General features: G+C 44.3%; 1 protein-coding gene across 1 annotated transcript; it reads right to left on the reverse strand.

The window, feature by feature from the left end:
- Window positions 1-43,692: 43,692 nt before the first annotated feature.
- On the reverse strand, window positions 43,693-116,573 carry ELOVL5 (ELOVL fatty acid elongase 5). The gene is made up of 8 exons (XM_061398448.1): window positions 116,205-116,573; window positions 74,867-74,932; window positions 71,714-71,901; window positions 52,070-52,147; window positions 51,130-51,301; window positions 49,187-49,311; window positions 46,849-46,983; window positions 43,693-45,566 (listed from the first exon to the last, which is right to left on the reverse strand). Exons 2-8 carry the CDS (start codon window positions 74,922-74,924, stop codon window positions 45,423-45,425), a joined length of 900 nt encoding a protein of 299 aa, XP_061254432.1. The 5' UTR covers window positions 74,925-74,932; window positions 116,205-116,573; the 3' UTR covers window positions 43,693-45,422.
- Between the last annotated feature and the right edge of the window lie 27,606 nt (window positions 116,574-144,179).

Raw genomic sequence — 144,179 nt, forward strand, 5'->3', positions numbered from 1 at the left:
AGATCCCGCGGGCTGTGAGGCTTGGTTAAAAAAAAAAATTACAAATTGGAGTATATTAAAGCTAAGGACCTCTGTACATTCAAAGACACCATTAAAAGGATCAAAAGGAGGCCACAGAGAGGAAAAGTTATTTGCAGTACACATAATTAATGACGGACTCATAGCCAGAAATGTAAAGAACCACTAATCAGTAAAACAAAATAAATGTCCTGTGGATTTTTTTTTTCCTTTTAATGAGCAAAAGACCTGAATATCTGTTTATTAAGAGGCTCATGGTAAGAGCCTCATGGACCATGAGAGTTTGAGGACATTTTCTTTCTTGTTCTAGGAGGACATGAGTATGTTTGCTTTGAGAAAAAATATTAAGCTGATCATTTATCATTTGTGTACATTTTCCTTCAGACGTATACTTTAATGGAAAGTTTAGATTTTAGAAGTGGAGTAAGTAAATATTCACACTCATATGCATTGAAGTCCCTGCTGCTGCTGCTGCTAAGTCGCTTCAGTCATGTCCAACTCTGTGCGATCCCATAGACGGCCTCCTACCAGGCTCCTCGGTCCCTGGGATTCTCCAGGCAAGAGCACTGGAGTGGGTTGCCATTTACAAAAAAAACTCTTTTGGGGAGGAGGTGCTAGGAAAATGGGGACAACTGTGGGAAAGAAGCTTCTCATTCTAATTTTTTATTTTTTCAACTATCAGAATGGAAGATGCTTCTAATAGTTGAAGAATAAACTTGGGACTTGCCATATGGTCCAGTGGCTAAGACTCCTAGCTCCCGATGCAGGGGGCCCAGGTTTGATTCTTGATCAGGGAACTAGATTCCACATGCCACAGTCAAACTAAATAAATAAATATATATATATATATTTTTTTTTTAAGAATGAAATTTAGACTAGAAGTTGCTATGCAGCACAGAGTGCCCAGTCTGGCACTCTATGATGAACTGGAGGGATGGGAATGCGGGAGGGGATGTATGTATAATTATGCTGATTTGTGATGTGCAGCAGAAACCAACACAACATTGTAAACATTTTTTTTAATTTAAAAATAAAATTTTGAGATCTCAAATGAGAAAATAATGTTTTTCTAAAATTCTAATAGCTTGATTTCTTGATGGTCACCAAAATTCTTATTACAAGAGATAATACTTCATCAACAAATGATAAGATAGTTCATTTTTGCTAATCAATCAACTTTCAGTCGTTCACAAACATACTTTTTTTAGCAGGAGAATTTATTTTATTTTTATTAATTTTTTCTTGAGGTATATTGGAGTTACAATATTATATAGGTTTCCAGTGTACAACTTTGTGATTCACAAGTTTTAAAAGTTATACTCCCCTGGAAATCCAGTGGTTAGGGCTCCATGCTCTCACTGCCAAGAGCCCAGGTTCGATTCCTGGTTGGGGAACTAAGATCCCACAAGCTGCACCCAAAAAAAAAAAAAAAAAATTACACTCCATTTATAGTTATAAAATGTTGGCTATATTCTCTATGCTGTACAATATATCCTTGTAGCTTATTTATTTTCTTCATAGTGGCTTTTACCTCTTAAAGCAAATGTACTTTGATCTCACGAAAATGACAACTCAGCAAACGACCTAGGACTGTAAAATTTAGGGTGAAATAAACAGGGGCCTTCCCAGATGGCTCAGTGGTAAAGAATCTGCCTGTGGCACTAGAGACTTGGGTTCCATTCTTGGGTGGGAAAGGGCCTCTGGAGAAGGAAATGACAACCTACTCCAGTATTCTTGCCTGGAGAATCCTGTGGACAGAGGAGCCTGGGGGGCTACAGTTCACAGGGTCACAAAAGAGTCAGACACACAAACTCCCGAGCACAGGACACACAAACGGGTTGTGATTAGGCAACTCTCCTTGTCTGAAGGCGTCCTGAGGAGGGTCTGGGGCTCCAGCCTAGGGACATATGGGACATATTTGTCAAAAATGGAAATCTGAAATGATTTCCCCACCAGCTGAAAAGGATGCTAACAAGGAAACATCACTGTTTTCTATTTAATTCTTCCTGAATGCTTCCCCATCCATTCTTAGCCAGACGGCTGGCAGTAAAAATACTCATCTATTCTTTCATTTACTTGGATCAATACAGCCAGACTCTAACAAAACCTCTGGGTCACTGCTTGTTCCAGCCCCGGAACAGGCTGTTCTAGTTTAATCAAGGTGAGATCAAATGTCTCAGCACTGCTCTCATCAGCCAGCCCGGAGTCTGTGCAGGGACCGTCTTCCTAAAAGAGTGTGAATAAGGCGAGGAGAAGGGGCCACATCAGAGGAAAAGCATCACGGCCCAGTGAACACAAAGGGAAAAGAGAAGCAGGATTTATACTTTTGTTTTACTCCCCAAGGCTGTGGCAACAGTCCCAGGGAGACAGTGGTCTCAAGATGGCTCTGACCTTGCACAGGTCCCTGTATGCAAGGAGTTTTGCTCCATCTCCAGACTCCAAGCCTGCAGAGGACCCCTCTCTGCTCTTTTCCTCCTGCCCTTCCTCCCTTTCCTCCTTAGCTCTTGGTCTCACTCTATTTGTTTTTTTTTTAAGGTCAGATTAATTAAAATATAATTTTTACTTAAGAGTAAAATTCACCCTTTTTTCAGTGCACACGTCCATGAATTTTAACAAATGAATACAATTACATGGGCTTCCTCTGGTGCTAGTGGTAAAGAAGCTGCCTGCCAACGCAGGAGACTTATGAGTTGCAGCTTTGATCCTGGGTCAGGAAGATTTCCTGGAGGAGGGCACGGTGACCCACTCCAGTATCTTGCCTGGAGAATCCCATGGACCTGGCAGGCTACAGTCCATAGGGTAGCACAGAATCGGATACAACTGAAGCTACTTAGCACAGCACACAGCATAAACTTACATAACCACCAAGATACAGATAACTTCCACCAGGATATCCACCCGCCCCCGCTCCACCAGGATATCCACCCGCCCCCGCCCCCCCAGTTCCCCTTGCCACTTTGTAGTCAATCTCATCCTCCAACCCTGGGCCTTGTCAACCACTGATCAACTTTCTGTCCCTTTAGTCCTTTTCAGAATGTTCTATAAATGGAATCATAGAGCAAATAGCTTTGTAATTCATCCACGTTGTGTGTGTTAGCAGTCTCTTCCTTTCCATTGCTGAGTAATATTCCATTGTATGGCTGATGGTTTATTGATTTGTCTGTTGATGGACATTTAGTCTGTTTCCAGTTTGGGGCCATTATGAGTGAGGCTGTTATCAATATCTGCAAACAGTTTTCTCTGTACTCCTTAGTTTGTTATGAATATTCAAACATACATAAAAGTAGAGAGAATTCAGTAGTGAAACCCCACCCATAGCCATTCCTTGAAATTCAGCAGTGTCAAAATTATGCTGTGTCTTCTATATCGATCCCCATTTTTCTTTCTTGCTAAAATATTTTAAAGAAGATGCTAGAAATCATATCAAATCCCTAAAAGCATGACAGATCTCTAAAGCATGGCATTTCACAATTCCAAATTCACTCCTAACTAAATAACTTTTTCTTAGTATTATGCTTTCGAACTATGGTACTGAAGCAGACACTTGAGAGTCTCTTAGACTGCAAGGAGGTCAAACCAGTCAATCCTAAAGGAAATCAACCTGAATTCTCATTGGAAGGACTGATGCTGAAGCTGAAGCTCCAATATTTTGGCCACCTGATATGAAGTGTCAACTCATTTGAAAAGATTCTGAGGCTGGGAAAGATTGAGGGCAAAAGGAGAAGGGAGGAGCAGAGGATGAAGTGGTAAGATAGCATCATTGACTCAATGGACATGAATTTGAGCAAATTCCGGGAGATAGTGAAGGACAGGGAAGCCTAGTGTGCTGCAGTTCATGGGGTCACAAAGAGTCGGATGTGACTTAGTGACTGAAAAACAACAAATCCATTCTATTGCTCCTTGTCAGACTTCCTTGATTATATCAAAAATATCTTTTTACAGTTGGTTTCTTAGAGTTTGGGCCCGTATTACACAAGGTTGTGATGGCTCTTTAGAGTTTTCATCCAGACTAGTCCCTCTCCTTTGACCTGCATGACTGACTTACAGAAAACACATCTGTTTTTCTGCAGAATGTTTCCATATTCTGACTTTGTCATCTTGCTTCCATGTGGCATCATTTAACTTTCTCCTCTATTTCCTGCATTTCATGTAAGCTTAGCTCTCAGGGCATCATTAGATTGTTGGGCGTGTTAAAAAATAAATTGAGGCACACGACAATTTTTAAGAGTTTGAGCAAAAATTGATTCCACGTTGGGCAGTGTTAAACCAGGAATGGCTTTGAGGCCTTCACCAAAGGGAGCTGGGAGAGACTTAGAGAGAGAAGACAGAAACAGAGCAAGGAAATTATTGATTGGCTGTAACTTAAAGCCTAGTTTGTAATTGGTTGTCCTTACGTTTCAATTTCATAACCTTGAGGCAGTCACAGGCTTAGATTTTGCTTTGCTTATGAAGGTCGTCATGGCTTTAGAACTACCTCTGCTCTCTGGCTTCCTTGTTTAATGGATTTAACAGAAGCAAGACTTCTTCCTTGGGGAGGCAGTGGGCTTCAGGTCCACCCCATCAGGGCCTCTTGCCTACTGTCCCTATTGGTGATGCTAAGTTCTATCGATGTCAGAATGCAAGTGGAAGGCCAGGCGTGAAAGGGACCATCAAGTCCCCTTTGAAAGTTGTGCTGCTCTATTTGTGTGACCCTCTCTGTGTGAGGGTCTCTTGTGTGACCCTCCCCAGGGAGTCCCCACACAGAGGTGGAAGCCTGGGCCAGCTGCTCTTCACTCCTGCCCACAGTTCCCATCCAGAAGGAACCCTTTGTTCTAACAGCTCTATCTGCCTCTGCATTCTACCTGGCTTCATGCTTGCATTTGTGCCGGCTCCCTTTAGGCCACAAGGCTCTGAGGGCAAGGCAGTGGTTTGTGTATCTTCTTCCTCCTATTTTCCTAAGTGATGTGACTTTAGCACTGAAAGCACAGCTCCCGAGACAGAGAGACGGTGTCTTCAAAAGCATCTCTACAGAATGTGGCTGACAGGCTATGAACAATTGACTTGGATTCCCTGTGCCTTGGTTTCTACACCTTTAAAGTGGGGATAGTAATAAAACTAATTTATGGGGAGCTGTTGTGAGGAGTGAATATTCAATAAAAACTACACATCTTCATCATCCTTATTGTGCATAGTTGGCTGTCTATACAGAACTATATGTCTTTGTTGGCTGCTCAGACACTGGTATATCTTGTATTTGCTTCATGCTCAAGAAGTGTACAGTTGATTTTCTCTACTTCATGGGATTCTATGACCCCCAAACTTGTGGGTACAATGGGTTATTTGGTCTAGTCCTCAGACTTTCAGGGATGGGATAAGATATTGTTCTCATCTTACAGGGAGCCTCAGAGCCTAATTTATTCAAATAAAGAAATAAAATTATTTATTCAAATAAAATTTATTCAAATAAAGATTTGAAGATTTAATAGTAGCGATGGGTAAGTGGGTCTTGGTGATCATAGGGCTAAGAACTGTTGGAAGAGAGTTGGATTTCAGGTTTCCTACTTCCAGCTCTAGAGGTCTTTGTACTACAGCCTAATATTTATGGATTTATCTAGCATTTGGGTCTTCACTTGCAGTTGACTTGACAACTGTAGCAATGAGTAAAGACTAAACTGAAGAGGGAAAAAGTTGCAAAGACAATTTTGCAGAAAGCCTATTTCTGCAGCACTCTACTCTACTCTCAGGGCTTTCCTTGTAGCTCAGTCAGTAAAGAATCTGCCTGCAATGCAGGAGCCGGGTTCGTTTCCTGGGCAAGGAAGATTCCGTGGAGAAGGAAATGGCAACCCGCTCCAGTCTTCTTGCCTAGAGAATCTCATGGACAGAGGAGCTTGGCGGGCTACAGTCCATGGGGTCGCAAGAGTCGGACACGACTTAGCGACTAAACCACCACCACTACCCTCAGTTGCTCTGCGTTTGTTTCCTTCTGCCCTAACTGTGATTAATGTTCCCAGCAGGAAAAAACACAGACAAACTATGTTTTTGTCTGCTTGAATATCTGTGAGTACAGGAGATATGGTCAGGCCCTGGTAGAATGCTCCATCATCTTAGTTCCTTAATCCCTGCTGTGTGGGGCCTGGGCACAGGCCAGAGAGTTCAGTGCCACCAAGGGCTTCCCAGGTGGCATTGTGGTGAAGAATCCTGTCAGTGCAGGAGACAAAGGAGACTGGGGTTTGATCTCTGGGCGGGAAAGATGCCCTGGAGTAAGAAATGGCAACCCACTCCAGTATTCTTGCCTGGAAAATTCTATGGACAGAGGAGCCTGGTGGGCTACAGTTCATGGGGCAAAGAGTCAGACACAGCTGAGTGACTGAGCACGCACACACAGTGGGTATTACCTTCTGGACCAGTCCATCTAGCCTAACGGTGCTCACATACCTCTTCCACCCCCATTAGTCCCTGCAACTGAAATACAATTTAGAAAGTCTTTCCCTCCAGCCAAGGTGTAGTCTCCAAGATTACTTCATTAAAGTGCAAATGAACCCTCAAGAGATATGAGGTCCATTGTACTAATTCACAATGTCTCAATGCTCCTAGGAGAACATCCCTAACACTTGCTAATCACCCTTTTAGCAAAGGATCCCAGCTTCCCTCAGGCAAGGTTTAAAGTTGATTTGAGAATATTGTTTTATTTCTGCCATATTTTTTTTTTCTGGTTACTTTATATTTGTGCCAAATGCGTTTTCTATTTTAAGATGTCACATAAAGTTATCCTTTAGGATATAATTATTTAACTCTGTAAAAAATAATTAGGTTTAATAGAAGTCATTAGGCAAATAATTATTGAAAACAATATGGGCTTCCTTAAAAAACTAAAAATAAACCTTCCATATGACCTGCAATCCCACTCCTGGGATTGCAGAGAAAACTCCAGCTCAAAAAGATACCTGCACCCCAGTGTTCATGGCAGCACTATTTACAATAGCTAAGACGTGAAAGCTACCTAAATGTCCATCAAAAGACGAGTGGATAAAGACACGTGGTGTAAATATACAATACAACCATAAAAAGAAGGAAATAATGCCATTTGCAGCAACATGGGTGGATTTAGAGATTATTGCACTTAGTGAAGTAAGCCAGACAGAGAAAAGCAAACACCGTATGATATCCCTTATATGTCGAATTTAAAATACGATACAAATTAACTTATTTACAAAACAGAAATAGACTCACAGACACAGAAAAACAAACATGGTTACCAAAGGGGATAGGAGGTGGGAGAGGGATACACATTACTAGCCATAAAATAGATAAACAACAAGGTTCTATTGTATAGCACAAGGAACTGTATTCAATATGTTGTAATAATGTATAATGAAAAAGAATCTGAAAAAGAATATATATATACATACAAATATATAATCACTTTGCTGTATACCAGAAACTAACATAACATTTTAAATCAATTTTACTTCGATAACAAAAATTTAAAAATTGTTTTAAAGTTATTAGGCAGATAGCACAGGTGGTCCTCACTAATGGCAAAAATCGGGAAGGCTAGGTATCAAAGACTGAACTGAGAGCAGAATTATGGCATCGCTGACCTAGTAAAAACTTGGCTTAACTTTTAAAAACTAATTTTAAATTATGACATGTGTAACCAATTCAAAAAAAGTTTGGGAAACAGAGAAAGGGGGGGAAAAAACAGCTATAAATCTTCCACTCACAAATATCATTTTTCAATCCTAGTCACACTTGGGTGTTTACCGGGAAGGGTAACTAGAATACAAGAGACGTGGCAGGTGAGTCTGCAGGGTGAGAAAGGGATTACTAAATTCCAAGGTGACTGCCCAGGAGAGAGACTCCTGGAACAGGTTAGTATTAAAAGATGGGGGTAGGGGGGTTGAGGGGGGTGGGTAGCGTGATGTAGGGAGGTTGTGTTAAATAACAAGAGGAAAAGAGATTGGAAGGCTAACAGGAGGATGTCAGGGGCACCACTCTCTGGCTATGCTCAGTCCAGGGTCTGAGTGACTCTTTGTCAGGGTAACTGAGTAGGAATTATTTGAAGGGAAATCTATCAGGGGATGACAGAGGACCAGATGGTTGGATGGCATCACTGACTCAATGGACATGAGTTTGAGCAAGCTCCGGGAGATGGTGAAAGACCGGGAAGCCTGGCGTGCTGCAGTCCGTGGGGTCCCAGAGTCAGACACGACTGAGCAACTGAACAACTAGCACCTAATCGCCTAATGGCCAGATGTGACCCTCCATTTTCAAGGACCAGCGACATCTTCCGGAGAAGATGAGGAATAATTAAAATGCATTGGAACTATACTTAACATTTTGTAATAACCTATAAAGGAAAAGAATCTGAAAAAAGAATACATACATGTAATGGAATCACTTTGCTGTACACCAAAAGCTAGCAATATTGTAAACCAACTGTACTTCAAAAAAAAAAAAAAGAATAAATCTACCTGATGTGCATGGGCAGATAAGTTTAGTGTTTTGAAGCACTGCCGTTCTTTTACACCCTCTTAGGATAGATATTGTTAATTTCACAATTACAAGAAAAAAAAGGTTAAAATGTAGATGGTTATGAAAATCATTCAGTCTTTAAAAAAGAGGAAATTCTAACACATACCATAAAATGGATGAAACTTAAGACATTATACTCAGTGAAATAAGCCGGACATAAAAAAAAATATTATATGAAGTATCTATAGAGTAGAGATAAGGAGACAGGAAATGAAATGAGGGCTGGTGAGATGGGGAAACAGAGAGTTGTTGTTTTATGGGTGTAAAGTTTCAGTTTTGCAAGATGAAAAAAGTTCTGGAGATGGATGGTGGAGATGATTGCACAACAATGTGAAGTTATTAACACTATCAAAATAGGTACTTAAAAATGGTTAAGATGGTAAATTTTCTGTTTGTGTAATTTTCCACAATTAAAAATTTTTAAAAATATATATAGATATTCCAGAATATTCGATATATAGGTATACTTAGATGGAATATGTCAGATTTTTCCTCCGTAGTGGAAGAGATAGGAAGCATGAGATTTCTAGGTGATTAATGAGAAATTTGGTACCCCAAAAGATGGCTTTCAAAGGCCCAGAGCACTATCTTATCTTGTTTCTTCCGACAGAACTGTATCACATGAGCTACACTGTGTTGTTCTAACTGTCCCCAAGTGTGCATTTTCTATTTTCCTTATCATGGCTTATCCTATTCACTGAACATTTTCCAAAAGCCTGCAGTGCTTCAGTTCTGCACCAGGCAGTGAGTATATGGTGGTTAGTCTAACAGATTCCTGCCCTCATTGGCCATAAGGGCCCTGATGAGGGAGCCAGCTCACCACATAGCTAACTTATGATGAATGTCATGGAACAGAAATTCAAGGGGCAAGGAGCGACCCATAACAGACTCTGAGGCTTCAGCTGGAAGTCTGGAAAGGCTGCCCTCACTGTGGTAGGTTAAAGGTGGCTGCTAATTCTGCGCCCTTCTCCTACCCTCCCTTTGAATCTGGGCTGGTTCTGTGACTAGTTTTGACAGGCAGAAATACAGCAGACATGAGGCTGTGTAACTTCTGAGGCTGGACCTAAGAGATCTGCCATTCCTCCCTTTGTAGTTTGGAAGTACTGCACTGAGCTTCCTGAATTCCTGCTTTGTAGAATCATTCACATTGACACTGCTAGTAAGTGACGGTGCTGGGAGCAAATAAAATCCCTGTTGCTTCCAACCACTATGTTTTGGGTAGTTCGTTACACAGCTGCAGCTAACCAAAACATCGAGGAGGCGTCCTTTGAAATAGAATGGATGCTTCAGCTTCAGCACATGAACAAGTTTTCCAATATTGTACCACGGCAGTGGTTTTCAAATTGTGTTTACAGAACCATTTTCAGGGGACATCCCTGGCAGTTCAGTGGTTAAGACTCCACACTTACAGTGAAGAGGGTACACGTTAAATCCCTGGTTGGGGAACTAAGATCCCATGTGCAGTGGGGCATGGTCTAAATAAATAAAGACCCATTTTCAGATTCGTGGGGAAAGAGGAAGGGGCCTGGCAGTTCACAGTAGGGTAGGGTTTAAAGACAAGAAGTAAAGTAGTAGTCACTCAAGCAGTGGAGACTTGTTTTTTTCTGAGACCTATGGGTCCAAAGTTGGTGGGCTGAATTTGCAACATCTGAAAGCAGAAAGATTTGAGAGTTGTTCATAAGGAAATAAATAAAGGTCCCTAATGCTTTCTCTGATTTTGTGTGACCAGGCTGTCTGTAAACCTGTAAGCTTCTCATCCCTTCTGGTACGTCTCCTGGTCTCTGGTGTCCAGCCCTGCAACCTGAATTCTGGGTGCTGCCATGTGGTTTAGTCACTAAGTCATGTCCAACTCTTGCGACCCCATGGACTGCAGCATGCCCGGCTCCTCTGGGATTTCCCAGGCAAGAGTACTGGAGTGGGTTGCCATTTCCTTCTCCAGGGGATCTTCCCGGCCCAGGGTTCGAACCTGGGTCTCCTGCACTGCCGGCAGATTCTTTACCGACTGAGCCACCAGGGAAGCCCAGTGGCTTTGTAACCACCCTCTAAAAGCCTAGCTGCAGCGGGACATCTGTTGTCTACCAAGGGAAGAATTTCCCAGAAGGCCTGATGTCCACTTCTGCTGGGCCACCAGCCATGGACTTGCAGGGCCCTCCAGAAGGCAGCCCTGGCCGGCCAGGCCTTGCCTCTATCTGCCTCAGGAGCTCCTTTGTGACAGCGCTGGGAGTGACCCCTGTGACGAGGGAAGGGCCTTCTTACCTGTACTGCAAATCTTTCACTAAGAAAGGCCTACATCCTTCGGACAGCCTCTCTAGTCGTGGGCGAACATATTCTTTCAGATAAGGCCTTCCTTTAGCAAGTGGGAGAAAGAAACGGCAGCACTTGAAATGCTGCTGTTTGGGCACAATGGCCTTTTCTGAAATGATCAATCTGTTTGTTGATGGAACTCATCCTTGTGTACACAGCATGTTTTATATGTGGTGTTGAGCACGGAGGCCTTCATTATGAATCTGAAGAGGTAAGTTCTCCTTTTCATATGAGCTGGAACTCTTGCGACATGCTGCTTCATTAGTCAAAGTTTTCGGACCTCGGTTTTTGTCTCCTTCACTGGACTGAGAAATACTCGAGGGCAGGGAACATCCCGGTCTTCCTTGTACCTCTATCATCCAGCACAGGGCCGAGACGATTTGAGGGCAGGAAGATGGAGGAAGGAGGGGAAGAAAGAAGGAAGGGATCTACCATGTAGCATCTGTCACGGGGTCGCCATGTGGAGTAAAACAGTTCTCAGGGTTTGTAGAAAGGCACAGGGTGGGGCTAGGTGTCAAGTTTTTAGGAGGAAGTGGGGCTGTAGCAGGGCTTCTTTTGCATAAAGGGCACAGAAAATAGAATGGACACGGACAGACAAATGAATGCCTTGGCAACCCTCCGCTGCTCCTCCCAGAGCAACTGATACCGGAGGATGACAGCGGGCAGGATGACAGAACTCAGCCCAAGAGGATGGCTGTCTGCAGCGGCTCTGTGCGTCGGCAGCGGCTCTGTGCGTCTACAGTGGCTCTGGCCGGCTGCCTGCTTTTCAGTTACCTCTGTGGATCACACGAGGCTGAGGAGTCAGAGGGGCCCCCAACACAAGTGTGGATTTGCCACTTCGTTTTTTGTGCCACCAGGCTCACCCGATGCCTATTCATCCGTGTCCTCAGTTCTTCTGACCTTTGCAGAGTGAACTCTCATCTTAGAAAGTGCCTGATATCAACTGGGAGCCTGAGCTGCAGAGGGCAGAGGAGTCAAGCTAATAAGCTCTCCCTCCCATCCTGCTTCTTGCCAACAGCTTCAGTTTTGAAGAAGGCATTATTTTTAGAATTCCTTCTTGCTTTCATCTGTACCCTGAGTAATTAACTCCTAGTGACTCCGTAAGGTTAACCTATGCTTCCTCTTCTAATTGTTTCTGGGGAAGCAAGAAGCAAAAATGTACTTTCAACCCAAACAGAAATCAGACTTTTTTTTTTCATCTTTTTGAATCTGCCGCATACCCCGTAGCTCTCCATCTTCTGCCCCCACCTCCACTCCTCTTACTGAAATCATCTCCATTAGGTTTGCAGAACAGTGGCTTGTTTGGGAGAACCTTGTGAGATAAAACTTTGATTATATTTAAAGTCCAGTCATGAAAATGCAGAGGCAGGTGAAGTCAGTATTAAATTATAAATCTACAAAATACTTTTAAAAATCTAATTTCATTCTGTAGTTTGTTTTTGTTAAATTATCCTTTACTAATCTTTTTTTTTTCTTTGCCTCACCACAAGGCCCACAGGATCCTAGTTCCCAGACAAGGGATCAAACCTGGGCCCTTGGCAGTGAGACTGTATATCCCTAATCACTGTACTGCCAGGAAATTCCCTTTACTAATCTTAAAAAAAAAAAAAAAAAATTCTCAGAATGGGAACTAGGATTTTCTTTCATGGAATTCAAAATAAAAAAAGATCATCTTTCAGATAAATTTTCTTAAGAGAAGACTACACACAAATAGTTACATTTTGGGAATGTTCATACCTACAACATGAAAGCACACTCTATGTGAGTACTGAACAGTTCCTAATATCAACTTACTGGATACAACGTATTGTTGCCTTTTTTTTTTTTTTTTTAAAGGCTGTGGTGACCAGTAAGAAAACCAAAAATGATGTCTGAGGTTGAATGCAAAATCTAAAAGATGTTTGAGGTTGAATGCAACGAAAAATGGATACATTTGGTGATTTTGCTGAGTCCCATAACTGAGTCCCGTTATGGTGGTTCTTGATATGTAATGATTAAAATTTTAAATAAACAGAATTTGCCCTTGTATGCACTAAAGCAGAGTTTAAATAAAGCCTGAATCTGACAGGAAATCTTACTATTCATCCTTTCCAAAGTTCCAAGGAGTCAAGTCAAAAGAGGGATTTCTCAATTTCTTTAGTATGGCTCATGCAAGTCATAATTGGCACCTAAGATCTAAAAAACACAGTGTTAAGCTCTGAAGTACAAGTGACTTTAGGAAGAAGCACAGATGGGTGGGTAGAAGGGAGACAGAGTTTTTTTCCCATGAACATATTGTCCCCAAAAGCCACCTTTTGTACAGTTTATTTTTAAGGTCACATTGACAGGATGATTGTTAAGACTTTGATGAAAAAAGTTTGAGGCAGCCAGTGTGAAATGCTGGGATGAAGCATCAGTGGTGAAACCATATTTGAGACAAATAGCGGTCACTGAACAGAGAAAGATAAATATTATATGGCTTCATATGTAGAATCTGAAAAACAAAACACAAAGCCATGACAAAACAGACTCAGATACAGAGAACAAACCAGCAGCTGCCAGAGGGGAAGTGGGTGGGGACAGGAGCAAAATAGGATGAAGAGGTACACACTTTCATTTGTAAAACAAATAAGTCACAGGGATGTAACAGACTGTGGGGAACATAGTCAGTAGCACTGCAATAACTTTGTATGGTGATAGATGGTTACTAAATCTAGCCTGGTGATTAATGCATCATGCGTATAGGTGTCAAATTACTATGGTGCACACCTGAAACTAATAATGTACATTATACTGCAATTAAAAAAATAAAAAAGCAAAATTTGAAATCTCAAAAATAAAATGAAATTTAAAAAGAATGTCATTGAAGTTTGGCATCTTTTCCATTTGCCCTCTCTCACAAAACAGTGACTCTGCTCACATGTCAGAGAAGAAGGAAATATTCAAGGCAAATACATTGATCCTCATGTGCTATGTGAATGAAGAGAATGTTCCAACAGTGTGTTGGCACTTTCCATCTTGGGTACCTTGTACTATATTTGTCTTTACCAAGTTTAACCATACAGGCAAACACCAACCTCCCTACTCTGCCAGTAAACCCAAAATAAATATATAAACAAATCTAAAATAAATAAATCTTATCTGTTTGAAGTGATGTCTTCAAAAGTTCTCACTGCTCTCAGCATTCAGTCTGGTCTGATGAGGCACATGCAGCTCTGCAGGAGCCAACCCCTGGACCCCCACATCCATCATCTCCTCCCTCCCCACTGCCCCCCCATGCCTCTGTGATACTGATTCTGAGGTCCTGGAACCTGCACCCTCCCCCTCATGCCTCCAGGCTTTTATTTTTCCTGCTCCCTTTACCTTCATGTCTGCCTAACACTGACCCATCCCTCCACCTTTAGCTCAATGGCACCTCCTCCTGAGATTCTTCCTGGACTATCTCTGCTCACATCAGGATTGGTACCTCACCAGTATGTTCCCATACATGCTCTACTACAGTGTTAGACGGAATCAAGAGTCTGCCTTTCCCTGCTTACAGTTTCTTTTATAGTACCAAAAATTCCTGTCTCAAGCAAATGTCTGCTGTACATTTGATGAGTGAATTTTTAAAAAATATTTGTTTATTTGGCTGCTCTAGATCTTAGTTGCAGGATATGAGATCTAGTCCCCTGACCAAGGGTGGAACCCAGCCCCCTGCATTGGGAGCCAACAGGCCTAACCACTGGACCACCAGGAAAGTCCCAATGAATGAATGGTTTAACCACGGTTTGTTGCTCATCTTGTTTGTAGCCCACCTTTGCTCATTCACTTATGTGCCTAGATGCTACAGCTGCTGCTGAGGCGCTTCAGTTGTGTCCGATTCTGTGCGACCCCACAGATGGCAGCCGACCAGGCTCCCCCGTCCCTGGGATTCTCCAGGCAAGAACACTGGAGTGGGTTGCCATTTCCTTCTTCAATGCATGAAAGTGAAAAGTGAAATCGAAGCCACTCAGTCGTGTCTGACTTGCAGCGACCTCAAGGACTGCAACCTATGAGGCGCCTCTGTCCATGGGATTTTCCAGGCAAGAGTACTGGAGTGAGGTGAGGTCAAATAAATCTTACATCGTTTGCTTGATTAAAAATTTTTTCCTGATAGTCATTTGGCAACCTGAAAATTAGTAGGGAAAGTAATGATAGTTACTGACAGACTGCCTTTGTTTATCTGTGAATCATTTATTTAACCTGTGAATTGAATGCTTTAAATTATTCTACTTGGGATAATAATACCTAAAATGATGAAGATGCACACTAATTATAGGTGTACACTAAATCTCCTCTTTTGTTCCAATTGCAACTCCAAAATTTATCTTCTTCCCGACTCTGCCCACCCTCAATACACACACACACACACACACACACACACACACAGAGTCCCCTAGAGCCATCTTACCAGATTTTGTTTTTATTAGAGTCCCTTATGACAGATGTTACCACATTTCCAGAGTCATAATGAATCTTGTAAAAGAAAATTGTAGAAAATGATGAAAAGAGACCCACTCAGCTGGCATATGAAGCTTCCCTTTGACTTCTTCAAACAAAACAAGAAATCAAGAGTGAAAATCGTCAAAGAAGACAAAACTTGGAATGTTCTCCCAACACCATTAAGTCCTTCACACCCAGTCATGTGGATCTGAGTACAAAGTCAGTTCTGCAAGTCAGCTGTTAAGAGAGAAGAGTTATTTTAGAAAGATCATCCCAGGAAGCTTATTTATACTCTCTTTGAAGTAATGAGTCCAATGAACTCTTGAACTGGAGACTTGAAGTCCCTAATTTTGCCTGTCACTTGGAAAAGTATTACTCTCAATAACTTTCTGTGTAACTTATTGGAGAGCAACTTGAGTGGATGACAATATTATTAGCTGGACTTTTGACCTGTTTTGGTAAACACCAGATAAAATGCTTTAAGGGTGGCATTTGAAAGTCTAATTAGACAACATTAAAAATCAAGGTCTCAATAGCAAGTATAGTTCTTATTTCCAAACAGACATGAAGGACTGTTAGAACATTTTAGCCAACAATTCTGTGTTTCAGAAAATGAGGTTATAGATATGGCATAGTATTCGGCATAGAAAATTTTTCCAGGGGTGTAATAAAACTCCAGACTCCCAGGGAATTAGATCCCCCATACTGTAACTAAAGATCCTCTGTGCAGCAACTAAGATGCTGTGCAGCTGGCTCCAAGGTGGCTCATATAGAAGATAATGTACCCAAATCATTCACCACTCCAACCTTTCTGCAACATCTTCCCTGTTGCCAGAACTCTGATTTTGTTCAAGGGTGGACCAGACCCCAGAGGGCTTAGTGAAGGCCTCCAAAGGTCTCTCAGCCTCAAGCGGAAACCCTTGAGAGCCAATCACTGCCTCTGTCTCCTTCTGTCCTCACTGGTGACTGGTTCAGGCATGGACAAGTACTGCAGCTCTAACCAATGGGGGTGGTCGGTTGAGAGACTTCTGAGAAACACATGTTGTCATGTCTGCATGCAATGCCATGGATGCCATGGCATCTTTTGAAGATGAGAAAGCTGAGCTGATGGGCGGAGTGGCTGTATAGATATTTAGACGAGTCATCTGGGTCCTTGGTGATGTAGCTGAGTTGCTTTATCAACCTCGGAACCCCGCTACCTCTTGAATTCTTGGTATGCGAGGTAAAAACTTTTGTCTTATGGTATGAATCGGAGGCCAAAAGTATCTTACTGTAGCTCATGCCTGCCCCCAGGAGAAGCAAGGAGGAAAGCCCCAGCTTTAGAGTCACGAGGACTTGGTTTCCACTCTCACTTCCTATAAGTTGTTACTGAGGAACAAATTATTTCAAAACTTAATGACTTAAAACACCAACCACGTATTATCTTTGGCAAATTTGCAAGTGGCTTGGATGGACAGCTCTGGTTTAGATTTCCTCCTTTTGTGAGACCACAAGACACATGGACGGGAGTTTTTATTGTGGTTTCCACAAGAAGGAACAGGCAGCTAAGGTAAGCAGGCTTACCTGTGACATGCCCTACAGACCAGTCCTGATTCAGGGTGAGAGAAGACTACACAAAAGTGTGAACACCCAAGAGGCAAGGATCATCTGGATCGTCCTGGAGGCTGGTTAGTCACCACATGTTTCAGAAGTAGATTAACCTCTGGGTCTCAGTTTCTTCAGCTGAAAAAGATGGTAATAACTGTATTAGTCACACTTCTTGGTTGTAAGTGTTAGAAGATGACTCTGCCTTACTTAGGCAAAAGGGGGAATTTATTGGGTGAATTTGGGGCAACTCACATAGTAGAAAGGAGGCTCACATACTGAGGCTCCTAAAATGTGCAGAAATCAAGAGAGGTCTGGGAACAAGCAGTATCAAGCAAAATTGAAGCCTCAGGATATGTTTGGTTGGGAAACTGGGGTTGACATCACCTCCATTGCACCCTGAGTGTTGCTATCAGAGCTGAATTCTCTGCACCACCCCTGCTGCTCTGGGCTTCCCAGGTGGTGCTAATGATAAAGAACCCTCCTGCCAATCAGGAGACATAAGAGATGCAGCTTGCATCCCTGGGTCAGGAAGAGCCCTCGGAGGAGAGCATGACACCTATATTCTTGCCTGGAGAATCCCCATGGACAGAGGAGCCTGGCGGGCTACAATCCATGGGGTCGTAGTGAGTCAGATGTGACTGAAGTGACTTAGCCTGCTGCTGCTCTGAGTAACTCTCAACTGCTTCTGTGTCCTGAAGGTCCCACAGTACAGGGACTTCCTGTACTGTCAACTTCCTTCCTGTCAACAAATGTCCACGACAAAGATCAGCCTCCTGGGATTCTCATTAAACAAGAGTATGCATCTTTGGGAAACTGAGAGTGATCAGTCTTGTTGGTTATTTAACTGAAGGGGGAAAGCAGGCACAGAATGGGTTTAGAGATTTCAAGTTTAGAGTGATCTCATCTTAGACCCTGAAGCATCTTGGCAACATTTCCAGACACACTGATCGTTTCTAATCACACCCTCATCCCACCCCTGCTTTCATGTACGTATGCAAATTTTAAATTGCTGAGCTTGATGGTGAAGGACAGAGAAGGCCGGCGTGCTGCAGTCCATGGAGTCGCAAAGAGTCAGACACGACTGAGCGACTAAACAACAGCAATGTGAATCCTATCTGCCCTCTGATCTGGTTGCCCTGTGACCATAGTTGGAGGCAAGAGAACAAACTGTGACCAACTGAGGAAAGTAAGGTGAAGGTTTCCCGTCCAAATTGCAGCTGGGCCCCGCGGGGCCTTGGCATGAACCACGATCAACCTCACTATCAAGTGGTGGTGCTTTCTCTTGTTATTATCTTTGCTTCTATCTCAGTTTGAGTTGTCGGGGCATGACAAGACACTTCTTCCCAGAGAGCTTTGTTAGTTGTTGGCATGGCTCTTACTGTTCAGACTCAATTCTTTTGTTCAGAGTGTTTCCTGCCTTGGGTCTGAAGTCACTGAAGTTATCATATTTAACTTGTCAGGGACTCTCAAGATCAGCACACCTGGGAATCACCAAGTGGCAGTGGTTTAGTCACTCAGTCATGTCTGACTCTTGTGACGCCATGGACCATAGGCCGCCAGGCTCCTCTGTCCTGGGATTTCCCAGGCAAGACTGCTGAAGTGGGTTGCCATTTCCTTCTCCAGGGGATCTTCTCAACCCAGGGATCATATCTGGGTCTCCTGCATTTCAGGTGGATTCTTTACTGGCTGAACCACCAGGGAATCATCAAGAGGGCTTGCTAAACATAGATTGCTGGGCCCCGTCCCCAGAGTCTCTGACTCAATAGGTCTGGGGTGGGGCCTAAGAATGTGCATTGTTAGTAAGAGGCCAAGTGGGGCTGATGCAGCCCATCTGGGGCGCACTTTGAGAACGGCTGACTTGGGTGACTTGACGCTGGTGCTGGACTGCTTTGTAAGCTTCTTATACTCTCCCCAGTAATTAATTGCCTTTCATAAAGAAAGCCAACACAACACTCACAGAGCAAAATTCTATGAGACTCAGAGATAAATATTGAAACCTGATTTCAGTTAGAAAGACATTTGACTACATGGAACAGAAACTTGACCACAGAAGCTTAACCTGGTAACAGTTTCTTATTTTCTCACATTCTCCAGTAGGCCAGAAGCTGTCCAAAGCTGGTGAGATGATTCCACATGATCAGGGGCTCAGGCTCTTGCTAACTTTCTTCTCTGCCACCCTTGGTAAATGGCTATTGACCTCATGGTCACAAGATGGCTGCTGGAACTCCAGGTATTGCCTCTATTCTCTAGGCAGGAAGAAGATGAAAGATAAAGAGGATATGCATGTGGGAGATATTCTGGCAGCCTCTCTATAGACTCTGTTCCCATCTCATTGGCTGGAACTGTGTCTATGGTCACACTTAACTTCAAAGGAGCTTGAGAAATCAAATAGTTTTAGTTCAATACTTGTTGACCCAATAAAATGAGGAAAAAACGGTAATCAGCAATCTGTTTCAGCATTCACTTGCTTGACTCCCAAAGGATCCCACACTGTGTATTCAGGCCAATTCCACATACTGAGTTAAACCAACTATGCAATAGCTGAAAGGCCAAAGGGGGGTATCCCTACATGAGAATTTCTCATTGCAGGTAAACAGGTGTGATATGAAAGGGTAAACTGCTTAGATATGAAAGGGTTAGAACTGGTTTCTTTTTACAACACTTTGTGAAGTTTTATTATGCTTATGCATATATTGATTTTCCAAGACAAGGCTAAATATGCTGGGCTTCCCAAGCTATTTGACAGCAGAAGCTTTAAACAATTTTCCTGGAGTATCTCCCTGAGCTAATTTCCATGGGTCTTTTGCCAGGAAACCGTGATCTATACAGTATCAATTGTAGGTTTATTTTTAGAGCCCCCCTATGCAGAAGAAAGTGAAGAGGAACTAAAAAGCCTCTTGATGAAAGTGAAAGAGGAGAGTGAAAAAGTTGGCTTAAAGCTCAACATTCAGAAAACTAAGATCATGGCATCTGGTCCCATCACTTCATGGGAAATAGACAGGGAAACAGTGGAAACAGTGTCAGACTTTATATTTTTGGGCTCCCAAATCACTGCAGATGGTGATTGAGGCCATGAAATTAAAAGACGCTTACTCCTTGGAAGGAAAGTTATGACCAATCTAGATAGCATCTTCAAAAGCAGAGACATTACTTTGCCAACAAAGGTCCATCTAGTCAAGGCTATGGTTTTTCCAGTAGTCATGTATGGATGTGAGAGTTGGACTATAAAGAATGCTGATCACTGAAGAATTGATGCTTTTGAACTGTGGTGTTGGAGAAGACTCTTGAGAGTCCCTTGGACTGCAAGGAGATCCACCCAGTCCATCCTAAAGGAGATCAGTTCTGGGTGTTCACTGGAAGGACTGATGCTGAAGCTGAAACTCCAATATTTTGGCCACCTGATGTGAAGAGCTGACTCATTGGAAAAGACCCTGATGCTGGGAAAGATTGAGGGCAGGAGGAGAAGGAGATGACAGAGGATGAGATGGTTGGATGGTATCACCGACTTGATGGACATGGCTTTGGGTGAACTCCAGGAGTTGGTGATGGACAGGGAGGCCTGGCGAGCTGCGATTCATGGGGTCGCAGAGTCAGACACGACTGAGCGACTGAACTGAACTGAATTGAACTGATGCAGAAGAAGCAAGTATGCTCTTCTCGAACCAGTGGAATAGTCTTATTTTTTCAAAGGGGAAGGAATTGAAAGTATGAGCAGTTGGTGAGTCAGGACGTGGGATGTGGTGTTGGTCTGGAAACTGCGTGAACTTGACAAGGGCTTGCCCTCACTGAAGTTCCCGCTCTTATGTGCAGAATGTGAACTGTAGGCTGTCACTAGGATGTATCCCAACAAACTAAAAATCTGCAACTTCACAGCTCTTAGAAACATTAGGGAGGGATGTCTAGATAAATCTTTGCTAATGGGAGATGGAGGCTTAAGAAAGAAAAAGGCTTAAGCCAGAAAAGTCTTTTAAAAATCAAGAATAGTTTTAAGAGAAAAAAATACCTTACTGAGTGTGAAGGATGGCAAATGTTTCCCATGGCTGCCTAAAAATCGCCAGAAACTTCAAGGCCTAAAAACAACAGCAAGGAACTCCCCTTGTGGTCCAGTGGCTAAGACTCTGCACTCCCAGTGCAGGGGGCCTAGGTTTCATCCCTGGTCAGGGAACGAGATCCCACATGCCTAGCTCAGCCAAATAAATTAAAAAATAATAACAAACTTACTTATCTTCTAGTCCTGGAGGTCAAAGCTCTGACATGGGTCTTACAGGACTCAGCAAAGTTGTCAGCAAGATCGTGTCCCTTTCTGGAGGCCCTGGAAGAGAATTCACTTTGTGCATTTTCCAGTTTCTAAAGGCTGCCCACACATTCCTTGGCTTGTGGCCCCCTTCCTCCATTTTCAAAACCAGCAACACTGCATCTCAGTGACTACACTCTCTGTCACATCTTCCTCTCTGACCACAACTGGGAGAGGGTCTCCCCTTTTAAAGAACTGTGTGATCACTACGTGTGTCTAGGTTGGGCCCAGCTAGACACTCCAGGATTACTCCCCCTCTCAAGGTCCCTAACTTAACCACATCTGCTGAGTCCCCTTTGCCATGTAGGGTAATGCATTACAAGTTCCAGGGATGAGTGTGTGGACATTTTTGGGAGTGAGGGGTGGGCATTATTCTGCCTACCACATGGATGAAATCTATTGTTTAAAGAAGTGTATGGGTTGAGAAACTAAAGGAGGTCACACACAAAAAAATTGAAATTAGGCTTAATTTGTGGGGTACAAAGAGGTAGGGAGAGTTGATGTGAAAAACAAAAACCCAAGAAAGAAGATAAGTTACAACATTAATAAAAATAGGACAATGCTAGTTAACAGTGTTAGAAGCATTGAGCAGAGGGGAGGCTTAGTGTAAGATTACTTTTCCTCTGTTGTGAATCACCCTTTCACAAAACGGAACTAAATATCTAAAACTCACACCATTTACAAAGCAAGCCTGTATTATTAATAGCATTAAGTTAGTCTTGCAGAGCCTTGCTTGGCTTTTAGGGGTGGAAGGTCACTGAGGAGGGTCTGAAGTCATCACAGAGTCCCAGACAGGATTTGAAAGAATTTTTAGGAAACCAGGGAGATGAGGGCAGCTTTGACTGTGTTTAGTGGCTTCAGGCTGTGGAATGGAAAGGTACATGGCATTTACTTCCAGGTTGAGAGTGGGCTTATGACTAAGGGTAGCTGACATGTCGGTCCATCAGGGATCAGTAAAATGGGAAGCACTGAACTCCAACAGAGGGATCCGAGTGCAGGGTGTACAAGGAGGCTAGCTCAGCCTTGGCACTGTCGGCATTTGGGACTGTGCTGTAGGAAGGTTGGCTGCATCCTTGCATTCTACCCATCTGATGCTAGCAGCACCCTTTCCTCAGGTTGTCGTAGCCAAAAATGTCCCCAGGCATTGCCAAATGTCCCTCAGGGGGGCAACAATGCCCTAGTGGAGAACCACTGGCGTAGCCTGGGAAAGGGAGAAGTGGTAAGCCAGTAGGTGAAGCCCAAGAGCCTGCATATGTACAATGAAATATTGTTGCTGTTGTTTAGTCACTCAGTCATGTCCCACTCTCTGTGACCCCATGGACTGCGACCCACCAGGCTCCTCTGTCCTTGTAATTTTTCAGGCAAGAATACTGGAGTGGATTGCCTTGTCCTCCTCCAGGGGATCTTCCCAACCCAAGGATCAAATCCACATCCCCTGCATTAGCAGGCAGATTCTTTACCCCTGAGCCACCAGGGAAGCCTACAGTGAAATATTACTCAGCCGTAAAAAAAGAATAAAATAATGCCATTTGTAGCAACATGAATGGACCTAGAGATTATCATACGAACTGAAGGAAGCCAGACAGAGAAAGACAAATATCATATGACGTTACTTACTTGTAGAATCGAAAAGAAAGGGTACAAATGAACTTATCTACTAAACAGAAATAGATTTACAGATATAGAAAATAAACTTATGGTTACCAGAGGGTAATGGGGAGTAATAAATTGGAAGATTGGGATTGACATATATACATTACTATATATAAAAGTAGCTACCTAATAAGGACCTACTGTAGAGCCCAGGGAACTCTACTCAATACCTTGTAAAGGCCTATATGGGAAAATAATCTAAAAAGTGGATATCTACATATGCATAACTTATTCACTTTGCTGTACACCTGAAACTAACACAACATTGGAAATCAACTCTACCCTGAATAGAAGATTAAAAAAAAAAACAACGCATTTAGAGAACTTGGGCTGCCAGTACACTCTGCGAGGGAGCCTTTCCCAGGACCTCTGGCTGGAGCTCGTGGGCTGGTAGGAGCCTCCAGGAGCATCCAGCTGGTGTGCATATTGGTCTCTAAGTTGGCCTCCAGGTCAGGAGAGCTCAGGATCATTTGTTCAGGGGTGGCACTCTGGCTGTTGTTCATTTGTTATGGAAGCACAGGCTTCAAAAGGCAACTCACCTGGGCAGGTGACAGGCTTGTTTGCAGTATAAACAGCTTGGGAGCTATTATCTTATTTTACTTCATCTAGGCTAAACACCAGCCCCTTCTGACCCAATGTTTGTAGAGGAGGGAGAGAAGGACAGTGGAGGCTCTAGATGGAAGGCTCCAGATGGGCTGCCTCAAGCCAACACAGATGAGTTTGTCAAGATCAAAAAGAATGCATCCTTGGTGGGTGAATTAGAAAAGAGTGTCCCTCTGGGCTGGTCAGGAGCAGGGCTAGGAGACCAGCTGGTATATGATCTGCAGCCCTGACGCCTCTCAGTGGGGGGCCCAGCCAACAGCTGCCCCATCATGGGGAAGCCAAGCTCCACCTTCCACTCTGCATCCCACATGTCCCAGGAGACTGACCTTCACACGTGAAAACCTTGGGACTCAGATGTGACACTGGGGAGCCTCCAACTGGGAGAAATCTTCAACTGTATACCAGCAGAATTAGAATTTCAAACAACACATGGTCAGAAACTAAGGCAATGATTCTGTACGAATGAGTGAAAGGTAGTTTAGAAATAAGGAAAGAGCTAGAAGAGGCTGTATATGAGCCTGTCCATTTATAACTTTAGGACCTAGGTGTTGAGGAGGCTGCAGAGGTGAGTGAAAGTGGTGCACTTTAAAAAAATTAATTTTTTTAAATTGAAGACGAATTATTTTACAATATGGTGGTGGTTTTTGCCATACATTGACATGAATCAGCCACGGGTGTACATGTGTCCCCCCTCCCAATCCTCCCTTTCACCTCCCTCCCTATCCTATCCCTCTGGATTGTCCCAGTGCACTGGCTTTATTGCCCTGTTTCATGCATCAAACTTGGACTGGTCATCTATTTCACATGGTCATATACATGTTTCAATGTATTCTCTGAAATCATCCCACCATCGCCTTCTCCCACAGAGTCCAAAAGTCTGTTCGTTATGTCTCTTTTGTTGTCTTGCATATAGGGTTGTCGTTACCATCTTTCTAAATTCCATATATATGCGTTAATATACTGTATTGGTGCTTTTCTTTCTGACTTACTACACTCTGTATAATACGCTGCACTTTTATAAGTGAGGGCAGACCACTGAAGGTGCTCCTGAGTTTCACTTTCCGATGGTCCGAGTTTAAGAGATGCTGTTCCCCAAAGCTACCCATGGTCTGCTGTGTGCATTCTGTGAATTTCCTTCGATGAGCCTGGAAAACCAGGAGTGCTAATCCTCTTCTTGGATGAGTGAGGTATCATTCTGACAAAGGTCCTGAGAAAGACATTCTAAATCAAAAAACTCTAAGTGCAGAGGCTGCCCCGTGTTATAGATGGAGACTCAGCACAGTCAGGCCAGCTGCCAACACTTGTAGGGCCTGGGGTAAGAGAGGACAAAGGTCCTTATAAGACAAACAGAGGAGACAGAGGGAGGAGGTGGGAAGGCCAGAGGCTAGAGTGATGCAGCCACAAGCCAAGGAAAGCTGGCAGTCATCGGGAGCTGGTCAAGCAAGAAAGAATTCTCCCCTGGAGACATCAGAAGCAGCACTGCCCTGCCCATACCTGACTCCAGGCTTCTGGCCCCAGCACTGGGAGAGGATGCTTTCTATTGTTTCAAGTCACCACATTTGTAGTAATTTGTCATGACAGCCCCAGGAAATCAGGGCTCGTTACAATAATTACTAATCATGTTGAGCATTTCTTTGGCCTGTTATGTGCCAGGCGCTCTGCTAAAGAGATATTTTTTTAAACCAGCATTATCTCATTTAAGCCTCATAAGATAAGTGCTTTTATTATCCCCATTTTACAGATGAGGAAAGTGAGGTTCAAACAGGCAAAGGAGCTTGCCAAAGGCTGCATGGCTTATAAGCTAGGTTTGGACCCAGTTCTGACTGACTCCTAAGTCGTCCTTTAAGAATTCAGGGAAGCCTCCTTGCCTGGTTCATCCAGCTGTCCTGGAGAAAAGGCCCTCGTCTGGTGGCTTCTGGTTGAGTGTCATATATTCTCCACCCCCCACACCCCGACTCCTTACTTCAAAAGAGGCCCAATTCTTCTAGCGCCCTCTCCCCAAACCCTAAACCTCTCCCAAAGCTCTTTGTCGCCACCTCAAAGTGGGGTGTAAATTACAGCCAACTATTATGCTAAATCATGGGAACACCGTTTCCTGTTATAAACAAACATTTCAGGCACACACATAGCTCTTTGTACCTCTTTAACTTCTAGGTCATTGGGGTTTATTCGCAGATGTTGCCAAGATGAATCAGAGATCTGGAGGAACTAGCTGTCCTTGGAGAAGGACAGCCGTCAGGATGGTTTCTTGTTAGTTTCTTTTTGCTGATTTTGAATTCATGCGAAGACTATCTCTATGTCCCAGGAGACATAGTTAGAGAAGTTTATTTTCTTAAGACTTAAAATATATTCTTTGAGCTTGCTACGCTATCAGAACGTCAACACTGGACACTGCTGATGGCATGATTTAGAAAGTATTTCTTTCCTTTTCTGCTTTTGCCCTATCTTTTGGGAATTAAATAGGGTTTTCCCCTCTATCAGCTGATGACCCCAATAACCGTGTGTATGAGTGTGTATAGGTGAGTGTATGCGTATAATACGTATGTATGTGTAAGTATGTGTGAGTATGTGTCTTGAGTGTGTATGTATGAGTGTGTATATGTGGTGGTGGTGCTTGGGGGAAGGGGATCTGGATGAAGTGGCCGTTTTTATTTTGTTGCCTTTTATTTCTTTTCTTTCAGACAAAGCTACCCCATTTTACAGGTGGAAACATTGAATCCTGGTGAACCGAAAGAGTTTTCTCCCAGATGACACCTCCAGACAGACTTCATTACAAACGCTGTGCTTATCCTCACAGGAAGCCTTCCGTTTAGTGGCAATGAGAGCTGTTGTACAATGAGTTTCGAAGTTAATTTTAAAGCAAGTCATGTGCCCCTCCTGGTGCTCTGACCCAAATATGAGGCAGAGACTCTAAGCCGTGCACAGAGGAAAGTGCAATTGATCAGAAGGCCCCACAGGAGCAAGCAGTGCTTGATTACGGGAACGTGAGCCTTGATCGCAACCGCTGCAAGGCTCCATCCTTTGGGATTCCTGTGGTGTCCAGTTAGGGCCCTGCCTGGGGAACAGTTCAGAGGGGACCCCAGTCCAGAGCCAGGCCCAGAGACTGACCCTGGGTCATTTCTGTACCCAGATACCCAGAGCCATAAAGAAATGCTCGCCTAACCTTTTCTGTGCTCACCAACAATGTCTTCTTGATGCATTTGAGGGGCTGAGGGTGAAAGGGCAGGACAGAGCCAGGGCTGCCCACAATCTTTAAGCCGACCAAGAGATGAGATGCGTTAGAGCAGACAGAGGGCTCTGGTTTCGTAAAATGAAAGCTTACCCTTGATCCCACCTTTTTGAACCAATTTTTTTTTCCCCCTATTTGAGGCTCTTGTACACAATCACCAGCCCAGGACCTTCCGTCCTCTTTTCTTTCTCTAAACCGAAGCCCGCTTCCAGGAAAGCATCTGATAAATTCACTTGCATCAAGCAGGATGTTTTTGTTCAGTTGCTAAGTCAAGTCTGACTGTGACCCCATGAACTGCAGCAGGCCAGGCTTCCCTGTCCTTCACTATCTCCTGGAGTTTGCTCAAACTCATGTCCATTGAGTCAGTGATGCCATCCAACCATCTTATCCTCTGTTGCCCCCTTCTCCTCTTGCCCTAAATCCTTCCCAGCATCAGGGTCAATTCCAATCATCTGGTTCTTCACAGCAGGTGGCCAATGTATTGGAGTTTCAGCTTCAGCATCAGTCTTTGCAATGAATATTCAGGGTTGATTTCCTTTAGGATTGACTGGTTTGATTTTCTTGCAGTCCAAGGGACTCTCAAGAGTCTTCTCCACTGCCACAATTCAAAAACATCAATTCTTCAGCCCTCAGCCATCTTTTATGGTCCAAATCTCACATGCATACATGACTACTGGAAAAACCATAGCTTTGACTTTGTTGGCAAAGTGGTGTCTCTGCTTTTATTTATTTATTTTTTCAGGTTTTGGGTTGTTGTGTTTTCATTTTCATTCGTTTCTATGCAAATTTTGATTTCTTTTTTGATTTCTTCTGTGATTTGTTGGTTATTCAGCAGCGTGTTATTCAGCCTCCATATGTTGGAATTTTTAATAGTTTTTCTCCTGTAATTGAGATCTAATCTTACTGCATTGTGGTCAGAAAAGATGCTTGGAATGATTTCTATTTTTTTGAATTTACCAAGGCTAGCTTTATGGCCCAGGATGTGATCTATCCTGGAGAAGGTTCCATGTGCGCTTGAGAAAAAGGTGAAATTCATTGTTTTGGGATGAAATGTCCTATAGATATCAATTAGGTCTAACTGGTCTATTGTATCGTTTAAAGTTTGTGTTTCCTTGTTAATTTTCTGTTTAGTTGATCTATCCATAGGTGTGAGTGGGGTATTAAAGTCTCCCACTATTATTGTGTTATTGTTAATTTCTCCTTTCATACTTGTTAGCATTTGTCTTACATACTGCGGTGCTCCCGTGTTGGGTGCATATATATTTATAATTGTTATATCTTCTTCTTGGATTGATCCTTTGATCATTATGTAGTGACCTTCTTTGTCTCTTTTCACAGCCTTTGTTTTAAAGTCTAATTTATCTGATACGAGTATTGTGACTCCTGCTTTCTTTTGGTCCCTATTTGCATGGAAAATCTTTTTCCAGCCCTTCACTTTCAGTCTGTATGTGTCCCCTGTTTTGAGGTGGGTCTCTTGTAGACAACATATGTAGGGGTCTTGTTTTTGTATCCATTCAGCCAGTCTTTGTCTTTTGGTTGGGACATTCAACCCATTTACGTTTAAGGTAATTACTGATAAGTATGATCCCGTTGCCATTTACTTTATTGTTTTGGGTTCGAGTTTATACACCATTTTTGTGTTTCCTGTCTAGAGAATATCCTTTAGTATTTGTTGGAGAGCTGGTTTGGTGGTGCAGAATTCTCTCAGCTTTTGCTTGTCTGAAAAGCTTTTGATTTCTCCTTCATACTTAAATGAGATCCTTGCTGGGTACAATAATCTGGGCTGTAGGTTATTTTCTTTCATCATTTTAAGTATGTCTTGCCATTCCCTCCTGGCTTGAAGAGTTTCTATTGAAAGATCAGCTGTTATCCTTATGGGAATTCCCTTGTGTGTTATTTGTTGTTTTTCCCTTGCTGCTTTTAATATTTGTTCTTTGTGTTTGATCTTTGTTAATTTGATTAATATGTGTCTTGGGGTGTTTCTCCTTGGGTTTATCCTGTTTGGGACTCTCTGGGTTTCTTGGACTTGGGTGATTATTTCCTTCCCCATTTTAGGGAAGTTTTCAACTATTATCTCCTCAAGTATTTTCTCATGGTCTTTCTTTTTGTTTTCTTCTTCTGGAACCCCTATGATTCGAATGTTGTAGCGTTTAATATTGTCCTGGAGGTCTCTGAGATTGTCCTCATTTCTTTTAATTCATTTTTCTTTTATCCTCTCTGATTCATTTATTTCTACCATTCTATCTTCTAATTCACTAATCCTATCTTCTACCTCTGTTATTCTACTATTTGTTGCCTCCAGAGTGTTTTTAATTTCATTTATTGCATTATTCATTATATATTGACTCTTTTTTATTTCTTCTAGGTCCTTGTTAAACCTTTCTTGCATCTTCTCAATCCTTGTCTCCAGGCTATTTATCTGTGATTCCATTTTAATTTCAAGATTTTGGATCAATTTCACTATCATTATTTGGAATTCTTTATCAGGTAGATTCCCTATCTCTTCCTCTTTTGTTTGGTTTGGTGGGCATTTATCCTGTTCCTTTATCTGCTGGGTATTCCTCTGTCTCTTCATCTTGTTTAAATTGCTGAGTTTGGGAGTCCTTTCTGTATTCTGGCAGTTTGTGGAGTTCTCTTTATTGTGGCGTTTCCTCGCTGTGTGTGGGTTTGTACAGGTGGCTTGTCAAGGTTTCCTGGTTAGGGAAGCTTGTGTTGGTGTTCTGGTGGGTGGAGCTGTGTTTCTTCTCTTTGTTCAGTCTCGCTGTGGGGAGGGAGGGAGGGATGCTGCAAACAAATGACACTGGCGTGTGCCCGCAGTGCCTCAGCCACACTGGGTCTGCCCCCGCTCACGGCGCGTGTAGCCTCCCTGCCCACACTGCTCAGGCTCTAGGTTGTTCCGCCGGGAACAATCCGAGGCTGGCCCTGGGTTGCATGCACCTCCCAGGTCCAAGCCGCTCAGGTTCAGGCACTCGGGTAGTCCTCAGAGGCGCAGACTCAGTTGGGCCTGCGTTTTGTTTTCTTCCCAGGTCCGAGCAGCTCAGGTGATGAGGTGTTTGGCGAGCGCCAATGCTGCGACTTATCGCCTCCCCGCCACTCGGTTATCTGGGTGTAAAACCGGCGCACCTTCTCAGGCAGATGTTGACCGTCCAGACCCCCAATAAATTTTAGTTAGCAAAGAAGCCAGTTTTATAGATAATGTCTCTCTGGGGCTGCGATTGCCCCCCTCTGGCTCTGGCTGCCTGTCACCGGAGGGGGAAGGTCCGCAGCCGGCTATCTCTGTTCAGTTCTTTGCTCCGTGCGCGGGCTGGCGGTGTCCTAGGTTAGGGCCGGCTTTTTGCATGGTAGATATCCCACAGTCTGGTTTGCTAGCCCAAATTATTTCGCTCAGATAGTGCTCAGGGTATTCAGGCCAGACTCCCACTCTCAGCGATGCAGCCCATGCCGCGCCTCCCTGCCCAGCCCCCGCTTGCTAATGGCGGATGCAGGCGTCTGCGCTGCTTCTCCGCTGGGGGAGTTACCGCAGGGCTCGCAATCTGCGAGTTTTAATTGTTTATTTATTTTTTCTCCCTGTTATGTTACCCTCTGTGCTTCCAAAGCTCCGCACGGATTCGGCAGTGAGAAGGTTTCCTGGTGTTTGGAAACTTCTCTCTTTTTAAGACTCCCTTCCCGGGACGGAACTCCGTCCCTCCCTCTTTTGTCTCTTTTATTGTCTTTAATATTTTTTCCTACCTCCTTTCAAAGAGTTGGGTTGCTTTTCTGGGTGCCTGATGTCCCCTGCTCGCATTCAGAAGTTGTTTTGTGGAATTTACTCGACGTTTAAATGCTCTTTTGATGAATTTGTGGGGGAGAAAGTGTTTTCCCCGTCCTACTCCTCTGCCATCTTGGCGCCTCCCCTCGTGTCTCTGCTTTTAAATACACTGTCTAGGTTTGTAATAGCCTTTCTTCCAAGGAACAAGTGTCTTTAAATTTTATGGCTACAGTCACCATCTCCAGTAATTTTGGAGCTCAAGAAAATAACATCTGCCACTGTTTCCACTTTTTCCCCATCTATTTGCCATGAAATGATGGGACTAGATGCCATAATCTTAGTTTCTGAATGTTGAACTTTAAGCCAGCTTTTTCACTCTCCTCTTTCACCCTCATAAAGAAGCTCTTTAGTTTCTCTTTGTTTTCTGCCATGAGTGGTATTATCAACGTATCTGAGGTTACTGAAATTTCTCCCAGTAATCTTGATTCCAGCTTGTGATTCATCCAGCCATTTTGCATGATTTACCCTGCATATAAATTAAGTAAGCAGGGTGTCGATATACAGCTTTGACATACTCCTTTCCCAATTTTGCACTAGTCAATTGTTCCATGTAAGATTCTAACTGTTGCTTCCTGACCTGTATACAGGTTTCTCAAGAGGCAGGTAAGGTGGTCTGGTATTCCCATTTCTAAGAATTTTCCACAGTTTATTGTGATCCACACAGTCAAAGGATTTAGTGTAAACAATGAAGCAGAAGTAGTTTTTTTTTTTTTTGAATTTCCTTGCTTTTTCCATGATCCAACTGATGTTGGCCATTTGATCTCTGATTCCTCTGCCTTTTCTAAATCCAACTTGTGCATCTGTAGGTTTTTGGTTCATGTATTGTTGAAACCTAGCTTGAAGGATTTTCAGCATTATCTTGTTAGAATGTGAAATGAACACAGTTGTATGGTAGTTTGAACATTCTTTGGCATTGATTTCCTTTGGGATTGGAATGAAAACTGACCTTTTCCAGTCCTGTGGCCACTGCTGAGTTTTCCAAATTTGCTGTCATAGAGTGCAGCACCTTAACAGTATCATCTTTAACGATTTGAAATAACTCACTTGGAATTCCATCACCTCTACTAGCGTTGTTCATTGTAATGCTTCCTAAGGCCCACTTGACTTCACCCTCCAGGATATTTGGCTCTAGGTGAGTGATCATACCATTATGATTATCCAGATCACTAAGACTTTTTTGTATAGTTCTTCTGTGTATTATTGCCACCCTCAAGCAGAATGAACAGCTGTTTTCTTCTGGAGAACATTTGCATTGGGAAGACTTCAAGCAAAAGGGATGGGTCTCTGTGCAACTTCAGAGAGAAGTTAGGTAAGAGGGAAGGGACTTGCCTGGGGGCAGCCAGGGCTGGGGGGGAGGAGGGAAGGTAGGCAGGAATGTGGGCAGGAAAGCAGGGCAGACGGAGAAAGCATACAGGTCAAGGGGAGATGGGGAAAGAATAAAGGCAGGAAATTTGACGGTGCCGGTGTCAAGTGATGGTGGCTTGACCAGTTTGCCTATCTGCGACCCTGAAGCTCAGTGTTGGCAAAGCAGTTCACTCCTTATTTGTTGAGATGGCCAAGAATCTCTCAGAAGAGATGTTCAGAACCAGGCTGGCTGAGAACTGATACTGCCAGATGGTGCAGCAGCCAAAATATTTACTGTGAGGTCCACGCTGTTTGGGAAGAGGCTGAATGTACATTCCTGCCGCAGACCTTGGTGGGTCCTGCCTCCTCTGCCATTGGCCTCCGTGACTCACCGGGTGACTCACCGCTTATCTCTGCAGGGATTTATCTCTCTGAACCAGCCTCCCCTCTGGCATTCCAGTGAGAGATTCCCTATGTCGAAAGAAGTCCTGACTGCATTTCTGGGAGAACGGCCCTGTCTTACTTTCCATGTAATGTGAGGAGTTGAGACTCAAAAACAATCTTGTGAGGTGAACAGAAAAGCAAGCATGCTGTTTATACGTGGGGAAACTGCGAAGGACCGTCCTGTCCCAGGTTTTCAGGGGACCAGCAGGAACCTGGACCTTGAACTCGGGTCTTTCTAACACAGTAGGGACTGTCAGTTCACCTGGAAATTATCTAATGACTCATGCAAGATCACATAGTTTCTTGCTGCCTCTAAAATCAAAATGTTTTTCTATAAAATCACAATTTAAACATCAAAAGAAGTATCCTCAAGGGGAAAGAGGATTTCTCACCCCTCCCCACCTTTTTGTTGTTGTTGTTGTTGTTGCAAAGCACTCATTTTAGTTAGATAATTTGAATCTCTGGTTGATAGACTGATTCTGTCAAAAAAATTTTAATGACTTTCTCATTTTACAAATAATGTTTATTGCAGAAACTCTGGAAATTTTAGAAAAACACCAAGGGGAAGATAAAAATCACCTGCAATTTCCCATTCAGGTATAATTGTTATATAATTGTTATAACAATGATAATAGTATAGTTGCTGTTGACATTTTGATATCCTGTCTTTTTTTCAGGCACCTAGAACCTTCTTTTAAGAAACTGAAAAAAATGTGGTATAAACTGACTAATAATTTGCTTTTTCATTTATCATTTCCATGACCATTTTTCTCACGATTCAGTTTTTTTCAAAGCATGTTTGATCCACTGCATACTATCCTATGAATGACGTACCTAATTCATTTAACCCATTGGAGGGATTTTTAGATTGTTACTTTTTTTTTTTTAAACTTCCACAATGGACATCCTTGATTTTATAAAAATCTAGTGATGTTTTCACCCAGTGATTTGTCTGAGTGTTGGTTTGCAAAAAATTTAAAATGGGGGCAGATAGACAGGTATTAGGCATTAGCTTGATTTTTGTCAGTTGGCGAGGGAGAGAAGTGAGGCCTCTGGTTTCAAGTGTCTCCTCTGTAAAGGGCCCCTCCTTCCGATGTGCTCTCAGTTCTGCTCCTCTAACGTGGCCTTCACATTATTCATCATGTCAGACTCCTCTGGAGCCGCCGTTGCTTTCAGCTGTCATCCTCTGCTCCCCCTGGTCCCTGCCTTGTGGGGATGACTCTCATCACAGCCCTCCTGGTCTCGCCGGCTGCTGATGAATGTTTTCTGTGTCTCAACTCAGTGCTTGAAAAGTTATTTCTAAGAGCAGCACGTCCTTGAGGGATCCTTGTCACGGTATCTGAAGTCAGGTGCACAAAACTCTTCGGCAAATCACGATATGGTTGGTTTTCCTGTGGGTGCAGCCCACTGCCCTGCCAGAGCCACTCTGGCAAGTGGCGGAAAGCCCAGGGGTAATTAACAACAGGTGACCTTGGGGTTTCCTCTCATTCCCTGGCTGGACCAGGCTAACATCTTCTTCTCATCGGGTACTATTAGTTGGTGAGTTCTAATAACAAGGAGAACAACTGGGTTGATCATTATTTCCAAGTTATAATTCAAGAAACAGATGAAGAAAGGTCATAAAATCAAATAAGGCCTAACTGAGCACCTTTTTAAAAAAAAAAAAAAGAATCTCTTGGGTTGCAGGTTTCTAAAAATAGTTTCCAGCACCGTCCTTCACCTTCACAATTATTTTTGTCTTCGCTTCTAAATCCGAACAGCACAGAGCAGCAGAATTTATACATTAAGTTCATAAGACAACAGACAGCTCATTTATTCTTAACAGTGGTGGGATTTGACTGTTTACCACGTTTGATTCGGAAATACATTTGGGCCCACTTTGCTGAGATGACATAGATAGCTTATTGATAACCACAATGCTTTTTTTTTCCTGAACTTTTTTTTTTTTTTGCATTTGTTTACCTCCCCATTTATTTACTTTTATTTATTTTAAAAATTTATTTTTTAATTGAAGGATAATTGCTTTACAGAATTTTGTGGTTTTCTGTCAAACATCAACAAGAATCAGCCATAGGTACACCCAATGTCCCCTCCCTCCCAAACCTCCCTCTCATCTCCCTCCCCATTCCACCCCTCTAGGTTGTCACAGAGCCCAGTTTGAGTTCCCTGAGTCATACAGCAATTCCCACTGGCTATCTGTTTTACATATGGTATTGTAAGTTTCCATGTTGCTTTCTCCAAACATCTCATCCTCTCCCTCCTCCCCTCCCCCCGTGTCCATAGGTTGGTTCTCTATGTCTGTTTCTCCTTGCTGCCCTGCAAATAAATTAATCAGTGCCATCTTTCTAGATTCCATACATACGTGTTAGTGCCTTTTTAAAATTTTTTATTGAAATACAGTTGATTTACTGCCGGGGACCAGCCCCGGCTGATCCAGGGAATTCGAAGCGGGGACGGCATTGGCGAGGATCAGGAAACAACTGCTTAATTAAATGTTAATTAAGGATATAAAGAGTAGTAGAATAAGGATAGCTCGGTGAGGAAATTCAGTGGAGAAAAGAGGCTGAATAATTCAGCCAGAAGGTAAGAGAAAGAACGACATGGTGAGACCAAGTTTCGGTGAACAAGGCCCGCACTTTATTTTCCAAAGTAGTTTTTATACCTTAAGTTATGCATAGAGGATAATGGGGGAAGGGGTGGAGTCTTGCAGCAAGCCAGGCTTTCTTCCTGCAAACTTATCATATATATGCAAAAGCTTAGGTGATTTGCATCATCTTCTGGCCCGGAGGCCTGTTAACATTTTAAGACCTTCTCTTCAGAAAACTTATTTTTCTCTAAAGGTGATTGGTCAGGAGCCACCCTCCAAAAGCATTAGATAAAGTTGCATTCCTACAGAGCAAAGGTGTGGTGGGCTATAACAAGAAAAAGAATTAACTCAAGGGTCCCAGGTTACAAACATTAAAGCTACTATTTACACCAATTATATTAATCAATACACTGCCAGGGACACAGCAGGTAAGGGATATAGAGACTTAGCAGCAAACATTGGCCCAACAAGTGAAAATCCCTTCACCAATACAATTTCTAATCAATCTTTTAACTGCTCAAAGTAATCTGTATTTAGACAGTTTAGAACATCTCATGCCTCTCAGTTTGGAGGCTCTGAGCAATCACATGTGGGCCGGATAAACCTATTCAGGCAGGCTAGAGGACTTCCAAGGGAGTTTGTAGGTTGAAACACTGTCACACCCAGGAATTATTAACTGGAGCTGTAAGCTAACTCTTTTTCAGAGAGAGGTAGTGGGGGACAGCCCCCCGTAAAGTCAGAGGTGTAGGTGAAAGCACAAAGCAGAAAGTAGGCAGACTCTGGTTTTGGGGGTAGATTGCTCGAGAATTTCCAGGGAGACTCCTGAGGCTTGATCCCGCCTTTGCGTATGCCAAGCCTCCTTCCTCATGACCTTTGCCAGGGGCGGAGCTCGCTCCCCGCAATTTACAACGTCATGTTAGTTTCAGGTATATAGCATAGTGGTTCAGTTACACATATACATAAACATAGACGTTCTTCTTTTACATTCTCTTCCAGGACGGTGTCCTTCTTGTGAAGGACAAGATGACTGCAGCCCCCCACCCCACTCAGAGACGGTGTGAGCGACCTCCACGCTTATCATCTCCTGTCCATTCATTCACAAAGTCATTTATTCAAACCTCTGAGACTCTCCTATGTGCCAGGCAAGAAAAAAAGCCCTCAGTCTTCTAGGTGGGAGACAAATACATACGTAACAATGAAACTCTTACAAGGGAAAATAAAGCCAACTTGAGACAGGCGTGTGTGAGGAGGGTCTGGGGGAGGTATTTTAGATCTGCTACTTAGGGAAGGGGACTTCCCTGGTGGCTTAGTGGTAAAGAATCTGCCTGCCAATGCAGGAGACCTGGGTTTGATCCCTGGGTTGGAAAGATTTTCTGGAGAAGACATGGCTACCTACTCCAGTATTCTTGCTGGGAAATCCCATGGACAGAGAAGCCTGGTGGGCTACAGTCCTTGAGGCCGAAAAAAGTCAGATACGACTGAGCAACTAAACAACGACTACTTAGAGAAGGCCTCCAAGTTTAGGCAAGTGGCATTTAAGGTGGCAAGATCAAGTCACAGAAATAGCTTATCTGGGGATGAAGAAGCAAGGAAGAGGCCTCAAGATGGTAAGGGCTCTGAGAGGGAACCGGTGAAGAGGAGTGTGGCTGAAGCTCTGAGCAAGAGTGTGGCGGGAGGCCTGAGGGAGTTTGGCAGGTCAGGGAGATCCTACAGGCCATGGGAAAGATCTAGATTTTTATTGTTGGCGAGCAATTGTTTGGAGGTGGCCCTGAGGCAGGGGGAGGCTGGTGACCCTGAGGGGACCTTGGTCAGCTCTACCATGCTGTATTCCAAATGCCATTCACTGCACACTCTGGGGTCCCTGGACCCAGTGGTGACCACCTTGAATCCCAACAAGCTGGGGGCATTTAGTGACTTTTTAAAAACTGACCTGTATAGTTGATTTACAATGTTGTTACTTTCTAGTGTACTGCAAAGTGATCCAGTTAAACATATATGTGTATCTATTCTTTTCCAGATTCTTTTCCATTATAGGTTATTACAAGGTATTAAATATAGTATCCTGTGCCATAAAGTCCTTCTTTTCTGTTTTATAGATAGTAATGTGTATCTGCTAATCCCAACCTCCTAATTTACCCTCCCCTACCTCTTTTCCTTCCTGATAAACAAGTATTTCTCACAGTTCTGGAAGCTGGAAGTCTGAGATCAGGTGCCATCATGGTCGGGTTCTGGTGAGACCTTCTTTGGGGCTGCAGACTACCAACTTCTCCTAGCATCCCCATATGATGGAAAGTAGAGAAACAAGCTCTCCTGTGATTCTTAGAAGGGCACTAATCCCATAAATGGGGATTCCATCCTCAGGACCTCATCTTATCTTCATTGCCTCCCAAAGCCCATCTCCTAAAACCATCACATGGGGTAGGAGGAATAGGGTTTCAACATATGCCTTTTTTGGGGTCACATATTCAGTCCATGACACATGATGTAATGTAAACTCAGATCTAATTGGCTTGAGAGCCTGTTTTTCTTACTGTACCTCATGTTGTCTAGTCCTTTCTGAGTCCTCCGTTCATTCATCAAAACACTGAACGTTTGTTGTGTCTGGTGCTATGCTCGGCACACACTAGGGATTAGACACGAGACAATTCCTGCCTTCAAGTGTCTTACAATCAAATGGGCTGTTCAGAAAACATATTGCATCCCCCAGAAAGGAATGAGATTGTAACATAGTCTCTACCACCCATACACGCACCCACACCATTTGAGATTTTCTGAAATGGAGATTTGTTTTATTCTCATTAAAGGATGCTGGCAGCTGCCAGGCAGGACGGGCCGTGGCCAGGCATGAAAATCACCCATTGCCAATTCAGTTGGATATCACTTAAATTTGGATCCTTGTCACTTAAAAAAATCTTCCAAGAGCTCACCGTATGGTGCAGGGCTGAAGTATGGTGCAGAGCTGAAATGATAAGGTATCAGTGTGGAAGCCTGCCAGGCACGTGGAGAGCAGCAGGAACCCCAGGTGCTCAAGGAAGTGTCAGAGCCCAGCATGGGGCTCACTCACCCTCCGCTGAGGGCCACAGTTCAGGTGGAGGACAGCTCTATCAAGACCTTCCAGATGGCTTCTCAGAGAATGTGGGAAACTTCCAGTGATATCTTATTCAGCTCAAGAAAATAAGAACCACCGATTTAAACACATAGGCAGACACCCCAATATCCTTCCATATGCCTCAACACCATCTCAAGTATAATAGCACCCGAGATATTCTCAGCGTCAGTACCCCACTTGTGTCATTCAGAACAGTCATGATAATATGTAATTATTCGGTTTGCTTGTTTTCGTCTTTCCTCCAAAATGAGGTTATCTTTTCATTGCTGTTTCCCCAGCAACTGGCAAAATGCCTGGAGCAGAGCTGGATCATCAGTAAGGGTGGGGGGAAGGGCATATTTCTGAGACAGCATTTACTTATTATCAGTGACCAAAGCGATTTGGAATGGTCTTCAGTGTCTGAGAAACTGACTCAAAAGTTCTACGGTAATGCTGATGAAATACGTGCTGTATTGATATCTAAGTAAATATATGCTATTGTCAGTTCTTTAAAAAACAGTAATAATGCAAAATGTGATTTTTTTTCTGACAAAAATTTTTATTAAAATTTATAGGTGTGATTTGGTATTATCTTTTAGGACTTGGCAGTTTTCTTTACTCAATGGCATCACAGAAGGAAGAAATATACATAATAAGCGTAAATCAGATAGTTTGATATTTGGGGATCTTTGTACAATTCTCCCAGAATCTCTAATCCATTAACTGAAACCTCTCACTAGACAATGTGTAGGTTCCGAATAATTTTTTAAAGTCACACCCACGTAGCGTGGAGCTAAATGATCACCCTGGTTGGAAGGGAAGCAGCCAACATGGGAGTAACGTGGCTGTAATCCTGTGCTTTAGGAGCTGGTCTGAGGGGCTGCCTTCTGGTCAGCTCCTTGCAGGGTGAGTGCATCAGCTTGGAACAGGTGGGTCCATTAGAGCTCTGATGTCATGCTTACCTGGGCAGGTCACGGATGCTGGGCAGGTCACGGATGCTGGGTCTGAGCTTCCTCATTTGTAACGTGGGGATGACAGACATCACTACCTGACATGAGGAGGAAAGCACGTGTGTCTCATGCTCAGTGGACACAAGGTACAGGGCTCAAGTCTCAGCCGGTTGGTGCTGCTGTGACACCACCACAGACCAGCAGGGTTAGGACAGCAAACACTTCTTGCTGGCAGTTCTGTAGGTTGGAAAGGCTGAGACCAAGGTGCAGCCTGGCAGAAGGGATGCTCAAGCTCTCTGGGGCCTCTTTCCTTTATAAAAGGCGCTCATCCCAATCACAAGGGGTCCACCCTCATGACCTCATTCCCTCCCAATCCCACCGCCTTAGGTTTCAACACAGGAACTTTACAGGGACACAGACATGCAGACCACAGCGGTGCTCCCCACCTGACTCCCTTCTAGAATTCCTGAACCGAGCTGTGTGCCTTCAGCGATTTGAAGCATCAGGGCTGCTCAGCTCAGATGGGAAGAGCAACTGCTGCATCTACAACCGTCCTCCCTTTCTGGTGCTTTTATTCCATCGGTGTGTCTTTTTCTTTTTAATCTGAACTTTGTACTTGCCTCTTCTGCCTCTGCATCTTCAGAAACCTCATCACTGATCCCACTGCAGGTCTTGGGACACAAGACACATGCACTTTGATCTTGGGTCAGTGTGGACACTTGGCAGGTACTTGAATCCTTGACCTCCTTTCATAAAGTACCACATTTAAACCACTGCCCATCTATTCTTTTCTGTACTGAGATATATTTAAAACATACTGTAAGTTCTTTCTCAAATATATTCTTCAAACATCAGGCCCACAACCTAAGTTTTCAGACTCTAAAGCCCTGTCTTTGGTTTGGAGGAATTCTTCAGAAGGTCCGAGTCCTCTTTGAGTCTGCTCCCTCTTATGATTCCCTTCAGGTTTTTTTTTTTTTTTTTTTTTTAATATTTATTTATTTGGCTGCACTGGATCTTAGTTGTATATATATATGTGTGTGTGTGTGTGTATATATATATATATATATATATATATTTTTTTTTTTTTTTTAAGTTGTGGCATGTGGGATCTAGCTCCCTGACCAGGGATTGAACCTGGGCCCCCTGCATTGAGAGCTCAGAGTCTTAGCCACTGGACACGGGGGAAGTTCCATGCATGACTCCCTTCATTTTATAACATGAGTGCCAATTCTTGTTGTAATCACCCTCTTGTTCCTCCTTAGCTCTGCTCGAAAGGGAGAAGAGGAGGTGGGCATCTGGACAGGAGGCATGGCTACCAATGGTTCTTTTACGGCTAATTACTAGGAAGGAAGGCAGGCGTAATTCCAGAGAAAGAACCCTGGGAACTCTGAGCGACATTCTACACATTTATCAATGGGAACACCCAAATTACACTCTCCTTCCACTTTACCTCTTATTTTAAAAATAAGCTGCTTCTCCCACACACCCCATAGTTCTGTGAAATGTGTTGTGTCTCTCCGTACTTGTTTCCTGAACTTGGAATGCTGTCTCCCTAGCAACCTTCAGCCACCATCTATCGAAATCCAGGTCATCTCTGAAGACTCAGATTGAACGCGCTCTTCTTAGTCACCTTGCTAGAAGGATTCTCTCTCCTGGGTCTCTTATGGCTCCTGTCAACGTCATGCTCCCACCACAAACCATCCTGTGCGGGAGTCATCTGTGTGTATGTCTGATCCCAGTCTAGAAACGGCTCCTCTGGGGACTGGCATTTCTCACACATCCCTGTTTGCCCAATACCCCTCAGTCCTCTGCACTAGGTGCTCTCCCAGCTAACCAGATGGTCAACACAAAACACACTCACGGGAGACACAGGGGATGGTGAGCACTAGGCAGAAGAGTTTGGATTATCTGAGAAAGTGGATGCCCACTGACCACCACGATTGGCTCTCTGTCACCACACCAGCCACGGGGTCCCACTCTGCTTGTTCCTACAACTTCCGTCCCGGAGCCCAGGATGTCTTCATAAGCTGGGTGCAACATCTCACACAAACTATGGCAAAAGTCAGCCTGGGAACCTTCTCGCTTTGAGTAAGTACCATAAATATGTTGGGAAAGAGAGAAAATGAAGCTCATAAAAATGTCAAGGATGACACAGGTAAGTTTTAAATCTATGCCTGGAATGAGAATTAGTGAGAGCAGAGAGCAAACTGAGGCAAGCACTATTCTGCTGCCATCTCCACAGAGGGCACTATTCTCCAAACTGATGCTGAAGAGGAGAAGCTATTAGTATTTGAAATCCTGGACTGATAAGGGAAGAGTGTGAGACATCTGTTTAAAATCAGTTCACGTGAAACATACCCATGTCTGTGGATGGATCACAGAACTACCAGCAGGGCACTGCAGGAATGATGCGACAGACCAGAGACCAATAAACCTGCCATTTTCCCAAGAGGGAATAAAGCAGATTCCAGAAATTCCAAAATAGTAGTGTAATGTAAAACTCGGACAAAATTTGAAATAATACAGTCGTACTCCCAACAATTGCTGGTTTCTTTTCAACTTCAATACGGTATACTAACGCATATATATGGAATTTAGAAAGATGGTAACAATAACCCTGTGTATGAGACAGCAAAAGAGACACTGATGTATAGATCAGTCTTATAGACTCTATGGGAGAGGGAGAGGGTGGGAAGATTTGGGAGAATGGCATTGAAACATGTAAAATATCATGTATGAAACGAGATGTCAGTCCAGGTTCGATGCACGATACTGGATGCTTGGGGCTAGTGTACTGGGACGACCCAGAGGGATGGTATGGGGAGGGAGGAGGGAGGAGGGTTCAGGATGGGGAACACATGTATACCTGTGGTGGATTCATTTTGATATTTGGCAAAACTAATACAATTATGTAAAGTTTAAAAATAAAATTAAATTAAAAAAAAATTGTTTTTATTTGGCTGCATCAGATCTTCATTGTGGGCATGCAGACCTCTTGGAATCTTCCTACAGCAGGGATTGAACCCATGTTCCCTGTGTTGTAAGGCAGATTCTTTACCACTGAGCCACCAGGGAAGTCCACTTTTCAACTCTTTCAATTCAACAAAGTATCCTACCCAAGAACTTCCTCTCCTTTGTGATAGGATTGTTAGAGCAACTAGTCAAGGAACTAACAGTAAAACAACAGCTGATCTTTAGAGAGACCAGTGGTACGGACTGAAGGTAATAGATAACAGAGTTCACGCTTTGCTGGATGTGGCTCCAAGAGCTTTGTATACTTTATTCATCTATTTAACCCTTGTAATGAGCCTGTAAGGTAGGTACTGACTTTATCCCAATTGGGTAGATGGGAACACTGAGGCCAAGATAAAACAATTTGCCTAAAGGTCATACAGATAGGATTCCAGCCAGGCAGTGTGGCCTCCAAGCTGTGCTTTAGCTGTGCTTCCCTGTAAATGGCAAGGCTGCTCAGAAGGGTAACAGAATCTTCCCTTTTCCATACGGGTGTGTGAACTTGCCCTTCCACTTCCATACAGATGAGAGAAAAGGGTGGAAACCATCTGACCTACTCTGCCCTCTGACTCACTCACTTCTCTAAAGGGAAGAGGGCGACTTTCTGGTCGCCCAAGTTGGAGATACTATTGAGCATCGTAGGCATCAGGACACAACCTGACACAGAAAGGGAGCTTGTAGCTAAAACTGGGTAAATTCCAGGGCTGATATTCAAAACATCTTAATCATCAGTTCATCACCACACCAACAGACTAGGGCAGCCACAACCATCAGCGAGCTGGAGCTGACCGTGGTATGTCAACAGGGTATTCGGAGAGCCCTATTGCTGTCTTTGTGTCACCAGCCAGCCTCCTCAGTGACAGATAAACTATGCTGATTTCCATCAGTCTGGTTTTGATGTCTTTTCAATTTGTTCTGGACTCAGAGGGGAAGGACAAGGATGTAAGTAATCATTATCACCAAAGCCCAACAGTCCTCTGCACTTTCCAAATGATATTCCCAATACTAAATTCAGTTTCTGATGACATTTTGAAGGTGATATTGACAAATCAGAACACACTCAAAGCCAGGGTCAGGCCTGCACTAGTAACTATGTGGTATGAAGTGGAGGAAGGGACGATAGGCTGTTCATTTCCTCACTTCTGTGGGTATGGACGGACTCAGTAAGTCAGACTGGGGAAGGCGTGGGGGGTGGGGGGGGTGTGGCGTGGGGCAGGACCTGGGACGTGCAATGGTCTTTGGCAAAGAAACTGACAAGGTGGGCCCTTGTTACTCTAAACTGGGGGTCACAGAACTACAGCCACAGGTCTTCTGTTTTGCAAATAAAGTTCTACTGGAACATAGCTAGGGCCCACCATTTACATATTAACTGTGTAATTATCTGTGTATTAGGCTGCTTTTGAACTCTACAAAAAGTGGTTGAGCAGTGTGGTCTGCAAAGCCTAAGACAGGTAGTAGCTGGCTCTTTCCAGAAAAAATGTGCAGACTTCTGGTCTAGATCTAGGAAAGTAATTGTAACAGCTTGGGGAAAGGAAGGGGGAGGGGAGGGGAGGGAAGAAAAAGGAGTGGGCTCAGAGCTGGGGCCTTTAGTATGGAAACCAGGGAAGGCTTAGAGGAAGGAACTGGGATGCAGCCACCACCATGCCTAACAATGTGGGGATCCCTCCTAATGTGAGCTGAGCCACAGTATAACCTTCCAAACTGAATTATTTACATCATTTTTTTGGGTGACTTCCTAGATGGTGAAGAAAAGAAGACTTTTCTCCAGTCTTTCAGAATTAGCAGCATATTAACAATGTAAAACCAAGCACAGGTAATCAAAAACGTTTTAATGATTAATTTTAGACATTATTTAACATTGTGGGTATATCCAGATGAGCTTAAGCACACTTTGACAGCACACTATTGAATGTTATAGTTTCTGTGTTGAAATATGTAAAGACATTCTCAAACTAGTACCTAGGAAGACATACATTTACAAATATACACATTCTAGATTTGATAAGGTAAATGTAAACAGATGCCGTGACTCCTTCCAAACAGAAAACCCACAAGACTAATTAAGAGAACCCAACTGGCTCCCTGTAATATGAATGTGCAAAATTAAAGCATGATAAACTGATATTTACATAAATATCAAACCATTCATTTATACATTGTCAATGACCTTCTCAGATGTGTCACGAGTGGTTCAATGAATGTATTTTTCCTCCTGTGGAGAAGGTATTCAGAGGCTAAATTCCAACACTTTAAAATGACACACACACAAAACAGTCTATCTGTTTGACCCCTGCTTCTAGGGTATGAGACATGATTTTATGATAAGCAGTCTTATTTTTAAACAAGCGTTTCTAAATAAATCTTTAGAGTCGGAGCAGGGAAAAAAAAACCTTACAGGTGCTATTAGATTCACATTAACCAAACCATCTCTACTCAGTTCTCCAGTTTTCTCATGCTGCAGCTATCTGTTTAATTTTACCTTGAATTTTTCTAAAGTCCTTCCCACCCCACCCTTCCCCATTCATTATGGTAAGCTAGGCACATTTTCAAAGGAAGTTTGTGTCAAAACAGATAGATAGCAGTAGAGAAATCAATCCGAATTTGGACCCTGGCAACCGGTCCCCGCACTGCTCATCTATGGGCCTCTGTCAAATGGTTAACTATTCAGTTATGTCTCTTGAAAAGTATATATCTTCTCTAAGTGGAAAGCAAAATGGGCTTTGTTTCCTGTATAAAAACACTTACACTTCTGACATTTAAAACGGCCTACTCATCCTACACACTTCCTGAAATCTTGAAGACAAAGAATATATATTTAAGTTTCATCAAGACTGCTTTAGCTCCTCCCTCCCTTTTTACATTATTAATAGTGGCACTCAAAATAAAAAAATAAGATCTGTTAAAAAGTTAAACTGACTGTTCCACTAGATCTGAACCTGCCTGATTTAAAGCCAACATTACAAAAACTGAAGGTGCCGATTTCACACAGACAAGTCACCTGAAGTTCTGTGTCACACGTTAGGTTTCATAAATCATGGTTGTTGATTTTTCTGAACGGAGCTATAAGAAATGAATAAAAACTTGAAACATACCCTAATTGAACTAATAAGCTTTGGGCCCTGCTTTTTCAATTTTAAGGCATGTGTGTTTCTCTACTGTAACAACATTATACAAATTTACAATCACATGCATGATCTATAGTTAAAAAAAAAAGTTTGGATTACAGTGTTATTAAATTGTGAATCACAATTCAGCACCTATCATGTTATAACTAATAAGGCAACAGCAGTGTCGTGTACTACAATAACACGCCCTCCACAGTCTAGCGCAGGGGTCGGTGAGAGCCCAGAAATGTTAAAAAATCTTATGCCTACTTGGATAATCTGTCTACATTTTCTAGGGGTTTGGAATTGATGGAAGAGGTCCTACGTGAGTCACACTATTGTAGGCTGACTAGTTACAGCAGCTGTTAACGAGCATCGGGCACAACTCAGATGTGCTTACAATCAGACGATGTGGTTCAGAGGCTGCCAACCCTCGGACCTCAGTCCTTCCGCTGCTTCCTCGGCTTCACATTGTTCTCCAGGGAAGAAAAGCTGCTGATGTGGCCGTTCACGGCGGCCACGGAGCCGTTCTGGTGGTCCTTTTGGTGCTCTCTCCTCCGGGAGACCCCCTTCTTGTTGTAGGTCTGCAACACATAAGGGCAGATGGGAGCCACGGCGGGGATGGGGGTGGGGCCCGGCCACATCCCTAATGCCAGGGCAAGAGCCTTTGGGGACCGGTGCTACCGTATTAAGAAGCAATGTCTGTGCCCAAGCGACCTGGAAAATGTTTTGGGTTTTTTTTTTTTGCCACTGGTTTCAATCATTCTTTCATTTTCTGAGGCTCAGCCTGGGTATGTTCACTGAGTCACGGGCAGAGGTATGGATGTTGTTTGACGATTAGACTGAAAATACAGTTCACACTTCACTCGGCTCTGCCCTGCTGTCTCCCGCTGTCACTCACATCCTCTGCCTTCAAACTGTCTCATGGCTTTAGCAACTGTCTTGGCCCTTTACTTACAACAGCACTCTGCCATGAATGGCAGTCAAAACAGGTGTGACTTCAGCTCTGTTGGGCCCCATCTTTTCTCTAATAACCTCCCTTGTATCTGTCATTGCCCTGAAGTGCAGCATGAGCTACCAGCCAGGCAGGAGGAAGATGCAACCCAGAGCTGCACCCAAGATATGTCTGGGAAAAGGTGTCTGTCTGGAAGGGGCGCAGGGAGGCCAAATGTGCTGGGCACCCCCCGCCCTGGCATGGAGGGGGGCTGGTGCTGCTGCATGTGATCTGCCTTTCCTGCCTCTGCTCAGGGACTCTTATTTTGCTCCTGCCCAGCCCCTGTGCCTGCTCGGAGCCAGGCCCAGCTCACGGAGCAGGGACACACGAGACCCAGGGGTAATGGGAAGTAGGAGAGTCAACAGTGACCACACAGGTCAGGCTCCCCCAAAGCATCAGCCCTGAACAAACCCTTCTGTGGGCAGAAAACTACACCACATCATGCACTTGGGAACGATCTGCGCCCCCAAGCCCGAGCAGTGTGGGGAGGAAGTGTAAGAAAACTGGGAAAAAAGGCTGATTTCTTTCTGTAGCTGGGGACTGTAATGGAAAATTCTTCAGATATTTAATTTAGCCCTGGAGTTTAGGGCAGTGGGGCTGAGAGACTGAGATTGAGACTCATCTATGCCATGTCTGCAGCAGCCCCAGGGAAGCAGAACGGGACAGCTCTGCTTTCCCACAGGGACCTGGAACCTCTTGTGCCAAAGCCCCAGAACTCCAAGGTCTGGCCAGACTTCAGCACCTTCCACAGTGGCAGTGACCCCACCTCCACCCTGCTCCTGCCAAGGCAGGGGCTTCTCAATAAAGGAATGAATGAGGGCCTTGGCTGCAAAGACCCCAAATCCCAATCACCACAGAAGAGTGAGATTTACCTGAATGTAGAAGTTTGTGAAGAGGGTGATCAGAGAAATCATGTATCCAATCTGGAAATACAACCAACCGAGAGGGAAGGTACACGGCCAGATGACCCCACAGCTGGTCTGGATGATGGTCAGCACAAACTGAAGCTGGGTGGGGAGGAGACATAACTGAATATGCGGCCATGGCCCAAGGTCAAGGCGTCTGCCAAATGGGCGCTGTACCCTGCACCCCCGAGCCTGGGAATGAACACTTATTAACCTTTCTGTAGGTACAGAGGTCATTTCAAAATCATGAAGCATATGCTAAACATATCCCAAACCTCTTATGCATCTGTGTTTGTCTTATGTGTACACTCCTCCCTTTCCAACTGCTGCAGTCACCTTCTCTAAAGCTCGGGGAATAGCCAGCAACGCTTTCATTGTATATTTGGAAGTTCTGGGAGTAGATTTACAACATACACACATCAAAATCCTTATGTTGTACACTGTAAACTAATACAGTATTATATGTGAATTAGCTCTCAATGAAGCTGGAAGGAAGGAAAAAAGTGAAAACATTTTAAAAAACCCAACACACACACACACTTCAGAAATACAGTACAGGAGATGCAACCGTACTTTTTGCTAATTCTTCATAAAGGAAGGATGGGCATGGAGTGTATGTTTAGAGGGACCAGGAACCTCACTGCAGGATGTGCAATCCCATGGGACCCTTTCCCCTTCTTATCCATGGACCTTCTGATTTGGTGAAGGCTGGGGTTGGGAGACAGACTTACTTTCTTCCTAGGATATAGTGCTAATTCCATAGATTATTTCTGGCAGGTACATCTTGAGAAGCAGGGAAACGGCGAGAAGGGGTTAAGATAAGGGACAGCTGCTGGACGGGGACCTTTAAGGAGTGAGTGGAGGACGAGGCTCCGCCCACGGGATTTCGGGCCACCTCTCAGTGTTTCTATGTAGGGAACTGTTTTTTTTTGTTGTTGCTGTTGTTGTTTCCTTTTTTTAAGGTAAGTTTTCTAGACTGAGAAGTAACTGTAAGTGGCGCATAGAATAAATACAGGGAAACTAGGTGCAATCGTCCACCTCAAAGGGCAGAGGCCAACAGGAGACCAGCTCTCCAGCCTGCTCTACATGTGGCTTCAGCAGAACCACACTACGTGCAGCAAGTCAAGCCTGGCATCACTTCTCATGTGTAATGAGGAGGCGGATGAACAGTGAGTCTTCCTCACAAGTGGGTGAGGGGACACAACAAGGATCGTCCGGCAGCCGGCAAAGAGGTGCTAATGAAACACCAAACACAGAAGCAGCTCAGAAGGTCTTCTCAAATTTTTTTTCCCCAGATGGTTATTTTGCAACATTGAAGAATCACAACTGACACAGAGGGATCTGAATCAGCTTGGTTTCCTTAGAAAAGAATGTGTTAAGAAGGCAAGACCAGGGCTAAGAATTTAGTATCTAATGTCAACGAGTCAGCTAGCCCTAGGCTATCGCCTCCGCATCCTCCTCTATAAAGTAGGGATAACAACATAAAATCAGGCTACTGGAACAATCCCTGTAAAACTGCTCGCTTGACATGAGCACGTGGTAAGCTCAAGGAATGTCAGCATTCGAACAGTAGTGATAGTATTAGTAATCAGTTTATGAAAGAAATCACAAGGGGGGAAGAAAAGGCTATACAGTATACTGACAACCAAGGAAAGCTTTAACAAGGACGGTGGGAAATAACCATCAAGTGCAAACAGCTGCTGGGACGTGGGCCCAGGAAGGGGCTGTCACCTGGGGCACTGCAGTGCCATCCCCGCCACCACACGGGCTGAGCGGTCGCCTGGCACCTGCATCCTTGCTGCCTAGTAACCTACTGGCAAGCTGGGCTCGTCTGGCGGGCTACAGTCCATAGGGGCGCAAAGGGTCGGACATGACTGAAGCGACTTAGCACAGCCTGGACTCGCGCTCCTCCCAGCAAATCCTGGCACTCCTGGAAACATAGGCACACAGACGCACCTTGGATTTGGATTATAATTAGAAAACACGGACACACATGGATGGTCTGTGCACAAACTAAGAAGAAAGGGCTGAACTTAAGAGTCCAAGGATTCTGTTTAGTCTTTGTTCCCCGATTCAACTAGCTGCCTGCCCACTGGCGTGGTGTCTCCATTGACTGAATGGATGGAATTCTCCGCTCTGCTCACTTCAAGGTGTTTAACTGGATCGAGAGAGAGGAAGGATGGGAAAGGCACCTCTCAGGAGCTAGTCAACAACACCGAAGCCAGGAGGGCAGCAAGGGCAGCCCAGGAAGAGCTCAGTGCCCCCCAGGCGGCAAGTCCTGGCAGAAAGAGGCTGCCTGACTCACCAGCTGGCCCTGCGTGATGTACTTCTTCCACCAGAGGTACGGCCGCATGGACGGGATGGACGACAGGCCGTAGTACGAGTACATGAGGACGTGGATGAAGCTGTTAAGTGTGGCGCCAAAGTAAGCTGTAGGAACAGAGGGAATTGGTGAGGAGGATGCACCAGTGTCCTGTATGTGACAGGTAACAAAACCCAAGATTCTTTTTAAATTCAAAAATGAAAAAAAAAAAAAAAAAGGTTTTGAACAGCAAACACTGCAGCAGCAAGCTGGCACTGCACGGGCGTGTGACCAGAAATCAATTTCCACACGGGCAGGCAGCCGTCAAGAGGCTTCAAGCCCAGGGTCAGCTATCAGGTGGGCATCCAACCAGGAGTCAGGAACCACCCACCTCGCTCTGGAATCTAAAGGCTTTGCTGCTTGGCCGCCACCCACTCCCAGAGGATGCTGCCCAAGTGCCCCGATACTGCATTGAAGCCTTGGGGAAAGACAGCCGCAAAGAGTGGGAAGCTCAAAGCTGGCCGTCTCTACACATTTGCTGAGGTCTGGGGAGGAGGGCTGTGGTGCAGAGGCCATATATCCTGATCAGTAAGACAGAGTCTAGAGCCCAGTTCCTTAGAGATGAGAGATCCATTATTTACGTCACAATTTGTCATTTCCAGTAGAATCACCCGGTCTTTTCTCAGACTCTCGGTCCTCTGCCCCCATAGCCAGCAACCAAGCAAAGCAACCAGCTTTCCCCTCCCTCTGTGGTCAGGCTGGGCTATGACAGTAACTGGGGGTGTGACCTTGGACGAGTCATATCCATTCTCTGGTTGTTTCTCATTTGTCATTCTGCGGGATCTGACATTTAAAGCCTTCTTCCATTGGGGCTTTCCAGGTAGCTCGGACGGTAAAAGAATCTGTCTGCAATGCAGGAGACCCGGGTTCAATCCCTGGGCCAGGAAGATCGCCCTGGGAAAGGGAATGGCTACCTGCTCCAATATTCTTGCCTGGGAAACTCCATGGACAGAGGAACCTGGCAGGCTACAGTCCTTGGGGTTACAAAGAGTTGGATAAAACTGGGTGACTAACACACTTTAAAATGTGGGCAGGTGCCGTTTCTATTAGAAAGTTAAGTCAGATAACCTACAGCCAGGGAGCGCGAGCTCTACCAATCCTTCTACTGTCTCAGGGTTCTCCCAAAGTGGAAGGAGCTGTACTTGGAAAGCTCTTGCTGGTTCTAGATTCCTCTAACTGTGTGCATCCTGGTGGGCCAAGTTAATCAAGGGCGGTGCTATCCTGGGGGAAAACACGTGAGCAGACTGAGAGGATCAAGTTTGTGATGGATATCAGGAACTCTGACCGGGACATATTAGCCCTCCTGGGCTGAACCCGACCGGGACAACCTCATCGTAGGGAACTACGGGACACTTCCAGACCACAAGCTTTCCATATCCTTCTTAGAGAATTTACTTCAAATGTTGGTGCTTGTCCCAGAAGCTGCCCAGCTAAACATGCTCCAGGAATGTGAGGGTCACTATGTCAGAGGATGTGCAGACGCCTTGAGGTACTGCAGCGAAAGCTTGTTCCCTGAAGCCCACTCCTTGGCACGTTTCCATCTTCCTGGTCTGTCCCTGCCAGTCAAACACCTTCCAAATGTGTATAGAAACAAGGATAAACAACCTGGAACAGAGAATTCTGCCCAGATTTGTTCAAGTGCCCCAGACTGGAATCTGGTCTTTCCCTCATCCTGCCGCATTAGCACAGGGTGTGCCCCAAACCAGAGAAAGGATCTGTCGGCTTGCTGAGTGCACAGGCCACGCAGACCATCATTAAAGGCAATCTGGACACCACGGTCAAAGGCCTGACCCAGAAACCTGCAGAAACGGCACCTTTCCCCTCAGAGCCTTAGTTTCAACTCAGCCTCTCTGCTCACACCTGTCCCCAAAGACGTTCAGACTCACAGTGGCCGCAGGGGACCCAGTTCATCACGAACCACCAGATGTTGAGCATGCTGGCGTGGTGATACACATGCAGGACCGTGATCTGGTGGTTGTTCTTGCGGAGGATGAAGAAGAAGGTGTCCATGAACTCGATGAGCTTGGAGAAGTAGTACCACCATAGGACGCGGATGATCTAGGACGAAGGGGCTGTCAGCGTCTCCTGCAGGGTTGTGCACCCACCCTGGGACCTCACCGCCCCACTAGCCCCGCTGAAGCTAGTCTCTCTGCAGGGCCTTTGACCAGAACACCTGGGGGGTGGGTGGGGGGTTGTGAAGGCAGGGCAAGCTCTACAAGGGCTTCACGCCCTTCACAACTCTTTAACAAATCCCTGTAGGCTGCCTGTTCCCTCTGGAGCCATCGGAGGAGGAATACCACGAGAAAGGCACTTCCGATTTCAGGGGCTGGCGTGGAGCAGGTGACAGGACACACGGCAGAGCGAGAAAGAAACCTGGATGTCCAGTGCTGTGCTGTGCCTGGTGAAATGCCGTACAGGGGGCTCTTCATGGGGGCTCTGAGGAAATGACTGCCAGGCTGAGGGTAGACTGCAGCCTTTTATTTAAAACAAAACCCTGAAAAATACTCCAGTATGGAAGCTGGACTCTATAGATCACACCCAGAGGTGATGATTAAAGACATCACCTGATGAACCTGTTTATGTAAACAGAGAGCAAATACTGGTAAGCGCATGCACGCTGTCTTCCCTGGAAGATGTTAACAGGACTCACTTTTGCAGACAGGGAGATTTTAGTTCCCCTCCTATACGTTCCAGGCTGCTTAATTTCCCTTACCATGGGCACACACCGCTTTTAAAATTCTTTTTAAACAATGTCCACAGGGATTACCTGGATGGCCATCTTGTCTCTGGTACAATTTCTTTATTAAGAAAACAAAGAGCCAGTACCTTCATGTCCGCTTCTCCTCCACTGCGTGTGCCCTGACAGAAGAAGTTGTACTGGCCTTCCCATACTCCCGTCACTAACTGGGGAAAAAGGAAAAGAGAGAAAAAGCCAGTCACCAACAAAATCAGAATCAGGAAATGCCCTATTCAATTAGACTTCATAGTTTGAGAATCCGTGTAGACTGTGGGCTGTGCGGGGTCAAGGGTGCTCTGGGCAAGAAAACCGTGATGACAGGGGAGGGTGAATTGGGGGAGTTCAAAAGCCTAGGGACTCAGTTTCCTGAAGGGTGGGCCCAGAGCCACTGCAGCCGCCTCTACAGGCCCTGCTTGGCCACGCTGCCTTTCTTCAGAACCCTCTGTCACAAGCACCTCCCCAATCCTGAGGCCCAAGGGATCCAAACATGTGTGGGCTCCTGCTCTGATCCGATCAGGGTCCTGCCCTGCCACGGCCTCGGGGGAAACCACTGGCTTTCTCAAAACTGAATGCATAGGCCCAGAATGAAGTTAAGGACATGTTGAAAGGCAGATGGATGGGCATCCAGCAGGTCTGGGGTGGGGCCCAAGAATTCCTATTTCTCGTAGGTTCCCAGGTGAACCTGAGGCTGGTCTAGAGCCCTCACTTAGAGAACCACTGCTGCCAGCTTGGGGCAACTGAGTCCAGCCTCAGCCTCTTCACTGTTTTCTGCATCACCTGCAGATCCATGGCTCAGACCTCTGAGAACTGAGCTGTGCCCACAATGCAGAATTCATCTGTGGCAGGGTGGGCACTGCAGTGCCACAGAGAGGACCCTGATGTGAGGGGCAGAGTGCAGGGTCGCCAGCTCCCCCTGGGGGCCTCAGCTGCCATACCAGGTCAACACCTGCTGGGGGGGACCTAAGGACCTGTTCCAGACGGAAGGTGTGATCTGAGCCCCTGTGCATGTCCACTGTCTACCCACTGCATCCCAGCCAGCCAGACACCCACGAGATGGGCCTCTTTCTCCATGTAGACTGCAGCTCACCACCTCCTTCTGAAGCTTTGGCGTCCTCAAGTGTTCCTGGTGGCCCTCCCTCTGGTGGTCAACGGGGCAGGGGAGGAGAAATCAGAGGTGGTCTACTTCATGCCTGAGCTCATCCGTGGATCCCAAATGAGGAACCGGCCCCCAGGCCTCAGTGTGTGGTTCTTGGCATGTTCCCCAGTCCAGATGCACGAGCATCACAAGGCAACTCAAGATGCAAATGCCAGGGCCCCAGCTGGACTGTCAGAACCAAAACCCCAGAGAATCTAACACTGTGCTTTTTAACGTGTGGTTCCCACCCAACAGCAGCCTCTCCCAGGAGCACCCAGGAATTTGCTAGAAATACAGAATCTGGGGCCCAACCCTAGACCCACCAAATCAGACATTGCTGGGTGTGAAATTCCGTGGTGTAAGAACAGGCTGTTTAGGTGATTTTCGAGGCAACTGATGTTTCAGAACCACTGGCTTTAAACAGTGGTTCCCATCCCAGCTGTATGACAGGCTTACCGGGGGAACTTTTAAAAATGACGAATGGCTGGCCTCCTCCAGGCCACTGTGGGGCCTTTCACAACACATTCAGGCAAGTGGGATGTGCAACTAGGAGTGGGAGCCACTGGTTTCATGCTATCTGATTCCAGCAAGAAACAGTTCACCTACCAGTGTTGTGAGAAAGATGTAACTGACACACAACAGAACCTCAAGGTTCTCCCACAGAGCATGACTAGGGCCGGGGGCTGCATGCAGGGAACGTCAGCTGATCGCAAGGGTCTGAAGACAAACAGGTCAACTTCCATCCAGTCTGACCTCAGAGATAGAAGCCAGCAGTGGGTGTAGCCACTGTGCTCACACTCAACACCCTGCTTCAATCTGACTTTCCTTCTACTAACTTCCCTTGTTATTTTTGCTTTGCATTGTCATCTTGTGCACCTGAAAAAAGCATGAGTTATGTGGCCAAAGACAAGCACAATGATTCAGAGCACATCATTTTATAACGAAAATAATCCAGGAGTAGGGAGCAGAATTTAGCAAGTCACCTAAATTCCCCTAGCCCTTGATCATGTTTTACTCTAAGAGGAGGAGGCTGGATTAAATTATTTCCAAAGGTTCTGTTTTAATTTTTTACAGTACTACATTAATATTTTTTGAAAACAGGTCACATGTAAACTATACTATCTTCAAAAAACCAGACCCACAGAGAATTTATTGGAAGGTGTATTATCTTTCTGGTCTTTCCCTTTCTAAAGTCATGCCAGTTAAGCATACTGCATACAGACGTATTAGAAGTCCCAGCAATCAAGAAATAAAGCCTGAGTCTAAAGTAGAGACAGAGAGAGAGAGAGTGTGTGTGTGCAGCACTTGTGCTAGGGTGGAAACCTGAGGGGAGAGAGGTGTCATCTCAACTCCGTGTTCTTTGCTGCCCTTCCTTCTTTCCTATGAGGAAACTGATAAATTATCTTCTGCAGCTGGAGGGTACGGAAAAAGAACTTTTTGGAACTCTACTGGATTAAAGGATGGAGACAAAGAAGCCCAGATTACAGGTGTGATCCTCTCCCAGGTGGGATACATTCTCCAAGGGCAAAATCTGTTTCTTCTTCTATAAAGTGCACACCGCTCCCCTCCCCACTCCGCACCTTGAGCCCAGTGGGCTGTTTCCTGAATTGATGTTTCTGATCACAGGTGCAGCGAGTAGAGACAGCGTAGAAAGTTCAAAGCAAACTCAACACCACTTCTGGGCATCTGCTCTAAGTATGCGTACTTTTTCCCCTTGACAGTAAGAAGGGGCAAATGTTTTCAAATACACCAGAAGAGAATGTAAAGTCTTTGTTCACAGAGGCCTTCTCTTAAAAATAGAAACTTGAAGGACTTCCCTGGTGGTCTAGTGGTTAAGACTCCTCCTTCCAAAGCTGGGGACGTGGTTCAATCTCTGGTCCAGGAATTAAGATCCCGCATGCTGTGGGGCAACTAAGCCCCCAAGCCACAATGAAGAGCTCTCCCAGCCAAAGAAATTTTAAAAAACAACAATATTAAAGGTTAGTTAGTGCTTGTGCTCAGTAGTGTCCGACTCTCTGCAACCCCAAGGTCTGTAGCCTGCTAGGCTCCTCTGTCCAGGGAATTTTCCAGGCAAGAATACTGGAGTGGGTTGCCATTTCCTCCTCCAGGGGATCTTCCTGACCCATGGATCAAACTTGAGTCTCCTGAATTGGCAGATTCTTTCACTGCAGCACCTGGGAAGCCCCCAAAATAAAGGTAGACTTAAAAAAAAAAAAAAGAAACTTGTAGTTCTTTCATATTACCAATGGCGGGGGTGGGGGGAGGGGGAGGGGGAGGAGTGCACTTAAATACCATAAAACAGGAAACCAATAAAACTTTATTTACAAAAACAGACAGCAGCTCTTTAGGTCTTAGTTTCCTCACTCCTCAAATAGGATAAAGACTGTCTCCTGTTCAGATTGCCATGGGAAGTTAATGAGATGAAGTATGGAAGGCTTATCTCACCCAGCCTGGTAGAAAAGGTAAGCACAGTAACTGCTGGAAACAACCATTACTTTATCCTTTTCAACTGCAATGCTCTCAAAATTTTCTCTATCCTTCAAAGGTCAGCTAAAATTCTATTTCTTCATGACTGCTCTCTTGAGCACTCCAGGTCAAGCCTGGTCTCCTGCCTCTGGGCCTACCCTACCATGACTTACACCTATCTGCTCACGTGATCTTTAAGCCCTGTGTCACTGGCTCTGTCTTAAGCTCTGCTGTCTTAAGTTCTTGGCGGCACTGGCTGCAGCTCCCTCATCCACAAAATCCAACAGAGGGAGGACTAATACACAAGAGATGCTGAACAAATATCTGCTCAACTAACCACCGAGTTCAAGGTGCTGCTTCTTGTCCCTTAAATCTAGACCTGCTGTTTTATTTGCAGGAAAAAAGTCTTCTGTTCACAAGATGAAAACCAGTCCTCATCAAATGTCCTACTGGGGACATGTTAAGTTTTAATTCTTGAATATCCTTGGCTTCAAAAGAGATAGGATAAAAAAAGGAGGTGGGGAGCAGGGGGCAGGATAATTTAACACATGAGGATTGAGCATTGGAGTTCAAGTTGATTTATCTAAGCCTCTCTGCACCTTTTGTAAAGGTGGCCGGTATCAGGACCCTGGTCTCTCTGTTCCCATCAGAAGAAAACAGTGTGTCTGAGTAACAGCCCAGAAGCTCTCAGAGCCAAGGCCTGGCCTCCCCTCCAGCCTGTGAGGAGTGCTTCAGAGGAGACAAAGCTCTCGACAGGCCTGGCTTCCTCCCAAGAGCAGCTCTGGTCCATCCCTGAACGTTCAGCACCCTGCAGCCTGGGGGAGGACCCAGGGGGCGGGGCCAGCGGCGAGGTACTGGAAGTGAGGGCAGCAGGGTTCAACCTTGACTTCTGAGCATCACCTCGAGAGGGCAGGACCGTGCTCCAATGGAAAAGCAGGCCATAGCGAGCAGCTGGCCACCACCCTCCCCAGTCCTTGATCCCTCCAGCCACTCCAAGAGCGACCGAGGCAGCACCAGGTACCCTACATCTGGCTTTTCCCAAGTAACCAAGACATAAACAGCACCACAGCAAAGCACTGCTCCCCTTCTTTGGAGTAAAGCAAACTTAGTTAGGCCAGGAGCATGTGCAGAGCTATAATTAAAGCCCAGCTAGAAGCTTTCTTCTCTCCTTATGAGACAAATTCAATAAGCAAAGGGGGTTTCATGCATCTTTTCAAAGAAGAAAACTGAGGAGAACATCACTGCTGGGTCTGGATGATGCAGTTCATGGAGAGAAGCATTTCAAGTTGATTTTCTGGGTGAGAGATGACTTTTCTCATCTAATACCACAATTTAACCACAAATAGGGCACATACCCTGTAGTACGATAACCACTTCCATGGCACTTACTGAAACGCTACCGCAGCATCTCAAGAAAACAAAGTCACCTGAAACACTAAGAAGACAAACGTCCTCCTGTGTGGCCCTTATCAGTCACTCACCCGACATCCCAAGATCTCAGAGCAACACGATGATCCCTTTTGAAAAGGGGCTAATGGTTTTAGTGATGAGAGTTTGATGAGCTGTGTGGTTATATCCATCTAAGCAGAAATGGAATGAAAGGTAACGAGAACAGACACGAGAACAGACACTAACCATGGTAAAATTCAACCATCTTAGGACCCGAGGGACTTTGCTAAAATGAGCAACCCCACCAACAGTGTGTGAGGCTGACGTCTTCACAGATTTGACTGTCCCTGTGGGTGTGTACAAGTGTGTACTTTTTTAGACCTGGATCAAGTTCATGTTTTTACTAAGGAAACATGAGTAGCGACGTGTGTGGTCCAGAGTCACACAGCTTCTACATGGCACTGGTGGGACCAGCACCTGAGAAAATCTGACTCTGGGTTCAAATGTAATCTCCAACAGAACTTCCAAGCTCCTCTGACCTTCTTTGTCTGTTCTGAGTCCTTAATAAGAACACAACGGAGACATTCTAACCATGAAGAATTTTATGGAAAATCAGACCTTTCACTGGATCTTTACCTTCAGCAGATGTTTGGTTTAAAATGAACCATAAGACCTAGAGAAACCTATGCAGGTCAGGAAGCAACAGTTAGAACTGGACAGTTAGAACAGTCTGGAACAACAGACTGGTTCCAAATAGGAAAAGGAGTATGTCAAGGCTGTGTATTGTCACCCTGCTTATTTAACTTACATGCAGAGTACATCATGAGAAACACTGGGCTGGAAGAAGCACAAGCTGGAATCAAGATTGCCAGGAGAAATATCAGTAACCTCAGATATGCAGATGACACCACCCTCATGGCAGAAAGTGAAGAGGAACTAAAAAGCCTCTTGATGAAAGTGAAAGAGGAGAGTGAAAAAGTTGGCTTAAAGCTCAACATTCAGAAAATGAAGATCATGGCATCTGGTCTCGTCACTTCATGGGAAATAGATGGGGAAACAGTGGAAACAGTGTCAGACTTTATTTTTTTGGGCTCCAAAATCACTGCAGATGGTGACTGCAGCCATGAAATTAAAAGACGCTTACTCCTTGGAAGGAAAGTTATGACCAACCTAGATAGCATATTCAAAAGCAGAGACATTGCTTTGCCAACAAAGGTCCATCTAGTCAAGGCTATGGTTTTTCCTATGGTCATGTATGGATGTGAGAGTTGGACTGTGAAGAAGGCTGAGTGCCAAAGAATTGATGCTTTTGAACTGTGGTGTTGGAGAAGACTCTTCAGAGTCCCTTGGACTGCGAGGAGATCCAACCAGTCCATTGTGAAGATCAGCCCTGGGATTTCTTTGGAAGGAATGATGCTAAAGCTGAAACTCCAGTACTTTGGCCACCTCATGTGAAGAGTTGAAAAGACTCACTGGAAAAGACTCTGATGCTGGGAGGGATTGGGGGCAGGAGGAGAAGGGGACGACAGAGGATGAGATGGCTGGATGGCATCACCGACTCAATGAATGTAAGTCTGAGTGAACTCTGGGAGTTGGTGATGGACAGGGAGGCCTGGCATGCTGCGATTCATGGGGTCGCAAAGCCGTCCGACTGAGTGACTGAACTGAACTGAACTGAAGACCTAGAGACTGTCATACTGAGTAAAGTCAGTCAGACAGAAGGAGAAATATCGTATGACATCCCTTACATGTGGAATCTAAAATGAAATGATACAAATCAACTTAGAATGCAGAAAGAGACTCACAGACTTAAAGAATGAACTTATGGTTGCCGGAGGAGGGAAGGATGAGGGGGAAAAGAGATAGTCAGGGAGTTTGGGATGGACATGTACACACCACTATATTTAAAATGGATGACCACAAAGACCTCCTGTATAGCACATGGAACTCTGCTCAAAGTTATGTGGCAGCCCAGATGGAAGGGGAGTTTGGGGAAGAATGGATGCATGTATATGGATGGCTGAGCCCCTTCACTGTTCACCTGAAACTATCACAACATTGTCAATCAACTATCAGATCAGATCAGTTGCTCAGTCGTGTCCGACTCTTTGCGACCCCATGAATTGCAGCCCTATAGCCCAAAACAAAAAGTCTAAACAAATTAAAAAATAAAATGAACCATGAATACTCCCAAATGAAAAGTACCTTTTCTCTAGGGTTTAGCTGATCAATCTTAGCAGTGCTATTATGGAACAGGGTCAAGTCAAAGCATGTGGGTTTGAATTTCACATCTCTCCTGTCCAGAGCAGAAGGATGCCCATTAAGATAATTTCATACCCGTGACCTCCAAATGTGCTTTTTTCCACTTAGGACCAGGAACACCCCTGGGTTACAGCTGACTGCAATATTCTTGGTTACGTCATAAGGACAGGCTCTGTGCACTAGAGGAGGCTTCAGAACAAAGCAGAAACAAACAGCTTGTCCTCAGAGCAGCCTGACACAGGCATGTCTGGCATTCTCCCCCAGCCTCGGGCCCTATTCTCTTACGCTGCAGTTTGTTTCTCTCACTGTTCAGTGTCCTGAGCGGTGGTTTCCGGTAGGCTGCTTCCACACGTCCCACAAAGAACACTCATTTTGTATTTTATGGGGCTGCAGGTGGCTGGGAGAGAAAACCCAAGCTGAGATAGTGTTCTGAGAAGGTGATGCACAATGGCCTGAATCTCAGACTCGAATCCCAGGTCCAACCAGGACTTTGCCTCTGCAGGATGGAGTCAGTAACCATGTGACGAACACTGAGTGAGCGGGACCAGTACCAGGCACAGGCAGGTACTGTATATGTCTTTGCTGTGATTCCAGACAAGTGCCTGCTCTTCTTGCCCAAATACTTGAAGGCTCGTGACTAGGTCTGTCTTGCTGTATACAGAAGCCTCAGGAGAGCATCCTCTGAGAGATTTCCAGCTTACCTACTGACTCCTGCTTTGCAAACTGAGTCTGCTTTAGCTGAGCATTTGTAGACTGGTACCTTGTTATACCGGGCTTCCCTGGTGGGTCAGCAGTAAAGAATCTGCCTGCAATGCAGGAGATGAGGGTTCAATCCCTGGGTCAGGAATTGGAGAAGGAAATGACAACCCACTCCAGGATTCATGGAAATCCCATGGACAGAGGAGCCTGCCAGGCTACAGTTCATGGGGTCGCGGAGAGTTGGACAACCCAAATGACAACTGAACAACCCACCACCAGCTTGTTAACAGCGGCTGCAAGGCCAGGTTAACAAGGTCTGCAGGTCAGTTAAGAAGAGTCTAGCCTGGCTCTGGACCAACGTCAAAGCTTTGTCTCTACTGAAAGGCCTTCCCTCCCCGTCCCCTGTGTATGCAGCTCAGGCAGAGGCTGTCTGGGCTGCATCCTTCTCTCTGAGTGCCCACTGCAGGCATTCTCTAGGGCAGTGCCAGGTGAATGGATGGGCAAGTAACTGAGGCAATGCTTCCCCTAGAGAGAGATTTCTTTCTGAGCAAGGAATTTCAGCTGTCAGGGAACTGTGAGTAAGAAGTGTCTGAGGCAACAGTCAGGTCTTTCTTGTAAGTATTAACCTCACCAACATTTTAGCCTCTCTACACCTCTGTTCAATAGGCAAAACCAGAAGAGTACTAAACGTCTTTTTCAAAATATTTTTGTAAACAAAATCATTTTTAAATAAAATGCAATAATTACTTGCCAGGTCTTTCAAGTGTTTTTCCAAATCTGGTTTTTCCCACAATAACCTATCTATTTTAGGAAAGCCTGAAGGGAAAGAAAAACAAGGCTGTTTAGAATATAATGTTACCAGAGCAACTGCTCTGTAGCTCTATTGAGGACCTTCAAAGCCAGAGGCGGGGAGGCAGTGCTGCAGGTGCCTGGGGAGAGGTGTCGACAGCACTGACTCCACAATTACAGAGAGGCTGGAAAATAAAACACCTGTCCCATCAAATGCTCGATGTCTTTCATCTTCCCTATAAAGAAGTCCTGGACGTTTTGATGAGAAGATTCAAATGAAAAAATGACTTCTGTTCTCGCAGTGCAGGCAACCGGACTAAGCACAACCATCACCCCCGCTGTTAGCACAGTGCACAGATGCTACAGGGACCAGCCAAAGGGCTCCAGCACCACTGATGCCCAACTGTGAGGCGAGTGTCGTGTTAACTGCTCAGTCGTGTCTGACTCTGCGACCCCATGGACTACAGCCCACCAGGCTCCTCTGTCCATGGAATTCTCCAGTCAAGAATACTGGAGTGAGTAGCCATTCCCTTCTCCAGGGGATCTTTCCAATTCAAGGATCGAACCTGCGTCTCCCACATTGCAGGCAGATTCTTTACCATCTGAGCCACCAGGGAAGCCCTGATATAAGGTGCTGCTTCCCTGAGAAAGAACTCAGAAAAGAGGAAGTGAGCTTATATTCAAGTCCTTTAAAAAAAAAAAATCTCTTCTTTAGTTCAGTTGCTCAGTCGTGTCCGACTCTTGAATTGAAGCACGCCAGGCCTCCCTGTCCATCACCAACTCCCGGAGTTCACCCAGACTCACGTCCATCGAGTCAGTGATGCCATCCAGCCATCTCATTCACTGTCGTCCCCTTCTCCTCCTGCCCCCAATCCCTCCCAGCATCAGAGTCTTTTCCAATGAGTCAACTCTTTGCATGAGGTGGCCAAAGTACTGGAGTTTCAGCTTTAGCATCATTCCTTCCAAAGAAATCCCAGGGCTGATCTCCTTCAGAATGGACTGGTTGGATCTCCTTGCAGTCCAAGGGACTCTCAAGAGTCTTCCCCAACACCACAGTTCAAAAGCAGCAATTCTTTGTCGCTCAGCCTTCTTCACAGTCCAACTCTCAGATCCATACATGACCACAGGAAAAACCATAGCCTTGACTAAACAAAACTTTGTTGGCAAAGCAATGTCTCTGCTTTTGAATATGCTATCTAGGTTGGTCATAACTTTCCTTCCAAGGAGTAAACGTCTTTTAATTTCATGGCTGCAGTCACCATCTGCAGTGATTTTGGAGCCCCCCAAAATAAAATCTGACACTGTTTCCACTGTTTCCCCATCTATTTCCCATGAAGTGATGGGACCGGATGCCATGATCTTCATTTTCTGAATGTTGAGCTTTAAGCCAACTTTTTCACTCTCCTCGTTCACTTTCATCAAGAGGCTTTTTAGTTCCTCTTCACTTTCTGCCGTAAGGGTGGTGTCATCTGCAAATCTGAGGTTATTGATATTTCTCCCGGCAATCTTGATTCCAGCTTGTGCTTCTTCCAGCCCAGCATTTCTCATGATGTACTCTGCATGTAAGTTAAATAAGCAGGGTGACAATATACAGCCTTAACTTACTCCTTTTCCTATTTGGAACCAGTCTGTTGTTCCATGTCCAGTTCTAACTGTTGATTCCTGACCTGCATACAAATTTCTCAAGAGGCAGATCAGGTGGTGTGGTATTCACATCTCTTTCAGAATTTTCCACAGTTTATTGTGATCCACACAGTCAAAGGCTTTGGCATAGTCAATAAAGCAGAAATAGATGTTTTTCTGGAACTCTCTTGCTTTTTCGATGATCCAGATGTTCGCAATTTGATCTCTGGTTCCTCTGCCTTTTCTAAAACCAGCTTGAACATCAGGAAGTTCACGGTTCACGTATTGCTGAAGCCTGGCTTGGAGAATTTTGAGCATTACTTTACTAGCATGTAAGATGAGTGCAATTGTGCAGTAGTCTGAGCATTCTTTGGCATTGCCTTTCTTTGGGATTGGAATGAAAACTGACCTTTTCCAGTCCTGTGGCCACTGCTGAGTTTTCCAAATTTGCTGGCATATTGAGTGTAGCACTTTCACGGCATCATCTTTCAGGATTTGAAATAGTTCAACTGGAATTCCACCACCTCCACTAGCTTTGTTCGTAGTGATGCTTCCTAAGGCCCACTTGACTTCACATTCCAGGATGTCTGGGTCTAGGTCAGTGATCACACCATCGTGATTATCTGGGTCGTGAACATCTTTTTTGTACAGTTCTTCTGTGTATTCTTGCCACCTCTTCTTAATATCTTCTGCTTCTGTTAGGTCCATACCATTTCTGTCCTTTATCGAGCCCATCTTTGCATGAAATGTTCCCTTAGTATCTCAAATTTTCTTGAAGAGATCTCTAGTCTTTCCCATTCTGTTGTTTTCCTCTATTTCTTTGCATTGATTTTTGAAGAAGGCTTTCTTATCTCTTCTTGCTATTCTTTGGAACTCTGCATTCAGATGCTTGTATCTTTCCCTTTCTCCTTTGCTTTTTGCTTCTCTTCTTTTCACAGCTATTTGTAAGGCCTCCCCAGACAGCCATTTTGCTTTTTTGCATTTCTTTTCCATGGGGATGGTCTTGATCCCTGTCTCCTGTACAATGTCACGAACCTCCATCCATAGTTCATCAGGTACTCTATCTATCAGATCTAGACCCTTAAATCTATTTCTCACTTCCACTGTATAATCATAAGGGATTTGATTTAGGTCATACCTGAATGATCTAGTGGTTTTCTCTACTTTCTTCAATTTAAGTCTGAATTTGGCAATAAGGACTTCATGGTCTGAGGCACAGTCAGCTCCTGGTCTTGTTTTTGCTGACTGTATAGAACTTCTCCATCTTTGGCTGCAAAGAATATAATCAATCTGATTTTGGTGTTGACCATCTGGTGATGTCCATGTATAGAGTCTTCTCTTGTGTTGTTGGAAGAGGGTGTTTGTTATGACCAGTGCATTTTCTTGGCAAAACTCTGTTAGACTTTGCCCTGCTTCATTCCGTATTCCAAGGCCAAATTTGCCTGTTACTCTAGGAGTTTCTTGACTTCCTACTTTTGCATTCCAGTCCCCTATAATGAAAAAGACATCTTTTTTGGGTGTTAGTTCTAAAAGGTCTTGTAGGTCTTCATAGAACCGCTCCACTTCAGCTTCTTCAGCGTTACTGGTTGGGACATAGACTTGGATTACTGTGATACTGAATGGTTTGCCTTGGAAATGAACAAAGATCTTTCTGTCGTTTTTGAGATTGCATCCAAGTACTGCATTTCGTACTCTTTTGTTGACCATGATGGCTACTCCATTTCTTCTGAGGGATTCCTGCCTGCCGTAGTAGATATAATGGTCACCTGAATTAAATTCACCCATTCCAGTCCATTTTAGTTCGCTGATTCCTAGAATGTCGACATTCACTCTTGCCATCTCTTGTTTGACCACTTCCAATTTGCCTTGATTCATGGACCTGACATTCCAGGTTCCTATGCAATATTGCTCTTTACAGCATCGGACCTTACTTCTATCACCAGTCACATCCACAGCTGGGTATTGTTTTTGCTTTAGCTCCATCCCTTCATTCTTTCTGGAGTTATTTCTCCGCTGATCTCCAGTAGCATACTGGGCACCTACTGACCTGGGGAGTTCCTCTTTCAGTATCCTATCATTTTGTCTTTTCATACTGTTCATGGGGTTCTCAAGGCAAGAATACTGAAGTGGTTTGCCATTCCCTTCTCCAGTGGACCACATTCTGTCAGATGTCTCCACCATGACCTGCCCATCTTGGGTTGCCCCACGGGCATGGCTTAGTTTCATTGAGTTAGACAAGGCTGTGGTCCTAGTGTGATTAGATTGACTAGTTTTCTCTGAGCATGGTTTCAGTGTGTCTGCCCTCTGATGCCCTCTTGCAACACCTACCGTCTTACTTGGGTTTCTCTTACCTTGGACGTGGGCTATCTCTTCACGGTTCTCCAGCAAAGCGCAGCCGCTGCTCCTTACCCTGGACGAGGGCTATCTCCTCACCGCCGCCCTTCCTGATCTTAAATGTGGGATAGCTCCTCTAGGCCCTCCTGTACCCGTGCAGCCACGGCTCCTTTGACGTGGGGTTGGTTCTCCTTGCCGCAGCCCCTAGCCTCGGGTGTGGGGTTGGTCTTCCCCGCTGCAGCCTCCGGCTTCGGGCGTGGAGGCGTGGGGTAGCTCCTCCCGGCCGCCGCCCCTGGCCTCGAGCGTGGAGGCGTGGGGTAGCTCCTCCCGGCCGCCGCCCCTGGCCTCGGGCGTGGGGGCGTGGGGTAGCTCCTCCCGGCCGCCGCCCCTGGCCTCGGGCGTGGGGGCGTGGGGTAGCTCCTCCCGGCCGCCGCCCCTGGCCTCGGGCGTGGGGGCGTGGGGTAGCTCCTCCCGGCCGCCGCCCCTGGCCTCGGGCGTGGGGGCGTGGGGTAGCTCCTCCCGGCCGCCGCCCCTGGCCTCGGGCGTGGGGGCGTGGGGTAGCTCCTCCCGGCCGCCGCCCCTGGCCTCGGGCGTGGGGGCGTGGGGTAGCTCCTCTCGTTGCAGCCCCTGACCTCGGACGCGGGGTAGCTCCTCTCAGCCTTTCCTGCGCCGTCGCAGCCTGGCACTCTCGGCCGCTGCCCCTGACCTCGGACGTGGGGTAGCTCCTCTTGGCCGCCGCCCTTCGGGCATGGGGTACCTTCTCTTGGCCACGCTTCGCCTGCGCTTAGTGCGCCGGTCGCAGCCGCCACATTTACCTGAGATGACCCTACCGACACCAGCTTCAGATGCTTTACACAGGACACCCAACAAATCGTCCAGTTTTTGTTTTTAAAAAGAAGGTCAACATAGATATAACAATTATCCCAGAGGCATGACCTCACAGATACAGCTGAAAGAACCCTTTTTAAAGACTATTTTAAAAAGCAGTACAGCAAATGGTTAAGTTTGAGACCCAGTCATCTCCAACCACGGATGAAAAAAAAAAATTCCAGGTTATGGAGTGGGAAAAAGAACAAGCAGTGAATTTTTGATACATAGTAACTGAAGCTAGAAATGGATGAAATAGCAGATTAGACCCAACTGAGAGTACAAGTGAATTAGAGGAATGCAGAAGAGAAAAAAGGTGCAAAAAACTCGAGAGAGAGTACACAGGTGTGAGAATGTCCACCACACATGTAACAGGAGTTCCAGACAGAACTGATGGAGGAGGAGGAAGTATGGAGAAGACAAAGCCTAAGGACTTTCCAAAATTAAGAAATACATGAATCCATGACTTGGATGCATACAATCCTGAGACAAGAGTGAACTACTATTTAGGTACATTTTGTTTTTATTCTTAAACACAAGTTTAGAAACATCTTTAAAGAAAAAGGTTACCTACAAAACAAACAAAAATGGGACTGCAGCAGACTTCTCTGGAATAAATCTGCAACGTGCTGGGGGAAAATAACTGCTAGTTTAGAATTCTATGCCCTGCTAAATTATGTTCAAGCATACACACACACAGATGATACTCAGGGACTAAGAGTTTAGCTTTCACTGAAAAGGAACTACTTCAGAAGAAAACTGAAGCTCAAAGCAAAGAACGGGTTTCACAGATGAACAGTGTACAAAAAAAAAAACAAAACAGTAAGCACGGACTGTAATGATGACTGTTTAGGGTCTCAGAAAGAGGCAGAATGAAGCACTGACAACAATATCATGGATGATGGGGGCCCAAAGCCCAAATCATCTATGATCCTTGCAATGTTCAGGAGTAGAAACAGCAATTCACTTTAGAGTTTATTAAGTCAAAGGTGCATGTTGAAAACTTACAAGTAGCTACTAAATAATAAGTAACTTTCAAATCAGCAAAATGAAAAAAAAGTTCAACAGAAAGCAGGAAAGAAAGCAAAAAAGTAAAGAAAACTTACACATAAAAGGTGATAGAAATCATTCTAAAATAATAATGAGCATACTAAGTGAAAATGGATTAAAATTTCCCCATTAAAAGTGTCAAGATTCAATCATTAACTCCTAACTGTATGCCTGGCAAAAATCACTCACTCACTCACATCGGCACAGGCGACACATCCAAGAACATTCAATGCAGCATTGTTTTTTGTTTTGGGGGAGGTTTCTGATCAGAGAGAAAAAAAGTACTTTTTAATTCCTTCTTAACTGCAAAAGCCCTTTATCTCAAATGCCAACATATACATTTATTTCTAGCTAGTAAAGCACATGAGAACCGCAGCCTAGGAGAATAAATAGGAAAATAACGAAACTGTGCTTATGTACTATATCAGAAAAATACAAAATGCAAAACAAGAATGAAGTTTCTGTGACAGAGAAAGATAGTGTTGGGAGATAATTCTTCAAGGATCTCCACACTGTTAAATTGGAAACAATGTACATGTCCACCCAAAGAAAAATGGACCAAATGACTGATCCAACAGTTAAGTAATAAAGAGAAGTTAAAACTAATGAATGAAATCCCTAAGATTCAAAGTATCTTCTCAAAACATAATGCTGACTGAAAAAAGCTACTTGAAAAAGAGTATATATAAGCCATACACCACTCATGTAAGTTTAAAAAAAAAACAACTCTCCAAATAGCCTATAAGTTGTCACATATATACATACATATGTGGAAAATGTATAGAAACATAGCCAGGAAAGAAACATGCACTTCAGAAGAACATTACATCTGTGAAGGGGCTACACCTCTGATGCCTTTTTGTCATGTTTTCTTTTTAAACAAAAAACAAACCAGTAATGTCAATATTTGTTAGGTACCTAGAGAACTATTCGTGATTTTATTTTCCATATTCTGAAGTAGTTTCAAACTTACAATTCTAAGTAAAAATTGAAAAAGGAAAGAAAAAAGAATAAGTTCTGAATCTATGCCAATTCAGATCACCGATCCAGTTGGCAACCAATCATTTTCTAAAATTATATTTAAGTGTTCTGAATCTTTGTTGCATGTTACTGAATTTTCTCACACTACTTTACCAACACACAGTTCTCACTGCAAGGGAATAAACAAACTAACACTCAAAAAACAATCGTGTTTTTAGTCTGTGATTTATCTTTGTTAAAGTATTGATAAAACATGGTTCCAACATTTGCTTTTTTCTGTCTCAATGCTGGAGCCATGCTAACAACAGGACAAAAAAGATGTGCAAGGAACACCGTAACCACAGCCAGTGAGGTGCCTGTGAGGGATAGGCTGGAGGGCACATCCCCAGGACACCGTGATGGGGGAGAAGGCATCAGGCTCCGTGGGACCATGAGGAGGCAGAAGAGGCTGGGATCACTGCTTCAGAGCCAAGCCCTCAAGAGGACACAGAGGAACTGACCTTGAGACAGGTCCTCAGAAATGAGACAGGGACTGTCAAACTGAGGCAGGTTTGGGTCTGAAGAAATCGGGAGTTTCTAGGGGGCAGAGACCCAAAGAAAGGAAGAACCTGGTCTTGGAGGTTTGAGTGGATGGGGTACAGGAAGGCAGCCAGCAGTTCTCTTCATTCAAGTTCAAGGTCTACGTGCTGACTGCTTCCTGCTGCTACTGCTGAGTCCTAGATTTCTGCACAGGATGCTCCCCTCTGGACTGTGACACAACAAGCAGTTAGATCCTCCTTGCTTTGGTGACAAGAGCCCAGAGGCCAGGAGAGCATGGCAGACACACCAGAAAAGTTCTAGGTCAGGACAGAGCAGCCACCTGAGTGTTTGAGATGTTAACTAAGGAGTTATTCTACTGGCTGAGAACAACAGGGGAAACCCAGTCCAGTGCAGCCCTGAATAAGGAGGGCAAGGTCACAACCTGGCATTGGTGGGTGGGGATTCTCTGATCTTGGGGATGAGGGAAGGGAAAGACATATGGATGATCTGAAAACACAGTAGGGCTTCCATTCAGATGAAACATGCCCTGCCCCTCGGGGGCAGGGTTGGCAGAAAGGCTTGCAAGATTTTTATGTCTACTGTAAGCACACAGTTTTACAAAGCTGAGTAAGTAATACAAAATTAGTTGTTTCTCTTTTATAACTTGACACTTTATTTTCAAGCCTTTACCACTGACTGTGATCTCAGACAACACCTAATCCCAATCTAAAACATACTGTTGTTCAAACATACAAAACTTCTAATTCAGAGATCTGTGACCTTTTCCCTGGAAATAAACATCAAGTTCCTGAGGTAATTAGAAGTAAAGCCATAGGTATACCTATGGCTGATTCATGTTGATGCTTGGCAGAAACAAACAAAATTATCCTTCAATTAAAAATAAATAAATTTAATTATTAAAAAAAGTTAAGCCATGTCTCTCCTTTTGATTTCCTTTCTACCAAGTGCATAAGCTATACCTTAAACTGAATTTCACAGTTTTAAGATAGTCATTTGGTTATTTTCCTTCTTCAGGTCATTTTAAAGCTTCAGTGACTCCCCTTTCATTTTCATCTCCCTCTTTCAAATAAGATTTCTCTTGTCTACTTGCAACAGTTAATTTTATTTATATTAATCCAGAACTTATGGGGAGGGAGGCGGGAGTGGGGTTCAGGATGAGGAACACATATACACCAGTGGGGGATTCATGTCATTGTATGGCAAAACCAATACAATATTGTAAAGTAATTAGCCTCCAATTAAAATAAGTAAATTTATATTAAAAAAAAAAACCAGAACTTTGCCAAACAGGTATGAATTCATACCACAGGATTAAACAAACAAAAATATCAATGGTTACATATTTATTTTTAAAATTCTTTACAGACCCAAATACACAGATAAGCAGAATAAATAAAGACTAATGGTCATGACCACACCAATGGTGTGACCACAGGCAATGGATCCAACTCTTGGCATACTTCCCTGAAGTGAGGGGCCCAGCTGGGCTCCAGGATCCCTTTAATTTGTTCCGTTATAAAACCCCATAATTGTCCTATGTTTTAGTATTCACTGGACTATAAATGCTAAGAAAAGAAAAAAGGGAAAAACCAGTAGCTACAATGAAATTTAAAAGTTGACAAAAGATACGTTATCAGGATATTCCTGAAGGGTTTATGTAAGTACAGGAAAAAAAAAAAAGTCAGACAAAATCCAAAGTAAATATCATCTAATGTGGATACTAGGGTTAATTTTCAACTCAAGAATATCTGCTCTGGCTCTATTTTTATAAACTTGATTTAAGGATTATTGTCTCCATATCCATTACTTCTCTACGTATTCTAAGTTGTGAGTTAAACATATTTAACCTCCTTTGTATATTTCCTCCATCTCTATATTCAGGGCTTAGATACTGCTCAACGTTTTCTAATGTTCCCACCAAGCTGTCTTGGAGGAAAAATTGGTACTTCCTATTACAACGCTCTTATTAATAGATCCCCCACATCCAGTCACATGCACTTGGCAGCGATTTACCCAGCACTTTCTTCCCCTCTTTACCAGTGAATTAGCTATTTGAGAGGTTCAATTATGAAGTTGTGATTATATCTCTACGGCTTGAGAAATATATTCGGCAGATAACTTAAGTTCTATAAGATTTAATAGTCTTAAATATTTTTTCTCTAGAATATTGCTATGTGTAATAATTAACTCTATAAGAGCCTTCATAAGGAAATGGCTCTCTTATCTATCAAGTATGGGAAAGTATGCGGTTCACTCTGAGACCTGACAGCTCACTGCGGCTTTGTCCCTGGAACACAGAGATGAGCACAGGGCTGGGCCCAGGCCTGTCACTGCCCCTGCCTCCAGGCCTGCAATCTCCATCTTGGAGGCTAATTAAACTGCTTTCGCTCTAGAACAGGACAGAAAAGAAGCAAAAAAAGGAGTTGTAAGCATTTCACAGACTGTTGGCATAAAAGCAATGAGAATAGCATCTATAAATTCTTAATCATAAAACCTTTACCTTGCTTTATGAAATTTACGTGGGGGAACCTAACCCAGGCCTCCCTCTGCAGCAGTGTCTCTGACCATCAGACACAGTGGTTCCCACCAGCTCCTGCATCACAGACCCCCGCACATACCCACACAGTCAGGCAGACCCCCATCACAGCTCGAGGCTGGTGGGGAAATCACTGTAAGATTCATATTAATTTCTCTCCTTTTCCTCTCCTTGGAGAATCAAAGTCACAATGAAAGGTTAAAAATCTAAGCAGGAGTACTTGAAAGTGTTTGTTTTATGTATGGCGTCATTCTCCGCCCCAGAGATTTAGGAGTCGTTTTGTGCTGTAAACCTGAACAGTGTAGTTCTGCTCCTAAAATGCATATAAATCGTGCTTATCCCAGAGAGAGCTTTCCTCTCCCTCTACTTTAAAGCCTGACTGTACTGTCTAAACAGGAGGCTTAAGTGCTGATCTGATGTTATCGTTCACTCTTACTTAAGCCTTTCAGATCATCAAATTTGGTTTTCAACATCTTTGTTTTATAGAATAAACAATCTGGCCTGAACTTACACAGACCATTCAAACCCTAAACACCAACCTCACTATCTACTCTTCTCAGCTTTTTATAAAAATAACTTGTCCAATCTCCAAGCTGTTGACAGTGATCAGATCAAGGTGGAGAGAGGCTGGCTGACCACAAACACACCAGACCCAGACTCTGCCCACTTCCTCCCCCCACCGCCTCCCAGTAAGAATCAAGCATTTATTAAACGCTTCCTAATAAGATGCTCACAGATCTGTTTTTTTGCGTTTTGTTCAATTTCTACTCTGTACTTTGCTTGCATGAGCACGTTTCTGAAAATGTTTAATTCTGAGCGTAACACAAAACATACATAACAAAAGAATAGCAAAGGCTTCTATTTTAGATATTCCAGAAGGCACATTTGTACAAATAACTCCAGTGTTTTGAAAAATCGATTTTAGAACATCCTCAAAATGCATTCCTGTACCTGTCCTCCCCTCCCCCACCCCACCGCTGGCATTTTCCACTTAGGCCTGGGATCCAGGACAGTGACACAAGTACCCTGAAGCAAGGGGAAGCGTGTCAGCCTCTGACTTACCTCACAGAACATATAGAGAGACAGCAGAGTGAGTCCGAGGTTGTACACCACTAAAATCCCCCGGCAGGAGAACGGTTGCCTAGTCTTCATATATTTTGGTCCCAGCCACACGATTAGCAAGTACAGGATGGAACAGACCAAGGTGGGGATGTAATTGTCCAGAAGAAACCATCCTTCTACTCGAGTATCTGGAAAATTGTAAAAGAAAAAACATTCAGTGATAATAAAGTAGATATAAAAATAATAACAATGTGCTTCGAACATGAAAAAATTTTCTCTAACCACAATGTTCCCAAGCCAAAAAAGCAACTCAAAGAGGAACTGTGAGTCTTCAATACATAGGCTCAAGGTGAGGCTCTCATTCATGTTCTAAACAGTAATGTGCATATTACCAGGGGCTTTGCTAAATGACTTTTATAAAATCTGTTCTTAAGAATCTTAAAGAAAACAAGGAGAAAGCTCAATTTTTCACTAACTGGATTGATTAACCAGGCTTGCTGAATTATGCATGGGTCAAGGAAACCCTAGAGGTGGCAATCTTTGAGCTCCGAAGCTCTCCATGTCAGCCCAGTGTCAGCCAGTTTGTCTGGCATGCAGACTCAGAAAACATGCCACTCGGCCAGCTCAGAGATCATCTCTGATTCAACAGGCCTCGTCTGCGGAGTGCCATGGTTAACAGAAGCAGGGGCGATAACTTTTTAAAAAGTGAGAGTGAAGCAGCAAACGACCGGATAAGAGAAGAGCAGAAGCATGAGAGAGAAGACCTACATTATCGATTCAAGGACATTACTGATGCAGGAAGGACCTCCTGCCTCCCCTTCCCTCCCCTCGGCAGGAAGGAGGAGGAAAAGGACAGTGGACCAGCCCCTTCTTTGACCTCCTGGCTCAGCCATCTTGCTACTCTCTCTCCAGGGCTCTCTCCCTTGACCTTGCAGGACAAGCACAGCTTTAGTAGAACATACGTTCACTTGGGGAACCACTGTCAGTCTCCTTTCTTGCAGACACACCCTAAATTCTCCCAGTGTCTCTTTTTCTTGGCTTCAGAAGGAGACTCCATCCACCCTCTGCCCACTGATGCTAGGGTGGTGGTGATGGTGGTTTCACTGATCTGTGCTTCTCAGAAGCCCTTTAGGGAAGTGGCTGCCCCAGCAAACTATTAGTAACAAGAGGATTCTTAACACCTTTTGTTCTCAGCTGTGGGCCTGAGTCAATTCTGAGAATCCAAGTTCCTACTTAGCAAGTAACATCAGACCTTTATGTATGTTTATGTGTTGGTGATGGACAGGGAGGCCTGGCATGCTGCAATTCACGGGGTCACAAAGAGTAGGACACGACTGAGTGACTGAACTGAACTGATGTGTACATAACACAAACACAATGAATGCCCCTATGAAAACCTCCCATTTCCTTTTATTTAAAGCTGTTTTGCATCTTGCAAACTTATTTTAATTAAATTAAATTTTCTAACAGATCTTCACTTTCCTACGTCACCAAGTATCCAAGTATTTCCTGGGTGGCTGGCCCTAACCCCAGGTGGTAAATCCTTAGGGAGCTAGTCAATCATGAAGCCCTAACGCACCCCCAGGAAACTGGTTCAGATAAGAGCATGTGGAGCAACTGCAGCCACTGAGCTCTGAGGAGACGACAGTCTGTAAAGTGCTCTGGGGAAGAGTTTTCTGGTTCTTAAAACCATGCAAAAGATCAGACTTTTTTCTCCTCCTCTGGAGGTGCAGCCTGGAGCTTCAGCAGCCAATCTGCAACCACAAAAGCTGGCGGGGGGCCTGACCTGAGCACAGAGCTGCTGACACACTCAGGAGCCAAGGTAGGAAATGACAAGCACAGGGTCCTTGGGCAACATCACAGAGCCCCTAGAATAACTCAGATCTCACAATGTTCCCATTGCTGTTGTTCGGTTGCTAAGCTGTGTCTGACTCTCTGCGACCCCATGGACTGCAGTGTGCCAGGCTTCCCTGTCCTTACAACAGCTCAAACTCATGTCCACTGAGTCAGTGATGTCATCCAACCATCTCATCTTGTCATCCCCTTCTCCTCCTGCCCTCAATCATTCTCAGCATCAGGGTCTTTTCCAATGAGTTGACTCTGCATCAGGTGGCCCAAGTATTGGAGCTTCAGTCCTTCCAATGAAAGCTAATAATTTTTATTACTGTTTCAGCCATTTAAAATTAGAATTTTGATCCTACAACACTGAAAGAAGGCATCATCCCAACATGAGCACAGACACATGGATCTGGCTTGTTCTTTTCCAGGGGCCACACAGTAATTTAGCTTGTTCCCCATGGAACAAGTCTTGACAAGCAGTACCGCTAAGCAGCCTCCTTATACACATCTCTGCTGAGTCAAAAGGCACATGCATTTTAATTTCAACAGAAAACACAACTGCCCTCCAGAGAGGTTACCCCGGTAGACTTTCTCCACTTCCTCACTATTATCACAGATGGCATAAGCCTTACTGCATCCCTGCCTTACTAACAGATGAAGTTCCTTTTATTGCTTTCTTTATATTTTAAAAACCATGAGTCAAATGGAGATTCTATCTGTTTAAAAGCCTCTGGGAGCTTTCCTATGAATTGTTCTGTGAACCTCCCAAGTTCCCTCTTTACAGGTGACATGTTAGAGATGAGATTAGAAGAAGGTATACTATCTGGAGCTGACTTACTTGTCCTGAAGGACAATGAAAGATGAGGGTAAGAAGTGAGCTCAGGCACATATACTTATCCAGTGATGTGACACATCACAAAAAAGGGCTTTAGAAAGCCCTTAAAACTGTAAAACCGGAAGGGTTTTAAACCCCTATTGCAGCAGTGTATTTTGAAAATCGGATTCAGCTGGAGACTCACAAGAACTGAGCAACCCATGCCACCAACAGTGGTGAAATCTGTGGCACGCTCAGGCTGTAAGCTTGCAACATAATCCCATCTCCACTGAAGTCAGCAGAGGTTCCCAGCACCTGTGTCTCTGCCCCAGCAGTCAGGGGACCTTGCGCCTGTTCATGACTTCAGGACTCCAAGCCCCTGGTATCTAATCACTGGAAAATGAGCATGGTTTCTAGACTGTCTTCATGCAATAGTCACAAGTTGCCTATAACAAGGAGTGGGAGGAAGGATGGGAGAGCAAGACTCAAAACCACCTTACCTCGGGGGCCAAGCCATGCCCGGAAATAGGTGCTAAGCGATGCATCAAAGTGCTCCATTTTAAAACCTATTAAGAAAAAGAGACATTGATTAATCTCTACTCAAAATGCTTTCTGTAGTTTTTTTTTTTTTTTTTCATAAAACAAGAACAAATTCTTTTCAGAGAAGACACTCTGGACAAGGTTAAGTTCCTCATGTTCAAACAACTTCTTTTTTAAACTCACAAAAGTAACTTACGTGCTAAGTTCTCATTTGAAAAGCAAAAGGAAAGACACAATCCCGTGAATTCACTTTATAAATAAGTGAAGCGCCAGTTTTCTGTGCTTTTCTCAGCTCCATAAAAATTCTCTCTGTGAAGCTGAAATCTCAGAGGGGAGAAGGACAGAACCGGATAGAAAGTGGGCAGAAGGGGGAAAGTCCATCAGGGCAAACAGGACTGCCATGGGGAGAAAATGGTTCCTCTGCTGGGTGTTTTTATTAATTACTGTCCTAACATACTTCACGTCCAAAGCAAAAAATTCAAACATTTAAAATGAAAAGAGGCAGTAAGAAAAATCTCATCATTCTGATCCAACACAATCCCTCAGACCCACTGTCAGAAGGAGCTTACTGGTACCATTTCTTGGGTACACTTCTGGAGGGTTCTCTCCTCTAAGCACAAAAGATGACACATGCTGAATGAGAGTTTCTGTAACTGTTGATCGCAACCCATTAATACTGATACATGATCAAGTCAACTTCGCATTAAATAGAACAAACTAATCACCATAATCAGAGTGCTGTGTCCTTAGGTAGAATGAATAAATACTGCCATGAACCTTCAATGTTTGTACCATTATTTATGAGTGCGATGTAAACTACATTCTTACTGAGGTAAGCACAAAAGAATAAAGTTGGGAAAACATGTACACTGAGTACTGTATGTATTATGACATCTTGGAGATTGTCTCATAACAGTGGTTAGAGACCCACCTCCATCTTCAAAGATTTTACAACTCCCTATTTTCCCCCCATTTGAAATTTACAAGTTAGCGAAGCATAGCGAAGTAGGAGTTATTTAACCTCCTACCTGCTGTTGTTGCTGTTTAGTCGCTCAGTTGTGTCTAACTTGCTTGCAACCCCACAGACTGTAGCCCTCCAGGCTTCTCTGTCCATGGAATTCTCCAGGCAAGAATACTGGAGTGGGTTGCCATTTCCTTCTCCAGGGGATCTTCGTGACCCAAAGACTGAACTTGCATCTCCTACACTGGCAGGAGGATTCTTTACTGCTGGGCCACCACAGAAGTGCCTCCCATGTTCCTACCCGCAACATGTGGAAAATAATTGCCCCTTGGGGGCAAAAATTCCAGCTGGGGCAGGAACACACACGCGTAAAATATGTAAAGTAAATGTTGGCATGAAAAATAAAGCACGGTAAAGGGGATGGGATCGTGGAGCAAAAATTTTCTTTGGAAAATGAAGTTGCCACTCGCAGAAGGTAACCACAGAGCAAAGAGAAAGGGCACTCCAGTTCAAGGGCCGGCTGGGGGCAGTGGCCCGGAGACATCTGTGCCCCACCTCCCCGCCCACCAGGGTTCACAGAAATCAACCCCAAGGCGTGGGGAGCATGTGGCCACAGGCTGGCAGGAGAGGCGGCACCTTAGCTGTGCTCACAGCCTGTCCCCACATCCCCTTCACAGCTAGCTCCCCAGCTGCCCAGCCACTGCAGAACAGGACAAAAGGTCCCAGCGAGTGAACTCCTCCCGCCGGGTGGCCCACCCCGCTGGGTGAACTGGGCACTCGCTGAGCGGCCTGTGGGCTGAGCTGTACTCTTTTGTACTGTTCTAAAAGAACAGGAGAGGCACGGGGCCCTGCCAAGCCCTTGACACTCTGCCTGGTGATCGGGGATCACGGGAACAGCATGACCCACTTTGCACAACGTCCAAGTGCTCGGCCAGGTCTGCGGCCTGACCACCCATGGCAGATTCCCATCTTCTGAGCCACCCGTGGGCCGGGAACGTCACTTCACCACCAGAGTCATCCTACTGGCGGCTCCAGGCGAGCTGGGCCACGCAGGCACACAGCTGCTCTGGACAATTGTACTGGCAGGGACCAAGCCCAGGCACTGGGCCCATGCTAGAGGAGCTCTGGTCCTGAGCTCAGCAAAGAATAAGCCATTCTTTGATGTGACTGGTTCCCCACACTGAGACGGGAAAAGGGGATGTCAGTCCTCCCAGGAGGCTGACCATGCTGACACCAAGCCAAGCATCACCTCCCTACCCTCTTTAACCAGGAGTCTCCGGCACCCACCCAACCTACGGGGGCTTCCAGAACCACAGGTCATGACGGGGAGGGGTCGGAACCATTAAAGAAAAAAAAAAAATCTAACCACGACAGTATCCAAAAGTTCTTCATCAGGTCAAGGGCCACACACACAAAATGATGATAAGGAAAACATGCTAAGGGTCAAAAACAGAGGCAGGTACATTAGAACAGATTTTGAAGAATCCCTCTTTTACGCACATTTTCCAAAAAGACACTATCTGTTGAACATTACTTCCCACTATCAAATTCTAGAGTGTTTCTGGTAACCACGTGGCTGTATTACAATTGTGTCTCTGGGGACGACAGAGGATGAGATGGCTGGATGGCATCACCAACCCTATGGACGTGAGTTTGAGTGAACTCCGGGAGATGGTGGTGGACAGGGAGGCCTGGCATGCTGCGATTCATGGGGTTGCAAGGAGTCGGACACGACTGAGCGACTGAACTGAACTGTACTAAGAAAACAAATTACTAACTGGGGCTAGGAATTACTCTGTATTAAAAACAGGATGCAACACAGTTCAGTGTACCTTCACCTAAATCAAAGGAGAAAAGGAAAGATAAAAACATCTGAATGCAGAGTTCCAAAGAATAGCAAGGAGAGATAAGAAAGCCTTCTTCAGCGATCAATGCAAAGAAATAGAGGAAAACAACAGAATGGGAAAGACTAGAGATCTCTTCAAGAAAATTAGAGATACCAAGGGAACATTTCATGCAAAGATGGGCTCGATAAAGGACAGAAATGGTATGGACCTAACAGAAGCAGAAGATATTAAGAAGAGGTGGCAAGAATACACAGAAGAACTGTACAAAAAAGATGTTCACGACCCAGATAATCACGATGGTGTGATCACTCACCTAGACCCAGACATCCTGGAATGTGAAGTCAAGTGAGCCTTAGGAAGTGTCACTATGAACAAAGCCAGTGGAGGTCATGGAATTCCAGTTGAGCTATTTCAAATCCTGAAGGATGATGCTGTGAAAGTGCTACACTCAATATGCCAGCAAATTTGGAAAACTCAGCAGTGGCCACAGGACTGGAAAAGGTCAGTTTTCATTCCAATCTCAAAGAAAGGCAATGCCAAAGAATGCTCAAACTACCGCACAACTGCACTCATCTCACACGCTAGTAAAGTAATGCTCAAAATTCTCCAAGCCAGGCTTCAACAATACGTGAACCGTGAACTCCCTGATGTTCAAGCTGGTTTTAGAAAAGGCAGAGGAACCAGAGATCAAATTGCCAACATCTGCTGGATCATGGAAAAAGCAAGAGAGTTCCAGAAAAACATCTATTTCTGCTTTATTGACTATGCCAAAGCCTTTGACTGTGTGGATCACAATAAACTGTGGAAAATTCTGAAAGAGATGTGAATACCAGACCATCTGATCTGCCTCTTGAGAAATCTGTATGCAGGTCAGGAAGCAACAGTTAGAACTGGACATGGAACAACAGACTGGTTCCAAATAGGAAAAGGAGTACGTCAAGGCTGTATATTGTCACCCTGCTTATTTAACTTATATGCAGAGTACATCATGAGAAACACTGGGCTGGAAGAAGCACAAGCTGGAATCAAGATTGCCGGGAGAAATATCAATAACCTCAGATATGCAGATGACACCACCCTTATGGCAGAAAGTGAAGAGGAACTAAAAGCCTCTTGATGAAAGTGAACGAGGAGAGTGAAAAAGTTGGCTTAAAGCTCAACATTCAGAAAATGAAGATCATGGCATCCGGTCCCATCACTTCATGGGAAATAGATGGGGAAACAGTGGAAACAGTGTCAGACTTTATTTTTTTGGGCTCCAAAATCACTGCAGATGGTGACTGCAGCCATGAAATTAAAAGACGTTTACTCCTTGGAAGGAAAGTTATGACCAACCTAGATAGCATATTCAAAAGCAGAGACATTCCTTTGCCAACAAAGGTTTGTCTAGTCAAGGCTGTGGTTTTTCCTGTGGTCATGTATGGATCTGAGAGTTGCACTGTGAAGAAGGCTGAGTGCTGAAGAATTGATGCTTTTGAACTGTGGTGTTGGAGAAGACTCTTGAGAGTCCCTTGGACTGCAAGGAGATCCAACCAGTCCATTCTGAAGGAGATCAGCCCTGGGATTTCTTTGGAAGGAATGATGCTAAAGCTGAAACTCCAGTACTTTGGCCACCTCATGCGAAGAATTGACTCATTGGAAAAGACTCTGATGCTGGGAGGGATTGGGGGCAGGAGGAGAAGGGGACGACAGTGAATGAGATGGCTGGATGGCATCACTGACTCGATGGACGTGAGTCTGGGTGAACTCCGGGAGTTGGTGATGGACAGGGAGGCCTGGCGTGCTGCGATTCATGGGGTTGCAAAGAGTCGGACTGAGGGACTGAACTGAACTGACTCACCTAAATCAAGGATTAGTCCTGTGACCCCGGCCAAGTTCCTGGCACACCTGCTAAGTATTTCAGGATTGAGGTTAGCCTCAGGCCTAACTTCAAGAGAAGTGTTGAAACTGCCAGAGCTCAGAATATAAAAAACCTGGAAACAGACAGCAGAGTACAAAAGGCCAAAATCCGAACCGCCTAAGAGAGCCGGGCTCCTGTGGATGATCCATCTGTCCAGGAGTCAGCTCTGCCCAGGAGAAGTGCCAGGTGAGTCACCTGCGTGAGGCTGAACAAGCATTCTTTTTTCACTATGATCCAGAATCACACAGAATTGGTGGAGGCTTGAAATAAGATACTACAACAAGTTTCCCAGCAAACCAGTCCCCCCTCTCGCTTTCCACTTGGCCCTGGAGAGGGACAACAAGCTGTGAGCAAACAAGGCGGAGGGGGTGGCCACAGGGGAAGGTGGCTGGGACTAAAGAGAGCTGCTCCCGTCACAGTTCTTGAGATGCAGTTATGAGTCTCAGTTAGAGTGCAAATACTAATCATGTTGGCCATTTACACCTGGAGCAGGAGAAAGCGAGAAAGCTGCTGAGCACATGAAAAGTACCAGGATCTTAAGGCAAATCTGCTTTAAAAGATAACCGAGATTTTTAAAAATTACTATAATAAAGGAGGTTAATTTTCATAAACCCACAACTAGGCTTCTTGGTGACTCTAAAGCTTAGCAGTGAAGACTTGTTTTCAGGGTCAAGCCTTGGTTTCTCTTGCTGCCAAGGCAGTTGTAGCAGGGAGCAGCTAGTCTGCTTTGAAAGCCCCCTTTCCTGTAAAAATCAGTCAAGTCACACTGCTCCTGGTTTAAAAATGTGTTTACAGCAGACACTTAACTACTGTTAACTTCCTCAACATGCCCTGTTCTACTTGTTTACTCATTTAGAATCTCACGGTCCGGCTAAAAATGAGTCAGCTAAGCCAAGCTTCCAGCTCCCAGGGGTCAGGAGGAGGTCTCCCTCAGCTTTCTGTTCTCCGACCCATTTACCCCCTTAAGAGTCCACTCCTGTTAAGCAGGCAGGGGAATCCTGTTCAGGTCGCTGCCAACAACACAAAACATTAAATGGTGCTTTAATTTGGTTGTCACAACACTGTTTCTTGAATTGACAAAGGTTTTTCTCAGCTGGAGAAAATCAGCTCAGGAGTGAGAGGAGGAAGCCAACCCCACCTGCTCAGAAATGTTCAAATATAAAACGATCCTAAAGACCCTCAGGGGGAAAAACATCCAAGTACTTCCAGACAGGAAAGGAAATTGATGAGAGAATCCCTTCAGAAAGCCGGCACTTAAATAGATGTTAACTCCAGATTACATCTTGGCTTGGAAGAAATTATCTGCCACATCGACAGTAGCCTCCTCACTCTGACAACTCAGGAATCTATGCCTTTTCTCCTTCCCCCACAGGCTTCTCATACTTTCTTACCCTCGTTCTAAGGGCATGTCCAACTCCTGTTAATGTTCTGATGGAGTCGTTTTCTCTGGCTGTGCACTGAGAAAGGACATGGCTCTGTCTGGGCTTCAGACAAGTCACTGCAAAGCTGGGGCACTGCCAATTCGGGCTGCCGCACCGTGGTTGAAGGCTGAGGCCGTTGTTCTGGTGCAACGGACAATCGAGGGGAAGCTAAGTGCTGCCACACTCAAGTATTCTGCCTTCCAATGCCAGGGCCACGGGTTCGAGTCCTGGTCAGGGAACTAAAATCCCACATGCCATGGGGCAGCTAGAGATGCCTGCACGCCGCAAAGAAAAATCCCGACTGCGGCAACTAAGACCCATCTAAATCAGATAAGTAACTATAAAAACTTTTTTTTTTAATTAAAAAAAAAATTAGGTTAAAAGGGAAGCCCCCTCCATTGTCTCCAGCTCCTTGACTGCCCCCCAGTTAACTGAAAAGCACTATTCTAACCATTGCCAGAGAAGGACATTCCATTCTTTTAAAGCGGTGGAGGATCACGAAGGGGCTCTGTTCTTAAATGAATCATCTGTGGTCCTTCCTCTCCATTCTGACTTTATGCTCTTTCCAAGGCCCAGGTAGATGTCAAATGACTCCCCCTTGGCCTCTGGTAGCTTCTAGGGGTATTCTTATTCACAACTAAAGAATACAACATATCATCAAAGTTCTTCTCCTACTAGAGACCCCACACACCAACCCACTTACCCCACAAGCATCTGGAGAAGGGTTCACTGTAGAAAATTACTCTTGGATGACTTAATTTTTATTTGAAATCAGGAGAATAAGACAGGTGACATTTGGCTTGGGTTGAAGCACACTGTCATTTAGAAGAAGACAAAGCAAATCTAGACACAGAAAACCCCTTGCCAGTGGATACAGACTGGACTGCTGCGGACGGATGGAGAGCTCTGCTCCCTCAAAGAGCTTAGATAACAGAAATTCATCAATCCGCACAAGGCTTTGGGAAGACAAGCAAAAGGTCAAGTGTCGGGATCAGGTTGTCTGGTGACTGGTTTTATTTCCGTGTTCCCAGTGATGCTGAGAACGACTGCCCTTCATGCCACCAGTCCCTGGAAAGGCAGCTGACTCGCTAAGTTAACAAATACTTAACAAGCACCTACTGTGTGCTAAGCAGTGTATGCTTGCTAGGAAAACGGCAGAGATGGACATCCCTCTGCCCTCCTGAAACAAAGTGGTAAGCAGAGTCTTCACCCATGATGCTTGGATAAGAAATTTCTGGTGGCTCAGACGATAAAGAATCTGCCGCCAATGCAAGAGACCTGGGTTTGATCCCTAGGCTGGGAAGATACCCCGGAGAAGGGACTAGCAACCCACTCCAGTATTCTTGCCTGGAGAATTCCATGGACAGAGGAGCCTAGAGGGCTAGTCCATGGGGTTGCAAAGAGTGAGACACAACTGAGCGACTAAGATACAAGACCTATTTGGGAAGTCAGTGGGAAAATGGTGGCAATTCACCTTGGCCTCATTTTCAAATGCCCATCGTTACTTTCACTATCTTAATCAGTGATAAAATTGCAGGCTTATGTTTAAAGTGCTGTGACTGTCAGTCACGCTGTAATTATGTGCTCATTTGTTCACAATCCCCATTAAACTCCAAGCTCTTCAAGGGCAGAACCTCTGGCCTTCTCATTAGTATCTTCAAATGAGAAGCTATGCCTGACAGACTGCTAATTCCTGGCTGAAAACATGAATGAATAAACTCACATCTCAGAATCACCTAGAAGCTTTAAAAAACAAATTTTTAGAGGACCCACTTCTAGAAAATGATTTAGTAGTCAAGGGACTGAGAAATTTTTTTTTTTTTTTAAAGTTCCTTAGGTAATTTTGATGAGTAACCTTCTTTGGGAACCACTTCTGTGTATATAAACTGGGCTTTTGGACACTAATGAAATCTGCGGCAGACAGTATCCACATTATGTATTACAATGACAGTCTAGACTAGGATAGTAGTCAAGGACAAAATGCTTTTGATTACTACAAATTAAGTTACAACTCCCTGTTTGTTCTAGCTCTACCAGCAGAAGCAGGGGATGGGGTGGGGAGGTCATCTCTAAGCCCATTAAGTTAGAGATCAGTTATATTTTTAAAACACAGTATCACACAGTATACATACCATGTAGTCAGCACGTATTAAGTAGTGTAAAATCCTTGTCCACTCTGGAATGCTGTTATAAAGAATACTCCCCAGCAGTAGCTGGTGGTTGTGGTTGTTCAGTGGCTAAGTCACCTCCGACTCTCTGCGACCCCATGGACTGTAGCCCATCAGGCTCCTCTGTCCATGGGATTTCCCAGGCAAGAACACTGGAGTGGGTTGTCATTTCGTCCTTCAGGGGATCGTCCTGATCCAGGGACTGAACCCAACTCTCCTGAACTGGCAGGCGGATTCTTTACCACTGAGCCTCCAGGGAAGCCCTTAACCAGCACTTCCCAGGCTGACAGGTGTCAATGGTGGCTAGGTCTGCAAGGCTCAGCCAGGGAGCATCTGCCTTGCTGCCTGTGACCCCCAGCAGCTGTTCTTGGCACAGGATGGATTCAGTAACCATATGCCTAGTCACACTGATTTCGGTAATACAGAGGTGCCACCGAGTGGCTGCTAATGCCAGAACTCACAGCACATACCTGCCCACAGCCAACTAGACATACTGCCCGGAAGGACGCAAGATGGACAATGGGAAGAATCTGGACCCTGGCCAAGTAGTGGGCTCAGGCTTCGTTATTGTCAGTCCTATACTCAGACACTTCCGATTGGTTTCATTTCCTGGATTAGAGGACTGAGGTGTCTTCACATGAACTTGGCATCTTCGGAAGGCAGCCCCTAAGATGGTCCCCAGCGATCCTCTCCTGCACTGGACCGGGGCCGTGGGTGTGACCAGTCGAAACACAGCAAAAGGGATGGCGTGTTACTTCTGGGATGAGGTTATAAGAGCCACTGTGACTGGCATCGTGGTCAGTGTGCTTCTCAGATGACTAGCTGCTCCGGGGGGCACCAGCTGCTCTGTTGTGAGCCATTCTACTCGGTGGGGGGGCATGCACAAAGTAACCCAGGCCTCTGCCAATGACTGCCCCGTGAGTAAGGAAGTGGACCCTCTGGCCTGCGCCTGCCGGTGACTGCGGCGCCACAGCCAACTCATCACAGAGCCTGAGCCAGAAGCACCCAGTTCAGCCTCTCTGGGCCTCCTGACCCTCAGAGACTGTGTGGGATAATAAATGTCTGCTGTTTTAAGCTGCTGAATTCTGCAGTAACCTGTTACTTAGCAATAGAGTAAACTGACAGGTCAGTGGGGGTTAGAGGGGGTGTTTCAAAGCCAACTCCCCTTTCCCTCGCTGATTTTCCTTCTGGTTACCACACTCAACTGAGGCACCAATTAGAAACATGGCCCTAAAACACACACACACACCCCTTGATTTAACTAGAACTGGGAAGGAAATGAAAAGGCCTGTATACTCTAAAGCATAGAATTTGGTTATGAAAAGAGTATATAAAACTTTCATTGTTAGTCTGAAGCTTGACAGACAAGGGATCTAACATTTATTATCTATTACACACCCAGATTACAAAGACTCAGTGGAGATTTATCCCCATTTTCTACATGAGGAAATTAAAGTTCAGAAACTTTGAGTAACCTGGCCAAACAACAAACAGATCCATTTAGTTATCTGCAGGTTTATATGACTTAAAGCAGCCAAGTGTCCCGGTTTATTGGAACTTGGTTTCCTGGGAGTCAATATGAGGGGGAAAAAAAAGGTACATTAGGATAAGAGTCAGTTACTCTACTATGCATGAATCTTGTGCTCTCTGCAAACCACCACACAGATGATTTTTTTTTAAAGTACTTCTTAAAAGCTATCATTTTGACAGCTTGTGATCTGCAATGAATTTTGAAATGTCACCAGTGAAAAAGAAAACCACAAGCCTTTCTAGCCTTTAATCTCACAGGATCCAAGAAAGACTTTTTTCCTGCAAAAAAGTAAAACAATTGCTGTTATGATAAAATCCAGCAAGGAAAATTTTCAGCCTGAGTTTCTGCAATTGGGTCCACAGAGGATGAGTAGGCAACTGCTTGCCTCATCCAGACTCCTGGGCCCTTGCAGATATGCACCCAAGTCAGGTGCTCTGGCATGAGGTGTAGGCAGGGCCACAGTCTCCTCTTCCTCTACACAAGCCCAGAGAGAGCCTGCTGACACCACTGGCAAGTCCTGTATTAGCAGTGCCCAAGGGATCTCCCTATGTGGTAGGTCAGGAGGCCACCTATCAGCAAGGTAGTACCATCCCAATAGCTCTGGCCCTTTCACTTTTGAAAAGATCCACGTAACACCCACCAGAATGCTGTAATCATAAACACAATTGTCGGTGAAGACATGGAGAAACTGGAACACTCATACATCATTTGGGACTGTCAAATCATACATGTGCTGTGGAAAATAGCTTATGCTATGCTATGCTAAGTCGCTTCAGTCGTGTCCAACTCTGTGCGACCCCATAGACGGCAGCCCACCAGGCTCCGCCATCCCTGGGATTCTCTAGGCAAGAACAGTGGAGTGGGTTGCCATTTCCTTCTCCAATGCATGAAAGAGAAGAGTGAAAGTGAAGTCGCTCAGTCGTGTCTGACTCTTAGCGACCCCATGGACTGCAGCCTACCAGGCTCCTCTGTCCGTGGATTTTCCAGGCAAGAGTACTGGAGTGGGGTGCCATTAACAGCTTGGTAGGCCCTAAAAAAGTGAAACACATGGCTACCATAGGACCCAGTAATTCTACTCCTAGGTATAAGCGCAGAAGAAATGAAGACAGATGTTCACATAAAAACCTGCACACAAATATTCACAGCAGCGATATTTATCATAGCCTCCCCAAAAAGGTGAAACCCCAATTTCTACCAACTGATGAATAAATAAAAGGCAGTACTGTATGTTTTTCAGCGGTAAAAAGGAATGAAGTACTGATACATGCTGCAACACAGATGAACCTTGAAAACATTATGCTAAATTACACAAGTTGGACACAAAAGGTCACATATTATATGATTCCGTTTTGTAGGCAATGTCCAGAATAGGCAAATCCATACAGACACAAAGTACATTAGTGGTTGCCAGGGCCTGGGGAGGGGAGGATGGGAAATAATTGCCATGTGTATGGGGTTTCTGAGGTAATGACTATGCTCTGGAATTAAATGCACTTAAAATTAAAAATAAACATTAAAAAAACCAGAAATACTTAAAAAAAAAAAAAGCCTTAAAATTCTGCATTCTCAAGCTCACTTGTAGAAATCCTTATGCTAATAAAATAAAAGCAGAAGTGCATTAGGATTTACTTATACGATTGTCATCAGTGATATTAGCAGCAGAAAAATGGGGGGGGATCTTTAAATATCCTTACTTATACGATTGTCATCAGTGATATTAGCAGCAGAAAAATGGGGGGGGGGACTTTTAAATATCAATCTAAAAGAAATTTGCTAAATTATGGGACAGGCACACAATTAAACAGTATGTTGTTATTAAAATGAAGCTCCCGGGCATTTATCCCAGAGAAAAGACTGATGCTCCCACAAAAGCCTGTGCATGAATGCTCAGAGCAGCTTTATCTGTAACAGCACCAAATCAGAAACACCCAAGGTGGTCCTCAAAAGGTAATTAAACAAACCCTGGGTACATCCACATCACTGAATACTTCTCAGCAACAAAAAGAACACATTTCTGATACATGTAACAACCCAGATGAATCCCCAGAGAGTTAATGTGAGTGGAAGAAAGCAAACCCCCTTATATAACATTTTGAAATGACAAAATTACAGAGATGGAAAAGAGATAAGTGGTTGCCAGGGGTTAGAGATGGAGTGAAGGCAGGAAAGAAGCGGATGTGGCTATAAAAGGGCAACATGTGCGGATGAAAACATTCTTCTACTTTTCTCTAACAATGTCAGCAACCAGTTGTGGTACCAAACTACAGTTCTGCACCATGCTACCAGGGAGGAGGAATTAAGTAAAGGGTACTTGGGATCTAGAATCTCTGTGTTATTTCTTACAACTGCTTATCAACCTGAAATTACCTCAAAATAACAAATTACATTTTTTTAAAAGATCCACAAAAGTGAGCAAAAACAACCACCACCACCCAATAAACAACAGTAAGCAACCGACCGGTTTAAAAAATTCAAACACCTCCCTCGCACCTCCCACTGACACAGAGCTGTGACCTGGCATCCTAAAAGAGTTTCTGCCAGAAGGGAACAGTGTGAACTATGACCTCATTCATGAAAACTTAACCTTTCACCTAAATGTTGGAGTTCCCACAATTTTAATTTTCATATCTGTCTAATTTAGCTTTCCAATATGATTTACCGAGACTACGCAGGTGATGGGAGTACTATTTGATCAGTTTAATGTTTTAATTTTTTTTGGCAGTGCCTCTAGGCGTATGGGATCTTAGTTCCCTGACCAGGGATTGAACCTATGCCCCCTGCCGTGGACGCATGGAGTCTTAACTACCGGACTGCCAGGGAAGTCCCCAGTCTAATGTTTTGACTAACTTCAAGGGACCATACCTCTCACACAGGCTTGTTTTCAGAGAGTAAGAAAATCATTAAGCATACCAAATAAAATCTTCCCAAATAAAATCAAAGCTTTGATGATTCGGGGGCATTCTGTGATCCTGAAGGGTTCCAGAGTCAGAATTCTGAACGCCCCATCCCATCTAACAGAACCATGGATGAGCAGGCACAGATAACTGGGATACATCTGTAAATCTATTATGCTTGTCTGGTTTAAATAAGAACTTCATGTCCTCCGTTATTTCTGTGCCATTTTCTATTCTCCTACACAGAACATAGAAAACTTCAGGTATCAATATAGTTTCGAGTTGTCACATTCTAGATGTTTTTTGATTAAAATATCAAGAAAAGCTTATTCCATTATGAAAAATAAAAACTGCTTTCTTCCATCTCTGGGGCCATTTTCTTGTCAATCCAATGAAAAGCACAAAGCGGTGAAGAAGCACTTTTATCAAGCGAAGGAGTCCTACCGTTCTGGGATCCCAGTCTATTGGGTGTGTGCGGTGTAGGTGGCAAGTCCTGTCCTGCAGGGGGCCCTGGTGCCCCTGGATGGGAAGGAGGCTTCTACACCCACAGCTGCCCAGAGCACAGACACTGGCCAGCAAGGGCTGTGGGGACTTCTGTAACCCTCTCTGGAAATTCTCCAGCAAGATTAGATCTCTTCCGAGCAAAGCTTTTCTCCTTTTCACCAAGTGTTACTTTCAATGACTGTGCCACTGTGTTTAAACCCCCTTGATGACCATTAAAGGTGAAATACAGAGAATGAGGCCCTAAGGTGATTCCATTTTAGTGGAACTCCAAGTATTTCAGCAAGTCACACGAGTGTAACTGAATATTCTGACTGGCCAAGAACGAGATTTTCCCTTTATTTCAATTCTCCCCAAGTAACAGCACTCAACTCCAAGCTGTCATAAAAGCCATTTTGCTGTAACAAAATGAAGATTCAGAAGCCAGTGATTGAATTAGCATCAAGTCAATTAGGTGCCCACCTATAGCCAGAACATGGAAAGAGAGGCACTAACAGGTCTGAAAGTGAAAATGAAGGACACAGTTAAGGAGGAGAAAAACTATTTATGTATAGAATTTGCAAGACATCTTTCCAGGAGAGCTCAATCAGGGAATTTCAAGAAAAGAATTTAGGCGGTAAAATGGCACACATTACTATTTAGCAACAGGCCTTTCATGGGCATCAAATGTGTTTAAGGAATCATGGTAAAGGCAGAGATAGGCAATGTGGTCCGTTGATCAGAAATCGAGCTACTGTCTAGCTGGAACTCAACATTCTTAGCTCATTTAAAAACACAAATGTTCCAAGACAAGACATTTAACTGGGGGGGGGGCGGGGAAGGGACAGATAGAATACATGATATCCTACTTTGATCTGGGAAAATTATCACATGTTCCTATAAAGAACCAAATAAATGCACTTGAAGAAAATTAATAGGACTACAGAAGCAGTGACATGTTGAAAATGTATTATGGCTTTCTCCAATGATGATCTTCATATACATGAAGAATTTAATATATACCCTCAGGTTGGAGAAGGGAAGGGAGCGTGTCTTGATCAGCTCAGACTGCTATAACAAAAATACTATCGACAGATGGTTTGAACAACAGACCTTTAATTCTCACAGTTTGAGGGGCTGGCAAGACCAAGGTCAAAGTTCACTGAAACCTTTCCCAAAGGCCTCACCTCCAAATATCATCACACTGAGAGTTAGGGTTTCAACATATGAACCATGGAAGGGAGGGCGGGGGTGGAACGGAGGCACACAAACATTCTGTCTATAATAACAAAGAGGTGGTTTTAAGAGATAAAGGGAATAACTGTTTACAGAGTCTAAAGAAAATTGCTACTTTTAAAAAACCTAGCCTCTAAAGCGAATCATTTTCATTCATTCACTCCCTCAAGTTACCAAAACACATAATCTCTACTTTACAAAAGGGCTGCGTTCCAGAGAGCTTATGTTCTTCCGTGCATCCTCAGTCGTGTCCAACTCTCTGAGACCCCATGGACTGTAGCCTGCCAGGCTCCACTGTTCATGGAACTTTCCAGGCAAGAAAACTGAAGTGGGTTGCCATTTCCTTCTCCAGGGATCTTCCCAGTCCAGGGCTCAGTCTGTCTTTTTTACGTCCTCTGAATAGGCAGGCGGATTCCTTACCACTGTGCCACGATGGGAAGCCCTGTGTTCCAGATGTTAATTTATAAACTAGTCATCTGGAAAATTCTATTTCCTGTATTCTATTTTCCATAGAAATTGTGATATTTGTAGCTCTAGACCTTTTGGGGATTTCACCCCAATTGTAAAAATACGATTAAAGCAAAAGTTAAAAAAAAAAAAGAAAAAGGTGACCTCCTCTCTATCCCCAGATGACAGAGAGTTTGGGTAAAACTGACAGAGTCTCCCACATCCTAGGAACCCTCAATTCCCAAATTAGGAACCCTAGCTGTAAATGGCTAACAGGTCTCCAGATGAGCCCTAAACTAATGCTGAGCTCATAATGAAGTGCCCAACTAGCCCTACAAGAAAATAATCTCGCGTAATATGTGTGCCATGTGAGTTACTACCTTCCGGGTTCTGACACTTTCACACTATAGTACAATCTTTGGTACGCTGTACAGACTTAAGTTTCTTGATCCATAAACATGTGTAATAATGCCTTCATCCCACAGGATTCTTGTGAGATTATATGAGCCATATGGGGGCAATGCATGGGCACCTCAATTCAACTCCAAGTTGTCAAGACACACGTGGCAGCTGTTTTTTATGATCATCAAACATACACTCACGGCATTGTGGGAGGCACTGGGACACGGACCATAGGACAGTACAGCCGCCTCCAGAGAAGTCAGAGTCTCACGGGAGAGAGGAGAGGTAACTAACAAGCTGAAGGAGATGCCCTGACATAGGATGTGCAGATTCTACACAGGGACCAGTGGGTTGCGGGGGCACGAGAGGCTTGCCAGTGGGACATGGGATGGGAGGAGGAGAGAGGAAAGTGAAAACCTATGTTGGAGAAGCAGGTAAGAGCGCTAGTGTTTGCTTTTAAACTGGGGGCGGGTGGAAGGCTGGAAAGAGGGTGATTATCAAGGCTGTCAGAAGACTGCCACATAGTTCATGCAGGAGATGGAGGCACTGTGAGGCCACAGCAGGGGAGGGAATCAGGCAGGGGCCACAGGAGAGATGGCAGGAAGGCGAGGTGAGGGAGAGGAGGAACCCACGGGTTCTGACTCTGCACCCGACAGACAGGATAGTCAATGAGTCAGGGAGCACAGAGTCATAGAGGAGGGGGAAGGGAAATAGGGAAAGTTCTGAGGATCTTAGAAATGTGCTGCCAGCTACTAATTTTATTCATCACAGACCCATCATGCCTGCTGAGTCAGGAGGCAGGCCTTGCACTGAGAGGTACCGAGGGCAAACTAGTGAACGTTCTCTGTAATGACATGTTCTCTTGTAAGAAAAATCTGCAAAATGAACTGGGCACTGAGTCTGTCATGTTAAGTATAAGAAGTTCAAGGCTAAATAAGCTAGGACCTAAGCCACACATGTGTTTAGGGATTTGTGCTCTTGCTAAGAAAACACTAAGCCAGCTACGCTCTAACCTGAATTACACACTTCAGGGAGGTTTAATTATTTAGCAAATTGCTATTTCGCTCCACTAAATGGTGTGCTAATGACTGCTACGAAAAAGTTTTCCAAAGTTACCCCCCCATCCCATCTCTCCAGAAGAATCTGAAAGCCACTTAGGATAGCCCAGCCCACCTTTTCAAACGATTTTTCTTATTTTCAAGTCCTTTTCTCTGAAGAGCAGCATGATGATACTAATGGCAACTAACAGTCCTTACTATGTGCCAGTCGTTCTGCTATAATTGTACAAGGATGGCCTCACTTGACCCCCACCAGCCCTTTCCACATCCCCTTCTCACAGGGGAGTACACTGAGGCAGAGGGCAGTTAAGTCCTTTATCCAAGGTCACGTCCATAGCAGGCAGACTGACTCCAGAGGCTGCTCTTTTAACCATCACTCTAGTTCCTATGTTACAGTAAAAATAAAAAAGGGATGCTTATTGCAGAAACTTGAAAAAATCAAAGAGTGCTTTTTTGGGGGGGAAGGGGTTCATTTTAAAGTAGAAACAAAAAGCCTCTGAGAGTGTGGCAAAATCTACGTCCCTCTTTCTGCCATTTACAAACAGAGTGACCTTGGGCAAGTCAACCTCTGAAAGCTTCAATCGCCTCACCTGAAGTATTCCCTTCAAATGGAAGTACAAATAATACCTAATTGGAGGAAACGGTTAGTGTATAGCATTTGGCACAGAGCTATGGTGTTGGAGAAGACTCTTGAGAGTCCCTTGGACTACAAGGGGATCAAACCAGTTGATCCTAAAGGAAATCAGTCCTGAATATTCATTGGAAGGACTGATGCTGAAGCTGAAACTCCAATACTTTGGCCTCCTGATGCGAAGAACTGACTCATTTCAAAAGACCCTGATGCTGGGAAAGACTGAAGGAGGGATGAGAAGGGGATGACAGAGGATAAGATGGTTGGATGGCATCACTGACTTGATGGACGTGAGTTTGAGTAAGCTCTGGGAGTTGGTGATGGCCAGGGAAGCCTGACGTGCTGCGATCCATGGGGTCACAAAGAGTCTGACATGATTGAGCAACTGAACTAACACTATATAGTAAATATAGAAATGAAATATAAATATATTTCACTTTTTTCTGGGCCTTAACAAAGCATATATCTGTATAATCTTGCATTTCAACACTGCAGCAATTACTTTCTTCATAAATCTAATCTGAGCTTTGGAGTAATATTTATATAAATGCTTTCATTATTCCATTATTAATCATTTAGTCTGTTTCCAAATCTTTAGCATTCTTAAATAACATTGTGATGAACATCTTTGCACATAAAACTTTAATTGCGTATTATTTTCTTGAATGAGATTCCCAGAAGTTGGCCAATTATGTCAGAGTCTTCATATAATATATCTTACAAAATTTCTTTCCAAAACACTTTCACCTGTTAATGTTCCCACCTGCAGGAAATTTGTGAGTAGTCTATAAAACTGCATCCTGGCCAGGACGGGATAATGTTATGAAGGAAAAAGAGGTGTTTTTTTTAGTCTGATACAACATGTTCTATGTTATTAAAAATATTAATCATACAGAAAGCCCAATAGCTGAATAAACATCAAATATATGTATGTAGTCATTTCTGGCTAATGGTTGTAAAAGAAAAATGAATAATAAATTCTATATATCATCTATTTCCTGAAAGATTGATTTGTGAATGTAAGCTGGTATTTAATTGGTCACTTAAGTTTTTCTGGGCTTCCCTGGTAGCTCAGCTGGTAAAGAATCTGCCTGCAGTGCAAGGGACCCAGGTTCGATCCCTGGGTCAGGAAGATTCCCTGGAGAAGGAAATGGCAACCCACTCCAGTATTCTTGCCTGGAAAATCCCATGGACAGAGGAGCCTCGTCGGCTGCAATCCATGGGGTTGCTAAGAGTTGCACATGACTGAGTGACTCACACAGGTTATTAGTAAATGGAACTGTCTGCATTCCACAAAGATCCCCCCTTAAGGCCAGGAATTTAGTCTAGCTAATAATTTTTAAACCAGGGAAGCATGCATCTTACACACACAATAGTGATCTTGCATTTAACAAAGTACACATCAAGTGTTTAATTATCTATTTTGCCCAGGGACATGGGCTGTTTCTTAAAAAACAATCTACAAACCCAGTCACAAAGGAGCCCCACAGAACACCAGTAAACCCAGTAACAGAGGCTCACAAAACTAGCTTTTAAAAAGCCAAATGTTTTCTGTGTTTAAGAACTTTTAAGTAAGATGATGCTTCCAGGTGGTTTTAACTGTGTACATAACATTCTGGAGAGGACAGGCCATTGTCTGCTCATTAGTAGCCAAGCCAGCCAATTCCGTTTATGTCATTAGTATTATTGTCAGTAAAAAGCATCATAATACAGCTTTTCTTTTTTCAAACCCCATGTGGAGGCACTGAGTCAGCAGTCAGAAAAACAGCTTGACTTGCTCACAGAAAACGTCCCCATGCATTTCAAAGGATACAAATGAGAAGCCCCAAGGAGTCCTTCCTCTCACCCACACCCAGAACAAAAAAGTTGAAACCAAAGCTTCAACTGAGAATCAACCAACTGCTACTTGCATCATAAAAATCCTCCTGACGATAAGTGCCACCCGTGGGGAGAAGGAAGCCCCAGGGAAAGAAAACTTCGATCCACAAAATGTCAGGCGGGCATTGGGATAAGCCACCCCAGGTCTAATAGGATGAAACAGCATTAACTCTGGCCTGATTTGTTCCAGGATCAAACAAACCTTGGATCGTCACAGACTGTAATGCCTCACTAATGAGTTAAGAGGATTTTGTTACAAAAATCATAATACTCTTCCTTTAGAGAATCCGCGCCATCAGGGTGGTAAGATCATTAAAAATAAAAAACACAATGATGATCATGAGAATAGTAACTAACACTGAACACTCAGTGTGTTTAAGTGTCACTCCAGGCACCCTGACATGCACCACTTATTTCAAATCTTTGTAACCTTGGAAAGGGTCTTTTGCCCATTTTACAGAGGAGGAAACGGAGGTCACACACTGGAAGGTTCTATACATGATGACAGAGCCTGTCCTTGCTTCAGAGGATACATACTAAGTTCTTAACTACTTCTCAAACTAAAATCAGACTAAGTTTAACTTTGCAAGGAAAATACAAAAGTGCATCCAAAAGCCACCTGCAAATACGTATAACACACTGCTGGGTTCTAAGCAACAAACTAAGGTTTTGTAAGGAATGACTTATGCCCAGGGCATCCTAACCACCAAGACAGAGGTGTGCAAAGCAGAATGTCACTGGGCCCATGGTTACCACACACCTGATTTTGTTTTCCTTCCCTATTCAAATGAACCAGAAAGAAGTCTGGTGTCCTGCACACAGCATCAGTGTGGCCCTATCAAATCTCATGTAGCAAGCCTGCTTAGAAATGATAGAAAAGCAAATAAAGGTGATAAAGTAATTTCAGTGAGGCTATGACTGAAAAAAACCTCACATGGAAACTTCTGGTTTGAGTGCCCTGAGGGATAACATAATATGGAATGAGAAATGTGTCTACCATGTGCAGCCCTGGTCAGTTTCTAGAGCCAAGATGAGTAATAAATCCTCAAATTTCTTTAAAATATTTTTCCAGTAGTCATGTACATATGTGAGCTGGACCATAAAGAAGGCTGAGCAACGAAGAATTGATGCTTTTGAATTGTGGTGTTGGAGAAGACTCTTGAGAGTCCCTTGGACTGCAAGGAGATCCAACCAGTCCATCCTAAAGGACATCAGTCCTGAATATTCATTGGAAGGACTGATGCTGAAGCTCCCTTACTTTGCCACCTGATGTGAAGAGCTGACTCAATGGAAAAGACCCTGATGCTGCGAAAGGTTGAGGGCAGGAGGAGAAGGGGACGACACTGGATGAGATGGCTGGATGGCATCACCGACTCAATGGACATGAATTTGAGCAAACTCCGGGAGACAGTGAAGGACAGGGAAGCCTGGCACGCTGCAGTTCATGGGGTTGCAAAGAATTGGACACAAACTTAGTGACTGTGTGTGCTTAGTTGCTCAGTCATGTCTGACTCTTGGGACCCCACAGACTGTAACTGCCAGGCTCCTGTGTCCATGGGATTTTCCAGACAAGAATACTGGAGTGAGTTTCCATTTCCTTCTCCAGGGGATCTTCCTGACCCAGGAATCGAACCCAGGTCTCCTGCATTGCAGGCATATTCTATACTGACTGAGCTACAAGGGAAGCCCGACTTAGTGACTGGAGAACAACAACAACAACGGCACATATAATCAGTTATGGATCTATCTCTAGATATTACATCAACTGATGCAATTAAAAATATACATTTTTTTTAGAATCCACAACTATCCAGTCTATTAAAACAAGGATATACAGGTAGAAGATATAAAAAATAAAGACACGTACAGCAATGAGTTTGGGATAATGATCTAGTCTTACACCAAGAGAAAAAGTTGAGGAATGCTCTATTATCAGATCAGCATGTTTCCACCTACGAAGAGGATCAAGAAACAGTAGAAATAGCTTGAGGTGTAACACAGAACTTTCAGAGATGTGCAAACAGCAGAGATGGCCTGTGGGATATTGCATAAATAAGCACTCTCCCTCAAAGGCTGGGAGTACAGATTAACCTGAGGCCAAGGACTATGTTTTGGACACCAACAACCCCACTCCCTTGAAAAAGGCAGAAAGGCACTATGCTAAAGGTTGCCAGGTCTCCCGACTATTCTGCCCCCAGGCCCAGATTCCAAGGGAAAGATCCCAGCGGGGGGTTGATTTCTGTCAAGAAGGTTGGTGCCCAGCTGGTCCTTCAGGATGCCATGTGTGTCACACTCTACTCCTGACCAACCTCTCAGGGGTTTAGGGTCCTGTCTAAGAACAAAACCATGCATGGAGAAAAACTACAGCACTGAAGAATCATTCGGGTATTACTCTTCAGAACAAATTCTAGATTAAGACAGCCAATACTGAGTCACAAACCAGGCACATGATACTTACATCCAAGTGTCAAACCTTATCTATTCCAGTGCCCACATCTATCACAGGAATTGAGGATAGGAGCCCCCTGTGGATTGCATAAGCGTCCCAACCATTTACATACACTCTTCTTGATGGAGTGGACTGGGAGGAACCCACAACTGTCCAGTCTATCTGGAATCACATACATGTAGAAAATTAAGACCACAAGGAACCTGGTAAAAGAGAAGCAGCACCAAAGGGACGAGCACAGAGGGGAGGAGGGAGAGATCTGGGCTGGGGCATCCAGGGAGACCTCCCCAGGGGAGTGGAGCTGGGATCCATCCTTAAAAGAGCAGTGGGAGTGGTTAGGCCAAGGGATTTAGGAAAAGGGCTTCCCTGGTAGCTCAGATGGTAATCTGCCTGCAATGCAGGAGACCCGGGTTTGATCCCTGAGGCAGGAAGATCCCCGGGAGAAGGGATATGGCAACCCACTCTAGTATTCTTGCCTGGAAAATTCCACGGACAGACCATGGGGTCGCAAAGAGTCAGACACAACTGAGTGACTAATGCTTCACCTCACTTCATGCCAAAGGAAAGACACGATCCAAGAGCAGAAGGGAAAGGAGGGCTGCCATGGCCTGAGAAGGATGAAGCAGTCACATGGGCTATGATTCTGCCTTCACCTGAAAGCTGACAGCAATGATTTAAAGCATACTGAAACACGTGAACGCTCTGTAAATGTTAAAGGAATTGATTTCGGCAGAATCAGGGCAGACTTCATACAAGTGGCAAGGGGCCAGGTTACTAAGGGCTAACAAGTCAAAGACCTAGGAGGCCGAATGTGGATGGCTGTTTCAAGCTGAAGCACAGCATGCAAGGAGGCGTGGAAGGATACAGGGGTGAGCCGCGGTGCACCTGGACACCACCACCATCTCCGCGTGCGCTGATGCTTCCCCCTGCGCCTCACACACACCCGCCTCTCCCAGCCGCACCACCACCCCAGGCCGTGTTCTTCCACTGGCTCTCCCAGATGGCCAGTCTCAGCTATCCACCCTGTTCCCGCCGCCCCCTGCCCCCCATCTCCGCAGGGCACTAGAGCCACCAAAACCCACAGGCCCGCTACTGCCTGAAGCCTTTCGGCGACTGTGCGCCTTGTTCTCTGCAGACAACCCACAACCCCTCACTTGCTTAGGGCCCCTGCATCACTGGCTCACCCCGGCTTCCAACCCAAGGCTGCCCTGCCTGCCCTGCCCAGCCCATGGCCCGACCACACCCACCTCCCACCACCTTCTCCTTTCTGCAGGCAAGCCCTGTGCAGGGAAAGTTCCCTCTGCCTCCTGCCCCTCGTCCCCCTACCCTCACCTCTGCATTTCTCACTCAGAGAAATCCCCCCTGATTCCTCTCCCCCAAAGCCCCAGGCTTGGTGAAGTTCCTCTGTTTACACTCGAATCACAGCCCAGATACTATCAGCCCTCGAGGGCAAGGTTCACATGGACACAGCTTGGCGCTGAGCCCATCATAGGTGGGATGGATGAGTGGTGCATGGTTGCTGCGCTGGAGAGCAGACTGGGGACAAGATGGGAAGATTTGAAAGTCCTCTGACCTTTATGTCATTGGGCAAAGACAGCCTGGTCCTGCGTGGCCTCGCTGGCAACACCGCGGTCTCCATCACTGCTCCCAGCACCAACCAGGGCAGCTGACTCAGCTTTAAGACCTTCATCAAAGGGCAGCAGCAAAAAAGGCTGGATCTGCTTTCCAATCCCCTGCTTTGGGGTGTGTGAGAAGCCCCCAAGCCAGCAGAACTGCTTCGTCACCCAGCTCGGCAGGGTGACATGGCTTCCACCTCACCGGCTCAGAAGCACGGTCTGTCCACTGGTTCACGAAGCAGGCGGGACGGTGCCCCTGGTCTGTATGTGAAAGACCGTCCCCTGCTACAGATGGGCTCTGACTCAGGGCCCCAAATTTATCCCAGTTAGAAACAGGACACTCCTGCCCCTCTTAAGGGAGGTTCCTCCCCACCCACTCTTCCCCCTGTACCCCCCTGGCAGCCAATTTGCTGGTGGCGATTACCATCACCAGATCCAGAACTTAGATGCCTGCCCCCTCCATCCCAGCGCTGCCTCCTGGGGTGTGTCTTCAGTCAGCCGTCCCACAGATACTCTTGCCACCACATCTGCCCCTGTGGAGCCTTAATCCTGGACAATCTAACTAGCTGAACTGACATGTTCTGCTGAGATTCAGGCTTGTCAGTATGAATTCCCTGAAACTCGCTCTCTCCTTCAAATGTCAAGGTGTTTGTTACCTGCTACAGGAAGATGAAACTCCAAACATTATGCCAAGTGAAAGAAAACAGACATCAAAGGCTACATATTGTATGATTCGCTTTATATGAAATATGCAGACTTTGTTGTTCAGTTGCACAACTGTGTCCAACTCTTTGCAACCCCATGGACTGTAGCACGCCAGGCTTCCCTGTCCTTACAGCAGCTCAAACTCATGTCCATCGAGTCAGTGATGCCATCCAACCAACTCATCCTCTGTTGCCCTCTTCTCCTCCTGCCTTCAATCTGTTCCAGTATCAGGGTCTAAAGAAAGATCAGTGTTGCCCAAAGGCTGGGGGTGGGGAAGGGCAGGGCTGAGAATGGCTGATGGGCACAGGGTCTCCTCTGGGGGGTGAAAATGATTTGGGATTAGACAGAGGTGGCTGGGGTACCACAGTCTGGGTGAACTACATGCCACTGAATTGTCCACTTTAAAATGGTTAATTTCAGGGGCTTTCCTGGCTGTCCAGTAGTTAAGACTGTGCGCTTCCACTGCAGGGGGCACAATGCAGGCTTGATCCCTGATCGGGAACTGGAACTAAGATCCCGCATGCCATGCTGTGAGGTCAAAAATTTTTTTCAAAAAAGTTAACGTCCTATTATATGACTTTTGCTTCAAAAAAAAAAAAAATTCAAATACTTAAAAAAAAAAAAAAAGCTACTCTTTCCCTCCCAATCCATAAAATGAGGCTCAGCATCTCCTACTTGCCTGCCTCCTTCAAGAACTGACTGCTCAACTCTGCTTCCCCCTTTATCTTCAATTTTTTAGTAGTTGATAAGCCTGTTCAAGTCTCCCCAACCTAAAATCCTTCTCTTAACTCTATTCTACCCTTGAACGTCACCTAGAACCGTCTCAAGATTTCATAAAAAGCAACAAAACACTTCTAAAAGTGACAGGTAAGATATACACAAAACTCCTATAAAAATGAATGGGCCAACTTGCAAGAAACTCTTGAGATCAAGATGGAGGCAGGCATGAGTCAGTGAAAAGGAAGCTCTCAGATTCCCTGGGAGTTGTACCCTCTGGAGAGACGGGAGCCACACAGGGCTATTTAAAGGTAAATTAAAAGTAAGTGGAAAACCTCTGTTGCATTAGCCATATTTCAAGTGCTGTAGTTACTACCTGTGACTGGTGACTACTATACCGGACAATGCAAAACACACCCCATAGAAACACTGAGCACGTGGAAGCGAGCAGCTCACTGTGCAGTGGCACCTGAATGAAGACATCACAGAAACCGAGGGTATAAACAGCCTCAAAGAAGTCCCCAGGGTAAAGGACAGGGCAGGCGGATGTGTGTCGACAGCTCCCCAAAGCAGAACGCTGCATGGTCAGACATACAAAAAGGCCAGAAGGACCTTCTGGTAACACAAGAAAACGATAAAGGTTAAATGGTTAAAAAGAACAAGGTGGAGATGTGAGGATGTGATGCTTGGCCTCCCTGATGGCTCAGAGGGTAAGCAAAATCGTTGTCAAAATCAATAGTATTAAAAAAAAAAAAGTTAAGAAGTATCTATTAAACAGACATGAACAGAAAAGAAACTAGCTATTTTTAAAACTATTCCAAAAGACAGCCAATCTGAAGGTCCAAATACAATAATGTACAGATGGGAAAGAGAATGAGATTTAAAAGATAAATAAAGTGAACATCGAAAAAGGTATTTACACCACACTGAGACCTTAAGTTACTCCTTTCTGCTCTGGATTTTTATTTTAAAAACTGACAGTCCTCCAGTACGGCATCTATGCAAGCAACCAGCATTGTCAAGAGGATATAAATTTACTTTGAAATATTACCCTACCTAAGGATGGTACTTACAGACCTTCAATTGACCAAAAACAGTATACTCGATGAAGTTCACATATGAAGGTGACCTTCAGAGATCCAAAGTGATTTTAAAATCGATGTCTAATAGGATGAATGTCAACAGGTAAAACCCATATAAACAAAAGCTCTCTGAGTTTCTCAACTTTTAAAAGTACAAGTCCTAAGAACAAGAAGTCTGAGAGCTGCTGTATTAAAAACTGCATACAGAATTTCTCTTCCTCTGTAAAGTTTCATCTCTAAACTGGCATTAAAATTTGGCTTCTCAACTTAAAAGCAAAATTCCTAAATATACCTCAAAAAGCACAAGCTAGCAATAACGAATAAAACGTACAATACATATGATTTAAAGCACTCTGTGAAGTAAGTTCTTACCAATTTCCCAGTAAATCAGACTGTATATAGCAGGCTGGGCTGATTTTCATATTATCATGTGGGTGAAAAACACTGAATGTTTCTTTAGCACAATACTAACTTTCCTTTCAAAAGAAGATACTCTTCATGGAAACTCATTCACCCAAACCTAAAATTTTAAGTAATAAATAAGACCTAAGCATTCTGTGGTGAAAAGTCACATTAGGTAGTACTGCAAATAGAATGTATTAACTCGTCAGCCAGTATACAGATGCTAAAGTGCTTAAGTACTTACATATGTATCATATATATATGAGAGAAAGAGAGAGCTCAGAATCAGCATTTTTCTGCCACAACAAAATACCTTTTAAAAAACCACACTTGCCATTTGCCTATCACCTCAGGTGTCCAGTTGTCACTGGGTCTTCAGTTCTCTGATTCATGATGCTAATGGGCTCAAGGGAGCTTCATGCAGGAGGTTTCCCAGCCTACTCAAGGGAGCCTGTCTTTCCTGTCTGTGGTTCACTTTCTTCTTCCTCTAAACGGTGTGTCAGTGGCAGGTACGCCCCTGACATCACCTGGGGAATGTAATTACCAACAGGAAAGCAAGGTCCCCACTGAATGGAGAAAAGCAAGTCAGCAGAGACAGACAGAATGAATATGAGTAAGAGGGAGAAATTTATAGGACGCGCCCTTCTCTCCAAAATAAGACTCTGAGAGTGACATTTCAGAGCTCCAAGCATGACTGCCATTGTTATTCCTTTGACAGAGAGCAGTGCTAACAAGAGAACGAAATCCATGTGCCGCTGAACACCCAGTTGCTATAAAGGTGCATCACGCCCTCCCATCTGTCTATGAAGAAACCCAGGGCTTTCAGACTAAAGCTCAGGGCATTCACCTCAGGTCATGGCCACAGAACAGCTATTTGCAGGTTTCTCTATAAAATGTTTTTTCTGTTTGCTTTCTGAGATTGGAATACATCAGAGAAAATGACTGCACGCCAAGCTGACCGTCTCATTAAGGGAAACAATTTGATTTCAAGAGAAAAGAAACATCATGACTGTTTTGAGGGGACAGTAGCTGAAATGTCAAGAAGGGGCACTGGGGTTGGGACCAACACGTCCTCTCCCACCTCCTGATCAACGTGGCTTAACTCTGCTGTACTTGGTTACACTTCCCGGATACTGTGGGGACTCTGTCTTAGAGGCGTACCAACTGATGTGAAAGACAATGCACGAGATAGCACCCACGAGTCTTATTTAACCAAATCAACGGGCAAAGGGAAGAAAGAAGAGAAAGTTTAGTTGGTTAACTTAGAATGAATGGGATCTTCATTCTAAGAATAAGAAGGAAATGATCTTATTTCCTTTTCTGGAGAATGAAATGGAACTCCTGGAAATTAAACTGACTTTCTTCACATGTGGTATATGGACATTGTGCATGGTAACTCACTTCAGTCGTGTCTGACTCTCTGTGACCCCGTGAACTGTAGCCCGCCGGGCTCCTCTGTCCATGGGATTCTCCAGGCAAGAATACTGGAGTAGGTTGCCATGCCCTTCTCCAGGGCATCTTCCCGACCCAGGGATCGGAGCCAGGGATCAAACCTGCGTCTCTTATGTCTCCTGCACTGGCAGGCGGATTCTTTACCACTAGCACCACCGTTATTGGTCAATTCATCTTATAGGCTAAGTTAAATTTAGCACCATCTTGACTGAAAACTTGTAAATGCAAATTACATGGTGCAACTTCCACCAAGTAGAAGGTCAGTGATCAGAGAGGGAAGACGGCAGCAATTGACAGGTAAGAAGGCAATGAGTGTGGTGCTACAGGAAGACACCTCTAACGTCAATACACCTGTACCTTCAATCACTATAACCAAGTTCATTATAAAGAACAAAGGAATTCAGAAATCAAGGACTTTCAGGACATAACCAAGTCTAAAACAAGTGTATATATAGTTCATTGGCAAATTGATATTAAAAAAGGAAAAGATGTGGAAATGTTCTAGCAAGTACCATCCATTTTCCTTGTGCTAGGACAAGCCAAGTTTCGTTTAGGCTCCATCCTCCCCAGCTCAGTAGGTGAGATCTGACAGGGTCAGGACCCGGGGTATGTGCGTGGGGGCGGGGGAAGTAACCCCGTGACCACTAGTGACAGACCAACAGGAGCCACAGAGGCTTCTGGGAAAGAGACATGCGACACAAGGTGAACGATGCAAGGGTGGTAAGATTATGTTATTTCTAGTTTTTTAAAACAATAATTTAGTATTAACTTATTTTTATCTACTAAAATTTTTTAAAGGTTCATAGAATTCAGGTGGCAGAAAAAAAAATGTAGGCAAAAAACACTAGGAAAAACTTGTTAACGTTAAGGAATGTGACCTATTAAATCCTTCAAAAGAGCTGCTGAGTTTCTTCCCCATAAAAAACTTTAGAGAAAGGGAACAGATAAGTCATGACCAATGACACCAGTCCTGGATCCCCAACTCCACACTCAAGCGCTGTTTCCACGTGCTCGTACCACCGACATATACATGGTGCGTCTGCACCTCAGTCCCAACAAGCCAAGCCTCCCTGCCTCCTGACTCCATCCAGGTGATTCTGCTCTTGCCGTCACCTTCCAGGAACCCAGTCCTGAAAGCACGCTCCCCGCTGCATGGATCCCAGGCCAGCCCTGTGACTCCAGTCACCCTACCCCCACCCTGTCCTGTCCTATCACCTCTTTGCCAGAACCATCTCCTATGAACTCCTTGGCCTCCAGAATCTCCCCGCATCCAATCCATCCAATACATACAGCTTTCACACTGATCTCTTAAAGCACAACTCATTCACTCAGCACACACTTACTGACCGCTGTGTCAGGTAACCAACCACCAGAAACTTAGTGGCTTATTGTTGTATTAGTCGCTCAGTCATGTCCAATTGTGTGACACCATGGACTGCAGCCCACCAGGCTCCTCTGTCCATGGAATTCTTCCAGGCAAGAATACTGCAGCAGGTTGCCATTCCTTTCTCCAGGGGATCTTCATGACCCAAGCATCGAACCTGGGTCTCCCGCACTGCAGGCAGATTCTTTACCGTCTGAGCCACCAAGGAAGCCCTAGAAGTTCTTTTAATAACACAAGTGTATCTTATAAGTCAGAAGTCCAAAACGGGTCTCGCTAGACTAAAATCCAGGCATGCGCATGGCTACTTTTGGAGGCTTTATGGGAGGACCCTTCTCCTGGCCTTTCCCAGCTTCTACAGGCTGCCTTCTGTCGGTCCATTCACAGTTACCTCCTCCGTCTTGAAGGCCAGCAACACTGGGCCCAGTCTCCTCACACCCCACCCTTCTCATTCTTTCCCACGTGCCTCTTCCACATTAAGGACCCTTGAGAAGTGAAAGTGAAAGTCGCTCAGTCATGTCCTACTCTTTGCGACCCCATGGACTATACAGTCCATGGAATTCTCTAGGCCAGAATACCAGAGTGGGTAACCTTTCTCTTCTCCAGGGGATCTTTCCAACCCAGGAATCGAACCCAGGTCTCCTGCCTTGCAGGTGGATTCTTTACCAGCTGAGCCAGGAGGGAAGCCCCTTAAGGACCCTTGGGGGTTGGTTACACTGAGCCCACCTGGATAACCTAGGACACTCTACTTCAGCTGACTGGCAGCCTTAATTCCATCTGTAGCCTTAATTCTCCACATAGTCACAAGTGATGGGAAACTGGGGCACATCTTTGAGGGACTTTATTCTGCTGACCACAAGCACCTTATACGAGGCCCTGGGCATGGCCAACATTAAACACAGGCTGCCGTCAAGCTCAAGTCAGTCCTTCAATACCAAATGTTAATTGGCTCCCAGTGCTTAAAGAGTTAAGCCTAAACCACTTAATCTTACAGGGAAGCCTTCCTTGATTTCGAAACACTCCTGAGCGACTTACTTTACCTGACCTCCCTGAAGTCCCCTAGCACTGATCTCAACCTGCAGAACTGGGAGCACCCAGCTCACCCACTTCTGCTCCACACCCACTCCAGTGCCACTCTCAGTGCCTGCACCATGTTCGCCCCAGCAGACACTCCCCACGCTCCAGCTCACACTCCACCTGCCGTCTCCGATGCCCAACAAAGCCCTGTGGCCCCAGCTGGCCATTCGGCAGGGACGCAAAGAGTTCAGGCAGACGGGTGACCCAGCACTACCATCAGCTGACTGTGCGGCCCGGGCCCGCCATCTGACCTCTCCGCCTTGCTTTCATCAGCTGTCAGGTGAAGAGCAGCCCAAACTATTTCTAAATCTGCACCCAGTTCTAGGAAATCCTCGATCCCGAAACCCACTATCTAATCAAGGTCAGCATCATGTCAGCTGAACTATTGCACTCCCTTCTGATGGAGGGTCCCTGCCTCTGGTCTTGGCGTTGCTTCCCACTTCCCAAAAAGCATCTTTCTAGATTACTCCTCTCAAAACCAGTTAAAGGCTCTTAGGACAATGCTCAGATCCCTCAATGCGGCCTCAATTCCTCCTTTGCTTCTCCTTACAATCAGTTCCTCATGTGCTACCTGCCTCCTCCCTCACAGCCTCTGCCTGAATGCCTGCTTCCTCTCTCCAGCAGGCAGATGTCTGCTCAGTCTCCAGGCACCCTTCCCCGGACCCCTGGGTCTAATTTAGGGGGTCCCTTCCTGTCTGCGCACAGCACCCCACACTGTGCTCTCGGTGCTCATCACTATGGTATCAGTATCTGTTCCCTGGCAGTCTCTTCCACAGACTCCAACTTCCACATGGGCAGCACAGTCACTCTCATCCACCCTAGTACAGGCCGGGGGGCGGTCACCAGGATTCCGCCCAGGTCAGCAGGACTCTGAGCTGCCCACAGCCACTCAGAATCAAGATGAGATTTCTCAGTCTGTCTGCAGATTCGTGTGGCTGTATGTTTAAAGTCCTGGCTAAGCGACACTGTCGGGGGTTGGTTTCTGGGAACGTGCCTTAAGAGAAAACAGAACTGAATCCTCGGCCCCGTCTACTCTGTCTCCTTCTCCATCCTGCTGCCTCCGAGCCCGACACACAGTGAGCTAGGAGCCTGCAGCTGGTCACCCCATACCCTTTCCCCAGCCCTTTTGTGCAAAATACAAGTAACACCTTGTTTTGAGATGCCATTAGTGGCACCATGATTATTTTGGGATCTCTGTCACCTGCACTCAAACCTAATGCCTTACCCACAGCACCAACAGCGATCTACTGCATCAAGTTCACACCTCACCTCTCGAGCTGGGTTACAATCTGTCAGTAGGTGTACTGTCATATGTCCCTGCAGGATCCACGCACTGGAGCAGAGGGCAGCAGAGAACACAATGGGGAGTAAGTGGGTATGGTCAGTCAATCAATGACCACGTGGCAACTGAAGCAGACAGGCTCCGTCCAACCTACACGGGCTGCCTTAACCTTGGCTCAGTGTTGCTGCTGCTGCTGCTAAGTCCCTTCAGTCGTGCCCCACTCTGTGCGACCCCATAGACGGCATCCCATCAGGCTCTTCCGTCCACGGGATTCTCCAGGCAAGAATACTGGAGTGGATTGCCATTTCCTTCTCCGTGGCTCAGTGTTGAGGCCAACCAAAATTAGGTTAAAAAGAGAGTGTCAGTTTCGACCATTATTTGACCAGGAAATAGATGAGTGCATAGTCACCAGCGTGCGTTCTCTTCCTTCCTTGGGCACAGTGCCACAATAAATCCCTGGCTTATTCCACCTAAAAGCTCTACAAGGTAACATGCAAGTAAGCAAGGCCCTTTAACACAGCACACTGAAACAGCATCCTCTGCTCCTGGCAGACGGCGGGGGGACGTTTTGCAATTTGCTCTACTCCCTCAGCCTGGGTGGGGGAACAGCAACCCTAAGCAGGGAATCCAGCCCCCTAAGGCTGCTATCTCCTAGAGCTGGCTTCCCCGCGAGGGCTCATCTGTGCAGTGTTACAAACTCTCAAGCTTCTCAGGCTATTGAGGCATACTCACCTTCACAAAGCCATAAGCACAGATTACAGAACTGATTATACCCAAAAGGTACAGACAGAGAAACATTCATGCAAATAATTGCCAGATACCTACCACATGCCAGACAGCACACAGGTACCAAGGATACACAGGGAACCTGGAGCAGACAGGGGAGGAAAGCCCTAGTTGTCCTCTTGATGAGAAGGAGGCTGACGCACACAGAGGTCAGCTGGCTATAACCAAGGTTACAAGAGCCGGAAGGGGTAGGAACAGCTAATTGAGTAAATAGCATCAGAGGTTCCAGGGTGTGTGAGTCTGACTTACAAGAAACAGGGCCTTTTCTGTTTAGTTGGGTTTGCTTTCGTGTGTTTTTGTCAGTGGGAAGCAATCGAGGAAGCGTCCGGACACAGATGGTGCAGAGCAGAGATGGAGCTGACGGGGCATGGGTGGGGAGATGTGGGGTGTTCAGAGTGAGAGGTGCAGGCAGGAAGTCAAGCGGGATCAAGGATGGCCCTAAGTGAAAGTAAACGAAGCTTTTCGTATGGAGTGCATGGATCCCACTGACGTGTCAGAAGATCTCCGCAGGAAGGAGCCGGGGGAAACCAGGCACCCTGCAAGGGCTGGCGTGCTATGAAAGGAGGGCGGCAGCAGACACAGCAGAACCCGAATGGACAACACTTGGTGACTGACAGATGGAGGGAAGGAGGAAGGATGTGGTTGACGGGAGAAGGACCCTGGCACTGATGGCCTGGGCAAACTGGTGACGGGGATACGCCAGGTCATGCTGGCAGACAGGAGACAGGTTTGGAGGGCGACCAAGTGAATCAGCTGATGAGAAGTTGGAGCTTCTGATGAATCTGGAGCTCACAAGACAGAAGTGGATAAGAAACAAATGTCTGAGATGGACAGCAGGTGGGCAGGTGGATACGTGAATCCGTGGGCAAGGCAATCACCCACTGAGATTGGGTTTCCAACAGTACTTTGCAACGATTCATCTATATTTTGAATTTTGGAAGTCCTTTATAACATGCCAGTCCCATTTGCAAAACGATGGTACACTCAAGCATGGAGCTCCGTACCAGGGCCCGATGTAGGGCACCTACCATCACTCTGCATTCAGAGCCACCTTCCTCTGGGGTCCCTGCTGCTGCTGCTAAGTCGCTTCAGTCATGTCTGACTCTGTGCGACCCCACAGACGGCAGCCCACCAGGCCCCACCGTCCCTGGGATTCTCCAGGCAAGAACACTGGAGTGGGTTCCTGAGCCTCTTCCAAACCTACTATGTCTTGCGAAGCAAACAGAAAGGAGCTGCCATAACAAGCACAGTACATAAAGCATTCTCTGGGACGTGAAGTCCTGAAACACTGTACTTAAGGGGCTATTTGGAGAAGCTCTGACCTGTTTTAAGGCAACCACCTTCTTGGATGAAGCAGACTTGCAGACAATCAACGGCTGCACTGATGAGGACAGGCGATTCTCTGCAAGTCTCTAACTGGTCCCTTGAAGCCCGGCTTCAGGAGAGTGAGCTCTACTGCAACCCCATTTCTAATATACAAATCAGACTGCAATTGCAAGTGGCCGGGAGACAAACATTTAAGAGGCTTTTAAGCAACATCAGCTGCTGTGAGCAGCTGCTTGTAATTCTAAATCTGACTGCAGCCTCTTAACTGATGTGATTACTTGAATATTCAAAATAAATTATCAGGATCTCCAAGATAATTCATACAAAATATACAAATGCAGTGTTACAGCCTCAGCTGAAATGAAGAGAGAATGGAGGAACATAATTAACAAAGATAAGTTATGCACCCCCTCGAGAGAAAAGGTCTTAGATTTTAATTCAAACAGTGTAACATAAATATAGATATGACAGGAAAACACATTTCTTTTTTATATAAAAAAAATTCAATCTAAACCCCCACATTTTATAATTGTTTGGGTGTGGGGTGCGAGGGGGATGAAAAGAATAACAGGCAGAGTTAAAATGTATTTAAAAAAGAAAAAAGCCTACAATGTGGCATATTTAAAAGCAAACACAACCCAGTAATTATCTATCATCTCCTCTACAGCCAACGGTTATTTCACCACCTGGTTACATTCCATGCTAATACATAAACCACTCTGAATTTTGTGATCCTCATATTTTAGGGATTATGGTACTTAGAGCCATCATAATATTGTCAGGCCTAGTGACCCACACCCAGAAAGAAAACTAAGAAGTCCTAAAAGAGAAAGAATCCCAAGAGAACTAAAGGGGTGGGGAAGGTGTTAGTCTCAACAACCTGAACAAGCAGCCTTTAATCAGGCCTGTGTCAGAATGACCTAGATGTTTCAAAACACACACGATGTACATCTCTACCCAAGGGGAAGCAGACAATCTGGAGGTTCCCTAGAGGATGAGGGTGCCCTTCCCTCCCAGCCCACAGCCCTCAGGTTTTACATATCTTGTAGATCAAACCCAGGTGGGCCTGGGGCCAAACAAGGAAACTGATGCTGGACGCCTTCGACCAGGCTGGATGCGAACCCTGCCTCTGCCACCTGCTAGCTGGGAAGCCTTGAACAAGTCACCTAACCTTTCTGTGCCTTAGTTTCCTCATCTGTAAAACTGGGGGTACCGATTTCATGGGGGAGCCTTGGTGGTGAAGCACCTTAGAAAAGTACCTAACATGTAGTATATGTAGCACCCACAGAGAGGCCTCATCCTCTTCATAAGTCCCGAAGTATTACACTGCCCAACTGCAGCATCGTTTATTCTTCTGAAGAACATTACTCAGCTGACTCAATCTTCTATTATAAACAATGCTTCAGTGAACATTCTAGTCAATAGAGAGATTTTTTTTTAATGATGCTCATCAAATTCAGTCAGTCCCCTACTTAACTTTTAGGTATAATACTGATAGTCTCAACAGCCCCTCCACCCCAAACTAGGCACAGAAGTCTCAAAGAGGTGGAGTGATTGGCCCACCAATGCCTGTCCAGCTCTCAGGGCAGAGCTGGACCCCTGGTTCCCTGCAGCTGCTAACCTGAAAGGCCTCTTCTCCAGTCCCCTTCCTACTGGTTTGCTAACTTTTAAAAGCATGTAGTAGATACTTTTTGGAGAAGGCAATGGCAACCCACTCCAGTACTCTTGCCTGGAAGATCCCATGGATGGAGGAGCCTGGTAGGCTGCAGACCATGGGGTTGCTAAGAGTCGGACATGACTGAGCGACTTCACTTTCACTTTTCACTTTCATGCATTGGAGAAGGAAATGGCAACCCACTCCAGTGTTCTGCCTGGAGCTACCGTCTATGGGGTTGCACAGAGTCGAACATGACTGAAGCGACTTAGCAGCAGCAGCAGCAGCAGTAGATACTTTTAATAAATGCACTTTAGATCCATAGTAAACATTTGGAAGTTTTGTAACAGGTAAACTCAAACTTTCACAGAGGTACATATCAGCTCAAAAACAGGGTAGATACAAGTGTCAACAGCCCCTATAAATATTCAGGTAATGTACTTTTTCTGCCAAAGCCTGAAGCAGAGGTACCCTAAATACTATCCCCAAGGGACATCAGCACATGGCGAAACTTCCCAGCGAAGCAAATGAATAATTATTGAATTCGGTGTCATGAGAACGATTCTTTGGGGAAGGAGAAATTGACAACAATTACTCTGTAGGAGCATGTGCTGTGCCAAGACAAAAGGAACAGGTACTTCAGGGTTCAGGATAACTCAGATAAGATAAGAACCGGAGTGGCCAACTCTGCAGTGTGGCTCTAATTAGGTCTGTTTAGTATGCACGCCAGGGAAGGCAATGGCAACCCATTCCAGTACTCTTGCCTGGAAAATTCCATGGACGGAGGGGCCTGGTAGGCTGCAGTCCATGGGGTCGCTAGGAGTCAGATACGACTGAAGCGACTTAGCAGCAGCAGCAGTATGCACGTATCCGAGGTTAGCTCTGACAGGGTGAAACTGTTGACAACGGGGGAAGAACTGTAACATAGAGATGGAACCTGTAACCAGCATGTGCTCACAAGAGGGCGTGAATTAGTATCAGGATTGTCATTTGAAGCTGCAGTTGTTTCAAGAAAATGGTTATTCTAATCAGAGAAAGCATGAGAGTCCCAGCACTAGAAATCTTAAGTGAAAAACTATTCTCTAAACCCCAGTCATTAAGAAGACATCAAACAAAAGGTACTGAAGTCTAACAAGATACAAGGAACACTAGGGTTATCACACATCACTGCGCTCAACTGGGACCAGAAGGGGAGCGGGCAGGGAGGACAGGATTCAGTCTTCCTAAAAGCTCAGCAAGTACGACTATTTTCAATCCAGGGGCCACACGATTTTAAAAGCAAATGTATTTGAGTCAAATAAAAGTATCCTCATGGAGGAAACATGTCAGAAGGAACCAAGCGGCTTGGTAATGGTAACGTTTATGGGTTGAAATCAGGGTGGGGTGGGAAGGTGCTTCTATGACACAAACCCCAATATGAGGTGGGTCTACCTTTCTGAACAACTAACTCTGCTAGGCCGGAGTAACTCCAGCGGTTACGTTTAACTTCTTAAAGAGAAAACTGTCATTTCCATCCCTGATTTCTGACATCTACCTTTCAAAGACCTAAAGGATTTCAACTTTGATTCTCTATCCCTGATCAAACAGAAGCAAAGGATTTGCTCTCTGCAAAAGCGAACATAAAAAATTTTCGTTCTGAAAGGATCCTGAAATTCACCTTGGTATAACTGTTTAGTTTTAAAGGACCAACGCCCAGAGTTGATTTAAGGTTGAAGGCAGGTTTAGGATAACAAACCAGGGCGGCCGGGTGCCATACAAGGACAAGGCACCCTACCCAAACCACTGTACCTTGCAAACCTCTCAGGTTACTTCCGTTTCAATAAACAAAGGAATATGCATGTGCTTTACTATAATCCCGTATTACAAGGCAATGTTTATTTTATGTGAGTTTAGGTAATTCAGTGGATGAGAGGACCCAGAGGCCTTGGTTCTTACTCTGCCAGCAACTGACTCCACGAGCTCACCAGTACTGAGACTTTCCTTTTCTCATCCACAAGCACCCTGATTTCAGTAATATTAAAACAGGAAAGAGGGCTCGTGTGATTTTACCATGCCACTGATTACAAGATGCATCACTACCCAGGTATGTTAAAACGTGAAAAACTGCCCGAAAATGGATGAAATGTGGTGGAAACACATCTTTCTAATGTGGCAGACAAACACTGGCTGCAAAGAGGAATGGGGACCAGAGGGGGAGAAAGAGCCTGTCTGGATGGATCATGGGCCCTTGAGATGTTTCCAATGGAGAACAAAGCCTCCTCTCCCTCCCTCTATGACGCTGCAGTTCTTCTAACCCCCACGCCCGAGAGCACCCTTCCTCTTGCTGGCCCTCAATCCGGCTGGTCTTCAAGTTGCGTAGATCTTCTCCTAGAGACATTCTCAAATGATTAGCTCGCTCCAGTGTGTGCTCGTGGCCATGGCTCCAGGTGAGGCCTCACCACTGCCTGGCCTACTCCAACAGCCTCCCAGTCCACCCTCATATCCCCCATGTCCATCCTCACCAATCCACCCCACGCACTCTGACAATACTCATGTCCTTGGAGCACAACATTCAGGATACACTCCTTCCAGTCCAAAAGCCTCAGTGGTCTTGTGACAACATCTCAGGAAAGACAATAGGCTAGGAGGTCAAGACCACCCAGGCTAGAATGCTTTGTGACCTTGGGCAAGTGTCTAAACTTCTGAGCCTCCATTTCCTCACTTGTAAAGTGGGAATGCTTAGAGTACCAACTAATAGTACTTGAGAAAAATCCATGTAAGAGCTCAATGCAGAGTCTGACACGTAGTAATAGTTTAATAAAAGTTAGCCCTTATTATCAACAACTTGTCTTACTAACCTTTCTTCCCACTTCTGCCTGTCAGCTTCATGCATCTGGGTTACTTGCTTTAATGCCCAATGATGCACTTGTCGGCTCTCTAAACTTTCTCTCCAAGAATGCCTGTTCTCTGTGCACCTGTAAGATTCCTCTATGATGGGTAAGGTGAAATTCAAATGTGGATTCCGTTCTGTTTCATTTAATTCAATCCTCTCTTTGATGGGGCCTGACGTCCTTGGTGGCCCTTATAGCCAATACTGGCACACCCCTATATCCACAGAGACTTACCCTGAAGGTGTAGTTTAGCAGCCAGGTAGGTGTGGTGAAACTTAAATGCACTTCCTCAGTTTGGGATAGGTCCCAGGATATCAGATTTCCACTCTTCTAGTTATTACTTCAAGTAACCAAGGCCTAAATCAAGGCCAAGGACCCTCTCTGGAAGGTGGCCGCAGTTCCCATATGTGAATACGGTAATAGGGGGTCTAGACTGGACCTGGCAGTCATCTTGCAAGATCAGCCTATGGACCTAACAAACATCTGGGAAGACTTCAGAGAAACAGAACATAAGTTCTGCCTTTGGGACTTTTCAGGTCAGGTGGTCATTTAAGTCCATCTGGCACTGGGTTCTCTGTCTCTTGCACAGAAAGCATCCTAACCAGCTGGGCAATGTGAGGCGCTGATGACCTGGCAAGCTCTGCCATAAAGCTTTCCCAGATACAGTGAGAAAAGCCCCCTCTCAGAAATCTGCTTCTGATCCCCTTCTAGTATAAGGTGCAGATTAAGTACAGGTGTAAAAGGATTAAAGTATAAGCTACTTCAGAAACTGTGTTGTTCAGCTTTGTATACAACCCCAAGACACACACACAGCACACACTCAGTAGCTGACAAGCCAATAAACTGATAGAAAGAGTGAATCAAATGTGGGCTAAAAGGAAGGAACAGACTTTACAGATGTGAAAGATGGCGAACTGTTAATCTTGGATGGCTTGAAGATGGACCTTTATTCATGAGGTTAGATTTTTAAGTTACAGAGTAACAGAGTTACATAAAGGGCAGAGCCCACTGAACAAATCCGAGCAGCACAAGGACAGAGGACGGGGCAGGTAAGTTGCAGGAGACAGATCTACATGATTTGGACAAGTCACCTGGCATCTCTAGGCCTCAGTTCTCAATTCTTTATAAAAGAGGTAGGGGATATAACTTCCCACAGGGTGGATGTAAGAATTATCTATGGAAAGCAACTATTAACAGGAAGGTGCCCACATCAGTAATACCTGAAACTGAATGTATGCAAAGACAAACCCACTGGGTAACTAATGGAAACAGTAACTGTTTCCATCAGTAACAGAAGAGTTGGTAGGCACAGAGGAGGGCTTAAAAATAATTAGAAGTCTTCTTAGGGGAGAGGGACAGGATGTGGCCGAGTAAGGGGCTGAGTAAAAAGTAAAACCATCATTCATACTCTCTACTATCTACTTAGGCATCAAAGTCACCCTAAAAGATGGTAAACAGCTTTGCCGTGATTTCTGTAATTCAAGTTGGAAATAAGACACCCAAGGACTGACACTCACTTCTACAAACAGGAGGACAATCAACAGTTATGCTGAGAGAAAACAAGGAGGCAGTGGCAAAGAGATCCTTGCAAACACCCCCAAATTAAGAATTCTGACACCACTCCCCCCAAAGAAAAAGCTCAGTAGATCCCAGGCAAAGAGATAACTCACCTCATTTTCAAAAACAGCTTTGTTGGAATACTGGAATTAGTGTCTGTGAAAACCTTATTTTAAATATTTTCCCAGTTATTTGAGATTCTCCAGCTTTATTCCTGGCCACATCCCCTAAACCTCACTTCCCTTCCCCAAGAAGAAAAATAAGTGAAGAAGAAACATTTATCAAACCACTATTTGGCAAGCCCCCATGCTGGGCACTTTCAGCTGTATCATCTCATGGAATCCCTAGCAATTCTGGAACATGAAACCCTGAACAGAAATGATTTCGAAATTGAGTCAAGAAGCTGAGGACAGAGTCTGAAGTAATGTACTTCTCTTGAAAAAAAATCTGACCGTCAAATTTTAATACACTTTCTACTTTCACTTTCAGCTAAGTTCTATTCTATATTCTGTAAAACTAGCCATCAGTAACCATCAATAACATTTCTCCTTTTGTCTTCAGTTAGAAACAAAAAAGAAATGCGAAAAAGAGAATCTGTCCAGAAAAACTTCCTGTCAATGAGAAGTTATAATCTAGGGTAAGAATGCAAAAGGGACATGAATGACTTTTCTCTTCCAAGTACTGAGCTTTCCCTGGAGAATCCCAGGCAGCATCCAAGCGGACTGAAACAGTGATGCGCTTGTCCCCTTACCGCGGATGCAAAGTTAAACTGTTCATCCACAGCCACCGAACGCCAAACCGGTTGTGTCCGTATCTCTAGATTCTGCCCCAGTGTTGTTGGCTGAGAGGTGCAAGCAAAACAAGCGCACCCAACAGGTTATCTACTGAGTGGTTAGGGAAACAAGTTACAAAACCTAACAAGGAACACGAGCTCTTCCGTGCCACCCTATAAAGAAAGCACTTCCTGCCACCGGTCCCGCTATTAAAGAATTAAGGCTCCCCACCACTCTCCCGTCGCAACCCTAGGTTCCGCAGCCCAGTTCGTAGGTCATGCACTGGATTCTTCCATTCGGGACTCCCCACCCCCACCCCAAAGTGGGCCAAGTGCATTATCCACATTTGCAATCAAGAAGCCAAGAGCTGAGCTCAACTACAGTCGTGAGCAGGGGAAACCATCACCCTAAAAGTGCAAGGGCACGGAACGGTTGGTGGCAAGACACAGTTCTGAAGAACAAGTCTTGCTCCAGGCACGACTCCCACCACCCCGAGGCGGGCTTGCGAACGCTGGGGTAGGGTGGGGGGCGAGTCTTATCTGCGTTTAAACTGTAAAAGAGGACTTTTCCTTGCTACTCAAAGCAGACACGACCCGGCTGCGAGCCGCTCCAGCCCGCGACCCCACCGCCCTTGCGCCCCGATTCCCTCAAGAGTAGCCCAGGTGGTTCCCGAGTCTCCGCCCCCGCGCTTCCCCACCGGCCTCATCCTCTCCGAGGACCCCTGGCCACAGTTATCTGGTTTTAATAAAAACCGAAGTGTTCCCAGGCTAGCGGGCTCGCCTCCGGGGCGGGGGCAGAGGCGGGAGGGCAAGAGAAAAAACGAAAGGCCCGAGGGGACCGACCCGCGCTGCGACCTCCTGGCCCCGCCGTGGTCCTCCCGGCTCACGCGGGTTTTGTTCTCCGAGGAAGCGCGATCGCTCTCGGGCTCTTCCCTGAATCTCCGGCCGCGCGTTCATCTAACCCGGGCGGGTGAACTCGAGCTCAGAGCCCACCCGCCCTGCCTCCCGTAGGCGAGCCGGGTGCGTTCCCGCCGCGCCAGTCAGTGGGCACACCGTCTACCGGCGGCTTCCACCGCTAAACAGGTGAGACAGCATCTCGCAGAAACGGCCGGGGCGCCTGCCGTCGCGCCCTGAGACCCGGGTCCGGCGGGCTCCTTCGCCACGCGGGCGCAGCGCGGGCCGGGCCGGCAGTCGCTCGTGCGCTCCGGGTTCAGAACCCAACAGCGGGGTCGCATCCCTGGGTCCCGGCTGCGCGCCGGCGCGGGTGTCATGGCCGAGCGGCGGCCAGCCAAAGTTTTCCGGAGCCGCCCGCTTACCTCTTAGGCCGAGCGCAGCGGCGGCTCGGAGAAGCGGCTAGGCGGAGGTGGCGGCGGAGCCCCGGGACCAGCCGAGCCAGGAGGAGGCTGGAGGGAGGTACCGGCCAGCAGGAGCAGCCGCGATGAGAAGAGGAAGGCGCCGGGTATCTACAATCAGAACGTGGGCTGACCGTGACGTCACAATGGCGCGGCCAGCCAATCGCCGTCCGGAGGCCGAATCAAGCGCTATGATGTCATGCGGCCCGGGAGCCAATCGTGAAGCAATAGAACTTTCGTGATTGTAAATTCCAGAATCCGATGCAGTGGAGAGCAGTGGTCCGGGTTGGTCCCCTCTGGTTCACGTGTCTCTGGACAATTTTATCCGCTTTCTTCCTAATAAGCCTGCGTGGAACGCAGAGCCTGCGCAATAGCACCGGTGAAGTTCCCGATGCCCTGAACTCTGTTTCTCTCAGTGCCAGGCCTGGCAGGGTTGTGTGGCTGCGTTTGGACGGCAGACGCCCACTGTGGTGCTGTCTCCTCGCGGGCTCTGGAAGGGAGCCAGTTCTTGGTTTTAGATGAAAGGGTTAAATGCCTACGGACGTACTAGAGCTAACGAAATAGGGCAGCAACAACAACAAAAAAAGCGCTGGAAACTGGTGCTGCAGCTTAACTCCCTGTTGGTAGATTTACCGTGATTTTTCTTAGGGATTCTGATTTTCCCTTAGTGATCACTGCCAACTCCATTTCTCCTCAAGACTTTTTGTAGGAAATAAGGTGAGGGAGTAAGTGACATCTTTTCAACTAGACAAATACAAGCACATAAGACAAAGTGCTTTGTGTTTGGGGCATGAGTAGATCCTTGCTGTTTTTAATTGATATTTGGATAATTTAAGGCCTTCATCATCCTAGTATCCTATACTTTCTTCATGTCAGGTCTCAGAAATTAAACCTTTCTCCCAGTGCACTCTAATTGTATTTCTGTTACCCAAAGCCCATGGATCCGACATAGCCAACTATTTAATGCAGGCAAATTTATCTTACATACTTTTTATCACGTGCCAGGTGTGTTCCAGGCACTGAGCCATTGCCCATTGCCTTAAGAATTAAGATGTTGAAACTATACACAAATTAGATAATGTAAACATACACAAATAACTAAGATTTTTTAATATCTGATTGCCATCCTACTCCACAAACACTGACTGCAGTTTGCAATATTATGCTTGGTGTAAAAAACTGCAAGAATTCCCTCCCCAAGTAAAATGATACAGTCAGGAGACAGCTACTGTACAGAACGGTAAACTGCTTTGACAGAAGCCAAGATACATAAATTGATGAATCACTTTCTGTCAAGGGGCATGTGAAAAAGCATCTGTCAGAGGCATAGAAGAGTTGAGCAAAGATGAATCCCTTACTCTTCATTCTTCTGCTGGAAGTTCAAGGCCAGAGCTGGTTCAACTCTCTGTCACCCTATCCAAATCTATCTTTCCAGGTTTTAAAATTTTCAAATGTAACTTGCTATTCCAAAAATCTCAAGTTTTATACCACACAGAATTGTTTTTATTGTGTTTACCTATCAATAAAATGTTTTAAACCCATACTATCAAAATATCTGTTGTTGATTAGTCGTTCAGTGTCCAACTCTTTGAGACCTCATGAACTGTAGCCTGCGCAGCTCCTCTGTCCATGGAATTCTCCAGGCAAGAATACTGGAGTGGGTTGCCATTTCCTTCTCCAGGGGATCTTCCTGACCTAGGAATCGAACCCAGGACTCCTGTATTGCAGGCAGATACTTTATTATCTGAGCCACCAAATCTGTATTTATTTTTAATTATGGACTTATATGGGCTTCCCAGGTGGTGCTAGTGGTAAAGAATCCACCTGCCAATGCAGGAGACATAAGAGGCCTGAGTTTGATCTGTGAGTTGGAAAGATTCCCTTGGAGGAGGGCATGGCAACCCACTCCAGTATTATTGCCTGGAGAATCCCATGGACAGAGGAGCCTGATGTGCTTACAGTCCATAGGGTCACACCGAGTCAGACACGGCTGGAGAGACTTAGCACGCATGCACATGAACTTATATAACCATTGTCATACATTAAATATTAAATATTTTTTCTCATTTTAAGACAAAAGTAAATATAAAGTTTATTTTATTCCTATCCCCCAAAGGATGTCTTTTCACATGCTCTTGACAGACATGGCTTAGTTACTATCTGTGTATCTTGGTTTCCATTAGGGCATTTTTCACTCTGCATTGTAGCTTCCTGATTGTCACATCTTGTTCAGTCTGTGGGGTGCTTGTTCCTCCACTTTCAAGACCCCTACTTTAGACTGTAAAGTCTATCGGAAGGGAGTTTAATATGTGTTGAATTTTGATCATTATTTATTCTTAGATATTACTACAGTCCTGATATATAATAAGAGCTTAGTAAATATGTTTTTAATAAGTATGTGAGCTCTTATCCCTGCCTCACCATCATCACACTGGTACTTACTTCCATTTCCTGCTCCTGAACTCCAAAACTCTGTCAGACAGATATGTCCCAAGACTGTTGACTCCTCTCAAACTTAAGCTAGTAAGGTCGTGTTCTCATTCTCTCCCCATCCAAAGACTTAGGGCTCCCAATACATATATAATTCAGGGAGGAACTTCTGCCCTCACCTAACTCATCTTATGCCGTGCAGTGTAAACTGGCTACCATGACTTCAGTATGAGTTACTCCCTCTGGTTGCACCATCACATTCATGGATAAAGTTGTAAGAAATGGCTCTCCAACTTAACTGTGGCTATATTTTTTTTCCCCAAAATCAAAAGAATGGCTAGGACTCCATGCCAGGGTTCAAGAAAAGTATGTTAGTGAGTGTCAGAATCAACTTCCTGGCCAGGGTGGGTCCTACACCCTTTGGTGAAGTCATTCCAAACTTGACAACCAACCCTTCAAAAATGAACCTAAGTAGGTGCCATACAAAGCCCTGTCTCTCTTGCTTGGTTCCATAAAGCATCCATGGACTACCCCCAAAAGGGATTGTTGAATTACCTTCAGGTAATAGTTGACTGTTTTACTCCTTCTCCTCTTCCTCCTCCTGCTTTTCTCTATTTTTAAAATTCTGGCAACATTTTTCCTTCAGTGATCCCAGACCTCCTCCAACCATACACTTCCATTTGTATCAGAAGGTTGCTTCAGTATTGAGAAATACTGGAAATTTTTTTCTATTATTATAACATCTGAAGTTGAATTAAGAAATATGATTGAAAGTTTCATCAGCATACCATTCTAAGGAGTGTTGTTTGATTTAAAGATGAAATACTATATATGCTGAGAAGGTATTTGCACAACTCAGTGAAACCTGTCCTTTGTAATAAAATATAAGCCTCTGTTTGCCTCTAGACATTTGAATTCTGGTTAAAATAAAGGCCACTAAGCTAGTTAACCGGTAGCTCATATGGTAAAGAATCTGCCTGTAATGCAGGAGACCTGGGTTCGATTCCTGGGTTGGGAAGATCCCCTGAAGGAGGACATGGAAACCAACTCCAGTATTCTTGCCTGAAGAATTTCATAAACAGAGGAACTTGGCAGGGACAATCCATGGCATCCCAAACAGTCAGACATGACTGAGTGACTAATATTTTCACTTTCATAAGCTAGTTTATAGCTAAGGTTGACGCTATTCAATCTCTGCCTTTTGTTTTTCTTCCCTGTGATCCTACTTTTTTCTTCTTTTCTAATTTGTGTTTTCTGTTATCTTGTTTGTGGGGTTCCCATTGGCCTGCTTTGTCTTTGCTGGAGAGAGAGATTAAAAGGCAGTTTCCTTTCCTTCTCAGACCTTGGAATTAGTTCCGTGCTTCCACTGTTACTTTGCTGCCACTCCTCTTTATTGCTAGTCAACATGTACCCAGATTTATCTCTATTCCTGTCATCTTGATGGATGTGAGCTACTGGAAGGCACTGCCCATGCCTGGCTACCATGTTGCTACCCAACAACTAGCAGAACCTCTGGCAAATAGCAGATGCTCATAAATATCTGCCGAATGTAAACAATTTGAACTATTTCTGGATTCTCTGGTCTTGTCTTCTCCACTTCATTTTAGAGTATTTAGTACTCTGTCTAGGAGCAACTGGATAATGAAAGAAAGGATCTGTGTCCTCATCTCTATCTTTACTTCCCAGGTGATGTTATCACTCACTCCCCCTTTAATGGCTTTGCTGCTACTAACTCTAAAATGTATTTTCTCCAGCCTGGACCTTTCCCCTGAATTCCAGACTTATATTCTTAACTGCCTATTAGTGACTCCTTCTCTTGGTGTCTGTCTAAAAGTTATCTCAAACGGAGAATAATAAAAAAAATGAGCTCTTGATTTTTCCCTAGACTTGCTCCCTCTGGGGTGTTTTCAAAACAAACACCTTAGAATTATGTTTAACTCCTCTCTGTTTCACATCTTATCTCCATGCATCAGCAAAATCCTGCCCAGAATAATCTAACCCAGAAATCTCCAAGGCTTGCACCCTGGCTTCACTCTGATCTCTTTAAATGTCCTCTTTTTAGAGAGTTCTCCTTGATCACTCTCTAAATTTGTAACATCTCCCTCTTTGCCTCTCCCGTTCTGGAAGCTTTTACTCTGTTTTTTTTTTTTCTCCCTAGCACTTATTATCAGACATAGCATAGGTTCACTTTTAATATTTATTTATCCTCATCCCCCCATTAACTTACTGAGAGCACAGACTGTTCTCTTCACCACTGCTTGAAACCTCAGCACTTGGAACACTGCTGGGCACCTGCTAGGACCTCAGGCAACACTTACACTTATTCAGTGAATAAATTGAGAAACAAATGAATAGAAAACTGAAACGCAGATCAGTAAGATATGTTTGTACTAGGTTACCACTTGGCCAAAAATGAAGTCTAAGAGAAAAAAAAATACCAAGTACAATAATTTTTAAAATGACTATTGATGGGTATTATTTTTCTGTTCCCCATTATGAAATTTTTTCCTGCCACCTTTATGAAATGTTAAAAGCTGAAAAGTTAGGGATTTCCCTGGTGGTCCAGTGGTTAAGAATCTGCTTGCCAATGCAGGGGACATGGGTTCAATCCCTGGTCCTGGAAGGTCCCACATGCCGTGGAGCAACTAAGCCTGTGCATGCACCCCAACTATTTAGCCTGTGCTCTAGAGCCCGTGAGCCGCAGCTACTGAGGCCCACATGTCAACAGCCAGTGCTCCACAGTAAGAGAAGCCACCGTAATGAGAAGCCTGAGCACCACAACTAGAGAGTAGCCCCTGGGGCTCGCCACGACTAGAGAAAGCGTGCACTCACCAATGAAAACCCAGCGCAGCCATAAATAAGCAAATAAATAAAATTTTTAAAAATCTGAAAAGTTAACACATTCTATGAGAATACCTAACCTTTTAAAAGAGGACAAAGACTATAACTCTGGTTATGATGAAAAAGGCATACCATTGTCTTAAATTGGTATGAATTTGAGATGTCTTAACTGTGGTGTTGGAGATTCTTGAGAGTCCCTTGGACTGCAAGGAGATCAAACCAGTCAATCCTAAAGGTAATCAGTCCTGAATATTCATTGGAAGGACTGATGCTGAAGCTGAAGCTCTAATACTTTGTCCACCTGATGCGAAGAACTGACTCATTGGAAAAGAGCCTGATGCTAGGAAAGATTGAAGCCAGGAGAAGAAGGAGACAGTAGAGGATGAGATGGTTGGATGGCATCACTGACTCAATGGACATGAGTTTGAGCAAGCTCTGGGAGTTGGTGATGGACAGGGAAGTCTGGCATGCTGCAGTCCATGGGGTCACAGAGTCAGACATGACTGAGTGACTAAACTGACTGATTGACTGATTCTTCTATAAATGTATCAGTTATCTTGAATATCAAGTATTTTCTCTTGAAATAGAGACTGTTATGATAATCATTTAGCTGATAAGTCAAATTTGGTACCAGTTCTTTTTCTTTTTACTACTCATAAATTTCTAAAACCTTTTCCATTTACACTCTCCTTTTACCCTTTTTAAAAAAAATTTTATTTTATTTTTAAACTTTACAATATTGTATTAGTTTTGCCAAACATCGAAATGAATCCGCCACAGGTATATCCGTGCTCCCCATCCTGAGCCCTCCTCCCTCCTCCCTCCCCATACCATCGTCTGGGTCGTCCCAGTGCACCAGCCCCAAGCATCCAGTATCGTGCATCGAACCTGGACTGGCGACTCGTTTCATACATGATATTATACATGTTTCAATGCCATTGTCCCAAATCTCCCCACCCTCTCCCTCTCCCACAGAGTCCATAAGACTGATCTATACATCAGTGTCTCTTTTGCTGTCTCGTACACAGGGTTATTGTTACCATCTTTCTAAATTCCATATATATGTGTTAGTATACTGTATTGGTGTTTTTCTTTCTGGCTTACTTCACTCTGTATAATAGGTTCCAGTTTCATCCACCTCATTAGAACTGATTCAAATGTATTCTTTTTAATGGCTGAGTAATACTCCATTGTGTATATGTACTAGGGATGCAAGGATTCTTCAATATCCGCAAATCAATCAATGTAATACACCACATTAACAAATTGAAAAATAAAAGCCATATTATTATCTCAATAGATGCAGAGAAAGCCTTTGACAAAATTTAACATCCATTTATGATAAAAACTCTCCAGAAAGCAGGAAAAGAAGGAACATACCTCAACATAATAAAAGCTATATATGACAAACCCACGGCAAACATTATCCTCAATGGTGAAAAATTGAAAGCATTTCCTCTAAAGTCAGGAACAAGACAAGGGTGCCCACTTTCACCATTACTATTCAACATAGTTTTGGAAGTTTTGGCCACAGCAATCAGAGCAGAAAAAGAAATAAAAGGAATCCAAATTGGAAAAGAAGAAGTAAAACTCTCACTATTTGCAGATGACATGATCCTCTACATAGAAAGCCCTAAAGACTCCTTTTACCCTTTCAGCACCATAATGAGATGAGAAAATTGGGCCACAGAAGAGTTAAGTGACATACCCAAGATTGCAAAGTCAGTTAGTGCAGAATTAAGATTGAATTCAGGTCTCAGTCCTCAACATCTTTACAAGCTGAGCTATGCTAAAGACACGATCTTGTATCAGGAAAGCTTCTCAAAAGCTTCTCTTTTACTTTTCTGGTTATCGAAAGAGAAATTTCTTAATTGATATATTTCATTCTACAACATATGAAAGAGCTAAAGAATTCTAGAAAGTAGACAAAAGCAGATGATAACCACACTTCTAGCTAAAAACCATGTGCAACTGGCAAAGAGCAGTGATGTGGTTTTGTTGTTAAGAGCATGTTTGTGTGGACTATGTCCTACTTGAGCAGTGGGTTCTAGAAGTGTTTTAGATGGCTTGGGTGCTGGTGATATAGTATAGTATATGCTTTGGTCTAATTCTGACATTTATAAAACAAGTTTCCCAAACATTAGCTATAATTGGTTTAATTGTTCTAGGTTATGCAATGTATTAGTTTTATGCATAACATGTCATAAAATTTATTCCTTTGTGTACCTGCAGAGCTAGATGTGTTCTTAACATGTCAAAAACTGGCAATGCCATTTCATTTCACAATCTCGAATTTTCTTGAGAGTGAATGTGGCATCTTAAGTATATGTTGCTGTGTAGTTATGTCTGCAAACTATTGCTTGGCATCTGGTGTTGAAGCATATTTTTTTTTTAAATTTCATATATTCCTTAATGTCAGATTTACTCAGTCAATTCTCTTTCAGGTTTAATGGTTTTGTAGTATTGTCTTCTGATCTGAATGTTTAAAAGATCCATTGACTTGCATCAGATGTATTTCAGTAGAATGAATACATTCTATTGTCAGATTGATACCCTATAGACTTAAAGTTATTTAAAGTCTAGAAAATTAGAAGTGCAATAATATTTTGTTATTTATGTATTTTGCTGATCAGTAAGATTAATTTCTACATAGTCTTAATCTGTATCTAATCTTTTCATTTTTCTCTGCACCTTCCTGCACCCTTTTTACTTTCTGATGTGACCTAGGACAAAATGTTTCTTTCCTATTCTCCCTGTAATCAGAGCATTCTGTACAGGCCTTTGTTTTATCACTTATAATGTTAATATTGTAATCATTTGCTTATACTTCTCTTCCTTAAGGCCAGAAGATGTGTCATTTATCTTTGTTCCTCTAGCATTATGCTATGCCAGATACATAGTAGATATTCAATGTTTACTGAACAAGATTTCCAAAGACTGTTTACTTTCTTCATGATAAAGACATCAAATAAAACATAGTAGGCTGTTTCAGCCTATGCATGAGAGACTTTGGGAGGCCCAAGTTTATTTCAGCAGTTTAATATTCTGTCATAATGTAGTAGGCAGCTTCTGAAAGTGCCTCCAGTAATCTCTGGCACCTGCTATTCATGTCTATGGGCTAGATCTAGTAACTTGCTCCTAACAGAAAGACCTAGTAACTTGCTCTTAACAGAAAGAACATGGCAAAAATGATGGAATGACATTTCCAAGATTAGATAGGAAAAAAGTGACCTCTGGGATTTCCACAGCTGTCTGGTGGCTAAGACTCCAAGCTCCCAGTGCAGGGGGTCAGGGTTTGATCCCCGGTCAGGGAACTAAATCCCACATGCCACAACTAAGACCTTGCATGCCAAAACCAAATGATTCCATATGCTGCAAGGAAGATCGAAGCTCCTGTGGGCCGCAACTTTGATCCAGCACGGCCAAATAAATAAATATAGCTTCCTGACTTGCAGGCTTTGTTGAAACAAGTACCATGCTGGAAATGCTCACATAACAAGAAACTAAGGGTCGCCTCTAGCCAACAGACAACTAGGAACTCAAATCCTCGATGTGACAGTCTACAAGGAACAGAATCCTGACACCAACCACTTGGGTGAGCTTGAAAGTGGATCCTTACCCACTGAAGCCTTGAGATGATTACAGGCCCTGAGGGCATCTTTTATCCTGATTGTAGGCATCTTGGGTATAGTCTGTGAAAAGCCCTGGAGCACAGAACCCACCTAAGTAAGCAACACACTGATTTCTCCTATATAGAAGCTTTGAATTAAAAATGTGAGACCACTGGCAGTCCAGTGGTTGGGACTTGGCACTTTCACTGCCATATTGTTGTTTTTATTCAAATGCTAAGTCATGTCCAACTCTTTGTGACCCCATGAACTGCAGTACGCCAGGCTTCCCTGTCCTTCTCTATTGTCCAGAGTTTGCTCAAACTTATATCCACTGAATGGGTGATGCTATCCAGCAATTGCATCCTCTGTCACCCCCTTTTCCTCTTTTCCTCACTGCTCTGGTCTGGGTTCAATCCCTGGTTGGGGAACTAAGATCCCTCAAGCCAAGTGGCTTGACAGAAAAGAAAAAAGAAAAAAAAAAACCAAAAAACTGTTGTTTCAAACCACTGTTTTGAGATAATTGTTACAAAGCAGTAGGTATGCAGCCTATGGTGGTGCTAGTTGTAAAGAGTCTGCCTGCCAATGCAGCAGACATGAGACGCAGGTAGGGAAGATCCCCTGGAGGAGGGTATGGCAACCCACCCCACTATTCATGCCTGGAGAATCCCCATGGAGAGAGAAGTCTGGCGGGCTACAGTCCATGGGCTTGCAAAAGAGTCAGACACGACTGAAGCAACTGAGCATGTACATGTGAAGATAACATCAGTAGTTTGCTTTTAAAAACAGAAATCAGAGACAGAAGAATTGAAATAAAATCTATTTACTTTACTTGTCAGAACAATCTAGGTATGCCTAGCATTTTAATAACTAGGTCAATATTCCAGCTGCAAAAGCTTGCCTTTCCCATTATGGTTTTCTGTTATTACACAAAACAATTTTACACATATGGGGAGAGGCTGCCACATTTGAAAAGGAGGAGATAGTGATCAAGACAGGTCATCCTGGAACCAAATTAAACTGCTACTGCATTGAACGAGGGCTTACTGGAAAGAGACCCTCATTTTCATTCTGATATCAATAAACATTTTTTCAAATCAGGGGATTAGTCAAGTGCCTCCAATTTTTATTTATTACTTTGAATTAGTTTTTATTCCAATACCAAAGAAAGGCAATGCCAAGGAATGTTCAAACTACAGTGCAATTGCACTCATTTCACATGCTAGCAAGATAATGTTCAAAATCCATCAAGTTAGGGTTCAACTGTACCTGAACTGAGAACTTCTAGATGTACTAGTTGGATTTACAAAAGGCAGAGGAACAAGAGGTCAAATTGCCAACATCTGTTGGATCATAGAAAAAGCAAGGGAATTCCCAAAAAACCCCAACTACTTCTGCCTCATTGACTCCGCTAAAGCCTTTGACTGTGTGGATCACAACAAATCATGGAAAATTCTTATGGGATGGGAATACTAGACCACCATACAAGATCAAGAAGCAACAGTTAGAACCAGACATGGAACAAGGGACTGGTTCAAAATTGGGAAAGGAATATGTCAAGGCTGTATATTGTCACCCTGCTTATTTAACTTATATGCAGAGTACATCATGTGACATGCTGGGCTGGATGACTCACAAGATGGAATCAAGATTGCTGGGAGAAATAGCAACAACCTCAGATATGCAGACGATACCACTCTAATGACAGAAAGCAAAGAGAAACAAAAGAATCTATTGATGAAAGTGAAACAGGAGAGTGAAAAAGCTGGCTTAAAACTCAGCATTAAAAAAACTAAGATCATGGCATCCAGTCCCATCACTTCGTGGCAAATAGTTGGGGAAAATGTGGAAATATTGACAGGTTTTATTTTCTTGAGCTCCAAAATCACTGCAGATGGGGACTGCAGCCATGAAATTAAAAGACACTTGCTCCTTGGAAGAAAAACTATGAGAAACCTAGACAGCGTATTAAAAAGCTGAGACATCATCTTGCTGACAAAGGTCCTTATAGTCAAAGCTATGGTTTTTCCAGCAGTCATGCACAGATGTGAGAGCTGGACCATAAAGAAAGCTGAGTGCCAAAGAATTGGTGCATTCAAATTGTGGTGCTGGAGAAGACTCTTGAGAGTCCCTTGGACAGCAAGGATATCAAACCAGTCAATCCTAAAGGAATCAATCCTGAATATCCACTGGAAGGACTGATGCTGAAGCTGAAATTCCAATACTTTGGCCACCAGATGCGAAGAGTCAACTCACTGGGAAAGACCTTGATGCTGGGAAAGACTGAGGACAAGAGGAGAAGGGATCGGCAGAGGAGGAGATGCTTGGATGGCATCACCGACTCAGTGGACATGAGTTTGAGCAAATTCCAGGAGACAGTGAAGGATAGGGAAGCCTGGTGTGGTGCAGTTCATGGGGTTGCAGAGTCAGATATGACTTGGCCATTGAGCAACAAAAACTTTGAATTGAGGCATTACAGGTTACTATTAAAACACAAAAACAAACACAAACATTATATGGTAAGAATAATGCATTGAAGTCATGTGTATGGGGTAATGGAGCAGCTGACAACATGGGATTCTGTCAGTGTGTTTCTGAAGAGTCGGCAGTGCACAGCAGACCAGTATCCAACAAAACCAGCTACACAAGGGCTTGACGAGCGGCAGCCGCGGGTGTGATGGTGCATGATCTCAAGTTTTCAATCTGAGACCTCCCCCCCCCCAAAAAAAGAATAATGCATTGTACTTTCATTCACTAATGAGTGTACCCATTTAGTTTACTGGATAAGTCAATTAAGAAGTAACTAAGCTCTGAAAGCTGAAAGCCTGGAAAGTTAGGTTGTGGTTAAATAAATCAGGAAAAATTCCCATAGACTAGGGATTAGGGGGTGCTATAATGAATGTATAGCACAAGTAGGAAAGAACAAAATGAATATTCAAGGTACATTCATGAATAGCCTGTTCACTTTTTAAATTAACTGGGGCATTTATCAGGGTATCTGAAAGTCAGTGGATACTAAGTTGATATTTACTGATTGTTTTTAGGGGACATGGTGTGTGCCAAAAATTGAGATAATAAAACTACAATACTTGGTTAAAAATAAAAGGTGATGTACCTTAAGAACTGCATAAAAAGGTGCCACAGAAATTCAGATTTGGAGAGAATGAGAAAAGGGTCTTGAGGCAGCAGAGCCTTGGCAAAGGCTGTAGTTAAGAGACTGCCCATCTCCCCTTTCCCCGTCTCAACTTATAAGTCCCTTTTTCAGATAGATCTCTCCTATTACCCTGGCTAAAATCAGTCCCGCCTCAGGAGTCGCTGTTCCCTCGGCCACTAGTTTACACTCAGTTCACAGCACTTCACACAACCTGCGATTGTTTTGCTTACTAATTTTATCCCTACCTTCCCAATTAGCCTTTAAACTTCGGGATGGCAGAAACAAGTCCGCCTTGTTCACTGGGGTGTGCCGGGCATAAAGTATGTGCTCATTAGACACTTGCTGGATGACCCAGTGTAAAATGTGAAGTCAAAACAGGGTGCTGGTGGAGGGATGGAAAAACGCTGCGTGTCAGGACATGGACTCCTAACGTAGCTCTTACTCCGAAGAGCTCCGTCCGAGCCATCTTTACACAACGTGCTCCGAGCCTCCAGGAGGGATCCTCGGGGGTGGACAGGCGCTGTGTAGTCAAAGAGGGCGGGCGCGGCTTTTCCTCCGCTACTCCAATATCCCGCCCCCCAGTCTGGACCGCACCCCCTCCCGATCCTCCATCACTTCCGGGCCCCCACACCCTCTCCGGGCCCGGGGACCAGAGCACGTCCCGGACCCCTCCTCCACTCGCAGGGCGTGGGGACTGTTAACTGCCCGCAACGGCGCAGGGCGGTGCCGCCCCCGCCCGGCGCCCTCCGCCCTCCGCATCCCCCGCCCAGCTCCGCCGCCACGGTCACCCCATTCATGTAGCGGCCGTGCCCGCCAATCACCGCGCACCCATGGCGCCACATCTGGCGATGGGGCGGGGCCGCGCCCAGCGCGCGCTCTCGTCCTCTCCCTGCCGGGGCTCGTGCAGGCCGGGGTCATTCCCCGGCAGTGACCAGCCTCCGCCCCTCGGTGACCCTGCGGGGACTTGGGTGGGGGTGAGGAGGCGGAGAGCTGCGCTGCTTGGAAGGCGGGGTCTTGGGTTCTGAGGGTAGTTAGGGCCTCGGAGGAAGAATGGAAAGCGGTCCTGATCTCGCAGCAGCCAGCCCCTCAAGAGAAACCCTAGATCCCTTCTTAGGAGTTGAACATGGACATCCTGGATGAAAGCCAGGAATCCTAGCCTCTGGACCGCCAGGGCTGGAGGCTAGAAACAGTGGTTCTGGCTCTCTCCTGGCCTCCTCGTCCCCCCACCCGCACCCCCCACAAAGCAAAAAATGTTTCAAAGAGGCAAACACTGTAGACACAGATACAAAGTTTATTATTAGGGACACAGTGCAACATATGGGAGAGCACACAGACAAGCAGTTTATTTATTTAAGTCAGAAGCAAGACAGAAATACATACTCCGAGAAAAAGGGAATGGGCATCCTCTCTGGTGAGGAGAAGCATAGTAAAGAGATGATTTTCTTTTTTTTTTTTTTTTAAAGGATTTCATTTTCCCAGTTAGACATTGGAATTTTTTTTTTTTTTTTTTTTTACTGAGACACATGGTTTGCAAGATCTTAGTCCCTGTCCAGGGATGGAACACATGCCCCGTGCAGTGGGAGCTCAGAGTCTTAACTAGTGGATCTTTAGGGTAGTCCCATAAAGAGGTCGGAGAAGGCAATGGCACCCCACTCCAGTACGCTTGCCTGGAAGATCCCATGGATGGAGGAGCCTGGTGGGCTGCAGTCCATGGGGTCGCTAAGATTCAGATACGACTGAGCGTCTTCACTTTCACTTTTCACTTTCATGCATTGGAGAAGGAAATGGCAACCCACTCCAGTGTTCTTGCCTGGAGAATCCCAGGGATGGGGGAGCCTGGTGGGCTGCCACCTATGGGGTCACACAGAGTCGGACACGACTGAAGCGACTTAGCAGCAGCAGCAGCAGCAGCAGCAGCAGCTTAAAGAGGTGGTTTAAATTCCTTATATAGTATAATCCTTCTGGGTCTTAGTTTATCTTTGACCAATTATTTCTTTTTCACACATGACCAGTCCTAGGACACTTGCCAACATGAGTGTGAATCTTTTTGCTAAGATGGATCCCACTACAGAAGCCTGGGAAGGTATGTCCACCATTATTATGGGGTGGTGTCCTCTCCCATTTTGATCCCCAAGGAGCTTTCCTGTGGATGTATGCATAAGGAAGTTTTCCTTGACCTCAGGAGTGGTAATCTTATCTCTTTACTTCAGCAGAGCTCGGCTTCTGCCACTCTCTTTGTTCTTGGAGTATCTGGGTGAGAACAAAATTTGTTTTACTCCACTTGACTGAATACCAGCTGTCTGACCCAGGGTCCCATTTGTTTCCTACTTCAGTCCTGACTGCAGTGGTCCCATGCCCCTTGGACACAGAGAACCCTGAGGAACATCCAGACTAGCACAGAGGATGCTCCCAGTCCTGAGACGGGCCATTGGGTGGAATTGCGTGGAGCGGAAGAAAACGGGAAGATGAATGAACAATAAAACGTGTCTTTGGGCAGCTCATCCCAAGTGTGATGCTAGGGAAGGGGTGGAGGAGAAGCCTGAAGTTCTTAGGCATCTTTCACAGTCATCTTTTATAACCCAGGAATTAGCCTGCATCGTAGACTTTGCTAATGCTTGTCCAGGCTGCTGAAAGTGGGGGTAAAACAAAAGGCTGCTTCTGTTCAGGTAAAGTTACATTTATTTTTGTATCTTCAAAAACTGATGATGTTGACAATATCTCTCCTAGTATGTTTCATAAACGGGCTTTTGTTTTTCTTCTGAACTATCTACCGTAATGTCTTATTCACCATTAGGTGAAGAATTAGGAAGAAACCCAGTGGCTTTTCTGTTGGTGGCAAAGGTCACTCTCTCCTCCCTCCCCCTCTCTCCTCCCTCTCACCCAAAACCTTAAGGCACAGAAAGTAGTTTGACCACGAATGCCACTAGATATTTTCACTTCTCACCTAATGCCCCTAACCAGTCTGTTGTGATAGATATCATCACCTATTTAGACATCAGAACAGGCTCAGATATTAATCTGGCTAAAGTCAGTTTGTACGTCACAAAGTCTGGCCCTTTTCCACTCTTCTTCACCCCCAGATGATGGAATCCATAATAAATGGAGGGTAGAAAGGAATCTAATGCTTTTGGCATTCTTAGCTAAGGTTGGCACATCTAGCCCAGTGCCAGCGCTTCTTAGAGTTGGGTTTTCATTGCTTGCAAACTCTGTGAAGTACAGTTTCTGTGTCAGAACTTTGAAAGGTAGAAGGAGAGTTCCTTGAAGCTCTGAAATACTAGGTCACATGCGAGCTGATGCCTTTTATGATCCTAGCCTGACGTGAAACAAAATCCCTTTTCGTAATTAAGTATTGCCAGGCTGGATATGGGAGGACTGCCCAGACCTTGCTCAGGAACTTCAGTCTTTGTGGCAACCAGAGTACAGAAAAGTTGGATCAAAGAGTTAATTAGGTCACAGAATGCTTTTTGGAGAAAGTAGCAAACTATGATTCGATTTTGACTTAACACACACACAAAGTATATTTAGAACAATGTGGGTATATGAATCTTACTTTTTCAGCTATAAATTTTATGAAATCTAAACAGAGATCAATTTTTTGTTGGAAATTTTGTCTTCTGAATTGGGAAGTACGATAAATACCCTGGATTTTGAAAACCCCCACACACAAAAATACTGTAAAGTATCTCCTTTTTTCCTATTGATTACATTTTGAAATTGTAACATTTTGGATATAGTAGGTTAAGTAAAATATATTTTAAAAATTGGTTTCACTAATTCTAGAATATGCCTAAAGAATTGAAAATGGGACCCAGACAGATACTTGTATATCAATGTTCCTAGCAGCATTATTCATAATAACCAAAAGATGGTCACACCCAAATTTCCATCAACAGATGACTCAATAACCAAAATATGATGTATGTAATGAAGTATTGTTCAGCCTCAAAGAGGCATAATGTTCTGACACGTGGTACTATAGAGATGAACCTTGAAAACATGCTAAGTGAAACAAGCCAGCCACAAAGGGAAAAATATTATATGATTTCATTCACATAAGTAGTCAAATTTATAGAGACATAAAGTAGAATAGAGATTATAGGGGTCTAGGGAAGAGGGAGATGGGAGTTAGTATTTAATGAGTACAGAATTTCTGTTTGGGATGATGAAAATGTTCTGGAAATGGATAGCGATGATGGTTGCACAACATTGTGTACTTTAATGCCACTGAACTGTACATTTAAAAGTGGTCAAAACGTGAATTTTGTGTATACTTTACCACAATGCAGTTTGAAAAATTGATTTTTCTTTTTCCTTTGAAAAAATGTGGCTTCCAAAACAATTATCTGCCAATTACAATTTAATTTGAAAACACACACACGCACAGAATATGACTTCTAGAAAATTTAAAATTATATAAGTGGCTTTCTCCTTATGTTCTATTAGATGGCAGTAGGTGAAACAATTGGGAACCCTGGGGGAGGATGAGTAAATTTCTGCGATGAGGGGTTCACTAATGTCCATGACACCAGGAAGTCTGTTTTACAAGGAGGGCGGGAGGGTAGCAGATAGTGATGAACCCAAGGATTTAGAATTTGGTGGAATATGCTATGTATAAAAAGGCATATGAGGAAAAGCCTGGGTCGAAGGAGAGCATGCACAGTAAGATTTAATGTAGGTGGGGCTTCCTCTGTGGCTGCAGTGAGAACCTTCTACAGATAGTATTTCCTTTACTGTAACAGGATAAGTTGACAGTAAGCCCAGTGTAATGTTCCTTAATTGTTATGGGATCAAATGAGTACCTAGGGTGAAAGAGCTTTCTAATCTGAGGCAAGAGGCTCAAGTGAGGTGAGAGGTATAGGTGAGGCACAATTAATGTTAATCACAAGCATGAGCTTCTTTTTCACTGTGATCATAGCGATGCTTTCTATCTGTTCTGGCTTCTGAAGAGAAGCTTAAGCTTTGGGGCTATTTATACCAGTGCCACATGTTTGATCTTTTATACAAAACTGTGAGAAGGTTCACTTGTTATGACTCCTTGGTACTTCAACTGTAGAAACCCACTTTTCCAAACTTCTCTGGTGGTCCAGTGGTTCAGCCTACATGATTCCCCTGCAGGAGTCACAGATTCGATCCCTGGTTGGTGAATTAACATCAAGCTTTCTGAGTGGCATGGTCAAAATAAAAAGAGAAAAGAAACCCACTTTTCAAAACATTGCACTGTTTTAAGTTTAAGAATGTTCTTGGAAAATGACTGTCTTCATGTGTCCAACATTGTCCTATTTGTGAGGTTTTCAACCACCCAGAAGCCGGGCAAGTAAGGACCCAAACACAGAATGTGCACTAGGCCTGAGGACAAATGGTATGGGAGAAGATGGAGAGACACCAGTTAAGACAAATTCCACTGTTGGGCATTGCTGACACTCGGAAGCCAGTGTGAGAGCCAAGGCCCAGAACTGATGCGGGGCTGATCTTGTGGGTTCTCAGGGATTTAAGCCTGACCCCAGCACGTGCTTTTGAACTGTGGTGTTGGATAGGGCTCCCGAAAGTCCCTTGGACTGCAAGGAGATCCAACCAGTCCATCCTGAAGGAAATCAGTCCTGATATTCACTGGAAGGACTGATGCTGAAGGTGAAGCTCCAATACTTTGCCATCTGATTCGAAGAGCCAACTCATTGGAAAAGACCCTGATGCTGGGAAAGATTGAAGGCAGGAGGAGAAGGGGATGACAGAGGATGTGATGGTTGGATGGCATCACTGACTCATTGGACATGAGTTTGAGCAAGCTTTGGGAGCTGGTGAAGAACAGGGAAGCCTGGTGTTCTGTAGTCCGTGGGGTCGCAGACAGTCGGACAGGACTGAGCGACTGAACAACAACAACCAGCACATCCTTACAGCCTTCCACACACTTTAGGAAACAGTCCAAGTCTTTGAGCTTGCCCCAGATTAAGGATGGCCATCACTTGGGCTGGACACCAAGTCCAGCCTGTGCAGAATGATGTAGGCATCTACAGAAGTAAAATTTCATCTGAGTTGGGCTGAAACTGACTCTAACCCTGGGAATATGGGGGGGGAAAACCCAAGTTCACAGAAGAAAAATCTCTACATCTAGAATATGAATTCAATACTCTACAAAAAAAAATGCAGGGATATTCTCTGTGCAAATGAAATCAGATGCATAGTATATGCTAAACTGTACCAAATAAGTTTTTATCCTCTCAATTTATATTTATTGCTGTTTTTATTTTTTAATATAAATTTATTTAATTGGAGGCTAATTACTTTACAATGTTGTATTGGTTTTGCCATTAACGTGAATCCGCCACTATTGCTGTTTTTAGATTAGTGTAGCTTAGTTCTTTTTAAAGATCTCTGTACGGTCTAAGATTATATCCTTGTCTGACTATTTAGTAATTATCAAAATTCAGTACCTGGACCAATGTTTACAGCGTTGTTTTGTTGCTGGTATGGAGGGGATGGGTAAGGAGTATATTTTTAATACTACCCAAATTCTCACATCCTAATCTCAATGAAAATCGTGTCTTTGATGGGACTTTACCCTTAACTTCTATTGTAATGGCCAGATCATGGCTAGGACTTTGCATTATGTTTTTAGATATCACAAGTCCTTGAGTTACTAATGTGAATTATTCCTGTTTGTTAGTTTTGAAAAGAAAGCTATTTCTGTCCATTATTTAAGACATTCCATGGCTGGTGACTCAGACGGTAAAGAATCTGCTTGCAACGCAGGAGACGGGGTTTCAATCCCTGGGTGAGGAAGATCCCCTGGAGAAGGGAGTGGCTACCCACTCCACTATTCTTGCCTGGACAGAGGATTCCGTGGACAGAGGAGCCTGGTGAGCTGCAGTCCATGGGATCAGAAAGAGTCAAACACACTGAGCGACTAACCCTTTTACTTCCATGGCTATGTTTGCTCTTGACCATGTGGGAATTAGAGGTAGTTATCTGAAAATAGAGAAGCGTCAACTTTGGCTGGAGTCTCTTAAGTAACAATTGGTTTAATTTAACTTGATAATGATTCTAGCATCCATCACCTCCCACTTCAATGGAAGATGTGAGCATTACAGGGAAACGACGAGGCATGGGGAACAAGCATTCCTATTAAATGCTTCTATTGTCTGAGATTAACTTTACAGATATGGCGCCAAACAGGAGACTATGAAAAATCACTATTATGTAAATCAGCAAGTTTCTTGACTCATTTCTTCTTATCTGTAATGCCAGAGAAGACATTTCAACAAGAGATGCTAAGGGACTATGGAATAATCTAAACCTTTTATTCTAGTAATAACTATGTCATATAAATGTCAAGGTTCCTTAGCTTTTTAAGTGGCTCTGGGAAAGCTCTAGTGATATTATATGTAGTGTGATTACAGTGTCTTCACACTAAACTGTCCTGGTGTGAACATTTCTGGGTTCTAAACTTGTGGTAGTAGTTACTGTAGTTATTGATTTTTATGAGCAAAATTAATGGTTATAGTTTTGTATTGTTTCTTGTGTCTTTGTCTCTTGATAAGAAGCCATCTTCCTAAAATCATGTGAATATTTACATAACAGTGTTAATTAGAACTTTAATAGGAAGGGCAGAAACCATTGTTTGTGGCTGTTTCTGTTTCCTAAAGTGTTCATAAATTCCCAAATCCACATCTGTTTTAATGAATACAGATTTTAAAATCAGCTAAGCAGGGCTTCCCTGGTGGCTTAGTGGTAAAGAATCCACGGGCCAAAGCAGGAGACACGGGTTTGATCCCTGATCTAGGAAGATCCCACAAACCTCGAAGCAACTAAACCTGGGCACCACAATGAAGAGTAGCCCACACAGCAATGAAGACACAACCAAAAATGGATAAATGAATAAATAAATAAAATTATTAAAAACATCTAAAAAATCAGCTAAGCAACATTATAGCCCTCAATATAAAAGGAAGACAATGATTCGCTCTCAATATTATAGATTAACAAATCAAACTGTCCTTTTATATTGATCTTGTACCTTTTTTGTCATCCTGCTTATTCAGCTTATATGCAGAGTACATCATGTGACATACTGGGCTGGATGAAGCATAAGCTGGAATCAAGACTGCTGGGAGAAATATCAATAACCTCAGGTATGAAGATGACACCACCCTTATGGCAGAAAGCAAAGAAGAACTAAAGAGCCTCTTGATGAAAGTGAAAGAGGACAGTGAAAAAGATGGCTTAAAATTCAACATTCAGAAAACCAAGATCATAGTCTCCGGTCCAATCACTTTATGGCAAATAGATGGGGAAACAATGGAAACAGTGACAGACTTTATTTTCTTGGGGTCCAAAATCACTGCAGATGGTGACTGTAGCCATGAAAGTAAAAGGCGCTTTCTCCTTGGAAGAAAAGTCATGACCAACCTAGACAGCATATTAAAAAGCAGAGACATTACTTTGCCAACAAAGGTCCATCTAGTCAAGGCTATGGCTTTTCCAGTGGTCATGTATGGATGTGAAAACTGGACTGTGAAGAAAGCTGAGAGCCGAAGAATTGATGCTTTTGAGCTGTAGTGTTGGAGAAGACTCTTGAGAGTCCCTTGGACTGCAAGGAGATCCAACCAGTCTATCCTAAAGGAAATCAGTCCTGTATATTCATTGGAAGGAATGATGCTAAAGCTGAAACTCCAATACTTTGGCCACTTGATATGAAGAACTGAGTCACTAGAAAAAGACCCTGATGCTGGGAAAGATTGAAGGCAGGAGGAGAAGGGGCTGACAGAGGATGAGATGGTTGGATGGCATCACTACCTCAATGGATATGAGTTTGAGTAAGCTCTGGGAGTTGGTGATGGACAGGGAAGCCTGACATGCTGCAGTCCAGGGGCTTGCACAGAGTCAGACACAACCGAGCGACTGAACTAACTGAATGTTTCTTTTCAATTTGAACATGCATCTTTTACACAGTTGTGCAATTTTAGTTCCACCTTTTTATTTTTTTGGCCTTACCACGTGGCATGTGGGATCCTAGTTCCCTGACTAAGGAGTGAACTTGTGCCCCCTGCAGTAGAAGCTCTGAGGCCTAACCACTAGACCGCCAGGGATTTCCCTGGCTCTACTTTTTTTTAACCTTCTAGTTAACAGTAATGTTTTTCCATTGCTACATTATCTTTTTATAAAATGTCTGTTAAATGACTGCACCACAGCCATTGCCTAGCCATTGGTGCTCAGTGCAAATGTCCAGGCATTGAACCAAACCTATTGAATTCAAAATACAGCTGACCCTTGAACAGGAAGGGAGTCAGGCATACCGATGCCCCAAAGTCCAAAACCCAAACCTAACTTTACAGTGGGCCCTCTATAACCCAGCTTCTTCTGCATCCTTGGATTCAATCAACCTCAGATCGGTAGTACTGTGGTATTGACTATTGAAAAAAATCTGCCTTTAAGTGGACCCAGTTTGAACTGCCTTTAGCAGTTCAAACCTGTGTTGTTTGAGGGCCAACTGCCCTGGGAGTTGAGAACCCAGTTTTGCTTTACCAAAGGCACTCACGGAGTTTGGGGATCAGGGAAGGAAATAGACACAAAGGCCTGCCCTTCCAGAGTCAAAATGCATCCGCACCTTTTCTCTTTCTAGGAGTTTGACACCCCTATGGAGTATGCCCCAGGCCTGATGTTAAGTGTCTTTGCTCGTAGCTTTAGTCCTGTCCCCTTACTGTGAAAGAAATGTGTGACCTCTAATAGCTAAAGAAGTTTGATATGGCCCTTCTACCTCTTTCTGTTAAACTTGAATCTGCAGAAATCTGAGCTTCAGAAGAAGTTTTGGAATTTTAGGGAACTAATTCGGCAACAAAGAGTGAAAAAAAGTGCAAAATTTTGACAGCAGGTCACGGAGTCATGTGGCCAGAATGAGGCTCGTGGAGCTGAAAGCTGCACATTTAGGCCTGGTTTGAGATCAGAGCAGAGGGTTTCGGGAGAGGCCATTTAAGTTTTGGGTAACTGAGAGTTTTTTGATGTTTTTGAGGAGGAAAAATAAGATTCTACCCGGATTAAGAAGTTACTTTGGCAGTGGTGAGAGGGAATCACCAGACGGGAAGAAGATGAATCAGAGGGTGTTTACACAGAATTTGTAATGAAATTATGGACCCATAGCTAGTGGGTCCATTCACCCAGAATGACGTGGCTGCAGAAGGACAGAACTCATGAAAGTGATGCGCATCTGGGAAATGTCTGGTAGCATTCATTATCTAAAATTCAGGGCGGGGACTTCCCTGGTGGTCTAGTGGTGAAGACTCTGTGCTCCCGATGCAGGGGACACATGTTTGATTTCTGGTTGGGGGACTAAGATCCTGCATGCTGCTTGGCACAGCCAAAAAAAAAAAAAAAAAATTCAGGGCAATAAGCAGGCTTTTGACAGATGTGAAGAACATAATGAATGCAATTTTGGATATTTTGTACCAGTTATCTAGGACAGCACAACTCATCATTTATGCCAAGTAATTATATTCAATTCAGCTCAACATGTATTTCCAGAGGTCCTACCACTTGTTACGTGTTAGAGATCATACAAAAATGAATAAGACAAATCTTGCCTTTAATAGCTTTCACGCTGATGAAGAGAATAAATACAAGCAATGATAAAAGGTGAAATACAATATTTTGTAACAGAGGTACAGGAGCCATCCAGACCTGAAGAAGGAAAAGACTGTAGTCCTTTGGGGGTGAGACCAAATGGTTAGAATAGGATAGGCTAGGAAAATATTTTTTTTAATTAAAAAATGTTTGTTTCTTAAATACCAAAAATATCTATTGAAATCATCAAATTCAGAGACATCTAGTAAGTGTTAACTCAATGTGCACCCAAGTATAATGAATATACTACCAAAATCTTAGTGAATTTATTCCTAGGGAATGACATGAGATGTGTAGGTGAAAATACATGCCTAAAAACAGTGAAGAAAAAGATTGGCAAAGGTTATTTGGAATATTTGGACATACTGTAGACTATATATGAAATTCCTAGGTGGTTCAATGGTAAAGAACCTGCTTGACAATGCAGGAGATGTGGGAGACTCAGATTTGATCCCTGGGTCAGAAAGATCCCCTGGGAGGAGGGCATGGCAACCCACTCTAGTATTCTTGTCTGGAGAATCCCAGGGACAGAGGAGCCTGGTGGGCTGCCGTCTATGGGGTCGCACAGGGTCGGACACGTCTGACGCAACTTAGCAGCAGCAGCATTTCTGCTTCTGAATGATCTAAAATAACAAAGTCAGTAGGTTTTATCTGGCGCAATCAGTTCCCAGGCAACTTGCCAGTTGAGGTCAGCTTCCCTCTCTCTTTTTTCCCCTTGACTTTACTGCTGGGCATGTGGGGTCTTAGTTCCTGGATCAGGGATCACACCCAAAACGTGGAGTCTTAACCACTGAACCTCCAGGAAGTCCCAAGGGCAGCTTCTGTGAATGCTACAGTAAATAATGGGAGCACTTTCACAAATGTCTTTTGCAACTCCTTGATTTTTTAGTACTGTCTTTTTTAGTTTATTGATAAAAACGAATATGCATTTTATTCCAAACTGTCAGCGGTAAGTTCTCTGATAAGTGGAACATGAGAGCCAGGCTGTGCAGCAAACTGGTCAGTGTCCATCTCCTCCCATGCGCAAATCTTCCTTTCTTTCCCCCTGGAAAGAAGTTCATGCCTGGTGGACTCTGGTGCAATTACAACTAGTGCGTGTTTGTAATTGTAAATGAAAAATTTTTCATTTTTCCTTAGAATATCCAATCATTGCTCCAGAGGAGGAAAATACTCCCCCAGCATCAAGTATTACACCAGCTCCTGCTCATTCTGACCACAAACGTATGTTTTCAACCACACGCCTTCTTCTCTCCTCATTCTTTTTTGCAGTTTCCCCTTTTCTTTGCATAGTAACTAGCTGCTTCCTGTCTCCCAGCTGGGCAGTATATATATATTTTTTTCATAAGAGTTTTCATAAGAGTTTTTTATCATAAGAGTTAGGACTATGGCCCATGATTCTATTGGCTCTTTTTCTTTGTGGTCGGTGATAAGCTTTGTCTTGTTTTCATTGTCTTTGCTTTATTTAATAATTGTGAGGTTGGCTTCTAACAGCACATCATTAATTGCAGAGTGAGACAGCTTAGGAAGTGTGACTCTGTCCCTTCAAGAGAAGTGATGCGTCATCATTTTCAACATGAGCGTTCTCTGACCCAACAGGAACACCTGTATTCTCCAGCTTTTTGTCTCAGGACTAGGAGGGTAATTGGAACCACAAGCCAAAGCAGACTTCCCAGCATCTCTCAGCCAAAGCCGCTGCCGTGTCCCAGAGAGGATGCTCAAGATGACCTAGGATCAGGATGGGATCTGCTCAACACAGAGTGTTGATATTGTCTGCTCTTATCTTTAAATTTTTTAATTACAGTCACAATGGCTTATAACATTGGTTTATGACTCAAGTTTCATGTCTACAACATTATATTCTACTTCTGTATGCCCTATAACATGTTTTCCACCCCAAATTTATTGACAGTTCCGTCTGTCACCCACTGTTGGTAGCCTTCCCACTTGGCTCTCCCTCCCCTCCTCCCCTCTGTGTCCCTTCCTACATTGTAACCACTGCTCTATTCTATGTATTTTCATGTTTGTTTTTGTTTGGTTTGTTCGTTTATTTATTTAAATATTGATTTTGATGTGGCCCATTTTTAAAGTCAGCTTCCCAGGTGGTGCAGTGATAAAGAAACTGCCTGCCAAGTCAGGAGATGCAAGAGACTTGGGTTCCATCCCCTGGTTGGGAAGATACCTTGGAGTAGGAAATGGCAATCTACTGCAGTATTCTTGCCTGGAAAATTCCATGGACAGAGGAGCCTGGTGGGCTACAGTCCATGGGTTCATGAAGAGTCAGATACTGAGCAACGGAACACACACACACATTTTGAAGTCTTTATTGAATTAATAACAATATTGTTTCTGTTTTATGTTTTATTTTTTGGGCCACAAGGTATGTGGGATCTTAGCTTACCCACCAGGGACTGAAGCACCAACCCCTGGATTAGAAGGCAAAGTCTTAACCCCTGGACTACTGAGGAACCCCCCTATTATTTTTTTTCATTTTTATGTTTATATTCCACATAAGGGTGAAATCATACAGTATCTGTCTTTATCTGTCTGACTTATTTCACTTAGCATGACATCATGTAGTTTCATCCATGTTGTGTGCAAATGGCAAGATTTCATTTTTTTAATGCCTGAGTAATATTCCATTGTACATATGTACTACGGTTTCTTCTTCTCTTTCAGAGTTGATTTACAATGTTGTGTTTATTTCTTTTTTGGCTGCACCTGAGGCATATGGGATCTTAGTTTCCCAAACAGGGATCAAACCTGCATCTTCTGCATTGGAAGGTGAAGTTTTAACTACTGGACCCTCAGGGAGGTCCTTATACCACAGCTTATTTTTTGTTGCTATTGTTGTTGTTTTTGGACTTTTATTTATTTTTAACTAAAGGATCATTGCTTTATAATATTGTGTTGGTTTCTGCCATATATCAACATGAGTCAGCCGTGGTATACATATGTCCCCTCCTTCTTGAACCGCCTCTACCTCCTACCCCATCCCACCCCTCTAGGATGTCACAGAGCACAGCTTTACCACTCACTCAGCTTCGTTATCCACTCATCTGTCGATGAACATTCCATATCTTAGCTATTGCAAACAGTGCTGCTGTGAACATAGGGGTGATATATCTTTTCAAATTAGTGTTTGTGTATTCTTTGGATAAATACCCAGAAGTGGGGTTGCTAGATCATATGCTAGTTCTATTTTTAACTTTTTGAGGACACTCCCTACTGTCTTCCATAGTGGCTGCACCAATTTACACTCCCATCAACAGTGTATAAGAGTTTTCTTTTAAATATATGCTAGTTCCAACTGTTTGGCTTAAGAATCTAAGTTAAAAAAAAAATTTCTACTTTCTTTTTGTATGTTTCTGTTTATAAAAAAGTAATACAGATTCATTGTAGAAAACTAGAATTGTAGAATGTTAAATTTTGAAGAAAATAACCCAACCTGCCCATCCTATCACAATTCACTATTAATGTTTTATTTTATTGCCTTCCTGTCTTTTTTCTTTTGTTTATAAAAACATAATTTATACACATTTACTTTAGTATGTATATATACATATACACACATATATGTACATATATATATGTGTATATATATATTTATGCATGCTCAGTTGCTTCAGTCATGTCTAAGTTTTTGCAAGTCCATGGACTGTAGCCCTCCAGACTCCTCTGTCCATGGGATTTCCCAGACAAGAACACTGGAATGCGTTTCCATGCCCTTCTCCAGGGGATCTTCCCAACCCAGGGATCAAACTCAGGTCTCCTGCATTGCAGGCAGATTCTTTATTGCTGAGCCACTGGGGAAGCCCATGTATGTATGTTTATAAATATAAAACATACTAAATTTTCACTGTAATTTTGTAATTTTGCTTAGCAAATTTTGTGTATTTTTAATGTTTAAACAATAAATGCCTTGTACTTTGGAGTTGCTTGTGTTTCCCTCTGTTACACATTTACTTGATACAAGAATCCTAGTGTCTGGTCAGCATGGACCTTTGGCCGCATTTCATTAAGTACAGCAGATGCCTAGGAGGGAGAATTATGCCACTTTTCCAATTCATTTCAATAGTCTAGTGTATAGTTTGATTATTCTAATGTAAGACTGGATAGAAATGAGCAATTCTAAGTTGTGCCAGAAGCTGTTTCATAAAAGTCTTGGACCCACCTGCGGCCCTCCCATTAAATATATCCATGCAGTGGTCTATGCAGGCCTTAAAAATTACTTTCACAGAATTTATCCTCATTTGGTCAAATGCTCAGAATCTCCAGTTGCTGCAGGCATATTCATATAAACCCAGATGTTTCTAGGGTTCAAGATTGGCTGCAGCTAGGATTAAAGACTAGTGCATTCAGGGAGTAGGAAATTAAAAGAGTAAATCACCCACCATCTCTCACCTTCTTTCTTTTTTGAAACATTGCTTATGTCCACGTCAGTGGAACCCAGACCTACAACTTCAACTGTGTTTCTAGAAAACCATATATAAGTGGCCACTCTGATAGGTTCTTATCAGAGTCAGCTGGGAAGAGAGAAAAATCATTTCTAAACTTTGCTGACATCTGTGGAATTCAGTAAGTAAGATGGGTCAATAATTAAAGACAAATGTCTGAAAATTCAGAACACTTTTTTTTTTTGTCCTGTAAAGAACAGCCTGATTAGCTGAAATTAACTCTGATGTCAACTACCACCATCGCCAAATCCATAGCCGGCCCCCAACCCCATGTCAATTCAATTGTCAGTTGTAGATATTAAATACTCTTATAGCTAATTTAGGCAGAAAAGCTTGGGTATGTGTTTTAAACATTTCTTGTTTCAATCACTGTTTTGCTGTGTAGTGTTTTCTCAAAAGTTTTTCAGTTTCTGCCAGAAAAATATTGTAGAGCATAGCAAATATTCTCTAAAATTTGAAACTTCTGAATCTGAATGCCTTAGTGCTGAATCTGTGACCTGCTTCTTGAGATATGTTTAGCCAAGGTGAGTCAGAAGATGAGGGCATAAGCACTTTGGGGGTAGGGGTAACTACAGCTTGTGGATTTCAGAGTTCTTTACCCTTACTTTAGATGATTGTGAAGAAGAGTAGCAATAGCTGTCTATTAATCAATAATAACAGCTAAATTAATCAAATATGTCAACATGCAGGGTACCTTGTTAACCACTGTAATGTTCTTTACCATGTTTCATCTTCATCACAGTCTTGTAAGGTGGCTAGAGTGATAATCCCCATTTTGTAGAACAAGAAAGGTTAAGGGCTTTTCCAAGGTCATGGAGCCCATAATGGCAAAGCCAAGACT

Source organism: Bos javanicus, chromosome 23 (assembly GCF_032452875.1).
Source record: "Bos javanicus breed banteng chromosome 23, ARS-OSU_banteng_1.0, whole genome shotgun sequence".
NCBI classification, from domain to species: Eukaryota; Metazoa; Chordata; class Mammalia; order Artiodactyla; family Bovidae; genus Bos; species Bos javanicus.

Excerpts from the sequence above, each read along its gene's own strand:
- ELOVL5 (XM_061398448.1), bottom strand. The coding sequence starts at position 74,924 with ATGGAGCACTTTGATGCATCGCTTAGCACCTATTTCCGGGCATGGCTT. Across the intron at positions 49,312-51,129 it reads CTGGGTCCCCTGCGGCCACT|CTTACTTTGGCGCCACACTT; the intron begins GTGAGTCTGAAC and ends CTGTTCCTACAG. Across the intron at positions 46,984-49,186 it reads ACATCACGCAGGGCCAGCTG|CTTCAGTTTGTGCTGACCAT; the intron begins GTGAGTCAGGCA and ends CTCCCCACCCAG.